At 35.7% G+C, this 115,577-nt stretch overlaps 25 protein-coding genes, 3 non-coding genes and 2 pseudogenes across 41 annotated transcripts; 12 read left to right on the top strand and 18 right to left on the bottom strand.

Annotated features, from left to right (window-relative positions):
• Nucleotides 1–15,748: 15,748 nt before the first annotated feature.
• Nucleotides 15,749–19,764, top strand: LOC108823703 (very-long-chain aldehyde decarbonylase CER3). Its single transcript, XM_018596971.2, has 11 exons — nucleotides 15,749–16,068; nucleotides 16,140–16,363; nucleotides 16,531–16,775; nucleotides 16,859–17,078; nucleotides 17,328–17,455; nucleotides 18,119–18,375; nucleotides 18,467–18,574; nucleotides 18,648–18,854; nucleotides 18,933–19,043; nucleotides 19,133–19,306; nucleotides 19,403–19,764. The coding sequence occupies exons 1-11, from the start codon at nucleotides 16,021–16,023 to the stop codon at nucleotides 19,571–19,573; spliced, it is 1,893 nt and encodes a 630-aa protein (XP_018452473.1). The 5' UTR covers nucleotides 15,749–16,020; the 3' UTR covers nucleotides 19,574–19,764.
• Nucleotides 19,765–20,303: 539 nt separating this feature from the next.
• LOC108815584 (uncharacterized) lies at nucleotides 20,304–21,596 on the bottom strand. The gene has a single exon (XM_056994685.1). It carries the CDS (start codon nucleotides 21,594–21,596, stop codon nucleotides 20,304–20,306), a length of 1,293 nt encoding a protein of 430 aa, XP_056850665.1.
• Nucleotides 21,597–22,579: 983 nt separating this feature from the next.
• LOC130499622 (uncharacterized) lies at nucleotides 22,580–24,658 on the bottom strand. Its single transcript, XM_056993870.1, has 4 exons — nucleotides 24,464–24,658; nucleotides 24,249–24,386; nucleotides 24,069–24,158; nucleotides 22,580–22,656 (listed from the first exon to the last, which is right to left on the bottom strand). The coding sequence occupies exons 1-3, from the start codon at nucleotides 24,656–24,658 to the stop codon at nucleotides 24,078–24,080; spliced, it is 414 nt and encodes a 137-aa protein (XP_056849850.1). The 3' UTR covers nucleotides 22,580–22,656; nucleotides 24,069–24,077.
• On the bottom strand, nucleotides 22,602–23,630 carry LOC130499998 (glutathione S-transferase T3-like). The gene is made up of 2 exons (XM_056994684.1): nucleotides 22,978–23,630; nucleotides 22,602–22,656 (listed from the first exon to the last, which is right to left on the bottom strand). The coding sequence occupies exons 1-2, from the start codon at nucleotides 23,628–23,630 to the stop codon at nucleotides 22,602–22,604; spliced, it is 708 nt and encodes a 235-aa protein (XP_056850664.1).
• Nucleotides 24,659–25,466: 808 nt separating the features above from the next.
• Nucleotides 25,467–27,043, bottom strand: LOC130499677 (tetraspanin-15-like). Its single transcript, XM_056994001.1, has 2 exons — nucleotides 26,299–27,043; nucleotides 25,467–25,961 (listed from the first exon to the last, which is right to left on the bottom strand). The coding sequence occupies exons 1-2, from the start codon at nucleotides 26,923–26,925 to the stop codon at nucleotides 25,638–25,640; spliced, it is 951 nt and encodes a 316-aa protein (XP_056849981.1). The 5' UTR covers nucleotides 26,926–27,043; the 3' UTR covers nucleotides 25,467–25,637.
• A 2,800-nt stretch (nucleotides 27,044–29,843) lies between these two features.
• LOC108826884 (uncharacterized) lies at nucleotides 29,844–31,013 on the top strand. Of its 2 annotated transcripts, none has more exons than XM_018600228.2 (3): nucleotides 29,844–29,968; nucleotides 30,291–30,523; nucleotides 30,651–31,013. In XM_018600228.2, exons 2-3 carry the CDS (start codon nucleotides 30,307–30,309, stop codon nucleotides 30,878–30,880), a joined length of 447 nt encoding a protein of 148 aa, XP_018455730.1. In that variant the 5' UTR covers nucleotides 29,844–29,968; nucleotides 30,291–30,306; the 3' UTR covers nucleotides 30,881–31,013. The 2 variants fall into 2 exon arrangements, with proteins under 2 accessions (XP_018455730.1, XP_056849472.1); XM_056993492.1 differs by lacking the exon at nucleotides 29,844–29,968 and adding an exon at nucleotides 30,088–30,186.
• LOC108826883 (probable myosin-binding protein 6) lies at nucleotides 30,891–32,796 on the bottom strand. The gene is made up of 3 exons (XM_018600227.2): nucleotides 32,065–32,796; nucleotides 31,172–31,798; nucleotides 30,891–31,104 (listed from the first exon to the last, which is right to left on the bottom strand). Exons 1-3 carry the CDS (start codon nucleotides 32,524–32,526, stop codon nucleotides 31,081–31,083), a joined length of 1,113 nt encoding a protein of 370 aa, XP_018455729.1. The 5' UTR covers nucleotides 32,527–32,796; the 3' UTR covers nucleotides 30,891–31,080.
• A 372-nt stretch (nucleotides 32,797–33,168) lies between these two features.
• On the bottom strand, nucleotides 33,169–33,363 carry LOC130500502 (U2 spliceosomal RNA). Its single transcript, XR_008939124.1, has one exon. It is a non-coding gene; the product is annotated as a U2 spliceosomal RNA (small nuclear RNA).
• Nucleotides 33,364–35,081: 1,718 nt separating this feature from the next.
• On the bottom strand, nucleotides 35,082–35,277 carry LOC130500514 (U2 spliceosomal RNA). Its single transcript, XR_008939135.1, has one exon. It is a non-coding gene; the product is annotated as a U2 spliceosomal RNA (small nuclear RNA).
• Nucleotides 35,278–35,337: 60 nt separating this feature from the next.
• Nucleotides 35,338–36,668, top strand: LOC108835588 (uncharacterized). Of its 2 annotated transcripts, none has more exons than XR_001946989.2 (4): nucleotides 35,338–35,509; nucleotides 35,718–35,939; nucleotides 36,036–36,075; nucleotides 36,392–36,668. XR_001946989.2 is itself a non-coding variant. In XM_018608822.2 (4 exons), exons 1-4 carry the CDS (start codon nucleotides 35,507–35,509, stop codon nucleotides 36,448–36,450), a joined length of 288 nt encoding a protein of 95 aa, XP_018464324.1. In that variant the 5' UTR covers nucleotides 35,340–35,506; the 3' UTR covers nucleotides 36,451–36,668. The 2 variants fall into 2 exon arrangements, 1 of the variants encoding a protein (XP_018464324.1); XM_018608822.2 differs by having other exon boundaries at nucleotides 35,340–35,509; nucleotides 35,718–35,903.
• A 2,093-nt stretch (nucleotides 36,669–38,761) lies between these two features.
• LOC108835586 (protein MULTIPOLAR SPINDLE 1) lies at nucleotides 38,762–41,986 on the top strand. 4 transcript variants are annotated; one of them, XM_018608820.2, is made up of 11 exons: nucleotides 38,762–39,028; nucleotides 39,163–39,220; nucleotides 39,321–39,449; nucleotides 39,548–39,619; nucleotides 39,769–39,848; nucleotides 39,937–39,985; nucleotides 40,106–40,219; nucleotides 40,315–40,507; nucleotides 40,600–40,670; nucleotides 40,941–41,145; nucleotides 41,628–41,986. In XM_018608820.2, the coding sequence occupies exons 1-10, from the start codon at nucleotides 38,798–38,800 to the stop codon at nucleotides 41,132–41,134; spliced, it is 1,191 nt and encodes a 396-aa protein (XP_018464322.1). In that variant the 5' UTR covers nucleotides 38,762–38,797; the 3' UTR covers nucleotides 41,135–41,145; nucleotides 41,628–41,986. The 4 variants fall into 4 exon arrangements, with proteins under 4 accessions (XP_018464322.1, XP_056849896.1, XP_056849897.1 ...); XM_056993916.1 differs by having other exon boundaries at nucleotides 39,315–39,449; XM_056993917.1 differs by having other exon boundaries at nucleotides 38,763–39,028; nucleotides 39,315–39,449; nucleotides 39,563–39,619.
• TRNAM-CAU (transfer RNA methionine (anticodon CAU)) lies at nucleotides 40,715–40,786 on the top strand. Its single transcript has one exon. It is a non-coding gene; the product is annotated as a tRNA-Met (tRNA).
• On the bottom strand, nucleotides 41,929–43,243 carry LOC108827453 (F-box protein SKIP1). Its single transcript, XM_056993920.1, has 2 exons — nucleotides 42,759–43,243; nucleotides 41,929–42,685 (listed from the first exon to the last, which is right to left on the bottom strand). Exons 1-2 carry the CDS (start codon nucleotides 43,241–43,243, stop codon nucleotides 42,097–42,099), a joined length of 1,074 nt encoding a protein of 357 aa, XP_056849900.1. The 3' UTR covers nucleotides 41,929–42,096.
• A 63-nt stretch (nucleotides 43,244–43,306) lies between these two features.
• On the bottom strand, nucleotides 43,307–44,890 carry LOC108835584 (uncharacterized). The gene is made up of 4 exons (XM_018608818.2): nucleotides 44,491–44,890; nucleotides 44,031–44,101; nucleotides 43,714–43,954; nucleotides 43,307–43,628 (listed from the first exon to the last, which is right to left on the bottom strand). Exons 1-4 carry the CDS (start codon nucleotides 44,794–44,796, stop codon nucleotides 43,428–43,430), a joined length of 819 nt encoding a protein of 272 aa, XP_018464320.1. The 5' UTR covers nucleotides 44,797–44,890; the 3' UTR covers nucleotides 43,307–43,427.
• Nucleotides 44,891–52,548: 7,658 nt separating this feature from the next.
• LOC108827452 (uncharacterized) lies at nucleotides 52,549–54,047 on the top strand. Its single transcript, XM_018600852.2, has 5 exons — nucleotides 52,549–52,738; nucleotides 52,809–52,869; nucleotides 53,071–53,178; nucleotides 53,307–53,646; nucleotides 53,773–54,047. The coding sequence occupies exons 1-5, from the start codon at nucleotides 52,598–52,600 to the stop codon at nucleotides 53,792–53,794; spliced, it is 672 nt and encodes a 223-aa protein (XP_018456354.2). The 5' UTR covers nucleotides 52,549–52,597; the 3' UTR covers nucleotides 53,795–54,047.
• A 413-nt stretch (nucleotides 54,048–54,460) lies between these two features.
• LOC108827448 (ubiquitin carboxyl-terminal hydrolase 23) lies at nucleotides 54,461–58,769 on the bottom strand. The gene is made up of 10 exons (XM_018600847.2): nucleotides 58,332–58,769; nucleotides 58,131–58,245; nucleotides 57,951–58,061; nucleotides 57,690–57,862; nucleotides 57,145–57,468; nucleotides 56,908–57,033; nucleotides 55,903–56,805; nucleotides 55,202–55,802; nucleotides 54,922–55,006; nucleotides 54,461–54,848 (listed from the first exon to the last, which is right to left on the bottom strand). The coding sequence occupies exons 1-10, from the start codon at nucleotides 58,575–58,577 to the stop codon at nucleotides 54,683–54,685; spliced, it is 2,850 nt and encodes a 949-aa protein (XP_018456349.1). The 5' UTR covers nucleotides 58,578–58,769; the 3' UTR covers nucleotides 54,461–54,682.
• Nucleotides 58,770–61,869: 3,100 nt separating this feature from the next.
• Nucleotides 61,870–64,671, top strand: LOC108827449 (reticulon-like protein B21). 3 transcript variants are annotated; one of them, XM_018600848.2, is made up of 9 exons: nucleotides 61,870–62,012; nucleotides 62,096–63,128; nucleotides 63,200–63,259; nucleotides 63,344–63,446; nucleotides 63,526–63,600; nucleotides 63,691–63,841; nucleotides 63,919–63,988; nucleotides 64,080–64,145; nucleotides 64,220–64,671. In XM_018600848.2, exons 2-9 carry the CDS (start codon nucleotides 62,183–62,185, stop codon nucleotides 64,546–64,548), a joined length of 1,800 nt encoding a protein of 599 aa, XP_018456350.1. In that variant the 5' UTR covers nucleotides 61,870–62,012; nucleotides 62,096–62,182; the 3' UTR covers nucleotides 64,549–64,671. The 3 variants fall into 3 exon arrangements, with proteins under 3 accessions (XP_018456350.1, XP_056851355.1, XP_056851354.1); XM_056995375.1 differs by having other exon boundaries at nucleotides 61,878–62,764; nucleotides 62,798–63,128; XM_056995374.1 differs by having other exon boundaries at nucleotides 61,879–63,128.
• A 3,545-nt stretch (nucleotides 64,672–68,216) lies between these two features.
• LOC108824614 (uncharacterized) lies at nucleotides 68,217–69,315 on the bottom strand. The gene is made up of 5 exons (XM_018598035.1): nucleotides 69,169–69,315; nucleotides 68,671–68,765; nucleotides 68,493–68,617; nucleotides 68,342–68,432; nucleotides 68,217–68,256 (listed from the first exon to the last, which is right to left on the bottom strand). The coding sequence occupies exons 1-5, from the start codon at nucleotides 69,313–69,315 to the stop codon at nucleotides 68,217–68,219; spliced, it is 498 nt and encodes a 165-aa protein (XP_018453537.1).
• Nucleotides 69,316–72,553: 3,238 nt separating this feature from the next.
• LOC108838491 (RNA polymerase II C-terminal domain phosphatase-like 4) lies at nucleotides 72,554–75,572 on the top strand. The gene is made up of 8 exons (XM_056993352.1): nucleotides 72,554–72,706; nucleotides 72,826–73,022; nucleotides 73,686–73,765; nucleotides 73,851–73,963; nucleotides 74,061–74,241; nucleotides 74,334–74,623; nucleotides 74,722–74,907; nucleotides 74,990–75,572. Exons 2-8 carry the CDS (start codon nucleotides 72,856–72,858, stop codon nucleotides 75,365–75,367), a joined length of 1,395 nt encoding a protein of 464 aa, XP_056849332.1. The 5' UTR covers nucleotides 72,554–72,706; nucleotides 72,826–72,855; the 3' UTR covers nucleotides 75,368–75,572.
• Nucleotides 75,573–80,268: 4,696 nt separating this feature from the next.
• LOC108824613 (transcription factor LRL3-like) lies at nucleotides 80,269–80,961 on the bottom strand. The gene is made up of 2 exons (XM_056994683.1): nucleotides 80,836–80,961; nucleotides 80,269–80,767 (listed from the first exon to the last, which is right to left on the bottom strand). Exons 1-2 carry the CDS (start codon nucleotides 80,959–80,961, stop codon nucleotides 80,417–80,419), a joined length of 477 nt encoding a protein of 158 aa, XP_056850663.1. The 3' UTR covers nucleotides 80,269–80,416.
• A 187-nt stretch (nucleotides 80,962–81,148) lies between these two features.
• LOC130499997 (protein CHROMATIN REMODELING 35-like) lies at nucleotides 81,149–84,688 on the bottom strand (annotated as a pseudogene).
• A 2,221-nt stretch (nucleotides 84,689–86,909) lies between these two features.
• Nucleotides 86,910–87,904, bottom strand: LOC108824612 (transcription factor LRL3-like). The gene is made up of 3 exons (XM_056994682.1): nucleotides 87,344–87,904; nucleotides 87,201–87,266; nucleotides 86,910–87,122 (listed from the first exon to the last, which is right to left on the bottom strand). The coding sequence occupies exons 1-3, from the start codon at nucleotides 87,485–87,487 to the stop codon at nucleotides 86,910–86,912; spliced, it is 423 nt and encodes a 140-aa protein (XP_056850662.1). The 5' UTR covers nucleotides 87,488–87,904.
• A 2,266-nt stretch (nucleotides 87,905–90,170) lies between these two features.
• On the top strand, nucleotides 90,171–91,440 carry LOC108828707 (uncharacterized). Its single transcript, XM_018602464.2, has one exon. It carries the CDS (start codon nucleotides 90,271–90,273, stop codon nucleotides 91,324–91,326), a length of 1,056 nt encoding a protein of 351 aa, XP_018457966.2. The 5' UTR covers nucleotides 90,171–90,270; the 3' UTR covers nucleotides 91,327–91,440.
• Nucleotides 91,441–91,565: 125 nt separating this feature from the next.
• LOC130500330 (uncharacterized) lies at nucleotides 91,566–92,433 on the bottom strand. The gene is given in 6 exon segments (XM_056995267.1): nucleotides 91,566–91,810; nucleotides 91,907–91,959; nucleotides 91,962–92,025; nucleotides 92,124–92,134; nucleotides 92,137–92,301; nucleotides 92,368–92,433. Coding segments are annotated over 5 exon segments (429 nt in total). The 5' UTR covers nucleotides 92,282–92,301; nucleotides 92,368–92,433; the 3' UTR covers nucleotides 91,566–91,654.
• A 985-nt stretch (nucleotides 92,434–93,418) lies between these two features.
• Nucleotides 93,419–98,560, top strand: LOC108826794 (FIP1[V]-like protein). The gene is made up of 8 exons (XM_018600148.2): nucleotides 93,419–94,227; nucleotides 94,584–94,807; nucleotides 94,975–95,101; nucleotides 95,181–95,249; nucleotides 95,382–95,522; nucleotides 95,672–95,773; nucleotides 95,874–97,466; nucleotides 97,666–98,560. Exons 1-8 carry the CDS (start codon nucleotides 93,496–93,498, stop codon nucleotides 98,212–98,214), a joined length of 3,537 nt encoding a protein of 1,178 aa, XP_018455650.2. The 5' UTR covers nucleotides 93,419–93,495; the 3' UTR covers nucleotides 98,215–98,560.
• Nucleotides 98,561–98,854: 294 nt separating this feature from the next.
• Nucleotides 98,855–102,858, bottom strand: LOC108826799 (glycerophosphodiester phosphodiesterase GDPDL7). The gene is made up of 9 exons (XM_018600154.2): nucleotides 102,741–102,858; nucleotides 102,480–102,612; nucleotides 101,327–101,623; nucleotides 101,135–101,244; nucleotides 100,544–101,042; nucleotides 100,121–100,441; nucleotides 99,901–100,043; nucleotides 99,331–99,814; nucleotides 98,855–99,218 (listed from the first exon to the last, which is right to left on the bottom strand). Exons 2-9 carry the CDS (start codon nucleotides 102,589–102,591, stop codon nucleotides 98,917–98,919), a joined length of 2,268 nt encoding a protein of 755 aa, XP_018455656.2. The 5' UTR covers nucleotides 102,592–102,612; nucleotides 102,741–102,858; the 3' UTR covers nucleotides 98,855–98,916.
• Nucleotides 102,859–103,222: 364 nt separating this feature from the next.
• Nucleotides 103,223–105,011, top strand: LOC108826795 (VAMP-like protein YKT61). The gene is made up of 6 exons (XM_018600149.2): nucleotides 103,223–103,542; nucleotides 103,639–103,736; nucleotides 103,858–103,962; nucleotides 104,166–104,231; nucleotides 104,421–104,507; nucleotides 104,737–105,011. Exons 1-6 carry the CDS (start codon nucleotides 103,350–103,352, stop codon nucleotides 104,785–104,787), a joined length of 600 nt encoding a protein of 199 aa, XP_018455651.1. The 5' UTR covers nucleotides 103,223–103,349; the 3' UTR covers nucleotides 104,788–105,011.
• Nucleotides 105,012–105,041: 30 nt separating this feature from the next.
• On the bottom strand, nucleotides 105,042–105,920 carry LOC108826797 (temperature-induced lipocalin-1). The gene is made up of 2 exons (XM_018600152.2): nucleotides 105,494–105,920; nucleotides 105,042–105,359 (listed from the first exon to the last, which is right to left on the bottom strand). Exons 1-2 carry the CDS (start codon nucleotides 105,866–105,868, stop codon nucleotides 105,174–105,176), a joined length of 561 nt encoding a protein of 186 aa, XP_018455654.2. The 5' UTR covers nucleotides 105,869–105,920; the 3' UTR covers nucleotides 105,042–105,173.
• A 3,413-nt stretch (nucleotides 105,921–109,333) lies between these two features.
• On the bottom strand, nucleotides 109,334–111,006 carry LOC108820273 (uncharacterized acetyltransferase At3g50280-like; annotated as a pseudogene).
• A 345-nt stretch (nucleotides 111,007–111,351) lies between these two features.
• Nucleotides 111,352–113,513, top strand: LOC108819339 (uncharacterized). Of its 7 annotated transcripts, none has more exons than XR_008938276.1 (9): nucleotides 111,355–111,901; nucleotides 112,019–112,075; nucleotides 112,164–112,204; nucleotides 112,361–112,454; nucleotides 112,567–112,637; nucleotides 112,752–112,799; nucleotides 112,886–112,929; nucleotides 113,024–113,153; nucleotides 113,248–113,513. XR_008938276.1 is itself a non-coding variant. In XM_056993445.1 (5 exons), exons 2-5 carry the CDS (start codon nucleotides 112,019–112,021, stop codon nucleotides 112,650–112,652), a joined length of 249 nt encoding a protein of 82 aa, XP_056849425.1. In that variant the 5' UTR covers nucleotides 111,353–111,901; the 3' UTR covers nucleotides 112,653–112,745. The 7 variants fall into 7 exon arrangements, 2 of the variants coding, with proteins under 2 accessions (XP_056849424.1, XP_056849425.1); XR_008938275.1 differs by having other exon boundaries at nucleotides 112,886–112,933; XR_001944235.2 differs by having other exon boundaries at nucleotides 111,357–111,901; nucleotides 112,390–112,454; nucleotides 112,567–112,615; nucleotides 112,886–112,933.
• Nucleotides 113,514–115,577: the final 2,064 nt, after the last annotated feature.

Here is a 115,577-nt window from a genome sequence, read left to right as displayed (position 1 = left end):
GTTTAAAAAAGTTTATAAATGTTTTTTTTATTAATCTAAATTTAAATTTCAATTAATATAAATTAATAAATAAAAAAATTTAATAATGATATTTAAATTTAATATTTTCAATTTATTATATGGTATCTTTGTAATCAATTGTTCTAATAGCAATAGGTATAAAAACTGGCTTTTAAATTAGATATTTGAAAGAGTATCTTATTCATTATATAAACAGATATTTTATGGGTTTATTGGTGAGATAACCATATTTTAACGTGTAATTAAGTCAATAGCAATGATTTTGATATAATTTAGTGTCAGACTTTTTGTACTAATACAATTCGGTTTTGTCCTCTCATTTAACAGGTTACCAGTTATAATTTATAAATTAAGCGACGTCATTATTTTTTGAGCGAAGCAGAAATCATCCACGTATAGTTCTATTGAGCACATACATATACAACGAATTTTCTATTCCATATCATCTAAGTAGTATAGGATTATAACTCTAAATATTAAACCTTAAATTCTAATCACTAAACCCTAATTCCAATGTAAACACTAATTTAAATGTAAACTCTAAACTCAAATATCAAAATATGTTTCACATATAAAATAAGTGTTCTATTCCATATCGCTGAAATAGTATATGAGCTAAATTACACCTATAATCTCTAAATACTAAACTATCTCAACTCAATATATATTCACTAAACCTTATCGCAATCTCACCCAACCCCTAAATGCTAATCCTTAAACTCTAATCAGTAAACCCTACATACAAATATAAACCATAAATTCAAATATAAACCCAAAATCCACATAGAATGGAACATAATAACATAGCATAGTACATATTGGTGAAATTATGAAATGTATATGATTGCATGAAAAAAGTTAATGCTAATCTCAACCATACCGATTTGTTTCTACTTTTAGTAACCATCAAATAAAATGGAATATGATAACAAAATAGTAACAAATTTATCTTATAACAAAGCATGAGAATAGATGCATATAATAGAATATAATACAATACCAAACACTGTTCATCTTCTCTTACATGCGACATAGATTTACCTCCACAAAACTTTTCTGGGAATACAGTGGTAGCGTTTTCTTCACCTTTTGAAGACGGTGTGGCATGCTCTTTCCATCACTAATGATCTCAAACGAGAAAAAGAAGACGCAGTTACAGAGAATGAAAAATCAAAACTGTGTGGAGAAAATCAGTGGATTGGAAGAGATCGTGAATTGAACAAGAAAAAAAAGAAGATATCGTGCAAAACCGTCGACGGAGACCTTTCGTTTCTCAAAAATTATCAAAATAAATTGAAAAGATGATGTAATTCTTAAAACTCCACAAGTTACTTTACACAATTAATAATTATGATTTTTTATTTCTTTTTTTCAGTAGATTCAACCGGTTGTTCTTGAGGACAAAACAACAAAATTACATAAAATAAAATGTACGTACAGAAAAAATAGAGCATTGGTTATTTCTCTCATTATATTTTTTTTCCTTGCCATACAGCCCAATTTCTCTATTTTGAAAGAATACGTACCCCATTCATTGAATACTTTTAGGTATCTACTTTATACGAAAGTGGATTACGGATACGTATACATAAAGTATGTATTAATTGTTGGGACAAGCCGGTGGCAAAAGCTGGTAGGTAATCGGACAAAAGTGAAGTGCATGGTGGACTGTTGTCGACGGGTCCAAGTCCAAACGATTTGAAAACGCCCGTTCATCTAATGGCTAATGCACACCTCTCCGTAGTCTCGATTTGTATGTAATACAGACACTCGCACATCTGTATGCCGACCAAAATGGTTTCTCAATACATTTACATATGCTAACATGCATATTTATTATATATAAAACCAACATGGAATATCTAGGCTATCACGTTTTCCAACAAAACAAGGCTCGATGTGACTTTGTAACTTATAGATCAATCTCCATCAAATCATAACGGTAGATGGTAGTTGCTAGTTGGGAGCTCGAAACTCATAATAGACTTCACTCGTCTTCTTCTAGTTCCTCATTTAACGGACCTTTTTCATTTTCTTTATTTTTGTTTAGTATAGGAAAACCCAAATCTCAAGGCTATTATAGTGGCGGATCCAGACAAATCACTAGATGGGGCACACATTTAAAATTTAAATAAATAATAAATCATACTTCTTCCATTTCTAAATATAAGATGTTTTAAATAATTTTTATGTTCTAATATACAATCATATTTATAGGTAATTTTAATTTTATCAAAAACTCTGTAACCAATCAAATTTAATAATTCTATTTTGTGACTGGTTCGATAATCTTTAATTTATAATTTTAATAATACATTTTAGATAAAAAATAATTTTTTTAATAAACGTGTTTTACCTAAAACATTTTATATTTAGGAACAGAGAAAGTATATTATAACTATAATTATCATAAGCTGTGAATATAATAAATTTCATGCGACCCATAAAATTATATTTATATTTTTTGTCATTAACTTATATAAACTCATACTGATTATGTGAACCAAACTAGAATATTTACATGTATATAAACGACGAAAGAGAATTGCTTAATTATATTTATAGTAAATATATATAGTTTAATTTTTTTACCAATATTATTAATTATAGTAACACACTCTAAAAATAAATTAATTTATATATATATATAATATTATGTCAATTTATACTATAATTTTCTTTTTCATATCACAAAAGAACTAAATTCTAAATTGTTAATGAAAAGTTAATAGATTGTTTACTATTTTAATGATAGTTAAATAGATCTAACTTAATAAAAAGTTAATAGAATTGTCCAAAAGAAAATCTAAAGATGAAAATATAATGGAAAGAAGTAAAGAAAGATAGGTAGAAAAGGAAATAATTATGTTAAAAGGAAAAAGAGGTGAAAAGGATAAATACGTGTCAATTGCCAAACAGAATATTGAATGCACGTAAAAAAATCTGTGTGCTTCTATGGAATCGAAGTCAAACTCTTTAGAATCAAACGTGGGCACTTTCACCAACCGAACTACAAAAGATTATTGTGGAAATCTTGACTGAAGAATTTTTAAAAAGTAGTCGGGGGAACGTGCCCCCGTTGCCTATACTGTGCATCCGCCCCTGAGGCTATACACGTACGCTTACGTAGACTCATTGAGTCATTGGTCTTCTCCGCTTGATCAGAGTTTTTGGTTTATCAATTTTTCGTTTGCTTCTCTAAAAGCATCTCCAATGTATTACTCCATTTCTTACTCTAAAATCAAGTAATCCCAAAATAGAATATGATTTTGCTCCAATGTATTATTCCATTTTCTATTCCAAAATTAAATATTTTTAATATTTTATGTTTTGTATTTATTTTAAAATTAGTAATATCACCTTTTATTTATACTATTTACAAAACAGTCTATTTTCACTTTGTAACATTTCTATTGAATACAATATTAACTACAGTTAAATTTTTATTATATAATTAAAATTAATCAACAAGGTTTTAAAAAGAAATATTTAATACACTAAAAATTATATTACATTTTGTAAACACAATAATACATCAACTTAAATCATTCATTAGAATAATTATAATTATTCACTACAAATATTTTTTGTTTTATATTATATATTTTGTTGCATAAAATATTTCATTAGATGGTTGCTTATATTAATAAATATTAATAGTAAAATTTATAATATATATAGTAAAATAACATTATTATATTTATTTATAATGATATTTTATTAAAACAAAAATACTTAAATGCGAAGGATAATTTTATAAATAAAAAAGTTTAACTTTATTTTGGAATAATGAATTGGTTTACTCCATATTTGGAGTAATCATGTTTATTACTCCATTTTAGAGTGGGTTTTGGAATGAGATTAGAGATGATTTTACTTCAAAATGGAGTTTAGAGTGGGTTTTGGAATGGGGTTGGAGATGTTCTAAGTATGTAACATGCAAACATTATTGGTGTGACTGTATGGTCAACATTAAGTAAATATTTACCCTAACTTTAAAGTTAGTCCAAGTTCCACCGAAATGTTGTTTACTCATCTTTACTCTAGTTACTGTTTTAACACAGAAATATACACACTTAATTTTTATTCCAATTTTAGCTAGAGTAACACTAATTACTCCATTTTTCTCTATTTTCTTTCCAGTCATTTTATTTTCATCTGCTTTCCACCTCATTTTTTACTCCACTTTACTCCCACTAAACCAATCACACTCTATATGTCTTAACGTAAGATTTGTAAAGATACTATTTATTTGTAAATCTTACATATTACATTTAATTACTACTGGACTACAAAAAGACTTCACAGCGTATTTTCAAAATAATTTATACCGATATACCGCTTAATATATATTATTAAAAGAGAAGTACCATTTAAAATTGCATATTAATTTTCACACTTATTTACATTGTCATACCACTGAAAATTAAATATTACTACCTATTTTAATACTTTATCTTTTCTATTTAGATTAATGTATTTTCTTAAATTAAATTTGAATTAAATACACATCATTCACTTCTTCAATATTAAATCAATATCAAAAGTATTTATTTTTATCAGCTTCAAAAAATTACATTCATTTTTATTGTACAAATAATTCATAGAAATTATAATTTAACTCTTCATTTAACGTATCTGAATGAAAAAGTATTACCAAATTCGAACCGAAACTGATTAAATAACCAAAAGGATTTAGAATTTTGGTATTTTGAGAACCAGAACCAAACATGATCCAAACGAAATATTTTTGATATTCGAATATATTTGATTCATATTTATATATTTGAATATGTTAGCTATTTTTAAAGTTCATATTCAAAATATAAGTTATTTTAAAGTTGTCTAAAATATTTGAAAATATAAAAAATAGTCAAAAGTAAACATCTAAAGAAGATAAACAGTAATCAAAATATTATCCATCCAAATATTCAAGTTAAACCTGTTTTTTTTTTAATTTAGGTATTTTGACTTACGTTACTCAAATTTATATGTTATATTATTTTTATTTTTAGATTTCGAGAAATTTAAAAGTATATATAAATTTTGAATATTTATAAATAATTTAAATGGTTATTTGAACCTGAACCTGAAAAGATCTGAATCAAATCAGAACCAACATTTATAAATACCCGAATGGACCTGAAATCTTTAAAGTCGAAAATCCCAAACCCGAAAATATTTCAACTGAATTCGAATAGATACCCAAATATCTACCCTTGACTTAGTTAAAGTAAAACGATCAAATCTTACAAATACATCATTTACTATAAATAAATAAAAATTAAAATAAAAAATTAATACCCGTGCGATCGCACGGATCACGATCTCAATAATTTAAATTGCAAGCATCATTTCACAATGTTTGGAGGAAGAGTAACCTGCGGAAACACGGAGAGAACCCAAGTGATGCAGGGCCTCTCATTAAACATGTGGACAGATTAGTAAGGAATATGCCCTCCTCCCTTCTGGTAACAGGAAAGAATGCAGATGCTCTACAAACTTGGTTTGGCACAAGGATTTAGTTGCAAATTTCATTATTTGTTCATTCTTTAAAGCATTCATGGCATAGCCACATTTGATGTAGCACAAGATTTGATTGAATAAATTTTACATTCATTCAAACTATAATTTAAATATTTACTGAAATATATTATGAAAATGATTAACAGAAAAACGAATTTTGGCAAAAAGTAAATAATAAGAAGGGAGAGGTATTGTTACAAAAAAAAAGAAGGGAGAGGTACCATACTTTTCGTGCCAATGAGAAATAGGTTATAAATTCAAAGTGTGTGGGGTCAAAATGTTTATCATATGAGGCTGTTATGTCAGCAGATAACTATGATAGTATTGCTTATCTTTCTTAATATGAAATCACAATATGTTAATATCAGTGTATGAATAAAAATAGACTTGCTGATTCCGTTAAACGTCAATTACACATTAATGAGGGAACCAACCCCTAAATTCTTCTCTTACGTGTGATTTCAATCTTATCAATATTGATATCAATTACTAACATAGTGGATAAGAATAATTACACTAATCCATTGGCATATTGATGAACTTGTACTGAAATTTCTGGTTTTGCTAAGTGCATCTAAATGTAAACATATTTAAGAGAAAAACAAGCCCATATATACTCTCTATTTTCATATATACTCATCTTATGCCTGCTGGTAGCATTGTAGCAATGTCATCAAAACTTATATCAAGTAGTAATCTAAATGATAAGAATAGTCGATACTAATCACTGATATTACATAATGATGTTTGTTTCTTTGAGATTTAAACAGGAACGACTGTTGACAACGACAAAAAAATGACTGCCGTATTAAAACAATAACCAACTTTATTTTTGTCACAAAAACAATAACCAACTAATAGTATGAAAACTTGAGAAATTACGTTTTTTTATACTGAAAGTTGTAGATGTCAAATCTATAATCTCTATTGGATTCTGAGTCCGCTTTTGTACATTTTGATTTTAGAAAAAAATCTTTCATATCAAAGGAGGTTTGAATCCAGAACACAAGAAAATAAACTTCTTCTACTGCCAATAAATCATCACACTTTGATTAAATTACATGCTCCGTTGTAATCTATCTGACTCGTAAGTACTTCTATCATTTTTAAAAGTTTTGAGGCAGATAATTAGTCATATATATATAAGAAATATCATTGACGTTAGTTGTCGCTGTTACATGACACTGCTATTTCAAATTTAAAAATAATTTACTGACGTAAAAACAACAATTAGCAGATCTGAAAATAGTCGACGAACGACTATATTTTGATTCGTCGTCTAAATAGTCTAAACAATAAACCAAGTGTTTGTTCAAAAAAAAAAAAACAATAAACCAAGTGGGAATAGAGAAACGGTCTTCTTAACTCTTGCAGGAGAACGACTAATGTACATCCGAATATGGATGTTGGGTGATTTTGTAAACGATTCGAGCCGACTAATAAATGTGATTATTAATATAATCAAGGAAAAGAAACGTTTTGTGTATATGTGCGTGATATTATATATATATATATATATCCCTGTTCGAAAACGCGGCCGCCTAACCGTCTAAGCGTTGTTCGGAGTTTGACAGCGGCGAATATGATCAAATCGTTGAAGCTGTGCATTGACCCACCTAATTTCTGCGTAAAGTTTTTTTTTTGCGTAAAACACTGTTGATTATACTAGTTTTTGAATATAGTACTCGGAAACTACGCGGGGATTACGCGGGAACTATGCGGCTAAAACATTGTTAATTTCCGCCTACTATACCAATCGGCCTTACTTGTGTTTTACGTTTTTATGTTTCCTTTTGTATTTAGGATTTCTTTTTCCTTTTCGTCGAATTACTTGAAATAGCAATCTTTGTAAAATTCTTGTGAGATTTATTTTTTTTCCTTTAAAATCTAAATATCCGAACCCGACCCGAAATAACCGAACCTGAACTAAAAATACCTAAACCCGACCCGAAGTTCAGAAATACCCGAACAAGTATTATACTCTTATACCGAAATACCTGATCCAAACCCGAACGGCTATCCGAACACTCACCCCTAAACATTGTTAAGTTTTCGAATTAGCATTAGGTCTTTCGATTACTTGAAATAGCAATTTTTAAGCCTGTAAATCGACACCTTATTTCGATTTTATAAAATAGTAGTTTAAAAACAGAGTTTTCAAAGCACTTAAACGAGTACTCTAGATCTATTTCGATCTTGCTGAAAGTATAGTCAAATATCGAAAGACCTTCTTAATTCGTTGAGAATATCAACACATCAAGAATTTACCAATCTCACAAGTTCTTCTCAAGTTATTGTTAAGTTAGTTGCTACTTAAGCTTCCGCTCTCCATCACATATACATACACATATATATTTTCAGAACTTTAGATCTGAAACCCCCATTGAAGGTGCTTTAAGACAAATAAGTATCCACCATGATCATGTATGGGAAATGATGGATTTTTTCGACCAAAAAAACATCCCATACAAGACCATGGTGGACAATGGTCATATATGACTCATCGTGTAAACTTGGACCACACATAAAACAAACTCGCGGTACATGTGCACCAGATAGCTGGAAAAACTTACACCACTATATTACTAAATGGTGGTAGTATAGTGTTAATATTTTGGAGTTTGGTATGTATCTATATTAGTTATAGATTTGATTTTTTTTATGAACTAAATTAGGGGTGGGTATTTTACCCAGTATCCGAAGCCGCACCCGAATCCGATCCGAAAAACCCGAACGAAATCCGAACTGAAATAACAAAATACCTGAATGGGTATTGATTTAGAAGAGATTGAATATTCGAACCCGAACGAGTAATACCCGAACCCGAATGGATATCCGAAGATAACCGAATATATATATATATATATATATATATATATACTTACTCTTATATTTCTAGTTTTCATATCTCATTTTATTTAAAATATATATATTGATGTCACACATACTTTAAAATTATATAATATACATATAATTACAGAGAAAAATGATTTGATATTCACTTAAAATGAATATCAAGCTTTTTGTTTCATGTATTAACAAAAGTTACATCCAAATTCTAAAAATAATAACCAAATGAATGTCTATTTATTTTTGAAATTTACATCGAAATCTATTAATAGTTCAATCTATTAAAAAAAAGTCAGTTAATCCAAAACTAAATTTTTAAATATAAGAACCTTAAAAATGAACAATTTAATTTTTTTCCTTCAAAATCTAAATATCCGAACCCGACCCGAAATAACCGAACCTGAACTAAAAATACCTAAACCCGACCCGAAGTTCAGAAATACCCGAACAAGTATTATACTCCTATACCGAAATACCCGATCCAAACCTGAACGGCTATCCGAACACTCACCCCTAAACTAAATTAATTTTATTTGGCCGGTTTGAGTTTAGGTTTCGTCCAGATAGTTAACATGGTGGTGGACCGTAACAGACGACCAACACATCTCTAACATTAGTCAGAAAATATTCCAAACTTGGGTGAGACAGTATGATACACTTCCGGACTAGTACATTATGTAACAGTAAATGCGTTTCTTTCAAAGCCTATATGATCAGCTAATCGAGTATATAAAAAAAAATTTGTAAACTTAAAAGATTAGACCTAACCCCGTGTGGGAAGTGCAGTCCACAGATAGATCATCTCTCGAATATTCAAAAGGACCGAAATATAGTAGCTCATATCCGTGTAAAGTGATCAGGAAAATATGACTTAGTTTCGCATGGATGTGAATCGAACTTGAAATATGGTGATATCCCAAACTCTTTCCCTTATCACTTGACCACAAGCTCCAGGTCATAAAAAAAAATTCTTGCACCACTAGAAAAAGAAAAAAGACTATTTCTCAACAAAAAGGCGTCCAGCAACTACACTAAAATCAATACATATACAGTGCCATACAAGTTTTTCAAGTATGACAAATTTGTTTACTTAACAATGTATATACTTCTTATTATTTCCAGGTTTGTAAGAAAAATAATATATATATATATATATATATATACATATATATATATATATATTTATATTCATGTGTTGACAAATATGTATATGAATAATATTGATTGAAAACTGAAACAAATTTTGAAAAGTGTTTTCCATTTTTAAGTAATTAATATACCATTTCAAGTGGGTTTTCTTTTTACAGTCAACTTGAGTTTTGTTGTGAATCTTGTGATATGAGAGCCGTCCAAAATATTTTTGACTACCCAAAAATGAAGATCCACAATATGCTCCGGGTCTTTTATTGCTTTCACACACATTTCCAATTTTGCCAAAAGAAGTCTCCTATATTCTGGGGTTTCTACTCCTTTGGGTTTTAAATAATAGCTTAAACCTAAGTTAAGTGAATCTAAGCCCTTTCAAATCTGTTCTTTCGAGATTCCACCTTCCTGCCTATCCTACAAGAAGTCGAACACATGTGCTCGTTGTTTGTATGTATGTTGAAGGGACTTATTTCAACAACTTCATATATACATAATAAATTGTGTATGTAGTATAAAAGAGACTACTGACCACTGCATCGCTTTTAGAATTTTGTAGTATTTATACTTCAAAACTAATTGTTTGGCTATATCATCAATGAATAGCAATTAACTTTATTCAAATTTTATAAAATATTAAATGCTGGTACTATGTGCAATTTTTTTTTGTTTTGAACGGACTATATATGCAGGTCTATGATACTCTCTATGTTTCAAATTGTAGGTAGTTTTGGCAAAAAAACACTAATATTGAAAAATATCATTTAATATATAACTTCAATAAATTATAAAACAACCTACATAATTTAATTGGCCACACACTATTCAACGAATAAAAAATTGTATTGAAATATTTATACTGTTTATATTGTGAAACAATTTTTTTTTTGCTAAAAGTAAGGGTGGGTACTTCTGTTATTTTATCGGTTCGGTTCCGGTTTGGTTCGGTTTGGTTAATTCGGTTCTAGAAATTTTCTAGTTGAAGTAAACCATATTTAGTTTGGTTCAGTTTGGTTTTGGTTCGGTTTGTATTAGGTTCGGTTTGTGTATCGGTTCGGTTTAATCAGATTTTCTTAGTTTAGTTCTTTTAAGAGAAATCATGTTTTGAAACATCAACGCATGGTTATAAAATTATCATGTTGGTGAAAATAAAAAATAAATTATGTGAACAAAATCCAACATAGAACTAAATGAATAATTTTTTTTGTGTTTAAACGTAATACCAAACGTAAAACCAAACATTAAAATATAATCTACTTATTTTAGATTATTGTCTTTGAACCTAATATAAATATTATAGGTAATAGGAGTAGCACTTCGGTTATTTTATGGATTTGGTTTCGATTCGGTTTGGTTAAGTTAATTCGGTTCTAGAATTTTTCCAACCGAAGTAAACCATAACTATTTTGGTTCGGTTTTAACTCGGTTCAATTCGGTTGGTTTGGTTTGATTCGGTTCAGTTTGGTTTTTTTACCCACCCCTAGCTAAAGGTACTTACAATATAGTATGGAGGGAGAATAATTTATGGAGGGTAAGAAAATTACTGATTAGAGATTAACTAATCCATTTTAACCAATTTAGAATATAAATAACTTATATTCTTTTCATTTTAAAATGATCTATATTTTAAATAAAAGTTATTTCAATTTTTTTATATATTTTAATGCATTTTATTAGGTAATAGATTAGAAACCTCGAATAAATTAATTGATTTTATTGAATTTTGATTGAATAAAAATTATGGAAAATAATTAATCATCAAAAATAATATTTTTTTTTTGTCATCATCATCAAAAATAATATATATAATCAAAATCCAAGATATTTTATTAATATATTTGAAAACTTCAAAACATACTTTTTGCTTTTTGGTAAAATCTCCAAAACATACTTTCTGAAAGAGAGGAAGTATATGATAATTAACCACTAAAATCTTTGAAGCTAAAATGAATATTTCTATACTCAAAAGCCAAAACTAGCCAGGGTATATGACTAGCTCAATCTTTTTCATATTAATAGTATTAGTTACCGTTATTTAGCACCTATATATTAACTAATTAAGTTAATCATAAATACTTTTTTAAGTTTTGAACGTAAATAGGTATTTATTTTATATTAAATGTATAATCTTGAAACACAAGATCAGTATATCTGATTCAACTGGTTGGACCGTGTTGATTCACAAAATGATTAGTTTGGCCTATTCAACATGAAAGTCGAGTTTGAAAATATTGCAAATCACTTAGCATTAGTAGTAGTCCCATTGTTTCAGTATTGTCTAGTATTTCAATTATACAGAGGTATTCTGATTTCACATAAGTAGTCGAGACTAGTCACATGTTGTCACGTACAGGTCATATGTCTCTGGCGATGTCAAAATGTCAATTCACTAGTGACCGAAACTCAAACTCTGGTGGTTCACTGTATTGAGTTTTTACTCTCAAATTAATCACCAATATACCACAAATCCGGTTCTATTTTTTGTACTAGATTAAAACCTTTTTAATTTTTTTTTATTTTTCAAACAGTATCACGTTGATATTTTTTCACACATATTAAAAAATGTTTAAAATGTATTAAACTCTCATTAATTATAGTTATTCAACAATCAATATTTTAAATAAATAAAGTTATCTATAGAATTATTTTAATTAATATTAATTTAAAAGTTGTATTGAAAAATTTAAAATACATATTTTGTATAACAAAAAAGTGACATTTTAGTTTTTGAAAAGGGCATAAAATGACATTTTCAGAAGGGAGGGAGTACAATTCTGAACACAATTATTTGCTATGAAAAAAAACTTAAAAATGACACAGCATTAGTAATTTGCTAAAATTAACTTCAAACTAGATGCGAAAACATTAACATAGAAATTAACAACTACGTACAAGAAAGTAAACACTGGATGGTTTTTCTTGTCAATGCATTAAATGGCGAGCCCTGGCACTATAGCTTACATATATGTTTTGACCAATTTTTGGATTTGATTAATGTTTTTTTAACAACTAGGGATATCCGGCGGACTGAAACCCAACCGACTAATCCTATGGAGATTTGATCATCAGCGCCGGTTAGATCTGGTTGCTCGCAAAAGAAATTAGATATTCATGTCGTGGATAAATCTGAGTTAGCGCAGATTCGAATTCAGATCTCTTAAGGACACTTTGAACGTCATGTACCACCCGACTACACCCATGCAGTTAATTTGATTAATGTTTTACCCATGGCATTTATACGAAGTTTAAACCCTATCTAAGCCCTGTAATATTTGTACAGTACCAGTATTGTACCCAGCGTGGCATGAATGCTGATTAATTTGTGGTTTGAAAATCACTTGAAATATGAATAAATGTAAAACAAAAGTGAGAAGAAAAGGACAAAGTGAAAAGAAAATGGACAAAATGATAAGAGTGTACGAAGAAGTCACCGAGAGGGAGAAGTTTAACCATCGCTGCTTCAACCGTAAACCGAACACTAAATGCGTGTGAAAGAAATTAGATTCCAACTGTGAAAGCTGTGCCATTGCATCAATTGGTTATAACTTATACGACGTGTTAAAATAATACTCTCTCCATTTTTTTTTTGAATTATACAGAGGTATTCGACCCCACAGAAGTGATCCAGATTAATCACGTGTTGCCACATGTCGGTCCTCTGTCCCTGACGGTATTCTCTCTATTTTATATTACTTATCGTTCTAAATTTATGCACATAAATTAAGAAAACATTTAATTTTACATATTTTTATACACCTAACCATATATCAACCAATAAGAAAATATAATAGAGAATATTATCAATAAATTTTGTATTGAAAACCGAAAACGACAGTTATTTTAAAACAGAAAATTTCTTCTAGAAAGACAAATAATTCGAAATGGAGGGAGTATAATCAAATCAATAAAATAGATACAGAACAATTATATATTTTTTGATAAAATTAGTCAAAAAAAAATTTTGAGAAAAAACTAGGCAATATTATACTAATGTTTTGAGTTTCCTGATGATTAGGTCTATAATGGAATACACAAACATAATATAGTACCGGTTTTGGTTTACAAGTATTCTTTTTTTTTGGCCATCCACACTACAGAAGATAAGGAAGATATTTTTTATTTCCATTGATTTTGTATACATTACAGGAGGAATTATCTTGGATCTCAAATCCCGTATGAAGTCTGTTCCATAAATTATTAGGAAAGTCGCTGTTCACGCAACCTTATATCACATATGGCGTTAAAGAAATGATACTCTCCACAACCAATCCTTCACCCCTGCTGCCTGCAGCAACTGTCTTGAGGATAGATAGAGAGATTAAAAACATAATCCTGAGAAGAAGAGGCAGAAGGCAATTTGGTTCTCTGCTGTCAAAATGGCTTCGTTAAATATGTCTTGTGTAATGTCTTAATGGCCGAATGTATTGTTTCCTTGTTTTATTCTTTTTTTTGCCTCGGAAACACTAGCTTAGAACTTTCATTTTCTTGTAAGCTTTTTTTATTTATTTTTCAATGATATTAACATTTTAGTATAAAAAATGCTGGTCCATAAATTAGATACTTGAAATGTTCCAAATATATATGTAGATTTATAAGTTTTGGATATATTAGAACTCGGTTCGATTATAGATTATAATATGAAAGTTCATATATATAAACATATTAATTTTATAATCTATATTGTAAACTTTATTATGTAGTTTTATATAATTCCATATAGAAATTATTTACAGTTATTTTATAATATATCAATTTCATTTTTCATATTATCTATTTTTGAAGTACCAATTGCATTATAATTATTATTTTTTTGTAGAAGTTGTTTTTTTCACGCGATAATGTATCTCAAGTGATACCAATCATAAAAAAATAGTTTTAAAATGTTTAAAATAAATAATTTTTTTCTTTTCTATTATATAATGTATTACAGTTTTTTTATTTAATTGGCTAAGACTATCTCCAATAGTACACAATATTTACTCTATATTTCATTCCAAAATAGAGGAACTCTATTATAGAGTTAGATTTATTCAAATAGTTTATTCTATAATAGAATTATTATATTTTAGAGTGAAATATAGAGTAAAATTTTATATACCAATAGAAATGTTTTAACATTATTTAAATAATTATTTAGCTTTGCTCCTTCCAACCGCAAAAACTTGAGAAACACTTTCATATCTCTAGAAATATATATATATATATATATATATAATAAAAGTTCGAAAGAATATATATATATATAATAAAAGTTCGAAAGAAAAACATCTACTATTCACCAAAGTCAAATATTCTAAGTATTTTTTTAATATCTTTAGTTCTTAAGAGCATCTCCAATGTAAAACACCATTTTTTTCTCCAAAATTGAGTAAAAGTGATTATGAAGTAAAAATGCTCCAACTCCACTCTATTTTTCATTCCATAATGGAGGGATGAACAAAAAAAATTAGATTATTCCATTTATGGAGTAAATTCTATTATGGAGTGAGAAATTGAGTGGGGTTGGAGTATTTTCTACTTCAAACTCACTTTTATTCCATTTTAGAGGAAAAAATGGAGTTGGGTTGGAGATGCCGTAATAACTAAAGTATAAATAAATGTTGCTGCCAAATTCGCCTTACATACGACGAGTGAACAGAGTCAAAATTAATTGTCACTGACTACACTCAGATATTGATTGCTGTAAAGAGTTTTCATCAGCAAAATTAATTGTCACAGATAAAATCTCGTTGTTATTTATTTGTGACTTCAAAAACGATTTTCTTCAGCAAATTGCTTTTTTAAATATTTAAATTTCGTTAAAAAGATACTGTTCCTTCTTGTTTCATAAAAAACTAAAAAAGTATCATTTTAATTTTTCAACTTTTTTTTTAAAAAGTGTCATGTTACACTTTAATGAAATTTTCTTTTTAAATCGTTTTCTTCATTTTCAGATAACCAATAAATATTTAGTTAAATTATTTTTATTTTAATATAATACAGAAATAATAAATAAAGATATATTAGTATATTTTATTATATTTTTAATCTTTTTTTGACAACGTTATTTTTTAATCTGTAATGTGTTTTTTTATCAACAATCTGTAATGTGTTTAAGTGATACTTTTCGGATGAAGTAATAAAACAGAGGAGTAATAAATAACACATTTCGGATATAGTTGGCCATCCTATTTTAAATGCTTATATAAATAACCAGAGCTCGAGGCTCTCAATAATGTCACATAACACACAACTTTCAACTAAAACAAATCTTCATACCTTTCCTTGAGATTAAAGAGAACCCTATCATTTACTCTCTCTCCCTCTCTCTTTTCGTTTTGACTTCCGCAAACAGAGCAACATCCTTCTCTTAGGATTGCTTGAAACTAGAGCAATCTTTAAGGTTATAGACCAATAAGAGAGAGAGAAGATCTAGTCATAAACAAATAAAGAAATCTCTAACTTCGAGGAGGTAAACGATAAGGGTTTAAGAGAATAAGAATGGTTGCTTTTTCAGCTTGGCCTTGGGGAAACTTTGGCAATCTAAAGGTTTGATCTGACTTTTCAAAAGGTTTGGTTTCTCTTGTGAATCTCATATGTGTTTTTCTTTGTATGTGTAGTATCTTCTCTACGCTCCGTTAGCTGCACAAGTAGTGTACTCATGGACATACGAACAAGACTACTCCAGGGCTCTTTGGTGTCTTCATATCCTCATCATCTGTGGACTCAAAGGACTCCTTCATGTTCTTTGGAGCACTTACAACAGCATGCTTTGGGTGACTCGCACTCTAAGGACTAACCCTAATGGTGTCGACTTTAAGCAGATTGATCACGAATGGCACTGGTAAATCCTTCTCAGATAATATTTTGGGCATGGGTTATAATTATAATAACTTGTCCTAAAATAAACCTTTTAAGCACTTGCATTAGTGTTACTCTGTTCCTGGTATGGTCTTAAAGACCTATAGAAACCACCGAAGGTACGGTTTTGATCTGTGGGTTTTATTTCAGGGACAATTACATACTTCTGCAAGCAATAATAGCTAGCATAATCTGTTACATGTCTCTTCCATTGATGACGATGAACATTATACCACTGTGGAACATGAAAGGACTCGTTGCATTAATTGTGCTACACGTGACCATCTCAGAGCCATTATACTACTTTCTTCACAGATCTTTTCATACTAAGACCTACCTCTTCACGCATTTCCACTCCTTCCACCACTCATCTCCTGTTCCACATCCCATGACTTGTAAAAAAATCATCACTAAGAACCTCATTCAAATTTTATTCTTTGTTTAATGTAAAATAACAATATTTATCTATTGGGTGCAGCTGGAAATGCGACGTTAATGGAAAGCCTTATCCTATGTGTCGTAGCTGGAGTTCCGTTGATAGGATCTTGCTTGTTAGGTGTTGGATCAATAGGCTTGATTTACGGATATGCTATTATGTTTGATTTCCTAAGATGTTTAGGACATTGTAACGTTGAGATCTTTTCTCACAAGCTATTCGAGACTCTTCCTATCCTAAGATACCTCATCTACACTCCAACGTATGTCGTTGACCCTTACCTTACTTACCCTTTCTGCAAAGTAATCACATGTCATTTTACTTTTTGGATTTGGTTAGGAACACACGGACGTGACTTTTGCCATATTTTTTCTTACTTTAAGAAGCAAAATTGCCAAGATTCTATTAGCTATGAAATATGTCTATAGAAAGTAATTGGTGGTTTTACGTTTCTAGTAAGCATCTTTAATGATTCTACGTGTAATGATTTATTCTGGTGGGGTTCATGCAGGTACCATAGTCTGCATCATCAAGAAATGGGGACCAACTTTTGTCTATTCATGCCTCTCTTTGATGTTTTGGGAAACACACTTAACTCAAACTCGTGGGGACTCCAAAAGAAGATTCGCTTGTCTGCAGGTAAATATAGCAAACGTACTCCACGAGGTTTTTTTTGTAAAATGTTTTGCTTATCTAGCCCAAAGCTTGAACACACAATCTGTTACTAGACTAGTTGAATGAATGAACACCAAACAATTAAATGGCAATTTATGAGGGACATTAGTAGAAATAGAGTTTGTACTTTGTGCAACCAAAGCGGGTGAGAGTTTTCTATTTCTGGTCAAAGTCAAACTAGTTGAGCTAAATACAATATTACCCCTTCACTGACCTCAACATAACATTTTTTTTTGAATAACCAACATAAGAGCATGATTAACCCCCGTAGTTCTTAGGGCATGCCTATCAGTGAACCCCTAATTGGGGTTCACAATACTAATATTTTATTTTTATTTTTTTCATTTTTTCGTTTGATATCTTTTTAAAAAAAAAAAAAAAAAAAATATTGACTTATAGTGGGCCGCCACGTCGCGTGGAGCCCACTGCACAGTTATGAAACGGTATCACGCGGAAGAGGCGAGGAGAGAAGAGTTCATTGGTTTTGTATTTTTTTATTACTTTTTCTTCTAGGAAAACGTGTAAACTTTTGAGAAGAACCTTCAATACATATGCCCTTAGGGTGGGACTCTTAGCGGGTTAATCATGGTCTAACATTTTTTAACTAACTTTGATGTTTGAGTGTAGGGGAACGGAAGAGAGTACCGGAGTTTGTGTTCTTGGCTCATGGGGTAGATGTGATGTCGGCGATGCATGCCCCGTTTGTGTTCAGATCGTTCGCTTCAATGCCATACACAACGAGGCTCTTCTTGCTGCCCATGTGGCCATTCACGTTCATAGTGATGTTGGGCATGTGGGCCTGGTCAAAGACTTTCCTTTTCAGCTTCTATACCCTCAGAAACAAGCTTTGCCAGACTTGGGGCGTTCCCAGATTCGGATTCCAAGTAATGCATTTGCTCTGCCCTAATCTATCATGCCCTTGAAAAACAGAGAGAACAGAGCGTTTTACAGAGTATTTTTCCTCTGTTTTTGCAGTACTTTTTACCGATTGCTAAACAAGGCATTAACAACCAGATCGAGAATGCGATTCTTAGGGCCGATAAGATTGGTGTTAAAGTTATAAGCTTGGCTGCTTTGAACAAGGTTCGTACGAAACTTTTGAAACTTTTGAGTCAAGTCAGTAAAAGGGTTGTTCTTGTTTGTTTTTTTTGTTCAGAACGAAGCTCTAAATGGTGGTGGGACGTTGTTTGTCAACAAGCATCCTAACCTTAGAGTTCGTGTGGTCCATGGGAACACTTTAACCGCGGCAGTGATTCTCAATGAGATTCCAAAAGATGTGAAAGAGGTTTTCTTGACAGGAGCTACGTCTAAGCTGGGAAGAGCCATCGCTCTCTACCTCTGTCGTCGTGGAGTGAGAGTTCTCGTAAGTTCTTTTTTCTAATCCTTAACGAACCATTGTCTCAAAGGTACGATTTTGACAGATGTTGGGACTAAATGACAGATGTTGACACTATCGATGGAGAGATTCCAGAAGATTCAGAAAGAAGCTCCTGTTGAGTTTCAGAACTACCTTGTACAAGTGACCAAATACAACGCTGCTCAGAACTGCAAGGTGGTGTATTGAATTCTAACTGAATTTCATTTGTTGTGTAAATGTAAATGTATTTGATTTTGTGGTGTTTAAATTATGTATAAATGTAGACTTGGATCGTTGGGAAATGGTTAACGCCAAGAGAACAGAGCTGGGCTCCTAAAGGAACGCATTTCCACCAGTTTGTGGTGCCACCAATCCTCAACTTCAGAAGGAACTGTACTTACGGAGATCTAGCTGCAATGAGGCTCCCTGAAGATGTTCAAGGACTTGGAACCTGCGAGGTATAAAGAATGTTTCGTTTATAATACAGTCTTATTTGTCTCTTTAGCCTTTTGGTTCATGGGGGGCTAAAACTCTATATATGTGTGTTGTGGCAGTACACAATGGACAGAGGGGTTGTGCATGCATGCCATGCAGGAGGAGTGGTTCATATGCTGGAGGGTTGGGAGCATCATGAGGTTGGAGCCATAGACGTTGACCGTATTGACTTGGTGTGGGACGCAGCCATGAGACACGGCCTTCGCTCTGTTTCTTCACTCACTAGATGAGTGATAAGAGGCTCTTTTGATTGTTGTGTTTGCTCTCCCAAGATTGGTCATTCTTTGGAACGGTGAAGCATGCAAGCAGGTTGAAAAAAGATGTAGACCGTCACCGTATGCTATTATTTCACCTTTTATTTAAGATGTACTTCACTTTATAACAATTTCCCTAAATAGTATATCGACAAAGCTTTTAATTATCCAGCCTGATCACTCCTCTGGTGGTACGTGGTAGTTAGAGCATCTCCATCTGTGAACCTCATAGAGAGGTTCACCAAAAAAAAAAATTTATTATTATTATTTTTTTACTGTTCAACTTTTTTTTCTAAAAAAAAAAAAAAAATTAATTATCGAACCAACTGCGGGCCGCCACGTATCGTGGGTTCCGCAGAATAGTTAAGATACAGGTTTATACAGATGAACTTTGGCGAGACAGGTTTATAATTTTAATGGGCCCCACAATTATTTTAATGTTTTTTTCTTTTTGAAATCTGTGAGAGCCTGAGGTTTGAATCTTCAATGGAGATGCCCTTAGAGCATGCCCATTAGTGAACCCCAAGGGGGGGTTCATAGGGATTTTTTTATTGTTTTTGGGTGGGTCCGGGAATAGTGACGAACCCGTATTAATATTGTTCTTCCATTAGTGAACCCGAAAATGGGGTTCATAAGAATAAAATAATAATTTTTTTTTAAAAAAAATATTTATTTAATACAATGGAAAGTAAAAAACATACAAAGATTATTCATATAGATAACCATATTTGTGCCATATATTTTCAACTAAATCTGCTTTCAAACGATCATGTTTTTGTTGATCCCGAATTTGAGCTTGAATGCCATGCCTATTAACGAAGTTGGAAGGAGAGTCCGTAGGTTGCGAGATTTCCACCTGTGAACTCCTGCTTGACTCTCCCGACTCGAACTCAGATGTATCAGACAAAATATATGTGTTTCGTTCGTTCTCTACTATCATATTGTGTAGTATGACACAAGTTCTCATAATCTTTCCAATCTTTTCCTTGTCCCATAGTAGAGCAGGATTTTTTACTATTGCAAACCTCGATTGCAAAACTCCGAAAGCACGTTCGACATCTTTTCTGGCGGATTCTTGTTTTTCAGCAAAAAGCTCAGCTTTAAGACCTTGAGGTAGTGGAATGGATTGGATAAATGTTGACCATTTCGGATAGATTCCGTCTGTAAGGTAATACGCCATACGATAATTGTGGCCGTTGACCGTGAAATTAACTTTAGGAGCTCGACCTTGTATAATGTCAGAAAAAACTTCTGACCGATCGAGAACATTAATATCGTTTAGGGTACCTGGTAAGCCGAAAAAAGCGTGCCATATCCAAAGATCCTGTGATGCCACAGCCTTTAAGACAATGGTCGGCTTTCCGTGACCTCGTGCGTACTGCCCTCTCCAAGACCTTGGGCAGTTTTTCCACTCCCAATGCATACAGTCGATACTGCCTATCATTCCCGGAAATCCGCGTACCTCTCCGATATCGAGTAATCGTTGAAGATCAGCTGGTGTAGGTTTTCGTAGATACTCATCTCCAAATAATTGTATTATCGCTTCGTTGAACTTCTCCAAACATAAAAGTGCGGTACTCTCACCAAGTCGGAGATATTCGTCATACGTATCTCCCGATTGACCATATGCTAGCATACGTATAGCTGCAGTACACTTTTGAAGTGCAGATAGGCCGTACCTTCCGTGAGCATTTTGTCTTTGACGAAAGTATGAAACTTCATTAGTCAGGCGGTCGACAATGGAAAGGAACAATGGCTTCGTCATTCGAAAACGCTGCCTAAACATTTCTGGTGGGTATGTAGGATTTTCACTGAAATAGTCATTCCAAAGGTCTTCGTGGCCTTGCTCCCTATGTCTTTCGATATAAGCTCGTCTCTTCGGCTTGTTAATTTGTTGGTCGATGAAATTATCAACTTGTTGGTCGATAAAATTATCAACATGTTCGTCAAACGTATCTTCAATTAGTTTATCTGCTGCATCATCTGATGAGAAAGACATCACTTGAACACTTCTTCCTTTATAGAAGAAAAAATATAATTATTCACAAGTCTAACAAGAAACATAACTTTTTTGAAAAAAAAAATTAATATTCACTAGTCTAATAAGAAACATAACTTTTTTGAAAAAAAAATTAAATATTCACTAGTCTAATAAGAAACATAACTTTTTGTGAAAAAAAATTAAATATTCACTAGTCTAATAAGAAACATAACTTTTTGTGAAAAAAAAATTAAATATTCACTAGTCTAATAAGAAACATAACTTTTTGTGAAAAAAAAATTAAATATTCACTAGTCTAATAAGAAACATAACTTTTTGTGAAAAAAAAATTAAATATTCACTAGTCTAATAAGAAACATAACTTTTTTGAGAAAAAAAATAAATATTAACTAGTCTAATAAGAAACATATCTTTTTTTGAAAAAAAAATAAATATTAACTAGTCTAATAAGAAACATATCTTTTTTGAAAAAAAAAATAAATATTAACTAGTCTAATAAGAAACATATCTATTTTAAATATTCACTAGTCAAGAAACATATTTTTTTAAAAACATAACTTTTTAAAAGAGTGATGGAAGAGTATACTTGTCTTGATAGAAGAGTGATGGAAGAGTATACTTGTCTTGATAGAAGAGTGATGGGAAACTATACTTGTTGTTGATTGTGTTGTTGGAGAGAAGAGTGATAGAGAGAAGAGTGTTGTTGATAGTGTTGTTGGAAAGAAGAGTGATAGAGAGAAGAGAGGTGTTCGAGAGATGAGTGATAGAGAGAAGAGTGGTAGTTTTCTTTATGAGTGATAGAGTAAACAAACACCCTGCTTTATATATAGAGTTGGCAGAGTCATCAGTACATAGCCGATACAAAACAAAGAAAGAAGACAAGTTACCCGTGAGCAACCAAGACAAGTACAAGTACAAAGTACAAAGAGACAAGTTAATTGAAATGAAGTGTAGAAAGAAACAAAAGACTACACTTTCCCGTGAAACACAACCACCATAAAGCTAATAAACATGTGCATTCCCTTCCTGCCATACAACTTCAACTCCAGCCCGTGACCTGCAAGATAAAAGAAAACAAAATTATATACTCATGACCACAACAGCAAGCAACCAACATGAAGTACAAATGAACCACGAGATCAACCAACCAAATGAACCACAATATCAAGCAAACGAATGAACAACTTAAGCTATCATATTATCCAAATGAACCACGAGATCAACCAACCAAATGAACCACAATATCAAGCAAACGAATGAACAACTTAAGCTATCATATTATCCAAATGAACCACAACAGCAATCAAAGGAACAACTTAAGCTATCATATTATCCAAATGAACCATAACAGCAATCAAACGAACAGCTACCATATTACCCATCGCAAATCATTTCAGAAATGAGTTTCTCCATGAGGGTGATTTCACTTGCAGTTAGATGGGTAGGGTCTTTGGCAAGGAGACGCTCTAGCAGTTTCTGTTGCTGTATATCCTTCTTGACAGCAAGCATGGCATGTATCTCATCATAACCTTGCCTCTTGCGTTTGGCTGCTTTGCAAGCCTTGACACCAGGAGGCCGAACCTCTGCACCTTCTTTGGGAACACCAAGTGATTTCCATTTCTGATCGAACCGAAGTTCCCTCCAACAATGTTCAAGTGTGAACTTGATGCCAATGTCATTGAAGAAGATGTCATGGGCAGCCTTCATGACATCATTCTCGTTTTGGCCACTCGCTTGCTCCCTCACTGCTGCTTCATAGCAGCCCACAAACTTGCACACCTGCTCATTGATTCTTCCCCACCTCTGCTTACACTGACTCCACTCTCTAGGGACGCCGCCACTAAGCTGAGGGCTGGCGTTCACGTAGTCCACAATTCTCTTCCAAAAAGCTCCAGCCTTCTGGTCAGTACCCACGATTGCATCCTTGCTGGTGTTCAACCAAGCACTGATGAGCACAACGTCTTCTTTGGTTGACCACTTGCGTCTTTGATTAACGGGAGAGGTTTGGGGGTTTTGGGGAAAAGGTTCCATTCTTGTTTCGGTTTGGTATGTGTGTGGTTTAGAAGTGGATTTGTTATGTTTTTAAACTACAATTTGCAACTACATTTAACTCTAACTACCAAACATTGATCACACAACAACTTCATTTAACTACAACTATCAAATCAGTCGAGACCATTATTTAAAGCTCAGTACTATCGGTCTTAATCACAGCAACCAACCAACAAACACAATAAATTTATGGTAATTTTTACAAGTTCTAGTTTTAGCTTCTAGTTTAGTAAACACAACAACTTCTAGTATAAAGTTGTTCTTGTAGTTTAATTTTAACTGAACTACAAGTAGCTCAGTTAACGTTAACATATTAATAAAAAAAATAAACAGAACGAGATCATCACAAACAGCATCACAAACAAAGCGAGGAATGAGAGCATCACAAACAAAGTGACCAATGAGATAAGACGGTACCTTTGCTTTTCAATCGAAGCAGACCATCTCCAGGTCATGCACCTTCACAGTGAGAACATCGAGCAGACCAGAGAGGCTTTTAACATGTTCCTGGACATGGAAACAACAATGAAAATGAGTTAATAACTAATGAAAGAGCAACAAACAATAACCATTACAATACAATGAATGATCACTAACCTCTAGAGACACGATCTGTTCATTGAGGATGGGCACCTCCTTGATAACCTTCTCAGCCTCCTCCAGCCGGCTAGTCAGCCTTTCGATCTCCTCCTGTACACCAATCACCCAAGGCTGACGGTAGTGGAGCCCATCAGCCTTGGTAAAACCATGTACTGAAATTAAAAACAGAAACAAAATAATAAGAGAAACAATAAACTATGTTTGTTTTTTACCTCGTAGTTTATGCAGGTGAAGAACCGCTTCCCAGGAAGAGTGTCGTGCTCCTCTTTCCTCTGAACCTCACCAATCATTCTCCCACCGCAGTAACACCTTTTTGGAATACCATACTCTGAATCCGCCACATAGCCTAATGAGTTGTTGTACTCAATGTTCCTCTTTGCGTCTCTTCTCTCTGCTGCGGGATCCATCTGTAGCAGAAACACAAACAAAACTCATTAGCAAACTCATAAAAGTTTAACAATGAAATCAAAACGAATCAATAAACCACTTATGGACGATTTAAAACCATCAAACCAAACCCACACAATCGATTAACAACCCTAACCTAAAACCCCCAAATCAATTTGCAACCGTAACCCTAAATCCCCAAATCAACATCGAATTCCCGATTAACGAACCCTAACTGGATAAATACAACCCCGATGACGATAATCGAAAGCCCCTACTCGATTTTGAACCCTAATATGAAAACCCTAAATCGATTGAGAATCCTCGAGACCCAAAACGCTTCAAAATTGTGGAGAATCTACTCAATACTGACCTGAGCTTGTGGAGGGGACCGTTCATCGTTGATTTGATGGTCAAAAGCTTCGGAAATCGCCGTCGCACCAGAATCGCCTCTCAATCGCCTCAGAGAAACAAACCCTAGCTATCGAAGAAGAAAAGAAAAATGAATGGTTTGGTCAATGCTTCGCGTAAACTCGAAAACGCGGGGCCAATGGGTTACAAACACGTGTCTTGAACCCGGCTAAGAACGGATCATGCGTAAGACTCGGGTCACCGATAATAGCCCATTTTTGATTTATTTTTCCCTGCCCGGCCCTATGAACCCGAGCCCATGAACCTCTTAAAAACCCCCAATGGGCATGCTCTTAGGACAATGAAAGAACAAAGTGTCTTCAATGTTTTTTTTTTTGCTAAACAAGTGTCTTCAATGTTGATGTCCTTTACTTACATTTGATTTTATTATAGACAATTTACTTTGAAGTCCCCTGATTTAAAGATAAAACAATGGACCAAAGAGCTATCTTAGGATTCTGAATCAAACCACTTTATTACAAAACATCTGCTTGAGTACTAAAACGAATGAAGAAGAAAGATATTATTTTACCACACAGAAAAAGAAAAAAAAAACTCTCCTAATTAGAAAGACCATCATGATGATGATTAACCCTTGAAACGTTCCCAAAAGGTGGCCAAGAAGATCAAGAGGTGAGAGATGAGAAGAAGAATGGAGATGACTATCAAGAAGACACCTAGCTGCCACCATTTCCTTCTTACAGATCTTACGAATCCTAACTTGCAAGACCTACAATCATAACACAACACGCTCCAATCGTTCCTCCACAGCTGACAGTCACTTAGTCTTCCGACCATGCCCCCGTACAGCACCTCCGTCTTCAATGGTTGTCCCTCGTCTTTTCTTCTATACCAAAACGTCGCGTTTAAAGTGTCCATGTTGCATGTCTCTGGCGGCATACAACATCCATTCTGCAATAACAACAACAACAAAAAATCAAAACAACTTGTGCAATTAACCTACTAGTTTGAAGATCCTTTCGTACATGATCCTGTCGAACTATTTGAAGTCTTGTAAATATGATAGTATGATATGTACATTATTCATTTGATAATTTCATTTCTTATCAGTATTGCATGGTAGGTCACTTTGGAGTTTATAGACAATTTTAATAAATTTTTGTTTGGAATACATATACTAACTCTTAAAATTTCGTGTATTATGCATGTTAGAATGCACCGGATGCACAAGGCAAAATATGGTTATGAGCTCAAAGTATATATATATATATATCTATAGTGAACGAACCTTTATAGGTGGCATTTTTCTTCTATTATAAGGTTTATCGTTTGGAGATCCGTAAGCAAGCTCGTTGCATGCGCCTTTGTCGTAGACACACGATTTGATATTGTTCCAGTTCACATTATCCATCACTTTGAGCTTAAACCACGTCCCAGTCGCCGGAAACCTCCTGGTCTGCATCTCATTGACTCCGGCGTACGCCAAACCGATGAACAGCATTAGCAAAAGAATCACGAACATCACCACGAGTGCCGGCATCGGAAACTTCCGTCGGAGAAACAGAGCCACATTGCTGACGACGAACACGGCAAGGAGACCGACGCTAGCGATGGTCTGGATACGTGGAAGACCGAGGATATCTTCGCAGTCGTAGCTGCGCATGTAGAGGAGCCACACAGCGTAGCCTAGGAGTGTAAGGGATAGAAAGAAGGTGAAGATGGGAAGTACACCGATGGCGAAAAGGTTCATGATTGTGACCAACGTTCCAACGGGTGGCTTAACGCTCTGTGACTCCATTTGGTCGGAGGTTTTGGCTTCTGGTTCAGTCGTTGTTGTTGTTGTTACTACGGTTGCCGTGGCGGTGGCGGTTGCAGCTGGTTCCTCGACGGGTACTACTTGAGCACTATCAGCCATGAAGGAAGTGAAGGAAAGGTCTCTATGGAGGTGTTTTGTTTGACGGGAGGAATGTATTTGATTAAAGGAGAAAGATGATAAGTATATGTGTATGAGGGGGTGGATTTTACAGAGTCAAATGTAAGTTGGAGAGAAATCCGGACACTTTGATTAAGTACACGCTGATCCTGTCCGAGGATTTTGTTATATTCGAACCCTTTTTGGTCTTTTTATCATCACTATTGATTTATCTAAGAACTTTTAGTTATCCAAAAGTACATTTGTTTGTTTGTAAATTGTATGTGTGAATTCATTACTGCTTTACTCTTATCTTTTCACCTTATATTCATGGAGATTATTAAGCCAAAAATGCGGAATATACTAGTGAAACATTTTAACTTAATAATCTATAAAATAGGAGGAAAATATATATGTTTAAAGCTATTTTTGGACAACAGTACCAGCCATTCTTTATACATTTATTTAGACAAAAATAAAAAATTACCTGTCTAAATATATGTAACACTAAATATATAAATTATGAAAATCAGTACACCTACAATTTTTATCGGTTTGAGAACTCACGGTTTATAACTACACTACACTACACTGAATCGGTTTATGAAGATTTACGTCTTAAAATTATGTTTTCACCATGTTATGTAAGTTTTCTTCTTTTAATATGCATAATTATTAATATATCACTAGAGTTTAATCCGTGTCCACGCTGATATTAGTTTTTACATTTTAAACATAGATATCTTTTTTCATGATTAGTGTTATATATTTTAGATGTATCAATATATAACTAATTGTATTCAAAAGATACATACCGAATTGAGTAAAATAACTATTTTTGGTACAAATATCCAAATTTTTTCAGATCCATTGGTCATTTTGATATTTTTAAGTTCTTATACATTAGAACCAAACTCATCTGGCCTGGGAGAATCCAACTCAAAAAACCCACACATCTATTACATTAATATCCAAGTGGATCCTAATTTCAAAAACAAACAAAAAATTCGATACCCGAAAAATAATCAGTACCCTAGATGGATATCTGAATATCCATACCTAACTTATTTTGTAAACAAATAAAAAATATGTGTATATGTTTACTTAAATTAAGTGAAACAGAAAGAGTTTTTATTTTATATAGTAAGATGATTATATGGAGCAAAAAATTAAGTACTAATAAATATAATATATTTTTATTATTTTGAAATAAGTTATTATTTTGTTTATATAAACTATGTTTGGCTACATATTTTTTCACCGATTGAAATTATGATTAAAAAAGTTTTAGTAAAACAGACTAAATCAAACTTTTAACAATATGCAAAACCTAGTTATTTTACATTTTAATTTTTATAATTGGTAAAAATTTGATGTTTATTAACTAAAAATAAAAATGTACACTATTATTATTATGGTAATATAATTAATGATTTAATGTATTGTTAAGGTAATAAAATTAATGAAGTTGTTAAATTAAATGAACTATTATTATTATGGTAATATAATTATTGATGTAATGTATTTTTAAGATAATATAATTAATGAAGTTGTTAAAATAAATGAAAAATGGAAAGATAATTAATATAAAAATAAAAATTTGTTGAAAAGAATGTTAATTATATTTGTACTTCTATTTTAATAGAATATATATTATTTGGAATTCATATCCTAAAACATCATTGTATAAAGAGATCACCGAACCCCTGACCAAAACTAGACTTTTATCAGATATTTGATTTTAACCTAAAATGTTGAACAAATTAGAATAAGAACTTAAATTTTGGATAAGTTTTTTAGGCTCTCTAAAAAATTCTATGTCTTATCACTAACTAAACTCAGATCTAAACAGTGTTTCTGGCTGATGGTTTTGGCTCTCCAAACCACCGTCGTAGGGTTTATTTGTTCATTTATCTCATCCTTATTTTAGTTTGCATGCATTAAACCAAGTTTGAAAATTATCTGATTGTAAATCTAGATCTAGATATAGATCTGAAGATCTGGGATTTGGTGTTGAGTTTTGCTGGTGGTGTCATCTGTTATACAGCTTTGTTTATGTCTCCTCTCGTATGGTTCTGTCTCAGTTTTTGATCTGCATGTGGATTTTCATCAATGGAATGTTTTGTGTCAAAGACACAAAGCCAAGTTTTTAGGCCCATGAAAAAATCCAAAATGTACAAAATAATGGGCTGATACGGTCCTCGCAGACACACCACAGGTCGAAAACAGACACAAGACCTAGTGTCATTTGTTTTCTTCCCCAATCTACGCTGATTTCTTTTCCTCTGTAATTTTTTCTCAGTTTAAGCTTTTGCTCGTTGATCAGATCAGTTACGGAAGACACACATATTAGGAGAGCAACCTGAAAACGTTAATGCATGAATCTGTATATGCTATACTAAATTGGATGGTCATTGATTTCTCTGTTTATAGAGGAATTGATTTGATAAAATATATAAGTGGTTTGATGTCTTTGGTATCTTTATTATCTGTTCCTTACGTTGATACTTATGAATTATTAAACTTATCGAGAAAATAATAAGGAGAAAGGATTACAAAAAAAAGAGAGATGATCCTTTGGATTTATATACTACTATAGTTTAGTAGTCTGCTTGGTTCCCAAGCATCCCATTGTACGAGGCGCATGTTGAACCACAGTTTGGGTCAGTTATGTTTCTTAATCTTAAGTCGAGACTATTAATTCAACTTCCAAATTATTGTTTGTTAAATCATTAATCTATCATTAAAACACCTAGAAAAGTAGGCGAATTTAAATTTTTATTTGCTTTCCATAAAAGTAATGCGACTCTCGGATGACAATTGCTCTTTAACTTTTTTTTTTGTTTCCTTCCTTTTACTATAATACATTAATCTCTAACTAAATTCATATTTATCTGGGTAATGCATAGATACGAGTTGGTGATTATCGCATGTTTTAAATATATACAAAACAATTTTTTTGATAAGTTACATAACAAAAACATGGAAATCTAAAACCCCCTCCCCCTCCCTGGCTAAAACTTCTCTTCGATACAGAACAGAACAGGTTCGTCGAGTTTCCCTCTTTCCCATCTTTCCTTTTTTTTCCCTTATGTTTGATTTTGATTCCTAGCTACTGAATATCGAACTCAGCTTTGATTGAGTCTGTTTAATTAATATCAACCAATCTTTTTGAACCTTTCGTTACAATCATTCGATTTTGTTTTGTTGGTTACAATGGTAGATGCATCGATTCCGTGTGTTGAACGTCCCTAACCCTAAATTGTACCTATTTATCTTCATACCCAAGTTTCACCACGACTTTTTTTTCTTAAAAAAAAGATGTCTGTCTTGGGTTAATTAGTACACAATTTTTGTCTTCTTGTCAGGGAATACGTACTTAACATGGATCCGAAAGAAAAAGAAGACCTAGAAAGTTTAGTTAAGGCTAGAGAGTTGCTCTCGAAGCTTCAACAGCACATTGAGAAAGGCACTTCTGGATCATCAGCTGATTTTCAAAACCTCTCTAAAGAAATCCAACTTCATCTCATGAAGACTGCCGCCACCGCCCAGGTTCCGAATAATTCAGACCCGAATAAAGCGACGTCGCATATAAAAGATGGTTATAACCTTATATCATTTTTTTTTTGTCACAGCAACCTTATTTAATTTTATTTCAATACTTAAGCATTCGCTTGAGCTTATATGATTATGTGGTTAATTAATTTTTGAACTTTTGTTTTTTGCAGAGCTTGACAAGGTGTTTATTGTTGAGGAAGTTGGACACAAGTGCGACTTATGCGGGATAGACATAGCCTCGGATCCAGAACGGCCTAATGCATCTTTGCGCAGCTTACAAGAGGCGTGCGTGCTTGATTGTGGTCATGTCTACCACTTCAAGTGTTTAAAAGGCTCCACTCTTGATCTTGACAACCGTTCTACTAACCCTTCCTGCATTTTCTGCACCAGCTACTCCTAACTGAATGTGGTTCAACTTTTAAGATTTTAATATTTTTTTTTGTTCTTATATCGTAAGAACGTGTTCTCAAACAATGACAATGGTTTTTACATACAAACTGATTATGTTCTCAATAATCAGTTTCTTTTTTACATTCCCTTCAGTTACCACACTTAAGTAACTTAAGATGGGAGACTAGAACCACGGCTTGTAGCTTCTTTCTAAAGCCAGAAGTGAATCATGGCCTGTTCAATAAACAAAACCAAATGTTAGTAAGAGTTCTCTCACCAAGTAGGAAGAAGAGTGATTTACCTCTTGAACTGAGTTAAGGATTCCATCATCCTCGCGATGAGAGGACACAGGTGGAGTAGTTAGATGCAGTTCTGATCTCAAGATTCTCATCTCTGACTGCATTCCATTGAGCTGTTCTCGAATCTCCTTAAGCAAACTCATATGTTCCGCCTTGATACTCGTATCTCTCGGCGGCTTACTCACAATCTTGCCTCTGATCTGTTGTGATTCTTCCTGCGAGATGATAAAAAGGCTCTCCTTCGTCGTACTCGGAACCTCAAAGATGTCCTGAACATTAGGAGACTCATCTTTGACGGCAGAGACTTTATCAGGGTTCTTCATCATCTCCATTATATTGCTGACGTCACTCTTGGCTGACTCGAGTATAGTATTGCTGACCTGTGATACCAACGCATGCGACACAGACTCACGCTTGATCAAAGGCCATTTGGATTCCTTGGGAACATCTCTCGACTCTGAAATCTCTCGGACATGATCGTCTATTCTCCTGATCTGTTCCCAATAAGTGCTCAAGTCTTCTTCGCCTGGTGATGATAATGAACTCTCGACACCTTTCTTCTCCTCCTCAAAGCCTTCGTTATCAGACAAGAGTACTCTTCTTTCACTTGTCATGCCATCGAACGGGTTCTGCAACATAACAACTTTTAACCTTTTAATCTAGAAGCCATAAAAAACAAAAAACAGAGTCCTCTGTTTCATATAGGACAAAGAATCAGTTTGTTTTTTCAGTTATAACAATAATGCTTGAAACTGAAGAAACAAATTTTCTCAAATGATTTATTTATTTTAAAATCAGAAAAACAATCTGATGTCTAATCAGTAATTCACTATAAAACATATATAATTACGGCCTAACAATTTTTTTTCTTTTTTTTGAACATTGGTTTTATTACCGAAAGGTTGCGTTTCATCTTTCTCTTTTGGTTGAGACGAGAAGTGTCACCAAAGAAGATGAGATTCTCGGGGAACCTGTTCTCCACCACGGCGGGATCAGAGCAACCGAGGCTGAGTAGTTTGCAACGGTAAGCCTGAACCTGAAACTCGAGAGACGCGATCTCCATCTCCTTCTGGTAAATCAGATCTTCGAAGAGAGCCAGAGAGGTCTCCGCGTGGCACATCTTCTCCTCGGCCATTCTCTTGTACTGACTGGCCTCCATCTCCAGCGCTGCTTTCTCCCCCTGAAGACGTAGAATCATCGACAGGGCCTCCGAAGCAGCGGAGGAGGAGGCTTCGCGTTCGGCGTCGAGTTCTTGGTTGATTTTCGAAAGAAGCTCTTGCTGCGCCCACATGGTCTCTCTAACGCCGGAGGATTCTCCGTTGGGTCCGATCCCTAAACTCATCGTTCTCTCCACCATCTTCTCCGATCGATCACGAGAGTTTTGATGATTATGGTTGTGATGATCTATGGTTGTTAATGTGGGGATCAGGAAGGGGGAGATGAGATCGAGAAATGTATTTGGAGGTGAATCTCCGATTTGAATTTCCACCGAAGGAGGGGGGAAATGGTGGAAAAATCGGAGAATTCAGATCGACGAACGAAGTCGAAGGTTCTGTAATAATGTAGTCTTTTAATCAGCCGACCAAATATTTTGTCCAAACCGTCGTGGGACATATAATAATCATGCAAATGAGCTCTTTGCATTTTCTCGTTGAATAATTTACATGTGATAGTAGTATGTATGCCTTGAGTCTAATCACCATCCAGCCGACAAAGAGTAATGTTTATTTATCCAGGATTAATAATAATTCATGGTATTGTATATTTTGTTTATCATATGTTTGAAGACAGAAGAGTCAGTCATAATACTCGGATTCTATCAGAAGCCCAAGAGCTTGTTTACAAAAATATAAGGTTAATTGGGCCAGTTATCCCTTTGTAGTTTTTCAATCCGAATCATTAAATTATTTAATTGGACAAAAAAATTATGAAAAAGTCAAAACAATAGGAGTGCATAAGAGGCCCAAAAGACCACTTATAAAATTAGACTGAATAATTGGTGGGCTGAGCCAACCCGTGCAGTAGTGCAACGCATGGGCGACTCACGAAAGCCCAGACAGCAAGCTATCTTAACGGGCCTTCTCCCTCAAAAAATAGAGTTAATATCGTGTGGCCCGATGGACCACATATCAGATATTAAACTGATAAGAACAGATACTACACTTGATCTTAGCCAAAAGGCCGAGAAAGGTATGATTTGTTCAGCCTCGTGGCCTCTTATTTTATACTACTTCACATGTCTTCCATACTTGTTTTGTTAGCGATGTGGGACTTTAAATTGAGCAACACAAAACACTTTCTCTGGTTAGAAGGTCTCAACAACGCTCAACCGACAAACAATAAGTTTTGTGATTGTCACAATGCCGACACATTAAGAAATTCATTGAACAGTTTGCGAACCTTACCAAACTGAGACTCCTCCTCCCCCCTTAACTCTCTCGCTGATCTCTCTCTCCACCGTTGTGCTAATAGGCTCCCTGCAAAAAAAGAAGAAAAAAACACCCAGCTGTGATATTGAGAGTTCCCAATGTATCATTGTAGAAGCTACGGTCGTAGTCTTGACCTCTCATCAGTTATTATATGCCACCTCGTCAAGTGTTCTTTATTGAAATTTGTAGAGTGAAAAAAGAAAGTTTGTTCCATAAGCGTAATAGCTGAAGACACTTTTTGATTGATTTATAATCTAGAGTGAGTTTTAAGCTTTTTACTTGCAGATGAGTCCAACAAAGATCAATTCATTTAACTTCATTTGCAAAGCAAGCATAACGCCACGTATGTGCGTGCCACCAGAAGTTCATATGTACAGAACTAATACAGATTGATCGCTCCACGTGTGAAATATGTAACCTTGCCAATCAGTTAGTCTTTCTTAGATAATTGTTCATAGAGTCGATGTTCATGTAATGGTCTATTATAGACGGTAGTAATATAACATTTGATGATGAACAATAATGGTTAATAAACGTTAACTTCTAGCAGTCTGCATTCTGCAAGTAGTGATATGATGGACAACATACTCTGGGCCAAAGAGGTTTCAAACTTACAAAATGTTGACTTCAATACCTAGAATATTTTTAGGATCAAATACAACTTGCAACACTCTTTAAAGGAAGATGAAAGTTCACACTCTTTATTTTTTCTTGGACCTTTGAAGCTGTTGGTTGTAAAGCATTTCATATGTAGTACTCTTGTTCATTTTTGGTAATATATTCACATTTTATCTCACAAAAAAAAATAGCCAGGTACAAATTGAGAGATATCTACACTCTGAGTGAGTAAGCCAATGTATTGAACAGTAGAATCACTAATCAGTCTCAAGCCTTCGCTAGCAAAACTCATTCCCCATTGCATCGAACCTCCAGGCTCCAACCTCTCATTCGCATCCATCACATATCAAAGCAGCAAAAAGTATAAAAGATGAGAAGGAGAAAATCATTAAAAAAAATCGCAGGATAGGAAAGGACAAGAACCTTGCTTAGAGCAACGAGAGACTGTGCGTCAGTGTTTCATCAGATGGATTCAAGACTGATCTTATATTTTTGGGTCATTAACAAACAAGGCCAAGGTGCTGATCCAATTTATAAATATACTCTTCGGCTCCATTAATAAGGTTGATCAAGATTGGATAAATGAGGTAAAGTGACTGACCCATTAATGATCATAACAGTGTCAAAGACCCATGGACCAGTGATATTTCCTTCAATAGGGTTGTTATCGGAGGGGCCCAAAAGCAAAGACAGAAGAGTCATAAACATCAGATTCTATCAGCGGCCCAACAGCCTTTCTATAAATATAATTGTTTTTGGGCCAGTTAGCTTATTTATTGTATATTTTTTCTTCTTAGCAACATTTTAGTATGGTAGTCATAAGAGGCCTAAAAGAGATGTTTATAACAATTGGACTGAATAATTGATGGGTTGAGCCAAGCCCGTGCAGTAGTGCAACGCATGGGCGACTCGCAAAGGCCCAGATAGCAAGCTATCTTAAAGGACCTTCTCCCTCAAAAAATAGAGTTAATATCGTGTGGCCCGATGGACCACATATCAGATATTAAACTGATAAGAACAGATACTACACTTGATCTTAGCCAAAAGGCCGAGAAAGGTATGATTTGTCCAGTCGCGTAACTTCCTCTTATATACTACTTCACACGCCTTCCTCACCTCTTTCGTTAGCGATGTGGGACTTTGAAAGAGTAATACATAACGAAACACTCTCTTTGTATCAGCAGGTTTCCACGACGCTAAACCGACGATAGTCTTAAACCTAAGGCCAAACTGCACTTCATCTTCGTTACCTTTGTACATCTGAGCGAGAGAGCTTCTTTACATCGACAGATGGTATTCACATATATGATCCTGTTTAGTTAGTTTCATCCGATGAGTTTGATTTCCATTAGTACACTCGTACTTATTCGACCATTCATTCTGTGTTCAATTAACTGAGAAAGTTGAGAGCTTTTGCCATGTCAAAATCTTCTCAATTCTCAATAGTTTTACCGATTTCATCACTGTTTGTTAGTTATTGTATTGATTGGTTGTTTTGAAGGCAATGTATATTCGTGTGAAGCGCATGAAAGCCACTTACTTTATCCAATGCGATCCGACAGAGACTGTTCTGGATGTTAAGAAAAAACTGTTTGCCCTCATTGAGCAACCAGTTACCAATCAGCGGCTTATCTTGTTTTCTACTGAAGAAGTATTAGAGGATTCGAAATCTCTAGCGGAGCAGATGGTATCAAACATTCTCATTATATAATGTCAATGTTGGGTAATGAGTAACAATTGTTTAAAGTTTAAAGAAGAGCTATCTTATCTTACTCGTGATTGTGACATGCTACTTATGTTCTTTGTTTTCTCTGTTCAGGTTGAGAATGATGCAGTAGTGGCTCTGACTTTGAGGAAAGGTTACCCCCTCATATCCCTTTCCCTTATTTTGTTTTGTGGGTAGCACGGACTAGTCATAATGTTTTTATACATCTTGTTGAACTAGTAATCACAGTTTCCCTTTAAACTTCATTGATTTGTATTGAGGCTATTGAAACAGTCTCTAAACCTTTGTGGGGTGGATAAAGATGAATGTGATCTCTGTTGTTTTCTATCACATCAACTTTTATCATTTAGTCCTCTATTGATTGCACAACTGGCGACGATGCTGTTGTTTTGCATTCTTCGGAGCTAGTAATGGCATGATGAATTGCATCTCATTCTTTCTTGGTGCAGATGATAACGAGTTTGAGGATGTTGACATTGCACAGCCCGCCGACTTTGCAATCTCATGAAGAGTTTCACTGACAATGTATCAGGAGAACCCTTGCTTTTAACGGGAGAAGTATTCTGTTCGAACACAAGGTGGAGTCGCCTTGAAGTTTACTTGTCTCTCTCGCTCTGCTTTGTGTCAACAATGCCTCTTCAGTTGTTACAAACAATTGTTTCAAGTAAAGATACAGAGATGTTGTTGTAATTCTTTCGTTTGATATATCTCCCACATGTTTCCTAATCACTGTCCACAAAAAAAAAATAGACCAATCTTGAAAATTAGCTACTCCACTGAATCCTTAAACATATTTAGCAAATCTGCAGCCTTAAATCTTATCGAGGCTCCTATTGCATCTTAGAGTCCCTGTGAAAGTCTCATGTTATCCCCCTAAGATAACTTCCTAATTTACTTGCTAGCCCAGATCAGGTGTCTCTCTAGTAGCTTCAGCTTTAGAGTATTTGAATTCTTGGTGCACAAAAAAGGGAGTATTTGGAGTCTTGAGCATTATTCATTTCCGCGGACAGGAAAAAAAAAAAGCATTATTAAGTTCCCGGATTGGGCCTTTAAATCAACCGCTAGAATATATGGGCCGCCTTAAGGGCACTAATGGGCCTCTGAATAGCAGCATCACAATCTCTCTCTCCCGCGCAAGGAATCAAAATCATTATCATCCCAGAAAATCAGAACATTTTCATCTTCTATCTTATTAAAGCTGAAGTATAATTTCGGTGTGTTTGGATACTTGGATAAGAGTTTAAAAAGGAGGTTTGTTTGGAAACACGGATAACAATATTAAATGAGAATTGTTTGGAAAAAAGAATAGCAGTATATTTACTTCCTTTTATTTACACATTTAGTCATTGCATTTATAAAAAATTAGATATTTCCTTTTTGTAATTTTTTTATTTACAGATTTTACCACTACATTTAAATTCAATTAAAAATAATTAATTATAATTCCAAACTTATCTAAACAAATTGATGTCTTCATATATTGATCATTATTAATATGTAAAATTACTATTAAAAAAACATTTCACTTATTTTAACCAAACACATAAAAATATATATATATATATTTTTTTTACAAAATCAGTTAGACATAAACATTCGGATACCCATTTAGGTACGAGTCGTTTCTTTCGGGTATAGTTTTTTTGGGTTTTGAAATTTCTTTTTATTACTTCCTTTTTGTGTTTTCTTTATTTATAGATTCTACCATTGCATTTAAAATTAATTTAAATTAATTAATTAAAATTTCAAAAATTATCTAAACAAATTGATATTCATATATTGATCATTATTAATATTGTAAAAATATTAGTAAATAAAAATTTATATTTAACTTCATTTATCCAAACACATAAAAATATTTTCTATTTGTTTACAAAATCAGTTAGGCATATACATTCATGTATCCATTTAGGTACGGGTCGTTTCTTTCGGGTATATATTTTTTGGGTTTTGATATTTCTTTTTAGGTACTTCATTTTTTGTATTTTTTTTATTTACAGATTATACCACTGCATTTCAAATCAATTAAAATTCATTAATTACAATTCCAAAACTTACTGAAACAAATCGATATTCATATATTGATCATTATTAATATTTTACAAATATTACTGAATAAAATTTTATATTTCACTTAATTTAGCCAAACACATAAAATATTTTTTATTTGTTTACGGAATCCGTTAGAAATAAATATTTGGGTACCCATTTAGGTACTGGTCAATTTTTTCGGGTATAGATTTTTTTGGTTTTGATATTAGGCCATTTTTGGATATAAATTTATGTGTGAGTTTCAAATTGAATCCCCCGGGTCTGTATGAATTTTGTTCTAATGTATAGGAAACTAAAAATGTTCAAATAACGAAAGTATTTGAAAATGATTTATATTTGAACAAAATATAACGGCTGCACATAACAAAATATTAATATAAAAATACTGTATACTTGCATTCAAAATCAATTTTTTTAACAACAAACTATACAAATATTTTTATTTGTATAAAAAATGAAAATACAATAATTTAATTAATATAGAAATATGTCACATTGTTTAAACAAAATATCAATATTAAAGTATTATACATTTTGCATTCTAAAATTATTTATTTTAGTAACAAGCCAAATAAATATATTTATTAGAGAGAGAATAAAACAAAGCCAAAAACACATAGTTTACGAGAAAGACTCTATATGTCGAACTTATTATAAAGAATATTTTACTAAAATAAATACATTCAATAATTACAAACAAATAATATATTTCATAAAAGTGAAAATAATACCCGCCCTTTCAAAATCTAGTTTATTTTATATATTGAACGAAATTAGTTAAGAGCGTCGTCACTCACTCACTCATGGAGAAGGAAGTTGCTCAAAGAAAGGAGAAGGAAGAGTCACTGAGACTGGCGATCGCTGTTTCTCTGCTACGATCGAAGATCCAGAACCGTCTATCTTCTTCCCTTTGCGATGCTCCCTCCGAAACCGATCCTCTTCGCTGGAAACAGAAGAACCGTCGATCGTCTTCCTCTACTTCCCGTGGCGATGCTCCTCTCTCCGAAAGCGGTGCTCTTCGCTGGAAGCACAAGGTCCCTTCTCGAATTTGTTTGTGTGTACTTGGGGGTTTAAGTGATTATCGTATCTGATTTTCTCTGGAATTTCTAGGGTTACAATGTCGATTCTTATTCGTCGTTTGTTTGATAGTTTTCGATTTTGAAATTAGGCAAAAGAGAGGAAGAAAGAGATTATCAGACTACAGGAAGATCTCAAGGATGCTGAAAGTACTATCATTTTTTTTTTTTTGCAATTCGTTGATGTATTTAATGATTCCCAAAAATGGTGAAACTCCTTTTGATAATTTCAATTTCCTGCAAGTTTTAGGTTGTGATTTATTCCCAGGGAATGCTTCTTGCAAGTGTTATTTCTTTGATAGCTTGGGAGAATGGCGGATTGGAGAGGCCTCTGAACGGAGGTTTAACGATGCTCTTCGTCGTAGATTTCTCAGAATAGGTCTCTTTCCCATGCTCCTCCTCATCACTCTTGTTGTTTTTAACAGTTTTGTATTTATCCTTTTTGTTACGTGTTTGTGGGGATTATTAACTTATCAGCTTGTGTTGTCCTAGCAAGGATAAGGGGGAGAAGGAAATCAACTCGACCATCTCAAAGATTGCGACTCTCAGGTTTTTGTTCCTGGCCTTCACTCACTTTCAGTTTCCTTTATACATTCTATACAACACCATACTTTGATATTACCTAGATGGACTTGAAAAAAAATGAATGTATGTAACCAAGTCTCATTTTTTATTTGAATTGAAACCTTTGACTGCAGAACCGGAATATGAAGAAGAAGCAGAGCAGCTAAGGATATCTATTGATTTTCTCCTGGAACTGTCCCGTGCAGACTCCAATGTTAGGCTTTATTGCTTAACTTTTTTTCTGGTAATATGCACTCTTACATGCTTTGCAGCTTTGAACACGCTTTTCTTCTGTTCTGCAGGACGCTAATTTCAGCAGCTGGTCACATCAGGCTGTAGATTTCATATTAGGTAATATTATTATTCAGTCTCTTAACTTTCAAACAAATAATTTGATACACGAGCTGCAATTCCTTTAACTGGAAGCCTGCGTTTGCATTTACGATCATATGCTCTTTTGCCATGCTAAAGCTTCGCTGAAGAAGCTGATATGGATGGGGAGAAACTTGGAACTTGTTGAAGAATCTATTAGTTCCATGATTACACAGTTAATCGCAGCAATGTGCACTCCTTTTAAAGGAAATGGTAACTTTAGCTGTTTAGTTGTGATTTTAACTGTGTTTATCTTTCTGGTTATCATTTCTCATATTTGCTTTTTGTGTGTTTACAATATATTGTAGAGGTGAAACAATTAGAAACTAGTGTTGGGTTTTATGTCCAACATCTGATCCGTCAACTGGGAAGTGATCCATACATTGGACAGCGTGCAATATTTGCTATTTCTCAGAGGATATCCATTTTAGCGGAAAACATACTGGTCGTGGACCCATTTGATGAATCATTTTCAGAGATGGATGAGTGCATGTTTATATTGTAAGTGTTTCAAAAATTCTAATGAGAATTTGTTTCTGTAATACATCATACATCGGACTGCTGATTTGATTATGTTATCGTTGGATCTGCAGGATACAGCTAATTGAGTTCCTGATATGTGATTATTTGTTAACTTGGGCAGAGAATGAAGCATTTGAGACTGGTAATTTAAGTATTAATTGTTTTATGTATGCTCTTCTACCAACAATCAGAGTGGCGCAGCGGAAGCGTGGTGGGCCCATAACCCACAGGTCCCAGGATCGAAACCTGGCTCTGATAAAATTTGCTAATTTTTTTAAAATTTTTTTTGTTGTTTCCCGAATTATATGCCTATATGCCGTTATCTATTTGTTTCCATTTCTGACACAAATACAACTATAGATGGCAAAAAAGATCACAAATGATGCTGAGATTGGTTGTGTCTGACCTGTAGTTGTGTTTGAGGAGTGGATATCATCAGTAATCCATGCGAGGAAAGCAGTAGCTGCGTTGGAAGAAAGAAATGGGTTGTATCTTCTTTTCATGGACCGAGTGACAGGGGAATTAGCTAAACGAGTTGGTCAAGTCACATCTTTCCGGGAGGTGGAGCCAGCCATTTTGGACAAAATCTTAGCCTACCCAGAATGATACCTTCCCAGGTTAGTAGCATCTAGCAAATAAAAGCCTTATATATATTTTACTGGAAACCTATTTACCCATAGTTCATCAAAGAATAAGTGTGCGGAAACCAACTTGCTTCACCTTGTCTTAAAAGTAAAAGTAGTTGATCAGGTAATTATGTATATCGTGATCGGCTTTGACCTTAGGTTGATGATCACTTTGTGATATTGGACGCTTAGTATTTTAGCGAGTAAAAATCTTTAAATTATGGCCGCCATAGGCTCCACATGGCACTATAATGTTATCTTATCATTACATTGCTCAATCATCCCACCAAATGTTACTGAATTATATCCATTTAACAAAAAGTATCTTCAACTTTACCCCTCTTCTTTATAATCAGAGCAGAGGGGCAAAACCTTATCCTATCTTAGAGCAGAGATGGGTGACACCAAGCGCCTAGTCATCATATCTATCACTTCACTCCTGTTCTTGTCTCAGTTTCTTCTTTTGTGTTCAGGTCATGTCGATGATGAAGTCGGTGTACCGAGGAAGCTTGGAGTTTTCATAAGAAAAAGTAGAGGATTCGGATACAGAGGGCGTCCACACACCACCACCAGATCGGCTTCTGCAACACTTCTGCCAGGCTCCTTCCATGTTACTGCTTGCCTCGCCTCCTCTTTCTTACTGTCTCTCCTTCTCTAGCTTGTTTATGTGTTTGGTCTGTGGTTTTCTATTTAACTTACGAAAATTGATGTAGTAGATAGTATTGTTCCTTTGTAGTGTCAACAAGTGCTCTACGTGTATAAACGTCATGTAAGTGTGTACATTTTGAATGCTTGATATTGTGAACTTTATTTACAGTTTGGTCTTTTCCAAGGAAAATGCTTGATTTAATTCCTTCATGTGGAAGTTACATAAATAAAACGCACAATAACAACAACCTATCGGTTGCTTTATTACTTAACATTACGTAGTGTATGAACAACTCAGATCCTCATGGATTGTATATCAAACCTCTCGTCATAAAGCCTCCAATGTCCGTACCTCTCCGTCTGAGCCACCACATCCCCCGACCTCGGCACATAAACATCTGGCTTCTTCACCTCCTTAACCCCCTTCAGCCTCGACACATTGTTTGCAATGTCACGCCCTGACAAATGCACACACCCAAACAAGTCCAAATACTCCAGCTTCGGACAACCCTCACATACCGAAGCGAGTCCTTTCGCAGACAATCTAGAGAACTGAATCTCTAAACGCTCAAGATTGATCATGTGTTTCCCGATCGCCTCAGCTTCCGTGTCTCCGTCTTGAGGACAAGCGTCTAAATACTCTGCAGGAACAACAGAGCCGATGTGCCGAGACGACGAATCAGACCAATCCATAAGGTTGCGTTTCAGCGTCGTGAGGTTAGGACAGTTTCTACCGATCATCACAAGCGTGTCGTGAGATATCTCGTGACAGTAACTGATATCTAGCTCCTTTAGACTCCTACAACGAAACGCTATCTTCGCCATAGATGCGTCCGTCACGCGAGGACTGCTACTAACCGCGAGAGACTCGAGATTCGGACATCTAACAAGATACAAAAACCACAAAACTCAAATCAGTGAGAACAAAGAGATGCTCTGATGGAGAAGGATTTTACCTATCGGCAGCGTAAGAGAGAGCGTGGTCGCTGCAATGGCGTACACGGATCTCGGTGAGACCTCCGTCGCTCCAATCGACGACTGATCGGACCATGGAATCTATCTTCCGCTCGAACTCAGAGGACCACCACTGAGTCGACTCGGGGTACGACTCGAAACATTTCTCCAGATCGAAGGTAGACCAGAGATACGGATCTCTGCAAGCGGCTAGCCACGATTTTCTGACGAACATCGGTCCCGTCCATCGCTCCTGAATCGTGAGCCTTGAGATGATGTTTGTGAGTATCTCTGGAGCCAATCCTCCCCAAGCGTCCATAAGAAAAAGGTTTCTTTTTTCTCTTTTTTTTGTATTCAGACACCACAAACAAGATCGGTCTTTGTGTTCGGTAAGGAATTTAAAGTTTACACGAAAGGATTGTTTTCCGACACGTGTGAGCATATTCTGACCGTTGATTTTGTTCCTGGACTTTTGGATCACTAACATCTCATTTAAGAACGACACGTGTCATTATACAAATGTCACTTTCTTAAGTCGCCACTTCAAGAATAGAGAACGGATAAGGTTTTTAAGTAGATATGTTTTCGACGGAGAAGATAAAAGCAAAATAAAGCAGCTACATTGATGATGTGGAACTATGTGACAAGATGGTTTGACTTTTTTTGAGTAACTAGACTCTGAGAGCTGCTGCAGCAGGATCGTGCCACGAAACTTTCCTCTTATTTGATCCGTTTCCTCCGTTCCTGCAAGACGATAGCTTCATCTCTTTCTGCTGCTGCTGCAGCTGCATCTCGATGCTGCTCAGTCTATTACTTTCTTCCACTCTCGTTCTCTCGTTGTTCATTGCTTCTCTTTCTTCCAATTCTTCTCCCTGTAATTAATATATAAGAGGTGGTCAAGACTAAAGACATGTTGGTTTCTTTGTCAACCTTATACGAGTGAAAAAATGTGCTTACAGATATCTGGTTTAGATCGAACAACGGAACTCTCTTCCCAAAAGTGGTTTTGGTTTCGTTTACCGAGTGGTTTAAGTCGGGAAGTGAAACATGTTTGGTTTCTGCTTCACTTCTCTTGTTAGGAGACACTTGCGTTTTACTCTTCTTCCCACCATTTGATCTTCCTCTGCCCTTTTTAACATCTGGTGACTGCATAACAGGCTGGTCTTGTCTCAAATGTCTGTATCTCCGCCGAAGAAATCTGATAAAAAGACAAACACATTAAGAACATAATGCTATATATATTGTCAGAACATAAGAATATATATGTTATGTACCGGACTTCGCCCATTAGTATTGACTTTCTCTCTCGCATACTCTGTAACTTCTGTCTCATTGCTTCAGTATCCTTGTGTGATCCAAACAAAACAGTGAAACATATTATTAATACATAGAACCAAAGGTGATCTCACTAATATGGACTCCAACAAGGCTCTCTATATCTCATCCTAGAAGTATATGTTTTAACAAGACACTCTTCTGATCAGCTTAAGACTAATATAGATTTGAATAACTAGACATAGACAATAAAAGTAAGAGGCTTTATGTTTGTTAAGGAATCAATTAAGCTTGAAGTTTCTATCTTTCTCTTTAAAAAAAAAAATTAATTCAGATCAGAGTGAAAAGAAAAAACAAATCTTGAGAAACATTTTCAGATCCAGAGAGAAAATAGACCAGACCCATAAACTGAAACTTGATTTAAACTCAAGAAGAACAAAAGAAAAACAGAGTTCTTACCATGTGCAGTTCTTGATAATCTTGCATAAGGCTATGATGGTTAAGTCTCAACTTCGGATCCTCAAAAGGGTTAGGGTTGGGAGAAGTTCGCCTCATCAGATGAACGCAAGATGTGTAGTTAGTAGTTACAGAATCAAAGAAGGAAAAGAGGGAGAGAGATGGAGTTGGATAAGCTCTTGAAAGAAGGAATGAGAAGAGAGATAGAGAGAGAGGAAGGTTCTGGGTTTGGTGGTGTTGTATATCTAGTATCAAAGGGAGAGGAGAAGTCAGAGAAGGACAAAGAAGCAGAAAAGAAGGACACATCATGTTGTTGTTGCTGTGAGAGAAAAAGGGAATAAAATAAAAAAACAATATTGCTTTTTCTTGGATGGGTGTTAAGACCAGCAGTGATGAAGTGAAGATGGAAGCAGACTTGTTAAGTGTGTAAAATGACTTCTGCACTAAGTTTTGGTGTTGGGTCAAGAGAAAAAGCAACTTCCTTTTTCTCTTTTATTTTTAATGGGTCTAGTTGGAGAAGTCTTGAGAAGAGACGTCTCTCTTTTGTTTCGTGTTCCATTCTCGTCTCTTAAGTTTTATGATCATTCAAAGTTCAAAACTGGGTCCGTTGAAATGAGACCGATGAGAATGGAGGTTGAAATATAAATCTCACGACTTTATTTATAGAAAAGTCAGATGGTGGAAGAGAAAAAGATATATCCCCTATATATTAAAGGAGAAGCATTTTTAAGGCTTTCCTTAAACGATTTTGGTGAGAATGCATGAGAAGGTTCGGATCCACGTGTCACTTTGTGAGGGAGTTTAAGAAAAATGGAACATTTAATTCTTTACTTTGTTTCCTTATTTGGTTCCATAAGAAGAAACGTAACCCATTTTTTTTTCATTCATGCGAAACACTTTGAGGATCCGAGTGCAGCACATTGCCAATGGATCCGAGTCATTCTTGCCGTCTTCTGCCAATGTTTTCATGCGAAACACTTTGAGGATCCTTGAATCTATAGGTTTGTGTTTTATTGCCAATGGTTCAGTTTGTGTTTCATTGCCAATGGTTTCATGCGAAACACTTTGAGGATCCTTGAATCTCGACGATTCAAGGATCCGAGTCTTTCTTGCTGTCTTCTGTCGCATCTTCTTGACTTCGAGATCGATGAGACAGCCCTTAGCGTAGACGAGGATGACAAAAGTTAGGGAGAACATACAACTGGCTTGAACTTCAGTTGTGAAGGCGAAATCGGATGAGTTTGCCGTTTGTAAACATGAAGAGCTAAGGGACGAGCAAACAAGGAGAGCTATGGGAGAGCTAAGGGACGAGCAAACATCAGTCCCGAGTATATTATATAAGTTGCGTTAAGGTACGAGCAAACAAGGAGAGCTATGAGAGAGCTAAGGAACGAGCAAACATCAGTCCCGAGTATATTATATAAGTTGCGTTAAGGGACGAGCAAACATCAACTATATGGCATAAAGTATATTATATAAGTTGAGGTTCACGTATCTTAAACTCCATAAAAAAATAAAACCCTTAGACATTTGATAATGCCGACGATGGTCTCATATTTTGATAAGGTGATTGATCTGAAACCTGGTAAAACGATCTGGAAAATAAGGGTCCATATTGTTCGTCTGTGGAGACAATTCACCGTAGCAACTATTAGTGAGGAATTAGTTCCTACATTTGAATCCAACATCCTAGAATGTGACTCGAAGATTTTCTATAATTTTCAACTTTCTCTATCCTAGAATGTGACTCGAACAACTAAATATCCTTACAAAATTTTGTTACAAGACTTTACTCGGGTTCGATTTTGTGAGGATATGTCGTTCAGTTCGACCGGTTTAAGACCTTGCAGTTTTCATGATATCTTAAACGTGTGTTCTTCTGTCGCGTGTTCTTGACTTCGAGTTCGACCGGTTTTAAACCTTGCAGTTTTCAGTTTTCATTATATCTTACAAGACTTTACTCGGGTTCGTTTGCTGCTTTGGTGATAAGCCATACGCTATTCAAAGGAAGTCTTGCATTGTGATCAAACATTTGCTGCTATGGTATAACAATAGTTTTGCGTTGTGCATGTAAAGTTGCTTGCATTCAAAGGAAGGCTTGCGTTGTGCATGTAAAGTTGCATGCATCGAATTGAATCAGTAAAAAAATTATAAATTCTTTTCTTGCTTACCATATTTACCTACTAAATATTTTTTTTGCTTACCAAGTCTCAAATCAGTAAAAAAAAGTTAAATATCTAAATTTCGAACTTATAAGATATCTATTTAACATAATCTAATTTTGCATTTACTTTCGTATTTCCTTTCTTATTAGCAATAATATTGCAACTATATAAACTAAAACACTATAATTACTTTATTAAAAACACAAATAAAACCCGAAAACAACCCAAAACTAAACTGATATCCAAAATAAATATACCTAACGTCTTAATATCTTAAAAATAATCTCATCCCGTGCAAGGCACGGGTTATCAGAGATTCTCGGATGAATATACGTTCACATTAAACTAGACACTCATTTCTTAAAAAAATGTTACCATCAGTTGTTTACATAATTGGTTTGATTTGCACAGCTCTAACTCTAACTACATAATGCATCATCAATTATCTTAAACAAAAAGTAAATATAATTTTGAAATCTACATGTAGAAAGACATATATGAATAATACTAATAGGTTTCATTCCATTCTTGGCAGTAAATTGTATATATTTTTCCTTATAGAGAGAGTTTGTGAATATATTTATTTTTCTCGAAAGGATTTTTATAAAAATAAAAAATATATATAGAAGAAACAGGAAATAAATAAATAGTTCAGAATTTCAGGTGTGAGCTCTTTTCTTTAAACTAAGAGATAACGCACAAACAAGGCAACAAGCCTTTCTTCTTTCTTCAACAATAAAAACATGGCTTACACCACCAGACCAGACCCTGCAAAAAAAAAGAGAAGAAAACGTGACCTTCCCATCCATGTAGAGAGAGAGAGAGAGATTTAGTGTTTAGGGTATACCCAAAGGTTTACTGTTTAGTGTTTAGGATTTATCCAAGGGTTTAGGGTATATCCAAGAATTTAGGGTTTAGTGTTTGGATTTTTACCCAAGGGTTTAAGCTTTGTCGAAAGGTTTAGGGTATAGTGTTTAGTGTTTATGATTTATTTTTTTCTGACGGTTTTAAAATTGTTAAAAAAATTTCATCTTTTGGCAGCTATTAATATTTTTCATTTATTTTAAAAACTTCACAAATTATTATTATTTTATTTATTATATTTAAAAAAAAAATTTACATTAATTTGCAAACTATGATTAGTTGGTAATTCACCCAAGAAAAATTCATAATAAAATATTAAACTAGAAAACATTCCCATATAAATCAAAATTGTGGTAGCTAAAAGATAATCAATGAATTAAAAGAATGTTTACATTTTTATATTTAGAAAAAAAGGTTTAGGATGAAGGGGATACCAAGAGAGAGAGAGAGAGATAGAGAGAGAGAGATTTGGTGCTTAGAGTATACCCAAGGGTTTACAGTTTAGTGTGTAAGATTTACCCAAGGATTTAGGGTATATCCAAGAATTTAGGGTTTAGTGTTTGGATTTTTACCCAAAGGTTTAAGTTTTATCCAAGGGTTTAGGGTATAGTGTTTAGTGTTTATGATTTACTCTTTTGTAACTATTTTTAAATTGTTAAAAAAATTTCATCTTTTGGCAGCTACTAATATTTTTTATTTATTTTAAAAACTTAACATAAATTATTATTATTTTATTTATTATATTTTAAATAATTGTACATTAATTGGCAAACTATGATTAGTTGGTAATTCACCCAAAAAATCATGATAAAATATTAAACTAGGAAACATTCCCATATAGATCAAAATTGTGTTAGTTAAAATATAATCAATGAATTAAAAGAATGTTTACATTTTTATATTTTTCAAAAAAAAAGGTTTACGATGAGGGAGATACCAAGAGAGAGAGAGAGAGAGAGAGAGAGAGAGAGAGAGAGAGAGAGAGAGAGAGAGAGAGAGAGAGAGTGTGTGTTTAGGGTATATCCAAGAATTTAGGGTTTAGTGTTTGGATTTTTACCCATGGGTTTAAACTTTGTCCATGGGTTTAGGGTATACTGTTTAGTGTTTATGATTTAATTTTTTGTGATGGTTTTTAAATTGTTAAAAAAATTTCATCTATTTGCAGCTAATAATATTTTTCTTTTATTTTAAAAACTCAACACAAATTATTATTATTTTATTTATTATATTTTTTAAAAAATTGTACATTAATTGGCAAACTATGATTAGTTGGTAATTCACCCAAGAAAAATTCATGATAAAATATTAAACTAGGAATCATTTCCATATAAATAAAAATTGTGGTAGCTAAAAGATAATCGATGAATTAAAAGAATGTTTACATTTTTATATTTTTCAAAAAAAAAAGGGTTTACGATGAGGGGGATACCGAGAGAGAGAGAGAGAGAGAGAGAGAGAGAGAGAGAGAGAGAGAGAGAGAGAGAGAGAGAGAGAGAGAGAGAGAGAGAGAGAGAGAGAGAGAGAGAGAGAGAGAGAGAGAGAGAGGGATACCGAGAGAGAGAGAGAGAGATAGGGATAGAGAGAGAGAGAGAGAGAGAGAGAGAGAGAGAGAGAGAGTGTTTAGGGTATACCCAAGAGTTTACAATTTAGTGTTTAGAATTTACCCAAGGGTTTAGGGTATATCCAAGAATTTAGGGTTTAGGGTTTGGATTTTTACCCAAGGGTTTAAGTTTTGTCCAAGGGTTTAGGGTATAGTGTTTAATGTTTATGATTTACTCTTTTGTGACGGTTTTAAAATTGTTAAAAAAATTCATCTTTTGGCAGCTATTAATATTTTTCATTTATTTTAAAAACTTAACACAAATTACTATTATTTTATTTATTATATTTTAAAAAACTGTACATTAATTGGCAAACTATGATTAGTTGGTAATTCACCCAAAAAAAATTCATGATAAAATATTAAACTATGAAACATTCCCATATAAAACAAAATTGTGGTAGTTAAAAGATAATCGATGAATTAAAAGAATGTTTACATTTTTATTTTCTCAAAAAAAAGGTTTACGATGAGAGAGAGAGAGAGAGAGAGAGATTTAGTGTTTAGCGTATATTCAAGAATTTACGGTTTAGTGTTTGGATTTTTACCCATGGGTTTAAGCTTTGTCTATGGGTTTAGGGTATAGTGTTTAGTGTTTATGATTTAATTTTTTGTGACGGTTTTAAAATTGTTAAAAAAAATTCATCTTTTTGCAGCTAATAATATTTTCTTTTATTTTAAAAACTTAACACAAATTATTATTATTTTATTTATTATATTTAAAAAAATTGTACATTAATTGACAAACTATGATTAGTTGGTAATTCACCCAAGAAAAATTCATTATAAAATATTAAACTAGGAAACATTTCCATATAAATAAAAATTGTGGTAGTTGAAAGATAATCTATGAATTAAAAGAATGTTTACATTTTTATATTTTTCAAAGAAAAAAAGGTTTACGATGAAGAGGATACCGAGAGAGAGAGAGAGAGAGAGAGAGAGAGAGAGAGAGAGAGAGAGAGAGAGAGAGAGAGAGAGAGAGAAAGAGAGATTTAGTGTTTAGGGTATATCCAAGATTTTACAGTTTAGTGTTTAGGATTTATCTAAGGGTTTAGGGTATATCCAAGAATTTAGGGTTTAGTGTTTGGATTTTTACCCAAGGGTTTAAGTTTTGTCCATGGGTTTAGAGTATAGTGTTTAATGTTTATGATTTACTCTTTTGTGACGGTTTTAAAATTGTTAAAAAAATTTATCTTTTGGCAGCTACTAATATTTTTTATTTATTTTAAAAACTTAACACAAATTATTATTATTTTATTTATTTAAATTTTATAAAACTGTACATTAATTGACAAACTATGATTAGTTGGTAATTCACCCAAGAAAAATTCATGATAAAATATTAAACTAGGAAACATTCCCATATAAAACAAAATTGTGGTAGTTAAAAGATAATCGATGAATTAAAAGAATGTTTCTATTTTTATATTTCTAAAAAAAGGGTTTACGATGAGGGGGATACCGAGAGAAAGAGAGAGATAATAATTTGAACCTCAAAGTATATTGAATTAAGTAATGTCTAAAATGCTTATAGTTTTGAACCACAAAGACCGAATGGAGAACAAATTTAGTATTAGTAATACATAAAACATATGAATCGTATTTGAATAATACATATTTATATTAATAACACATAAAACATCTGAAGAACAAATTTAGTTTTAATAATACATCAAACATTTGATTAGACATTAATAATATTTATACATAAAACATAAGAATCGTATTAATGCCCGTGTGGGGGCATTAATACGATTCATATGTTTAAAATAAAAATATGTTAAAATCTTAATCTTATTTTTAAATACTCATCAATACTGATAAAATCTGAAAGAGAGAGAGAGAGAGAGAGAGAGAGAGAGAGAGAGAGAGAGAGAGATGCAAAGAAAGAAATATAGAACAAGTTTGATTACACAAAAATTTACATACATAATAATTTGATTATATATTAATAATATTTATACATAAAACCTATGCAAAGAGTGTGATTACACAAATATTTACGTACATATAATTTGATTAGATATTAATAATATTTATCTTACTCGAATTAGATATTATACACAAAATCAGTTCTTCTTACATGGTTCAAAGAATACAGTCAAGTTTTGTGGAATCCTTACATGTTTGAAGTCAATGACCTACGAGGAAGGTATGTTATTATACAAAAATCATGCATATGAAAATCAAATTGCATAATAATAATTATATCTTTATATGCAAGTTCTTGCAAATGAATCAGAGTAAGATAAATCACACCGGTGATATGTATAAACTATTGAGACTATGGAAAAAGAGGTTTATGGACAAGCTTTTCAAACCTCAACAGTTAAGGATTTGTATAGACATCGAGCAATTCTCACTCCCACAAATGATGAAGTGGATAAAATAAATGATTACATGCTTTCGCAGTTGCCAGGTAACATGTTTTGTGTTTACTCTTATGTTCCAGTAAATTTTTACATGTCACTTAAGTAAAGGATTTATATATGTTTCTATCTCAGTGACGTCTATACCGTAAAATCAGCACCACCGAGATTAAACACAAAAAACACACAAAACCCAAATTCCAAACTATATTTATATACTTTTTAATATTTTCGAAAAATTGCTGATCTAACCATCTCATCCCGCGCAAGGCGCGGGTTACTACCTAGTTACTATTATATACGGATATTTTACCAAAATAATATATATTACGAATTGTTGCAGAAACTCTCTGTCTTTGTTTCTGTAGAAAGTTTTTTTTACTAGTCACATGCAAAAACTCTCTGTCTTGGTTTCTGTAGAAAGTTTTATTTACTAGTCACATGCATTCCATTTACTCTGCTCCGAATATCCTAAAGATGATACCTTTTTTTTGGATTTACATTGATGATTTCTAGAGTGTGTTTAATACAGGGATGACCCATTAGCTGATAGAGGATGGTAAACGCAACTGTGAAGGAAAGTGTTAGGTTTTTGTCATAATTAATACAAAGCTTTGTGACTTTAACGCTTAGCTTCTTCGTTTCACGAGCTTCGTTTCTGATGGTCACGTTTTGGTTCATATGAAGGATTTGTTACGTTTTGGTTCATCAGGGGTGTGGCCCAAGTATCCGGCCAGTTTGTGCAGGGATGGGCATAATTTCTTATTCAAAGTCGAATCCATGATTATCTACAAATTAAACACAAAATTGAAATACAGAACTTGGATTAGATTTAAAATCCCCTTTATATCATTCGAGTGATGTGGGATAAAGAACCAGAAACAACGCGGGTGTGGCCGTTGGATGATATAAATGGACGGCAAGGATGTAACTTGGGGTTAAAGAATGGGTTTAGACTAAACTCTAGAGATCATCAATCACCTTATGGGCTTTATTTCTTAAATAAAGCCAATAAAGCCCAGCCCATAGATAAAAACATGCTCCGTCTCCCAAGTAAAGAAGCTAAAGAAAGTTTTGGACTCGGTGGAAGATCAGATCAATCGGAAGAGATGGGTGGCGCGAATCTGAAAGCGGAGACGATGGCTCTGATGGATAAGAGAACGACCATGGAGACTGAAATGAACTCGATCGTTGAACGTCTATGCAATCCCGGTGGTCCTGGTCTCTCCGGCAACCTCGTCGACTCGGAGGTACTCTTACTCTACTCTACTCTTAATCGAAAGTACATCTGCTTATCATCCCTCCTTTTGACATCGACAGGGATTCCCTCGGGGAGATATTGACATTCCGGCGGTTAGAGCTCAGCGCCGTCGTCTTGCTGGTGATTTTTTTTCTTCTATTTTTTTTTCTTCCAAAGTTAGGGCTTTTTTACTTAGATTAGGGTTTGTGTGAGTAAGAGATGAACCAAGATTTTTTTTTTTTTTTATGTCATGTTTATTGGTATTTGCCATAGAGTGGATGTGTAGCTTCTACAGTGAGCCAAGTGTTAGTGTTTGATCTGAGATAGTTTCTTTTCCTACAGAGTTACGGAATGAGCACAGCGAGATAACGGACAAGATCGATGTGAACATTCAGATTCTTCATTCAGTGAGGCCTACTACGTCAAGAGCTTCAATTTCCAAAGATTCAGGTATGACCTGGACATTGAGCTGCCAAGCTTCATTTTTTAAATCTTTGGTTCCGTCACTTTTGACTATTAAATCCCCGTACTCTGAAACTGGGTGTGGAGTTTTATGAATGAATATCAAAACGATGCAGGTCCAGAAGAAAGAAGCTTGTCTTCTTTATCTGCCTCCATGCAGACATCTGGCATCAGTGTCACTTCCCGTGCCATGGATGTGGATGTGGTCACTAGTATTCCCTTTGCCATGGTTGATGAGATAACCGAGTCATCTCCAGCAGCAGAGGATGGGTTACAGCTTAGAGATCAGGTTGTGAAATTCGGCAGCGTGGAAGGTGGTGACAACCTGTTGCAAAGGCTTGCCGCTGAAGCGCAAGATAGCCAGGGACAAGCTGTTTCTGTTGGAGTTATAAGGCAAGGTGCGAAACTAGATTTAGCTGTGACCCCGAGGGTATGGCAAGGCAGAGGTCTATTAGGGTACGTACATACTGATACTGCTGTATATATTCAATTTTTATTCACAACAGGCGGAAGGGAAAGTCGTTTCTCTGTATCAACTGATGAATTGCTAACTCTTTCCCGTCTGATCCGCTTTCACTGCAGGTGCCATTTCCGTTTGTTATGAGCCATGGATTATCATTTGGAGGCCTGGATATGGTGAAAGCTTGCAGAGTTTTTGGTTGAAGAATGAGATGTCTGTTTTTAAAAACTTGAATTTAGTATGCGTGCCAAGTGTTTGCCCAGTTTGGTTGTTGAAAGTAGACTTTCTTCTTTGTATGTTGGACCAAACTCAGAAAAAGAAACATCGTTTGGCTTGTAGCTGATACGACAACTGAAAGGCTTCATTTCTTACAATGGTTTAGGTGGTTGCTGTCCCACTTCACTGTAAAACCAGCCATTTAAAGCCTTGTTAGACCTCTACTATGACCTTTCTTGGCGCCACTTGTTATGGGCACTTGAGCAACTATGATCTCTGGAGGAATTTTATCGCCCATCATCTTCATCGCCAAGATTCATTGCGACATGTGTCTTCATAGATGTGTAACATGTCGCCTTATTGTCTACTAAGAAAACAGCTTCTTTTCAATTTCAAATCTGATTCTTCAAAAACGTAACATTGATCCCCCAGCATCTGCAAGTTGCCTGGTGATTTCATGAGTGAACTATAGGTCTAGGGCTCTCGAGTTGTAGAAAGGTTAGCACTTAATTATTCGGCTCTCCCCTTGTATGTGATTTGAGTCTGAGTTACCCGTAAGACATGGTTATCTTTTTCTCGTAGAGGTAATGCAAAAAAAAAAAAAGATAATCTTACTCCAAAACCAGGGAATGAATCCGTCTTTGTTTATCAGAAACAGAACAAAACTGAGAGAGAGAGAAAAAAAAGATCACAAACACTCTCTAATGTCTAGTCTTACTTTACCTCTTTTGTTAACATCACTGTCAGCCAAATACAGCAGTAACACGTGAATTACATACTCTTTATAGATTAGATGATGGCTGGTCGGTCCCTTGATTATATCCGGAAGCCTGTCTTTGCAGTATTCCTGCCTTGTGTCCATTTCTTCTTTGTATCCGTTTGTTGTTTCTTAGATGCAAACGCCTGGAACGTGTTCGGCCCTACATACATCTCCTCTTTGTTCCTCATCTTCTTTTTCTTCCCTCTGTCATATTCTTCATCCCTGCCACAATCCCATACCATTTACATGTCTAACTCAACGCAAACGCAAAATAACTCATAAATATAAAGCTCACCATTCATCAGCTACATATCCAATTCTCGTGCTTTCACTTTTTCCCGTCTTCTTAGAAGCTGAAACTTCCTCGTCCCATTTCGCAACTGCAACAGTTACAAGACTTGAGCCCATTAGACACAGTTTACATAGACTAAGACTGCTTGATTGATGTCAGTTCTCCATATATAAGATTCAGAGTTGGAGAATGATAGTGTTATCCACCAACTGGACAATAGCAATTAGCAGCAAGGATTTACCAAATTTTGTAAAAGTCACAAATTGAGAAAATGAAAACTTACCAACTGTCTCTGGCAAACCCCTTGTGAGAATGGTCACCTGTTCTTTCTGTAACAATATTTGTTCTTCTTTCGAACTGTCTCTCTTTCTTTTGGCGTTTTGGCTTGCTTCAGACAAGTCCGATCTCTTCAACGGCTGTTGTTGGTCTGACGCAAGAACTGCACCATTTTGGTTAGTTCTCTCCTTCAGCTCTACGGTTGCAGAGGCAAGCAGCATATTCCCATTACTAGCCCTTAGCCTTTCATTTTCGACACTGACACTTTTACCCTTCCCGTGCAAGCAAGCAGAGCCAGAAGCAGCTTTGCTAGTTATCAGCGGAGTGGACCGCTCTAGATCTGTAGCTCTTTTCTTGGATAAAAGCTCCTTAGATCTTCCCTTCTTTTGTTTCTTCTTTTTACGAACGCCAAGTGCCAGCTTGAAAGATGATAACCCCACCTGAACGGTTTTCATGTTACGCTTGCGAGTCTTTCTTGGTGCGGTGAGAGTCTCCTCAGCAGACGTTGGCTTTGTTAATTCGGTCGATTCTTCCAACTGATGTCCCAAAGTCTGATGATGATCAACCGCTTCTTCGATAGGTGAGTAACCAATCGATGCATTTTTAACCTAGAGATAAGCAAAAACGCAAGTTAGAAATACTCAAGTCTCATTAAACGTGGCCATAAGAACAAGATGCTAACTCGTGAAAGTATGATTATACACACACCTTCAGTGAAGTGTCAGACTCGTTCAAATTATTAGCAGAGTTATTCTCGTCAACGCTATTTTCAGCTTTAGCCACGCAAGTAGGCAAATTCACAAGAATTTGAGTGTTTGTCCTGTCATCCAGGAGAGGAGAAGCCATTCCTGGTAATACTATGCATGCAGCCTTTGAATCCTCCTTTACCAAAGATCCTTCCCCATTAGCCTGTGGAAGTGACTCTTCCTTCTTGTTATTATTTAAATCTTTCTGAGTTAAGACTGCAGGAGAACCTACATCACAGGGTCTCTCAAGGTTTTCTCTTGCCTCCACACTGCTTGGGGGATCTGCCTGAGTCTCTTTCGCATTTAAATCTTTTGAGGTCAAGACAGCAGGAGCACCTTGATCACATGATTCTGAGGGTGCTGCACTATTTTCCATCTCAACGATCTCTTTTGCTTCCACACTGCTTGGGGGATCTTTCTGATTCTCTTTGGCATTTGTATCTTTTTGGGTTAAGACAACAGGAGCACTTTGATCACTTGCTTTAACTGATGCTGTGCTATTTTGCCCCTTAAGGACCTCTCTTGCCTCCAAACTGCTTGGGGGATTGTTCTGAGTCTCTTTCCCATTCACATCTTTTGGGGTCAAGCAAGCAGGAGCACCTTTATCACATGCTCTCAAGGGTGCTGTACCATTGGGAACAGGAGCATTTAAACTACATGCTTTGAGGACTGTTGACCCGTTCACCTGATCATTTCTGTTAGAAGATATAATCAAAGAAGCTCTGTTCATGGCTACGCTCTCTTTGGAAGTTTCCTTCTTAGCCACAGTAACTGGTTTCTTTGGGGCTGTCTTTTGTCTATCACGAACATAGAATAACATATACGCTTTCTGGTTGAACACAGTCTTCTCACTAACTTGGATAACCTACAGTAACAACGCCAAAGAGAAACTTACTTACTAGCCACGTAAACAAAGAAGGGACAATGTAGAGACAAAAAAAATTATGCAACCCAAGAAGCTGCTTACCTTGTTATCATCAAGGGAATACCACATGCCACTTGAAGTGCGAACATAGCAGTAGTAGTGACCAGAATCGATACTTCCACCATAATGAACTAACACACTGTATAGAGTGTACTTCAAATTACCTTCCTGTTCACCACAAGTACTAAACAATGTTATAAAGGAAAAAAGATACATGAACAAGAATATCTAAACAACTCCAACGTAAATGTATAGAGCACAAGAGTAAAGTCTACTTACATATGGACCACTGACGAAAGGTTTCATGTCAATTGCAGGGGGAAACTCGACCTTCTTGTCGATTTTTTCGGCTCTGTGTGCTTCAAACCGCTTGAGATGTACAGTGAGAACAGAAGGTGCTTTAAAAACAGTAATCTGTTTTTCAGCTTTAACTTTCTGCTTGCATCTCTCACATTGGTAAACCTTTCCACCATTATCTAAGAGCTCAACAGCGGTGAAACGTAAAAGTGCTCTCCGCAATGAATCTGCCCTCCATATGTCTAGGCTTAGGTCCAGAAATGGATCAAACTTGTCAGAACAATGTGAACATTGTGCACATTTCACCTGAAATAAATAAATAAAATTAGTGAAGACAGAGGCCATTTAACCATACACAATGCATTATTTACAGTGTTTAGCTATTTCCTATGACAAAATTTAGTAAACACAATTAATGTCTTTGAATTTTACAATTTGCCATTATTACATACATCTGGATCTTTTAGAAAGAATTTTTTTTTTCTAAAACATGGATCATTTTGAAATGGAGGGAGTAGCAACTTTACCCGACTACGGAGGCTACCACCAAATATTTTATGTACCAAGCTGCTCCTGTAAGCATCAGAGGACTCGCTTGGTACACCAGAAGGGAGACAACACTTGTGCATACACTCAAGCAAACTGATCATGTACTCATGTGCGTCTTCCTGCCTACATTTCCTGAAGTTTTGCGATATGCCTAATCAAGCATTTGAGAATGCTGATTAGTAAAAAAAGCCGGTACACTACTAATAGTGCAAAAGCAAACAAGATCCGAGAAAGCATACATCGCAGGTTCGAGACTAAATATTTAGGCGCTAAGATTTTGCCAGTAGCTTGAAGAGCATTCCTGACATGCTTCTGCATTGCACATAAAGCACAAAACCCCTCCACACGGCCTACACAAACCATTACATTATAAACACTGTACCAGAGACTGAATGAAGAGATGCTAATAAACCACTTACAGCGTTGCTCATGCGCGACATCTTGCAGGTAAGCAGCTAATGGCTCGGTGTATGTCAAACATTGCAACACGGAGTTAAGGTAACATGTGTTTCCGAGATTCTTCAAACCAGCACCCTGCAAAAAGACACCGTTCCAAAAACATATCAACAAAACCAAATAAAAAGGAAACATTTTTTTTGTTCCACTAAGCAAGCACTCACGATTTTGCGGATGGTTTTGGTGAAAGTAAGCTCTCGATCCAATTCAAACGAATCGGGACCGTCCAGCTTCTTAACGGAGGGTGATGAGAAGGCTCTGTTGTTGTTGTTAGAGGAGCGTGGATTCAAAGTCTCCATCTTGAAATCGGAGCCGCGATTAGAGAAGCCTGTGAAGGGTTTCCTCGCGGGGTGAAGCTCGATCTTTCTAAATACGGCGCGAGATCCGTCCTGATCCGTCTGGATATTCATTCACGAAAATCCAGAGGAATCAACGATCCCGCGTTAAGACAAAAGACGCGGTTTTGTGATTTGTCGGGATGGAAAGTTGTGTGAAACAAAGGAGAGCTTTTGCGGCTAATCTTCGAAAAGGGAGAAAAGAGTGGCAGCTGCAGGGGCACTACTAAACCCTAGCAAACACCCATCCCGACATTTTTCGACCACTTAATTTTTTTATATTTTCGATATTTATAATTTCTTTTTCACGTACAAGACAGAGGAACCAAAGCTCTTCTGTTTCGGTTAATGGGGTTAATACGGCGCCGGATTATTACCCGGGAAACTAACAGTTTTGTTAATGGACGTAAATTAGGTTTTGTTCACTTGCGAGCCTGATTAAATGAAATGCCCATTTTTCTAAAATATGGTTTTTACTTTTGAGAATGGGCTTTTTATTAGTTAAACCCAATACATTTTTGGTCACATGTACACACAATACTAAAACAAATAATAGTAATTTGTTATTTCATATTAAATATCTTTTATAAAAAAAAATAAGAATTTGCCAAAATTAAATTCTGTTTTAAAATAAAACCCCCAAAATAATTAAGAAATAGTGGTAGTTACAAAAAGAAAAATATTAATGCTGTCAGCAAAATCATCAATCCAATCCTTGGAAAAAAATTTAAACTCTTAGATAAATCTTAAACACTAAATCTTAAATACTAAACACTAAATCATAAAAGCACTAAACTATTAATCCCAAATCTTAAAGTTGTAGGTTTTTAATGTTTTAACGTAGGAAAACAACACTACACCCTAAATCATAAATCCTAAACACTAAATCATAAACAATATATTCTAAATCTTTGGATAAACCATAAACCTTAAATTTAAGATTTATTCAAGGATTTAGGATTTATCTAATGATTTAGGTTTAGTGTTTGAATTAGAGTTTAGTATTTTATTGACGGTGTTATAAATATTTTTTGTACTAACCGGTAAATATTTTGTAAGAGCATTTTAAAGTTTAGGTACCATGATAATATCTTAAAAAGTAAATTTATATTTTTTTTTCTTTTTTTTAAACAATTGAACATGTAGTTTGTTAACACTCGGGTGTTGGAGTTTTAATACTCTTCTAAAAAGTTATACAGAAATCTCTCATTAACATCTTTCCTACTTTTTGATTAATTTATAGTTTTATAAAAATTAGAATTTGGGTGAGAACTTGCAGTTAATCATGCCCCTGAGTCGAGTCGGTGAATACTCCAAACATTAATCATATTCTAAGAGCAACATTATCAGCTAAAACCTCTATCAGTTTCTAAAACAAAAAAAAAGGTTAATACTATTATAACAATTTGATTATGTTTTAGTTCAGCAGAACAAACTGAAAACTTAATAAAATGACATATGTCTCATGGGGTTTAAAACCAGTGCTTAAAAGATTTTTATTAATATTTTTTCTTTGTTATTTCTTCAATATTAATTATTTTTCATTTTCTTTAATTGATAAGAACTTTTCTCTGATTTGCCGTTGGAACTCTTCTAGAAACACTTCCAATAGAGAATTTTATTTATTATATATGTGTAATTGTGAGGTCTATCACTTTGCGAAAAATCTAACCCAACATTTTTTAAAAGTTTAAAAAAGAAATTTGAGTTGGATTTTTCGTAAAACGACTGATCCCATAATTATATACGTATATATAATTCATACATACTCTGATACTCATATATGTATGTTTAGAATCAAATGGATAGAATTTCCAATTGGAAGTGCTCTAACGATTCCAACTCGAGTCGGTGAAGACTCCCAAGTACGTTTGTGCATTAAATGTATTTAAGATTGTGAACCGGGAGGAATTCAATATCCCAATCCCCATAAGATACGCATATTGGGTACTGAGTCATATTCGTTATTGCTTACAGTATCTGTTTGAATTTTAATATAGTCAGTGAAAATTTAAGACTAAATTTAAGACTAGTGCGTGCATATTGGGTTTAGGTATATGTCAATCGCAGTCAACAAATTTTGATTTAAATAATTATATGCTGGCCTGTTACAACACATTGTTGCCTCAGTAGTTGGGGCTATCAACAAATTTTTTTTTTGGTAAAAAAATTCTTAACCCCTAATGTCTTTTCAGTATATAGAAAAAACTTGTATTTTTATACAGAGAAAAGAAATGTAAAGAGAGAAAGAAGGTGCATGCAGACACAAGAGAGTGGACAGGTGCATAGGGACAGGTGCCTGAGTCACGTGCTCTCCCACTCGACCACGTGCCGTCTAAGCTACTCCGATTCGATTCCAAAATTAATTGGAGTCTTAACTTTTGATTACTATAAGTCTATAACTATGTAACTAAGTAATTAGTAAGATTAAACACATGCGAATGCGCACGCAGTTGCAAGTTGCAACTTGGCACTTGTATTACGGAGACCGAGATTCGCTATAGGTGTTAATTATTTTACTTATTAGGTAGAGTAGTTCATCCAACATATACAAGCATGAAGCATGCATCTCATGGTAATCGAGTGTTTAATACAGATGTAGGAGTATATATTAGGGCGTATATATATATATATATATGTATGCTTGCAAATCTATCTATTTAATAAAACTACCAGTTGTGTGTTGATAGAAAACAAATATTTATCGGTTGTGTTTTATATACTGACCTTTTTCGTCACAGAAAAAGTTGTCGGTGATACTCATTTCACCGATCTGGTGACAGCTTTTTATAAAGAAAAAGGAACTATCCGAATAAAAACAAGCCGTTACATTGGATTTATTTGTTCATTCTAATTCCACACACTCAGCCTTTGTTAAAAAGAAAATGGTTTTAATTTATCTATCCCCAAATGACACCCTTTCTTAAATTCGATCTCATATAAATTGGATCTATAGCCCTATGTTTGTATGTATTAAATTGCCTGAAATGAGTGAGACAGGACTCAAATGCCATAAATATACTTCTTATTTTAGTTAAATGCATAAAAGTCAAAACCCAAGCAATCCAACAACAATTCTCAACATGTTGCTTAGATGAAGCAATGATCTTTCTTTATACGTAGCATTACGTCTAGAGTCCAATCTCATTTGTTTTTATCATAACCTGAAAGCAATTTCTTTAGTTAATCAGAATCTTGACACTTGAGTCTTGTGGTAAAGAAGAAGACCCAAATAAAATAGATAGAAGAAGAGGAATCAATTAATTTGTTTACACGACACATGCTGATTGATGGATAACGTAAACATTATGATAAAGGAAGTAATATAAAGCAAAAAAGAAAAATGTTTAAAAAAAAAAAGAAAAGAAAAAAGTAAGAGATTGTGATCATAAACCTTAATGATTGTGTTTAAGCAGCATCTTTGCAGTACAAAACCACATGCAAAGGCTTTTAGGTTTGATCTATAGTCTCAGGATTCATGAGACAACAAGACAGGTCCCCCCTCCTCAAGTGAGAAGTTAGATGAAATTCAATTATCTGACTTTGGTGTATGTATCCAACAACCTCCATTTTATTTTTTCTTCTTCCTTCAGCTTCAAGGCTCATTATCATTACCACTTTACTCTCTCTCTGCCCCCACAACTTCAACTCAATCACCGGTAAGACAGTGACTTAAGAGCATGGACCCAAGTAGCAGAACAAGAAGAACTGGCGTTGGAGGAGGAGGAGCCGTTGTCGCTGCAGGCTCTGTTTGGGAAGCGAGAATGCAGAGCGACGACGAAGTTAGCGTCAACAACGCCATCGTCAACGCCACTCATCTTCTTCGAGCTGTCGACGGAGGAGACAAGAGTTCTAGCAAGCAGATGAGCTTAAAGGAGGGGGTTAGCGGAAAGCGACCCGCATGGAAGACAGATTTGAAGCAGCTCGCGAGGCCGAGATCGATCGGTGCTACTCCTCCGGCGACGCCGAGGAGGTCCGTTGGTACTACTCCTCCGATGACGCCGAGGAGATCGATCTCTAGTGACTTAAATGATAAGAGTTTGACCTTGTCGGTGGCGGTGAAGAAGGCGAGATCTGATTCGGTGGAAGGGGTTGAGAAGACTCCGGGTCGGGTTAAGAAGACCCGATCGGAGCTTTGCGCGGGGGTCGTCAAGTCCAGTGAGTTAGATACAGTTGCGTTGAGGAGAGTGAACTCATTGCCGGATCAGAGTTCGGAGAAATGTAATGAGAAAACAGAGGAGGTAGATGTGAAAACAGAGGATGTGGATGTGGATGTGGATGTGAAAACAGAGGAGACCGTTGACGAAAAGAAGCAGATCACAGAGGAAGCCAAAGAGTTCGGTGTCTGTCAAGAGATAGTCGTCTTCGCTGATTCGAAAGAAGATGAGCAGATCGACAATGGCGATCGCGAGGAAGAAGAAGAAGTGGAGAAGAAGAGTGTTGATGTGAAAGAGATGAATGCAGCACCCAAGGAGACTAGCAATAACAGAGTTGGTGATTCTGAGATTAAAAAGTACAGTCAATCTAACAACAGAACAGCTCTGTCTCCTCCGGCCTCCGTCCGTAAAGATCTGCCGCCGGTGATTAAAAAGGCAGCTTCCGTTTATACGGTGCCACCAAGCTCAGGTATTAATCCAAATCACAGTGCTTTCCTACTCTGTTTCCCATGGTCCTCTGTTTTTGACAACTGTTTCTAGGTACATTTGCGGAGAAAGAAGAAAGCTTTACTCATTCACAGAGAAAATTAGAGAGTCTAGGTAAGATTCTTGATGACCAAGTATGCATAATTCCATCTGATATGTAACGTATATAAATGAACTAAATGTAATTAAATGAAACAGTGGATTTGGTGATGTGGAGAGATGCATCAAGGTCGACGCTTGTGTTTGGTCTCGGAACATTCCTCATAGTCTCTTCTTCATACGCCAATGATCTCAACTTCAGGTTTCTCCTAGTGGGTTAAAGGAAACACACACATGATGGTTAGCTAGCAGAAAAATAACGTGAAAATGTATATGTGCAGCTTCATATCAGTGGTAGCGTATATGGGACTCATTTACCTTGGCCTAATGTTTGTATTCAAAGCCGTGATCCGCAGGTAAATGATTCATAGATGCTCTCTTTGTCTCTTTGCATTTTGGGGTTTGAAACTCAGAGTCTGAGAGAATATATTATTGAATGGCTGCAGGGGAGTGGTGGAGGAGGAAGAGAGGCATAAAGGAGCTGGAGTGAGAGAAGAAGATGTGAAGAGGATGCTCAGAGTCATAATGCCTTACCTCAACGAGTCTCTGCTTCAACTCAGAGCTCTTTTTTCTGGCGATCCTTCCACTACACTCAAGGTTAGTCCCTCTTCTCTAACTTCCTCCCTCCATTGACCTTAACAAAAGGTAGATAAGGATGAGAGGATGATGTGCAGATGGGAGTGGTGCTGTTCGTCTTGGCTAGATGTGGCTCTTCTATCACTCTTTGGAACCTTGCCAAATTTGGTAACTTTGCTTCTTTCTTGATTTAGCAAGTGACGTTGTTTTGTTTATAGTCAGAGTTGTGACATGTGAGTGTTTGTTTGTGTGAGAACAGGCTTTCTTGGAGCATTCACAGTACCTAAAATCTTCATCTCCTACTCAACTCACTTCTCAGCTTACGGTAATTAAAACTCCTATTGTTTCTGTTACATCCTCGTTAAGACAATCTAACCAAACATGTTTTGTACATTTTAGGGAGATTTTGGGTGAGGAGATTCAGGGACGCATGGGAATCGTGCAACCACAAAAAGGCAGTGGCTTTGGCACTCTTCACCCTCGTTTGGAACCTCTCATCCGTCGTTGCTCGGGTATGGGCAGCATTCATGCTCTTCGTGGCCTTAAGATACTATCAGCAGAAGATGATTTGGACGACTGATCAAGATGATCTTGAAGATGAGGAACATGTAGACGACGACCAAGTCGAAGAAGAAGAAGAAGAACAGCTAGCTCCTAAACCCATTCATCATAAACCCAAAAGAGCACCTTATACGATGATGCCTAATAAACTAAAGAAAATTTCTTAAACATTCTTATATTTTCCCCTACCATGATATAAACATTACGTAATCTCTTTAGTTTGTAGTTAGGTATTCCTTTGTTACTCTACTATATCTATATATACACACAGCTTCTATGCATTTAATTAATTATGAATCTGATACCCAGCTATTTCATAGACCAAAGCTATTCCAAAACCGTAATCTAAGATCATGATTAACCCATGTCTTTTAGCTGGGGTTCTTAGTTTCGGCTAAAAGATATAAGAGCTGTTTCATAGTAAAAGTAAAAAAAAAAAATCAAATCATGAGTTAAGAATTCGGGTTAAAAAACCAAAAATCTGATCTAAACCTAATTGCTGATTTATTAAAAACATTACTGATCTTAAAAATATAAAAATAACTAGGGTCGGCCCGTCCTACGGGCGGGATATTAATTCGAAAATAATTGAAATAGTTAAAGTAAATATTTAACATAAATTTTTATTAACTTAAAATATAAATATTAGTTTAATTCTATATTTGTTTTTATTTTCTGAAGTCTAAATAAACTCTGCTATCTTGATAATTAGATATGTATTATGTACTCGGGGTAGCTTACACTGAAATTTAGGAACTACTAAAATTTCCACTGATTTATTATTGACGTTTAAATATTTATAACATAATACAAATGATTACAAAGACATACGAAAGATATATTTGCATTATATTTATATATCATTTATAGTAAAACATATACCATACAAAACTAACTAATTATTTAGATTTTGAATTTCATTGGTGCATTTTGTTTTTAATAACAATTATAGTTTACTGGAAAGTTTATACTATTTGAATTTTTATTAATTATTGGTCTTCCCATTTTGAGTTTCTTCATGGGTTGCTTGTTAGCTAAAGAATAAACAGATCTTGAGCTATTATAATAGATTCATGTCGAGAAGAAATTACTTCTGATACCATATGATATCCAGTAACCTACCGAAGTTGATTGTGATGACTTTGTAGATCGAATGAGCATTCGGGCTTGTCTAGATGATCGCGGGTCATTGTCTGGATGATCACCTGATGAACTCATCAACAATTTCTATGTTAAAAATAAAGAAAAGCCAGACGAACGTAAACTCTCGAGGCATCGTGAACCTTTGGCGTGTCTAAGTCAGCGCCCATGCTTTTCTCTTGGTTACTACCGACTCACTGGAACCAGATCATGGAACTCTTCTAGGTGTTTTGTTAACCATGAATCAGAGTAGGTTTCACAAAACTAAACGGTGCTTGAGTGGAATGTGTAGATGCAAAGGGGCTGATCATTAAAATAAGAGCGATTGTTGTTTTGTATCTCTCTGTCAGTTACATATTAATTTAACAGGAGATGTGGGAGGTCAATTTATTTTCTTTTCCGATATAACACATTTCTGTGTAATTGTTGTATATTGATCTGGCCGAAGAATTGAAAGAATAATTGTTTGTCCACTATCAAACTCTGTTCTGATGTATACCTATGCGTCTAATATTATACGGGTTTAGGTGAATACGGTCAGTGGTCGTCGCAGGTACTCATCTGCATCCCAGTTTGAGAACATTCCATTCAATCGTTTATTATTCATCGAAATTTATCATTAAAATATATCAAGTTATATACATATGTTCCTGCCTGATCAGTGATAGTTACACACATCCGATCAACTAATAGAGAGCTATAGTACTATCAACAACCAAGACAGCTTTGTTTCACTTACAACCCGGCAAAACCCATCAGATCGAACTTTAACTGCCATCACATGTTTGGTTTTAACCACCCACCGAACCACTTCTTGTGCCCCTCTTTATCAGATAGTAACCTGAAATAAAAAATTGATCTGCTATACTTGCCATTACGACACTCCATCCAATGCTAGCCTCACTTGGATCATAGATACTGCTGGTCATGTTCTCTGTCTTGAACAAATTATTCTCTTGTTGTTGTGTCGTTACTGCGCATTGAAGAGTTATTATTATTATTGTGACTGTTGTTCTGGAAATATGAAGGCTTGGAAAAACATAAACGTAAACGCCACCAAAAAAGGACATCGACAAAGGAAGTTCACTCCAATAAATACCATTAAAAGAGTAAGCGGAAATATGTTTGTAGTAACGAAAAGGTCACATTCAGATAGAGCAATAGAAAGCTACATTACCTTTCATTCCTGTCAACTAAAACTTTTCGCACATCCTACAACCAAGCTTTTTCCTTAATTTCACAGCAATGATCGTCCTCATGTCATCTGCATACAGAAAGGTCATTCCAAGTTCCAGAACATGTATGAACTACAATAAAATTCAGCATAAGTTATTAGACAATTATAGAGTAGGGGTCACAGTATGATATTTATGAGGAGTTGTAACTATAACCAAGTGATTATCACTCGTAGATTGGTGAAGGACCCTAATCTAAGTCAACAGAGGCGATTTTTCCCCATATAAAGATGCCATTCACAGAGCTGATGTTGAAATACTAAAGGAAAGAGTCCAAATGGAGTTAGGACCGAGAAAATATACTCCTGTCCAAGGTCTATCTTAACCATACTAAACCAAAGGCTCCAAAAGCTCTGTACCTACGCTCTCTGTATTACATGTTACGTGGCATTCATAAACAGACGAACTGCATTATGAGATGGTTTCTATAAGCTCGACGTCACTAAAAACCTAGTCATCTATGTTTCGAACTGGTTGCTTACCTCCCACCATCTTCTGATTCACACTGGTTGCAACGACAACCTTTGGATCACTTCTCATATTCTCGAGCCGCTCATGAATTTTGACAGCCTGATCGTTAGAGATGTCAATTGGGCGGGCCGGGCGGGTTTGGGCGTGTCCAAATGGGCTTCATTTTTTTGCTGGACATTTTTGGTCGAAGCCCAAATAGAACCATGTCCAAATGAGACCATAACCAAATAAGACCATGATTTGTTGGGCTGTCCATGGGTCTCATACGCCCATTTGATGTAAACAACATAATTTCAGTTTTTTTTATTTTTGCGGGAAATTGCGTTTTTGGTTTTGGCAAGAAATTACGTTTTCCAGTTTTCGCGAGAATTTGCATTTTTTAATTTTGGCGGAAAATTGCGTTTTTCAATTTTTGCAGGAAATTATGTTTTTGGTTTTGGCAGAAAATTGTGTGTTTTCCGGTTTTTATGAAAAATTGCGTTTTCGGTTTTTGCGAGAAATTGCTTTTTTGATTTTAGCGAGAAATTACGTTTTTTAGTATTGGCGGGAAATTACATTTTTCAGGTTTTGGCGGGAAATTGGATTTTTTGATTTTAGCGAGAAATTACGTTTTTTGGTATTGGCGGAAAATTGCGTTTTTCCGATTTTGGCGGGAAATTAGGTTTTTCGGTTTTGGCAGAAATTGCATTTTTCGACTTTAGCGGAAAATTGTATTTTTTTCAGTTTTGCCGAGAAATTACATTTTTCAGTTTTGCCAGAAAATTGTATTTTTAAAGTTATTTGTGTTTTTCCCTAATTCTCTAAACCCTAGACATTTAAGTTTATTGGGCCGCCCATTGTCCAAGTGGTTAAGCCCAACGTTGTCCATGAAGTAATTGGGTTCACCCATTTGGACAAAATTTAATTATGGTCTAATATGGGTCTGTCCATTTCGGTCCATATTAATTTGGACATGGGCCGCCCATTAATAACCCGCCCATTTGACATTACTACTGATCGTCAAAGAGGCTCATAATCACAGAAGTGCCACTGCATGACGCAAAGTCGGAACGGTTAGAGAACGAAAGTATTAACTCAAAATATTTGTGAAGATGACGAAACTCAAGAAACTTACTTTTCCATCTTGATGGTTGCCATAACACCGTTCTTGTCATGTGGAGGGTCAGCAACTGTACTCTTGACAGCATTTATCTCTCCAATAAGGTCTGTAATAAAGAATATTAGATATCCATTTTCATTAAAAGGAGATAATAAGAGAACATTACCCGGTAGCTGGTTGTTAGAGTTTGCAAGACCAAGCATCTCACTGTGGTTACGGAATCGGAATGATTCAAGAGGGATTGGAACAGCCGGTTCAGTCACCTTCTTGAACGAAGTGGAGTCGTTGAACCTGATTAACAGAGAAGAGTCTGACAGACGGTAGTTCTGGTTACATCGTGTGACTTCAAAACCGGTAAGGGAGTAGACAGAACCCTCTTCCAGTGAGGCTGGTGCGCCGCAAGACGGTTGACATTAACAGTCGCAGGCATCATAGTCGACTGAACAAATACAAAAACACATTTACAGTTAACAAAATCGGATAATAAGATTGGAGAGCGACTATGATTATACATGGAACTATTTAACAATCTAATACAAAACAGCGGAGATGTGGCAAATAGTGAAACGTAGTATTTACTCCGACGATGAAACGTATGAACAACAGTTTTTTTTTCAAAAAAACAATAATCAGAAAGACGTATTATTTACTCCGACGATGAAACGTAGGACATTAATTTTTTTTTTTCAACAACAAAAATCGGAAAGTCAAATCAGCCTTTGTGAATTAGATAATAGATAACTAAAAACACAAACCAACAATTACAACATGGATTCAGTAAGGCGCAGATGGTCGGAGAATTCAGTCGGTAAATATAAATCGAAAGTGGATCTGAACATAACCTGAGAATCAAGCAACAGCATGTCTACTCCCATGAGTTCTCCATCATGACGGACGTTTCTGGCCTCCCAAAAACGGAGCAAGCGGACTTCAACGGTGGCAGAGGAGCGGCCGGTAGTAAGACCAGAGAGGAGCAAAACGTTAGCCATATCTTTAATTGTTTTTTCGATGAGTTTAGAAAGAAGAAAAAAATTCTGAAATGAGAAGAGCAGACCTTCTTATAGGCGACTCCACCGACTCTTAGTACAAAATAGCGCATTGAATCGACATCGTGGGGGGATGGATTAATGGTGACCTTAAAGACGGCCGAGCCGTTACCGGAAGCCCGCGATGAAGAAGACGAAGCATCGCGATGATCTCTGTAGATGAGAAAAAACATCCGACGCCGCATTTCACCTGAAATAGATACAGAAAATCACGTCGTCATGGGCTCGCTAAACAAAAAAGGCCCAACTGATACCTTGCGTTTTGAGAATAGGACACGCGGCATGTTCCCATATCACTATTATCTGACGTGGCGAGAGGAGAAGAGAATCCTCTTCTTCTTTATAGTACTAGGATAAGACCTGCGCATTGCGCAGGGTGAGTTTTATGATAAATATTTAAAATATATAGTATTAATAAATGATGTCAAGTCAGCAATAACTCAGTTTTATTAGGGGTAAACATGTCGGTTTAACTACAGATTTAAGTTTTGTTCAAAACAAAAAAACTGCGGATTTAGATTTGGTTTGGTTTATTAAGATCTAAGAGACCCTTAACCAAAGTCAATTCAAATTAGTTTGGTTTGATTTGTATTCGGTTTTATTTCGGTTTCGATTGTGTTCGATTCAGTTTTAATTTAGTTTGGTTTGTGTTTGGTTCTTTTTAATTTGGTTTTGTTTTTTGTTTGTTTAATTCAATCGGATCGATTTTCTAATATTGTTTTAGTTAAAAAAATATAATTTATAAAAACATAAACAAATCATCATTTGACACTAAGACATTGTTTTTTTATTAATATTAGTATACATTTTTAGTGGAATCTTCGAATAATTCAGATATTGATAAATTAATTGCATGATTTTAAATTCTAATTATATTATACCTTCTTCGCTTATTCACCAATCTTTCTAATTAATACAAACATTCGCTTTACTGAAACTTATGAAAATTATATACTACATATATCAATTGCACGCATCATATTGTGCAATATTTTATATTTACTACTTATTTCTGTTTTTTTCCTGCAAATTATGAAATTATAAAATAATAATTATATATATTAAATAACTAAGAAATCAATTACTATTATGTAATTAGGTGTGAGCATATAAATCAAACGTCACTCTTGTTTTTTGCAATCATTTTAGGATAAATAAATCAAAACGATCACTCTTATCTGTCGTATATAATATGTAATTAAATTTAAATGATATTAATATAGATATTACTTTTAATATTTATTTTATTAAATGAGGTTTCTTCTCATATGATTTTATGATTATTTGCATATTTTTGAAACAAAGTTTTATACCAGCGATTTTTTTTTAGTGTGGAATGTTTAGTAGTTTCAATGATTTATAATCATTTAAAAAACAATGAAGATTTCAAAATTAAAATATTAACTTTTTAATTATATGATTAATGTAATTGTGTAATTTATTTTAATGATAAAGAATAAAACAAAATGATAGAAAGTATAAAAATTGTTATCAAATCTTTGTTATTTAAGATTATTAATTGTCGTATAATATTTTAATCACATTAGGTAATTCCGTAAGTTTTATTTAAGGAAAGATATATGCGACTAATATAATGCTAAAGAGTATAATTTTTAGACTATATTTTATATAAGGTGCTCTAGAATTATTTGAAATAAGATTTAGAAGGCACACACAAGTGCCATATATGATGATGTCCTTTTTAAATTTTTACAAAATTAAGGTTCATATTTTTTAGGATCTCGACTCATCGCATTGCTAAACCTCTCGCCGGAACTCTGGCACACAAAGATTTCATAACTGTTTTTCTATGCTACCGAAACTACACTAAAATAAAGTCTTAGATGATTATTAAGATGTCTGTTAACTACACTAAAATAAGGTTTTTGGCTTAAGTATTTCCATCCAACGTTTGATCCACACCAACATATAAGATGTCAGTTACAGTATGAAGTCCCGTTATCAATATTATGTTCTTTATTTCCAATTGAAATGTTTACACTTATAGATGATCAACAACATCAATAAAAACGTAATTAGGAAAATAGATAACGAAATAATGCAGTCAGCACAGCGCAATATTATTCACTAAAAATATACAGTTGTCTCAAAAGTTTTTAAAAAGCAGTCTTTCTGAGAAGAGTTGGTGGTTCTTCTCTTATATGTAATAATGTCTTCGTAAGATGAGTGTTATAGTGTTTGCAACTATAGATGTACCCTTCAAGATCCACGATAAAAACTCTTCAATCTTGATTGAAACGACAAAGACTTCTCGACTGTGAATTGAATGATCTCCGAAGTCTTGAGTATTTTGATATTTATACATTGAAAGAGAGGAAATCAAGAGGAGATTTGATAAGACGTTTGAGTAGTTTTGAGTAGCATATAAAAACTGTGATACAACCATTAGCACTAATGCAACAAAAATTCATGAAAGAAGAAGAATAACACAATCCAACTGTGACATGACCCATCTTTGAACAAAACACAAGACCAAAACACAAGACAGAACAATAAGAGTCCCAATTGTGACATGACCTTCTTCTTACTTCCTGACATTTTCTTCCTTCTCTCTCTCAGCCACTATCCCTCGCCGCTCCTTCCCTCTCCCCAACTCCTTCTCAGAAATCATCGAAGCTCCCAGTCCTCGCACCTCCTCTTCCCCATGACCTCGCCTCCCTGATTCACACTCCTTCTTTGCCGTCTCTTCCTTCACCAGCCACCGCAACGGCTCTTAGGATTCCACCTAACTCGTCTAGTTATCCTCACCGACCTCACCATCTCTTTCATCTCCGTCTCCACCTTTGGTCTCTTCATCATCCTTGGAAACATGCACAATATGTCATAATAACGGCGATGTGCTTTTTGTGTGTTTAGGGTTTACATGGGATGGTGACGAAGCATTTGTATAATATCTCTCACGATTGATTTAAAAGACATAGTTTATAAGGGTTTACCATATAACAAAATCTTCTTATAATTATTTATTTTTACACTATAGTTTGCTTAACTCTTCTATGAAGCTGCCACGTAGGATTTTTAAGCTCTTAAAAACTTGCCACATAGGATGGGGTAGTTTTATAATTCTTACAAAATTGAGGTTCATATTTTTTAAAGTCTTCCCAAATAATATATAGGGGATTAGATGCTGATCTTATTCTTATTTATTAGGTAGGCTTTATATGGGCCTCAAACGGGCCTAAAGTAACCATTCGTCTGTCGTAATAGCAATCGGAGCAACCAATATTACGGTTACCCCGTCGAGGCATATCTCTCCCACTCCGTTCTCTTCAAAAACCCAATCACGATTCGAGTGACGGACACCAAGGAGAAGGTATTCGACCACTTTCTTCTTCCGTATACTACGAGATTCCGATTCCGAACTCCATTCATCTGCTCGTTTAATTTAGGGTTTAGTAAAATTAATAACTTTCGATTTACGTAACTTCTCAGATTTTGCCTTATTGTTGCTGTGAAGTGAAGATGAGCGTGGCGAGTGATTCTTCTCCAGTGCATTCTTCTAGTAGCGACGATCTTGCTGCCTTCCTTGAAACAGAGTTGGACTCTGACTCTGACTCAGATTCATCCTCTGAGTCCTTCCCCATCGAAGCAGCCGAGGTTGCTGTTGTTGATGTTTCCTCCAATCATAGGTACATTCACGCGCACCTTTCATAATCATAAGATACGCTATTTTATATATATATCTTCAGTTTACTCTACTGCAATCTACTGCAGTTTATTAATACTGGTTTATCAAAACAAATTGTGAATCTTTCTGTGAATTCTCGTTTGGTTGTTTTAGCATTGTGTGCTTGCTTTTTGATGGCACGAGAGAATGTGAGTTGTTTCTGTTAATTATTGATTTTCAAAATCCATCAAGGAAACAGTTTTGATTCTGTTCCTCACAATTAAGAGTCTCTCTGAACATAACCAGCTGTAACTGATGTCACGGTTCGTTGCCTGGGGCTGTATTGATGAGTCCCTTTGTTTCAGATGTTAAAGTGAGTCAGAGAATCACTGTCTCTTTGCTCTTAATGTCGCTTATCTTGGTGTTTTTGGTGAGGGTTTTTAATTTGTGAGTTGTGACGCCGCCATGGATGTTTTGAAAATAATGGTAACTTGGTCATCTGCTGATTGTGGAATGTGCGAGAATCTACAACTATGTGTGTAACTTGTTTTAGTTCATACCAATAGATCTTGTGATAGCTGTTTCTTCTACGCTTCTTGCTTTGCATCGATCATAGAACTTTATCCTTTAATGAAAAGTCTTTGATAAGTTGATAAACCATCCATGTTTCTCATCCATATTTTAGGTTAAAGAGACAAAAGTTGGAGCACCCAGAAGATGAGACTGAGAATGTAGCTTCCGTGACATTTTCAGAAGAAATCTCAGGTGATCATCTCTTTCTTCAGCCTTCCTTTGATGTCTGTTTTTAAGTTTTATCATGTTGAATTTTTGAACTTGTTATTGCTTGCAGAAGCATCCTCAAGCAAGTCACCATGCGAGCACCCAGGTACCTTTGGAAACATGTGCTTTGTTTGTGGCCAAAAAGTGGAAGTAACCGGTGTTTCATTTGGATACATACACAAGGTGTGCCAATCTATTCGATTTCCTTAAAAAAAAAAAGCTCAGTAGAGCTTCGAGTCTTGGTTATGATTTATAGGCTTTGGGAAATCTGTTTTCTTAGGGTTTTAAGCTCCAGCAAGATGAAGTCACCCGGTTGCGTGATATTGATATGAAAGCCTTGCAAAGCCAACGGAAGTTATGTTTAGTTCTCGATTTAGACCACACTTTGCTTAATACAACCGTACTTAGGGACCTGAGACCAGAGGAGGAATACTTGAAAAGCCATACACATTCTCTTCAAGGTGGTTACATTCTGCTACATTGTTTCTCTGTACTTCATGTATTGTTATGTGCTATACACAGTTCCGAGAAGTTTGTTTTTGGTTGATTTCAGATGTTTCTGGTGGCGATATCTTCATGCTTGAATTCATGCATATGATGACCAAGCTAAGGCCGTTTGTTCATTCGTTTCTAAAAGAAGCCAGCAAGATGTTTGTACTGTATATATACACAATGGGAGATAGACCATATGCACGACAGATGGCCAAGCTGCTGGACCCGAAAGGAGAGTATTTTGGTGAACGGATCATTTCTCGAGATGATGGCACAGTGAAACATCAGAAAAGTTTAGATGTAGTGCTGGGACAAGAGAAAGCTGTTCTGATTCTTGACGATACAGAGAACGTAAGTTTTTTGATCTGCTTTGTCAATGTTTCATGTCATTTTAATCATGATATTATCTTTGTTAGTTTATTCGTGCTGATACGTGGTTTGATACGCAGGCATGGCCAGGTCACAGGGATAATCTGATCGTGATAGAGAGGTATCACTTTTTTGCTTCAAGCTGCAAACAGTTCGACCATAGATTCCAGTCTCTCTCGCAGCTGAAGAGCGATGAGAGTGAACCGGAAGGGGTACTTTCCGCTGTTCTTAAAGTCCTTAAGCAAACGCACAGTCTCTTCTTTCAGGTATGCTCAAAAATATATAAAGAGAACTTTTCTCTTGTCTGGACTGTTTTTTTTATATTTTAAATTATCACCATCTTGACAGGATGGAGGAGAAGACTTATCGAGCAGAGACGTCAGGTCATTACTGAAGCAAGTGCGTAAAGAAATCCTTGAAGGATGCAAAGTAGTGTTCAGCCGAGTGTTCCCGACCAAGACTCAGGCTGAGGATCACCCGCTGTGGAGGGTGGCTGAAGGATTGGGAGCTACCTGTGCAACGGAAGTGGACGCGTCTGTAACACACGTGGTGGCTATGGATGTGGGAACAGAGAAGGTGCGTTGGGCTATAAGAGAGAAGAAGTTCGTGGTGCATAGAGGGTGGATAGATGCAGCTAATTACCTGTGGAAGAAGCAGCCAGAAGAGAAGTTCGGGTTGGAGCAGCTGAAGAAGCAAGGAGCGGATGATTTAACAGTTGAGAAGTAGCCTTGAGGAAGAACAGATAACTTATGTAATTGGGATTCTGATTGTGTCGAAACTCAGACACGAAGCAAACTTAGAAGTTTAGAACAATAGATTCTGGAGGTGACATGTCTTGGTTTTTTGTGCATATACGCATATTGGGCGGAACCGGGCGGGACTATTTATGAATGCGGGACGCGTCTTCTTATTATTATTTTGTTGATTTTCTCTTCGTTTTTGCGTTCTTTCCATCTTCGTTAAGACATAGAGGGAATTGGTGGTCGATGCTTATTCTTGGTTATCCAATAGCCGGGCCGGTTCGTGAATTAGGAGCCTAAGATATATTACATACTAGATATGAGCCCGTTGCGTTGCAACGGGTTTTGTTTGATGTTTTAACTTTATGAAAACCATAAAGATGAGAAATGTTTTTAGTGAAATTGTATGATTTTGCATATATAATGTGAAAAATTATTTTTTGCCATTTTTAATAGGTTCAATTTTCAAAATTCATTTTTTTCAGTATCACTAATATTTTTACAATTTTAAAGTAATGACAGATTTTTATTGACAAATTCACAATCTAATTTTGTTTAGACTTTTGAAAAAGTCACTATCATATATTTTAAAAATATAGAATTAAAAGGTCATAAACCACAAAAAAAATAATTAAAGTTTGGTTTTTCAAAGTTATTAATTTACTTTTCTAAATCTCTTTAAATCAACAAAAGAGAGTTGTATCATATTTTTCTACACATGTCACAATGTTTTTTTTGTAAATAACAAATAAAATTCACTTCCTTTTTACAATTAATTTTTGTTTAGATTTTTTTTTTCTAAATTGAAAATTACTATAAAGTATTTTTTAACAATATAATAGTAATTTTATTTCTCCTATACCAAAATCAATTTGTACAATATTTAACACTAATTTTTATTTTCTAAAATCATAAAGAAAAGATAATTGTAAAAAAATATTTGATTGTAATTATCAGCTAGTTACTATTATTTACAATACTTTTTCTTAAAAAAGGAAAATTACTATTAAATAATTATTTATATGAATTTTTTTATTTAACATATGTCAGAATCTTAAATATAAAATTGACATGTGTCACAATCATGTTAATTACTAACTTTGAAGAACCAAAAAAATATTTGATTGTAATTATCCTTTTAAAAAGTCTTAAACCAAAAAATTGTAAAAAACTGTTTAATTTTAATTTTCCTTTATTCAAATCATAATTAAAAGGTCATAAACCAAAACAACTACAATCTTATTATTGTCATATTAACACGATTTGTAAAACAAACTTATAGTAATTTTCGTTTTTTTAAAATTATATATCAAAACTATAAAATTATAGTAATTTGTACAATAATATTAACATTAATTTTCTTTTTCTAAAATCATAAAAAATGTAAAAAATATGTCTTATGATAAAGCTAGTTACTATTATTTACAATACTTTTTCTCTTAAACCAAAAAATTGTAAAAAACTGTTTAATTTTAATTTTCCTTTATTCAAATCATAATTAAAAGGTCATAAACCAAAACAACTACAATCTTATTATTGTCATATTAACACGATTTGTAAAACAAACTTATAGTAATTTTCGTTTTTTTTAAATTATATATCAAAACTATAAAATTATAGTAATTTGTACAATAATATTAACATTAATTTCTTTTTCTAAAATCATAAAAAATGTAAAAATATATCTTATTATAAAGCTAGTTACTATTATTTACAATACTTTTTTCTCAAAAAAGGAAAATTACTATTAAATAATTATTTATATAAAAAAATTATTTAACACATGTCACAATCTTAAATATAAAATTGCCACGTGTCATGATCGTGTTAATTAGTAACTTTGAAGAACCAAACTTTATATAATAAGAAATACTTTTTTCTCAAAAAGGAAAATTACTATTAAATAATTATTTATATAAAAAAATTATTTACAATAGTAATTATCAGCTAGTTACTATTATTTACAATACTTTTTCTAAAAAAAGAAAATTACTATTAAATAATTATTTATATGAATTTTTTTATTTAACATATGTCAGAATCTTAAATATAAAATTGACATGTGTCACAATCATGTTAATTACTAACTTTGAAGAACCAAAAAAATATTTGATTGTAATTATCCTTTTAAAAAGTCTTAAACCAAAAAATTGTAAAAAACTGTTTAATTTTAATTTTCCTTTATTCAAATCATAATTAAAAGGTCATAAACCAAAACAACTACAATCTTATTATTGTCATATTAACACGATTTGTAAAACAAACTTATAGTAATTTTCGTTTTTTTAAAATTATATATCAAAACTATAAAATTATAGTAATTTGTACAATAATATTAACATTAATTTTCTTTTTCTAAAATCATAAAAAATGTAAAAAATATGTCTTATGATAAAGCTAGTTACTATTATTTACAATACTTTTTCTCTTAAACCAAAAAATTGTAAAAAACTGTTTAATTTTAATTTTCCTTTATTCAAATCATAATTAAAAGGTCATAAACCAAAACAACTACAATCTTATTATTGTCATATTAACACGATTTGTAAAACAAACTTATAGTAATTTTCGTTTTTTTAAATTATATATCAAAACTATAAAATTATAGTAATTTGTACAATAATATTAACATTAATTTCTTTTCTAAAATCATAAAAAATGTAAAAAATATATCTTATTATAAAGCTAGTTACTATTATTTACAATACTTTTTCTCAAAAAAGGAAAATTACTATTAAATAATTATTTATATAAAAAAATTATTTAACACATGTCACAATCTTAAATATAAAATTGCCACGTGTCATGATCGTGTTAATTAGTAACTTTGAAGAACCAAACTTTATATAATAAGAAATACTTTTTTCTCAAAAAAGGAAAATTACTATTAAATAATTATTTATATAAAAAATTATTTAACACATGTCACAATCTTAAATATAAAATTGCCACGTGTCATGATCGTGTTAATTAGTAACTTTGAAGAACCAAGCTTTATATAATAAGAAATACTTTTTTCTCAAAAAAGGAAAATTACTATTAAATAATTATTTATATAAGAAAATTATTTAACACATGTCACAATCTTAAATATAAAATTGCCACGTGTCGCAATCATATTAATTAGTAACTTTGAAGAACCAAGCTTTATATAATAAGATAGTTTGTACACTATTAAACTGGTTCAGTTTCATTCGATTTGATCAAACACTAGGAAAGTTGACACACAGCGCGATTTGGGCAAGTAGTGGGACGCATGTCTCTAAGTTTCCGATCCCACCACCTCTCTTCTGTCTCTACAACCACACACGTGTACACGAGTGTTCATGTCGTGTCCGCTATGCTCGGCGCAGTAAATATTCTTTTACATTATTTATTTGTTTAAGTGAAAAAGTCAAATGGATATTAGCGTTTGACTTAAATCGGAGAAAACATACGGAAAATTTGGATAAATGCACTTCAATAAGATTATAATTTGAAAAATACATCTTTAATTTAAGATTTTGAAAAATACACTTATTTATATATAAATTTACAAAATTACCTAATCTTAATATTTCTCAATTTTATTATATTTTTTTAAAAAATTGTTTTAGAAAAAAAGAAAAATCGTTAGAGAATATGCATAATATCTTTTTAAACTACAAAATATCTTTCTCATATTTTTTAATATATTTATAAAATTTATTATATCGAATAATAAATTTTATTTATTTTAAAGTTAAGAAAATAAATTAAAATCTATATTAAAATCATGAGAAACTCAACTCAAATCTTAATTTTTTATTTTATATATCTTTTTTATTGTAACATATTTATCTTTAAACATATATTTATTTTAAACATAAATAATTATATATTATTATTAATTACAAATTCATGTATGAATTATTGAAATATTAAATTGGGGTAAAAAGTAAATGGGAAAATTTTGATAAATACACCATGATAAGATTTTATTTTGATAATTACACTTTCTACTAAGTAAATTGACTAACTTATCCTTATTAATTATTAGATAAGGATATGAGAATATTAGAATTTTGAATCGCTGAAATCAAATAGAATACATAAAGTAAACAACTCACAAAGCTTACATGAGTGCTAAATTAATAACATGATGAATAGTGTGCCAATGTTATACTCATATCACATTATCTGTAGAAAAACAAGATATCAAACAATACGGCAAATATCAAAACTCACTTCAGGTTAGTTTAGTGATCATAAGAGGTTTAGACATGTCATAGAGGAGTCTGCCTTTGTGGTCTTCGTCATGTCATAATTTATAACAGACAACTGTTATAAATGCTGTTGAATATTAAAACCTCTCAGTGAATATGAACAAAACACACAAAATAGAAAATTTAATGGGTGAATCGAGAAGGCCCTTACGAAAGTTCGGGTTCTAAATTTTGCAGGTTGCCATATCACCTTAGGATGTTTTATAAATCATCAAGGAACACACTAATTTGAAGCAACTGTCACAAGAACATTACGAATCGTTGCCAAGCCATCCCCGAAACATCTTCAGTACGTGGGACAAGACAACTGGCAATAAACATAGACGTGCATATGCTTCATAGTCAACATGTAAGTATATTATTACACCAATTAGTCTGAAAAAATGTACTGGATCGTAAGTTTACATGAGTCTTTAAATTTTGATTTTATAAATTATTCGAAGAGATTTATCCACTTACAATTCTCAAAATGTTATATTGTATATTTATTTCCCAAAAATGATGAAGTAAAATTTATTTATTTAAAATATAATATCCAACTTAAATTAGGACAAAAATGTCTTATCACTTATAAAAAGAGTTAGTTTTCAAAAAGGAAAAAAATGTGGTGTATTCTCCAAATTTAGAAACGAAAATAGGGTATTATTCAAATAATTCCAAAGTAAATTCACATTAAAAAAGTGTAGTTTTCAAAAGAAATTAGAGGCAGTGTATTTTTCAAATTTCAAATCCTAAATAGGGTATTTTCCAAATTATCCCAAAACAAAACCCATTAGAGATCCTCCTATGGCTCATGTCTTGGAGGCAGATACATCATCATCCATACTAGTTGAGGCTTCAGCTGCTGCTACAGCTACATTTGTTTCTTCTGCAGCTACGACATTTAAGCTGGGGTTGAAGAGAGATCCACGAGAATGACTAGATGCAGTAGATGATGATGATATTGCAGTTGCGAGAGAGATGGGCATTAAACAAAGCCCTTTCCCTTGAAGGTACTGCATAGCAGATCCCATGTCTTCTTCCATCAGTTTTGCAACTCTCTGTTCTGTTGACCTTAGGCTCTCATTGGATGATCCTGTTCCGTTTCTATTCCCGTTCACGCCATTGCTAGGTCCGGAGAGTGCGTTGAGCCTTCCTTCAACCTACATGACCAAAAGACCATGATGATGACTGGTGGATATTGTAACATTCCTGTCCCCCGGCGTCCGACCGGAGTTAACGAAAGGGAGTTATGGACACGCGTATACCCTTTAAGGCAACCCGCCGTGTCCGTTACTGGTCCCAAGAGTCGACGGACGCATCGCTTTCTTTGAAATTCTGATCCACCCGAATCCATTTACTTCTACTTACAGTCCTGCGCAAGGGAAATGGAGATGGGAGGAGTGAGCAATAGAATTACTCAGTGAGGTGGCTCTAGTCCAGCTTGCCCGCAAGACACTCAACATTACTCTATGCGGGAGCTAGAACTGACCAGTCACTACAATCAAACAATGCAACAAAAGATATTTCATAACAACACCATTTCTAACAACCTAATAAACAATCAACTCAAAGAACACATACTCAACTACACTTCACTCAAAGAACTAGACTTCAACAAATAAGCTGACTCGACACCAAGCAACCTAGACGTATGGACCTATAGCCGTTTACGGACGTCCCACCTCGTGCCGGCCTATCCTGGAAGGGGCGCCCTCTCCCGGGAAAACCGTCCCCCTCTCCAGCTTCCTAAATGACTATCCGAGTTGCGGCTCGTTGGCCCATTGGCTCTGTCCGCCACCCGGTCGTAATAGCCATACTTATGCCACGACTCGGCATTGACTCGATCCTAGGCGCCACTTACATCATTTTATATCCCGCATCTCGCGGTAGGCTCATCTCTTCACTTCCCGTGGGTACCTCGTGTTAGGCTACTGTCCCACGGGTCACATCACATCCTAGACTCTAGACGCCCACCCGTTCTCGGTGGTCCAAACAGGACTACAAACAAGTTCATTGACACTTCCACTTTCACATTCTCATACTCATTTCTCATCCTCGTTCTTAATCACTTTCACTTTACTCAATCTCTTTCACTTTACTCATTCTCATACTTCCACTTTCACTTTCACTTTCATTTTCACTTTCACTTAGACTCATAATCAAGATCACACATAACACTTCTCATACTCCTAACACTTGGACTCTTTCCCATACTCTTTACTTCACATGGCATTGATACCAAAAGACATCTCAATAACATCATATCTCAATCACTTATCACTTATAGCTCTAACATCCTAGAAACCACTTGTGATATACTTCACATGCATCAATCACTAAGATATTCTCTTCTTTCTATCCACCTAGCTTTCAATCACACATCAAGACATGGGACACAAGATCGATCACAAATACATCCACATCAATAACAACCACATCAACACAAGGCAGTCCATTAAGTCCCATTTAACAGTGTGAGCGTTCTTATGCATCATGATCATTCATCTAACACCCTAGTTTTCATCATGAACTAACACCCTAACTTTCACACAAGATCTAATCAATCCTAGATCCAACATAAGCGATGTAAAGATCAAGGGAGCAAGATGGGTTCAAGACACCTCACCTTAGCTTAGATCCGATCTGAAGAGACGAGAGAAGATGAGATCTGAACCACTCCACTGATCGGCTACACAACCACCACCACCACCACCGGCGATCACCACCGCGGCCACCACCAACACGCCGCCGACAAGAGAGAAAGAGAGATCGGACGCCGAGGAGAGAGAGAAGAAGAAGAGAGAGACGCGCGGGAGAGAGGAGAGAAGAGAGAAGAGAAAAGAGAAAAGACGGCGGCGCAGGGAAGAGAGCTTGACGGCTAGGGTTTCCAGTCTCCGAGAATCTCTGCAGAGCTTCGCTTCAAGCTTTGTGATGAGACAAAGAGGAGGAGGAGGCTGGCTATTTATAAGAAAGGGAGGAGAAACCCTAGGTTTTTGGCAAATGGGCCGTAGAGAAGCCCGTTCTCCTTAAAACAAAAATAGGCCCGGGATAGGGATGTTACAACTCTCCCCCACTTAAATGGAATTCGCCCCCGAATTCCGCTTGTAGAACTCTCATTACTTAACATCCCTAATCTAAGCAGTACACGGGGCACCAAAACTTCTGACGGTTTCTGCAATCCCTGATAGCCCTTGGTACCACCTCACTGCAGCATATACTACTCTCAGGTCGCTTCAGGCGACACTACTGCCTTCGAGTTTTCATAGGTCTTCTTCGCCTTGTTCTTAGTTCTCCCCCACTTCGATCACGCATACCCCTTTTTCCGAACACCCGCCATTTCATCTTCGATCTCGCGTGTCGAGACTCCCGTGCCAACATTCCGACTTCGTATGACACCCATTCGTCCTTTGCCAGATAGCGGTTTCATAACATTAACTGTGGCGCTATTACCATCCTTACTTGGCTCGATTGGTGATGTCGGTGCTGGTGCCGCCAAGGCAATGGTTGAAAACTGCTTGTAGCCCAGAAACAAGATGCTCATCTTCTCTATCCACGGTTCCAAAATGGATAGCGGTTGGGCACGGTTTTTCTGCTTTAGCACTGTAGAAGTCAAGCAGTGGAGTGTCTACGACCTGCCATCTCACAAACTCTCTTTTTCAGGTAGACAAAAATTCCCTTTGGAAGCACAACCAGTTACTTAGCCTGAGGATACTTTGCAAGGAAGCTCTGCATGAAACGGATGATCATGAAGGTTTTTCCATAACCCGGCGCATGAGCCATGATGCCGCCACCCGGCTCATCTATTACTAAGTTGCTGAGTAGGAACTGGACCCCTTCGATTTGATGAGGCTTCGGCTTGCTAGCATGCGTTGGATGAGCAGAAAATCCACCTATCATCAGTCCTTCTTCAGATAACTTAATCTCAAACTCTGAATCGCCTAACTCTTTAACCCGAGATTCAGAAGCATATGTCCTCGTGCTTTTTCTCGCTTTACTGAAGTTCACATCAATAATGTCTAAGATGCTTTTGTCAATAACTCCGCAGACACGGCAAACATAACCCACGTCGTCCTTTAGTATGAAGGAGTGCTCACAGTCTTCCACTTCACCGGTCTTCGATTCAATGCGTGAAGTCTCTGCATCCTTGGAACACACTATCGACACGGCCATTTCATTCCAGATATTACCAAGATCCTCATCTGCTGCTTCAGACTCATTACCACGTTCATTATCCTCAATGCCCACATAGACACTCTTATTGGCGACCACACCATTTCCAATGGCAAGGGCCTTTTCTCTCCCCGTTTGTCCCACGCAGACACCTCCGTCAATGACCATACCGTTTCCTATAGCAAGGCGGTTGCCTCTGCTACTTCGTCCCTCCACCAATGCAGTAATGGTACAAGACATCTCCTTTCCCTTCCCCAAACAACCTCCTCAAAAACGAACTGCGGCGTCACCGACACCACATCACCTTGACTCTTCCGATGCTGCACAAGACTCGACTGAAACGGATACTTAGGCTTCTCAACACCATCTTCATCATCATCGTCAGAATCAAGAATAACAATCCCAGTGGGGAGGAACCACACAGAGAGCCCCCTTCAAACCATCATCATCATCCAAGTCAATCACACAATCCAAAGCCAGCTGATTCTCCAAACTCATAAGCTCTCGTTGACCACCCCCTGCTGCTGCTGCTCCTGCTCCAAACACAGTATGGGCAAGCGACGGATACAACCAGATGCAGCGCTTCACTAGCCCCATCCTCAGGTTAGCCACCTCTTCCAACTCTTTAGTAACGCTCCCGAACTTACCACCGTCTAGAGCCTCGAGCATGTGGCTGACGGCAAGGGTTGAGAAAAGTCGGTGACTTTCGATGAGTTCCTGACTTTCTTCGAAGGCGTCTCTCTTCGGGGCTGAGAACTTGCGCGGACGTCTCCGCTTCTTCTTAGAAAGCTCCTCAACAAGCGGCTCAAGAACCCACTCCATATCTGACACTGGTTTTTCTTTCCTTGGCCGACCCCGTCCTCGCTTACCTGAAATTTCCTCCGACTGATACTTGGCCGATGCTCGAGCATACCGAATATCCTCACACATCAGATCCTCCACCCATTCGCACTGCGCAGTCCGGCGCTCGAACGTTGGCAATGAAGGCCCCCACCTAGGTACCACTCTTCCCGCTACGATGCGTGGAGTCCGGATGTCGAACTGGCCCGGCTTTTCTGGTCCACTACGATCACGGCTGTCGCCATGGTCACCACTGGCTGGCGAAGACATCATGCAAGTAAAGACCCGATAAGAACCATAATAGAAGCATGGATATAATGGGTGGTTTTTGAAAACGTTACACAACTTTCTAAAGTATAAAACTTTCACAAACTCTTTTCTTTTGAAACAAGGTTTTGAAAACTTTGGAAATGCCGACCCCTTAGAATAACACTAAGGGATCTTAACCCCCGCTCTGATACCAATTGTAACATCCCTGTCCCCCGGCGTCCGACCGGAGTTAACGAAAGGGAGTTATGGACACGCGTATACCCTTTAAGGCAACCCGCCGTGTCCGTTACTGGTCCCAAGAGTCGACGGACGCATCGCTTTCTTTGAAATTCTGATCCACCCGAATCCATTTACTTCTACTTACAGTCCTGCGCAAGGGAAATGGAGATGGGAGGAGTGAGCAATAGAATTACTCAGTGAGGTGGCTCTAGTCCAGCTTGCCCGCAAGACACTCAACATTACTCTATGCGGGAGCTAGAACTGACCAGTCACTACAATCAAACAATGCAACAAAAGATATTTCATAACAACACCATTTCTAACAACCTAATAAACAATCAACTCAAAGAACACATACTCAACTACACTTCACTCAAAGAACTAGACTTCAACAAATAAGCTGACTCGACACCAAGCAACCTAGACGTATGGACCTATAGCCGTTTACGGACGTCCCACCTCGTGCCGGCCTATCCTGGAAGGGGCGCCCTCTCCCGGGAAAACCGTCCCCCTCTCCAGCTTCCTAAATGACTATCCGAGTTGCGGCTCGTTGGCCCATTGGCTCTGTCCGCCACCCGGTCGTAATAGCCATACTTATGCCACGACTCGGCATTGACTCGATCCTAGGCGCCACTTACATCATTTTATATCCCGCATCTCGCGGTAGGCTCATCTCTTCACTTCCCGTGGGTACCTCGTGTTAGGCTACTGTCCCACGGGTCACATCACATCCTAGACTCTAGACGCCCACCCGTTCTCGGTGGTCCAAACAGGACTACAAACAAGTTCATTGACACTTCCACTTTCACATTCTCATACTCATTTCTCATCCTCGTTCTTAATCACTTTCACTTTACTCAATCTCTTTCACTTTACTCATTCTCATACTTCCACTTTCACTTTCACTTTCATTTTCACTTTCACTTAGACTCATAATCAAGATCACACATAACACTTCTCATACTCCTAACACTTGGACTCTTTCCCATACTCTTTACTTCACATGGCATTGATACCAAAAGACATCTCAATAACATCATATCTCAATCACTTATCACTTATAGCTCTAACATCCTAGAAACCACTTGTGATATACTTCACATGCATCAATCACTAAGATATTCTCTTCTTTCTATCCACCTAGCTTTCAATCACACATCAAGACATGGGACACAAGATCGATCACAAATACATCCACATCAATAACAACCACATCAACACAAGGCAGTCCATTAAGTCCCATTTAACAGTGTGAGCGTTCTTATGCATCATGATCATTCATCTAACACCCTAGTTTTCATCATGAACTAACACCCTAACTTTCACACAAGATCTAATCAATCCTAGATCCAACATAAGCGATGTAAAGATCAAGGGAGCAAGATGGGTTCAAGACACCTCACCTTAGCTTAGATCCGATCTGAAGAGACGAGAGAAGATGAGATCTGAACCACTCCACTGATCGGCTACACAACCACCACCACCACCACCGGCGATCACCACCGCGGCCACCACCAACACGCCGCCGACAAGAGAGAAAGAGAGATCGGACGCCGAGCAGAGAGAGAAGAAGAAGAGAGAGACGCGCGGGAGAGAGGAGAGAAGAGAGAAGAGAAAAGAGAAAAGACGGCGGCGCAGGGAAGAGAGCTTGACGGCTAGGGTTTCCAGTCTCCGGGAATCTCTGCAGAGCTTCGCTTCAAGTTTTGTGATGAGACAAAGAGGAGGAGGAGGCTGGCTATTTATAAGAAAGGGAGGAGAAACCCTAGGTTTTTGGCAAATGGGCCGTAGAGAAACCCGTTCTCCTTAAAACAAAAATAGGCCCGGGATAGGGATGTTACAGATATGATATGCCACTTTAGCTAAAAAAGGGAAACTGACCTCGGAGGTGAGACCATTGAAGCCTGGACCACCAGCTGCCCTCGCACCTCCTAATCTGCTCACGCTTAGTACTTTGACTTGAAGCTGAAGGAACCTAACGTACTCGATGATCTCGTCCAGCATTGACGCTTTATCTGTCTGCATCAACCAATTCAGTTTTTATTATGCAGATCAAGACAAGAGTTGTATAGAAAAAACAAGAAAGTATTGTGTTACCTTGTTGGTGTTGGGAACAAGTTCTTGAAGAGACTTCATTCTCTCTGCAATACGTTCCCTTCTCAACTGCACAAAGCCAATACAATCTGATGAACTCAAGGCAACAAAAGAGACCGTGAGGTAAATGAATAATGGAGATATACCCGCTCAGCAATGCTGTGAGGATCTGTGGCTTGGCCTCTCCTAGCTCGGACCCTTGGCTTCTGACGGGCCACAGGTGCGCTCGTGGTGGAGACTGTTCCTTGTACCTGCAACCCATCTTGGCTTGGGCCACCTGACTCCTGCATTATTAACAAACAACAACACACAAAGATGTCATGTAAGGAATCAGAAAGACTTTTAGGTTGTAGTGATTAACATACAACACAAAAAGATGTCATGTCAGGAATCAGAAAGACTTTTGGATTATATATAGTGTTTTATATATGATGTAAAAGATGATAGTTTGTTTGCCTGAGGGTGATGGAACTGGTCGGGGAAAGAGGCGTCGACGGTGAGAGCGTGGAGGAGAGATTGTGGGGGAGGAGGAGGAGGAGGATGAGGAGGGGGAAGAGAAGAGTCCCAGCAAGGAGGAAGAGAAGAGAGCATTGACATGGAGTCGAGGAAATAGTCATTGTTGTTGTTTTGGTTTATGAACTCTCCCTTTCCTTCTCCATTACCATTTTCCATCTCTTCTTCTTGTCTTCTTTCTTTTGCTTCCCTCTCACGCATTTTTATCCTCATTTTTGTTATTTTTAAAGTTTTTTTTTGTTATTTACTGGCCGTTTCATTATTTTGTTTATATAATATTGTATTTATATACTCTCCTATGTATATCTTGAGATATTAATAATTATGAGTCTCGAATCTCTCTATTATCTCACAAAAGTCGTACGTGGCCGGCCTGATTTTTGTTGTTGTTGTTAATAATAATACAAGCTAATTCACGATTTATTCGAAGAGAAATTTGGAATCATAACCATTGTAGAAATTAAACCAAGTATATACACATAACAAAAGAAGTGCTATGATATTTGTATAATAATTGCCATATTGTCCTTAGCATGCATTTTTCTGATTTTTTCTTTTTTTCTTTTCATTTTTTATTTTTCTCACAAACATGTTTTCTTTTTCTATTTTTAGTTGCTTTTAATTTCTGTTAAAGCAACTATTGAACTTTGTAATTAACATGATAAAAACATAGATTTTTTTTCACATATAGTATATTTTGAAAATTTCAAAATAGACATATATTTTGTAAATTTTATATCATATTCTATAATCACGATTGTAAATCTATTCAGTTTTACACACATATATAGTATAGTCAGAAATATAGCATAGTACAATCTTTTTCTTCCTCTGCATCCTTCCCTCCCTTCCACTATTTCTCTCTCTCCCTCTTCTACTACCATAGCCCCGCCATTTTCTCTTTCTTTGTATGTTTCTTTGTCTATTCCCTCTCTTCATCCCTCCCTCATTTACCACCATAGCCACCACCACTTATTTCCATGTTCCTTTGTCTACTCCATCCCTCCATTCCCCTCTTTCTCTCTATCTCTTTCCTCTACCATAGCCACCACCACTTTCTCATTCCCCTCTACTCCATCCCTCACCACTTTCTCTCTCTCTCTCTCCCCCTCCCTCTCTCCATTCGACATCTCCATCATCTTTTATCTATTCGGCGTCCCATTTTCTTCTATCTATTTGACATCTTCCCTCTCTCTCCCTTCCATCCGTTTTTTCTCTCTTTTTCCATCGTGTAAACTTCTCTAACTTTCTTCATAATCTTTATCTCATATCATGTCTCATATGTTCTATACTATTTTAAATTACAGTATAGTACAATACATTTCTTTTTCTCTTATTTTGCAATTTATATCTTTTTCTCTGTCTCATGATTCTTGTTACTCAATACTTGATTAGTTACACTGTTTTGTTCTCCAACACCGTCGCCACTCATCATTTTTCTCTAAGAAAATTTTAGAGAATTTCATATATACAAAGTTTGTGGGTGTGTCGAGAATTCCATACCATAACATGTATAGCTATAGTCACGTAATGGATAAAAGTTTGAGTTTAGGGTTTATGATTAGGGTTTGGGTTTAGAGTATACGGTTTGAGTATATGGTTTGGGTTTAGGGTATATGGTTTGGGTTTAATGTTTGAGTTTAGGGTATATGGTTTGGATTTAGGGTTTGAGTTTAGGGTATATGGTTTGGGTTTATGGTATATGGTTTGAGTTTAGGGTTTAGGTATTAGGTTATATGGTTTGGGTTTAGGGTATATGGTTTGGGTTTAGGGTTTAGTGTATATGGTTTGGGTTTATGGTTTAGTTTATATGGTTTGGGTTTAGTGTTTGGGTTTAGGGTATATGGTTTGGGTTTAGGGTTTGGGTTTAGGATATATGGTTTGGGTTTATGGTATATAGTTTGGGTTTAGGGTTTAGGGTTTGGGTTTAGGGTATTTGGTTTGGGTTTAGAGTATATGGTGTGGGTATATAATTTGGTTTAGGATAAAGGATACTCTATACAAACACTTAATCTTTTTTAGTTTTCTTATTTTCTCTATATTTTTTATAATGGTTATTATTATAAATTAATTGTTATGTACTATATATTTGACAAACATATCAATCGTTACATTAATAAAATTTCACGCGCCAGAAAAGAGAACGTGGTCCATTTCTCCATCAAATTGACGCAGGTTTTCATGCATGGCTATATTCTTAATTGTTAGGGTTTATATGATTATTGAACAAATTGACCCTTATTCGAATCTATGTACAATCAGTTTTACATTTATTTTATTGTTTCTGTTTTCTTCAAAAGATTTCATTGTCATGTCAGGTAAACGCTTTGAATGATTAAAATGTTTCAAATATTGCAATTAATTTTGTATATGCAAATTCAAGGCCCATATTGAAAATGGCCCATTGCTTTGATAAGTCGGTCCAGCTATATATATATAGATACTATGTCGTTTTGTTTCCTCTCTAGCATCTTCTTCTTCTTCTTCCTCTCTTCGATTTCCCAAAATTAAATCACAACTGATCGGAAACCTAAAAGCCTCTTCCTATCGCTCCGCCACGATGCACAGCCGTCGCCAGATCTTCGTTAAATCTCCTTACAATCAACAATCCGTCGCTCTGCAATTAGATCCTTCGCAATCCGTACTAACTCTTTCGAATCTCACTTCCTTGCTCGAACCATCGCTATCTGATTTCTCCCTCTCTCTCGATGGGAAGCCTCTGAACGCCTCCACGCGGATCCAAGCATCCAACCTCCCTCCCGTATCCATGCTCACTCTCCACCCTCGCCTCCTCGGAGGCGGAGGAGACGGCGGAGCCACGGGAGCCGAGTCTCGCGATTGCTACCTCAAGATGTACGCGGAGAAGAAGCCCGACAAGGTCGATCCCAACGAGCAGAGGCTATCGAAATGGCTGAACTGCGCTTTGTCGAACGAGCCTCTCGCTGAGCCTTGCGTGGTTGATCTCCTCGGGAACTTGTTTAACAAGGAAGCTCTTGTGAACGCGTTGCTGTCTAAGAAGTTGCCTAAGCAGTTCTCTTACATTAAGGGACTGAAGGATATGGTGAATATCAAGCTTACGAGTGTGGCTGGTTTGTCTGGAGATATAGATACGACCAGTGCTCGGTTTCAGTGTCCGGTCTCGGGGCTGGAGTTTAATGGGAAGTATAAGTTTTTCGCGTTGAGGGGATGTGGGCATGTTATGAGCGCGAAGGCGTTGAAGGAGGTGAAGTCTTCGTCGTGCTTGGTGTGTCACGCGGATGTTAAGGAGTCTGATAGGATTGTGATAAACGGTACGGAGGAGGAGGTGAGTTTGTTGAGGGAGAAGATGGAGGAGGAGAAGGCGAAGGTTAGAGAGAAGAAAGGTGGGTCGAAGAAGAGCAAGAAGAACGGTGTTGCTGCGGTGTTGGCTGATGCGAGTGTGAAGGTGGCGAAGAGACAGATGGATGATGGGAATGTTAATGCTAATGGGGTGACAGGGAAGAAGTTCAAGGCAGGGGATGCAGTGCCGGTTAATGCGACAAAGGAAGTGTATGCTTCTCTATTCACTTCCTCCAAGAAGAAGTCTGACTTCAGGGAGACTTACTCTTGCAGGTCACTACCTCTGGGAAGGAATTGATTTGTTTGAATACATGTTTGTTCGTTTCATGCTTTGCTTTGTAATAATCAATTTGCATTTGTAACTTTGATATTGGATGATATCACGTTTTACTCTTGTGTCGCAATTTGCATATCCATGTTTGCATCCACCGTATTAAAACTTGTGGAGTAAATTGTTGTATCATCAGCTGGAATTGTTGTATCCATGTTTTTACACAGTTCACATAAATCCTAGTTTCCAAATCGTTGCAAATCCTGCTAAACAGTGCTTCTCATTGGCTTAACCGTACCTCTATTTAAGCACCTGTGCAGCATTGGTGGAGCAAAGTTGTCAAGATAAGTCCTTTTCATGAGGAAAAGAAAATGAAATAGAGGGATGAATGGTAGGGAATAATCTCGTCTGCAAACTTGATCAAGATAGTAGTACGAGGGCGTTGTTGTCCTTCAATGGGTACAAAATGAGCCTTCAGCACAGCAGGAAAACCTGCGTAATCCAGAACTCCCTGTATAAAGGAAATGATGGATGGCTCATTGTTCTCTTCCTATACCATTTATGTTAAAACCTTATTCTGATGAATCTACCGAGGGGAGACACTCACCTTCACTATGACAGCAACAAACGCACCGCAGTTGAATGTTCCCATATCTTTTGAAGCTCGTTTTCACTGATCATGTACTCATCTTTATGTTCTGTTCCTTCCTCAAGTGAATCAGCAACCTAATGGCAAGTTCGTTGAGGGGCTACTTAGGATCCAAAAAACAGGTATGTCTATATAAAACATCGACACAACTAATCATCTGAAATCACTTGCTCACCTTTCCAAACACACCTTTCACACAGTGCTGTGGACGAAAGATAAAATTCCAAGTAAACGTGTCTCTCTCCGGTTCCCCTGATTCAGTGAGACGACATATATAAACATCAGAACAAAGAGAGAGAGAGAGACGTGATGAACTCGGCATTGCTCTTCCATGAACTCTTGGTCTTTGGAGCCTTTCAGGCAACAACACATACAAGTATCAGTTTCTTTTCGCTATAAAAACACAAACATAGTAGTACCTTCTCGCGGTCGCAAAGAAGCTCCAGAACTCGAAATCCAACAGCATATCCATCATCCTCTAGTCTGAGAAAGCAATCATCATCAATAATTAAAAAAACACTATTAGAATGTGAATGATTTAGACTAGAGGAAAACAATGAGCTCACACCTTCTTTCGAGTTCAGCAATATTGTCAACCTGAGTTTGATTGTACTAAACTAGCTCCGAGAATAAGAATGCAAATGCGCTCAAGCTGTATCATTTATATTTCTTATCACATTTATTTTATCATATTTATAAATAATTGGATTTTTATTTATATTAAAATATACTACCAATAATATATTAACAGATTAATTTGTATTTAATTGATATGTTGTAAAAATGATTGTTCTGTGGTTTTTATTTTTATTTATTAAATAGTGAGAAATATAACTACAGATGTTTAAAATAATAGTATGCTATAAATTTTATAAATGAATAAACTAAATCCAAATATTATAGAAATTATGAAAATGATATTACAGAAATTACGGATGCTCTCTGATTTTAGTCACAAATTTTCGTATCTTTTTATTAGATTAGTTACAAAAAGTTTATAATCGAAGTCTGAAATTTAAAAATATATATTTATATTTGTTTATCAAAGAATGTAAAAAAAGAAGATATTAAGGTGTAATCTTAATTAATTTATATAGTATCATTTATTTGTAAGCTAGATTATATGAATTAGTTTGAACTAAAAATGAATGAATACTATTTTTAAAATTAATCATTTTAATCATAGTTTAAAAAGTATCTACATGACTTGTTTGGTATATTAATGTTGAAATTATTTTAGGAAATTATTTATTTCTTAGAAAAGACAAGCATTAATTGAATATAGATTTATTTAAATCTTAGTGCAATGAATTTGTAAATATTTTGCAAGTTTAAGAGTTAATCTCAATTTTTGTATTTTTGTATTTTAATAGATTAGATTGGAATTTTAATTTTATTAATTCTAATTTCCTTTTAGTTCTGGGCTATAAATAAGGCCCTAGAGGTGGGCACAAAGGGGCCGAGACTTCTTCTCCTTCTTCAGAAGCCCTTTATAGCTTCACCACCGTCTCCATCTCGTGCTTCACTCGAATCAGCCTCCTGCTCCAATGGACGAAGACGATGAGTTCGGCGATCTCTACTCCGACGTGTTCCAACCTCCCCCCGTTCTTCCTCCTCCGCCTCCTCCTCCTCTCCGTTCAATCGACCTCAACCTCCGATCCCAAGATCAAGACGAGGCCGAACCTAATCCACCTCCCGTTTCTAGGGTTTCCGACACCACCACCACCGCCGCCACCAAATTACCACCCGCTCTCTCTCACGACGCGAATCGCGGCGGCGAAGATAAGGACATGACCTTTGATATCGAAGAGCCAGACGCCGATGATTCCGCCCCTGCGATTCCTGGATTGGCTATAGATCGAGTCGTTACAACAGCAATTGAGCAAGCTGGCGATGATGGAGGATACGGAGGAGGAGACGATTGGGATAGCGACAGTGAAGACGATCTACAGATAGTGTTGAATGACAACAACGTCATGATGGGAGGAGGAGGTGACAACAGAAGATCAAGGATGGGAGACAACGAAGATGACGACGACGATGATGATGAGGAGCCGCTTGTTATAGTAACCGACACGGATCAGAACCAACCTATGGAGGATCATCATCATCACCAGCTCTGGGGAGAAGATGGTCTGCAGCAGCAAGGAGGAGGAGAAGGAGATGGGAAAGATGGAGGAGAAGCTGTCAAGGGGAGTGGGCCTGGAGGTGCTCTTGTTGGGCCGCCTAAAGCTGGGTATAGCAGTCATGGGTATCATCCCTTTCATTCTCAGTTTAAGGTCAGTGTCCAATGTTGTCACTGGTTAGTTAGATTACTTAGTAGTGGTCTGTCTGGGTTCTTGTTTCTATTTATTCTTTTCATAAATTATGAACCTTTGTACTTGTACCTAAATCTGAATGCAAATGCAGAGTATATTTAAAAAAAATGTGAAAGGAAGATAAAAGAGCGTTATCATTTTTCTCTTTGTATATCGCAATCCTATTGTAAAATCTAACCTTAGCAATTAAAGAGAGGACTGTAAGAAGAAGAACATCTATTGGGACCCTAACTAACACTAAGAAGCAAATATAACGTCAAAGAAAAAATAAGGGGTTGGTATTGATGGACTTGACAATAATTATATTTCTCTTGCAGTATGTAAGACCGGGGGCAGCTCCCATGCCTGCATCTGCTGCTGGGACCTCCTCAGGTCAAGTTCGTCCACCCGCCAACCTTGGTGGCCCTATGGCTGGCCGTGGCAGAGGAGATTGGCGTCCAATGGGAATGAGGAATACTTCTGTTGCACAGAAAGGCTACCACCAGGCTTGGGGTAGTAATACAGCTGGGAGGGGACTGGACTTCACTCTTCCTTCTCACAAGTAAATTTTTCTGTTCGGAACTGTGGTAGTTGAGGATCATGTCGTTACTTATGCATATCAGTCTTATATACTTTTCTTTCTGCCTGACATCTAATGGGAAGCACCAAGTTTTGGTTCGTACTGACTTGTGTTTCTTTTATTTGATGTCTACCGTTGCGTGTCTTTAGGACGATATTTGAGGTCGACATAGAGACTTTTGAGGATAAACCCTGGAGATATCAAGGAGTTGATATCACAGACTACTTCAATTTTGGACTGAATGAGGAGAGCTGGATAGACTATTGCAAACAGCTGGTAATTAATAACTGTGATTCATATCTTTTATTTCAGCGAATGAAGAGTACTAAGAGGAACTTCTTTGAATTACATACAGGATCAACGCCGTATAGAGACTACGATGCAAAGCAGAATACGTGTTTATGAAAGTGGTCGAACAGATCAGGTATACTGGATCTTGGCTTATAGTTATGGCATTTAAGAGCTGATTGTTCTTCGCAGGCTGGCAATATTTTGTCAACATCACATACGAAACGGGTGACATTTGATTTCTAATCATTCTCTTGTATAATGATAGGGTTATGATCCAGATCTGCCCCCAGAATTAGCTGCAGCAACAGGGGCGCAGGGCGTTCCTGTTGGTTCTTCAGATTTAGTGAAGGTAGAAACTGCTCAAGGTGATTCAGCTAAAGCCCCAGCTCATGTTCGACCTGCATTGGTATGTTTCCTACTGCCTTTGCTCTCATTTAAAGTAGCATCGTTTATATGTGGTTCGCTATCACAGCTGGAACGTCGTGGCTATACTTTTGTCTTGTTGCTATCTAAAGCTTGAGAGTATTGGATGATTTTTTATTTTGGTTATTTCAGCCCCCTGGAAGACCGATACCTGTGGAGACTGGTTCTGGTGAGCGTCAGCCATCTGTTGATACACGTGCTCCTCGAATGCGTGATCTAGATGCTATCATTGAGGTTTAACACGTTTCAAATCTCTCTTTATTTTGCTTTTACTGGTGAGGCATCGTTGCATGCCATACTTCATGCTACTAACTGAAATCCATTTTGTTGCCAGATTGTATGTCAGGATTCACACGAGGATGCACCTTCGGATGAAAATGACACAGAACAAGCTGTTTGTAGCCTTCCTGGAGAAAATGTTCCAGTTGAGACTGGGTACGTTAACAGCAGAAGACCAGATAGGGAATCTGCTGAACGAAGTCCCACCCAGGATGAACCACGTAAGAGGCTTCTCAAAAAGAAAGACGATGAAATCTCTAGAAGCACTGGTAGTGGCCAGAGTTTTCGTTCGTCGTCTCCTGTTGGAGACAGAGGCACAATGTCACCAAGTATTGATCGTGAAGATATGGAAGGTGTAGCTGGCAAAGATGCTGAGGTGGAAGAGGAGCGTAAAACGAGTTCTGCAGTTCAAGAAGATGATGGAGGGGAATCAAAGACAGAGAGAAGTAGTGGAAACAGCAAAGCAAGATCTGGAAGTCACAGAGATCATCAGCAATTGAAGGATAGTGCAGAACAGGAAGTTATTCAAAATAAGCATTCTACTCGACCAGCTAGCAGTAAGAAACATCACGATAGCATTGCACCGCATCAGAGTAGAAAGAATCAAGACAGAGGGAAAGAAATGGAAAGAACTCGAGCGGCTAGCAAAGGTGGTAGGGAGTACTCAAATCCTCATACGGACGTTGATTACTCAATTGCAAGGGGTGACGATTATGATAGAAGGAAAGAGCGAGATGTTGATGGGGGGTTCTGGCGCAGGAAAGAGGATGACCCATTCAGTAGAAGAGGTGTGGATGAAGGGTTTAGAAAAAGGGATCGTGAAGAGGATCTGGGCTCTAAGCAGAGGGGTAAAATGAGAGAGACTGACATACGCAACAAAGATGATCATGTCCCATCGAGAAAGCATTTGGATGATGGTGGTTTAAGAAATAGTTATGAACTGGATGATCACATGGGCAAGAGGAGGAAGGATGAAGAATACTTGAGAAGAAACCGCTCTGAAAAGAATGAAATCTCATATGGTCAAAGAGAATCATCAACCAGCCGCTTGAAACGAGAACGGGGTGATAGGTTGGACCATCAAAAGAGAGATGTCCAACATAAAAGCAGAGATGATTTTGATGACCACAGTTCTCTCAGGCACATAGATGATTTCTATATGCAGAGAGATGGAAATGACAGGTTGAGAGAGCGCGAGGGTATGGATAAATTGAAATTAACTCAGGAGGATGGCTTATCAGCACGAGGAAGAGAGAGGCAGGTACCTACAAGGGGTCATAGAGGCTCAGAAGACCGATCATATATGATGAAGGATGATTATAAAGCTTCAGACAAAGAGCATCTCACAAAAGATACAACAAAGCATAGTAAACAGACGAAGAGAAGGGAATATCATGGTGAAGAAAGTTCTCATCACAGAGGACACGGAGACTTCTCTGCACGCACAGATGAGACTGTTAACAATGAGAAAATACCAAGGCAGGAGAGGACAAGTGCTAAAAGTGACAATGTTATTAATTCTTTGGACGGCCAGCAATTGCAAGACAGGAAACATAGAGATCCCAGACGAAAGAATAAAGAACAACGAGAGGGTGCAGATTCAGTGAGGAGCAAGCAAGGAGAAGAAAATGGCAGTTCCGAAGTTACGGTATGCTCTGTCAGCCTATAAACATTTTTATTAGTCTCATCCAAGTTTTGTAAACTTAACGTAACATGGTTATCGTGAATGCATTAGACCTTAGGAAGTATTTTGTTCCGTGACTAACCTCACCTGATAATATCTCTTGGTTTGGTCACCTTTAACAGACCTCACGGGTCAGTACTGATGTTTCTTTCATGCCTTCCAGGGCTCAAAAGGTAAAAATGAAGCAAGAAATCACAGGAATGAGATCCCACAGCAGCTTAACGTCACCAAAAGACACAAGGAGGATGCTTCATCTGGTGATGAGCTACAAGATTCAAAGAGAGGACGTACGAAATTGGAGCGTTGGGCAAGCCACAAAGAGCGAGATGATGCTGTCACTGTCAAGGCACCATCCACTTCTTCAAAACTTCAAGAGAAGGAAAAAGGCACTAATGGCAGAGTTAGCGAACCTGTCCATGGCTCTATTGACAAGAATCGGAATGTAACTGAAGAGAAAAGTGGCCATGACCTTGCAGAGACCAAAGATAGAAGCGAGAAGGGACCTCCCGGAGGAGATCGGCACTTGGACACGGTTGAGAAACTCAAGAAACGTAGTGAACGGTTCAAACTTCCAATGCCCACGGAGAAAGATACCACAGGAGTAAAGAAAATGGAGTCTGAGACGCCGCCCTCTGCAAAAATTGAAGGTCCTGTGGATTCAGAGGTGAAAGCAGAGAGGCCAGCAAGGAAAAGAAGGTGGACAAGTAGCTGAGTCTGGCTCTCTCTGGCTGATGCTCCATGTAGCTTCTTATACCTAAACGGATGGCATGAGATTTCTCGCATCCCACGGAGCAGTTGTGGCCGTGGAGGATCAAGTTCCGTGAAGATTAGTTAGGAAGAGTGTGTGTGAGGAGGAGCTATATTGTGTAAGAATAAGAAGGGAATACGCATAAGGATTTTACTTTTGAGAGAATACTCTTTGTAGTAGTTGATGTAACTTTTGTCAAAGATTATTTGGTCTTTTAGTTTTGTTCTCATACTAAGCGCCTCAAGTGAGAGCGATGATATTTATAAAGTACTCATAAGGCATTGTATTTTAATCTAGTAATTTTCTTACTGTTTTGTTTTGTACACAACCTTTTGAACACTTGATCATTTGTGTTTGCCTTTTTCCAGGTTTATTATGAGGAGACAGCGACAACTATGAAAGTAGGGACTGATTTGTGGAGAAAGAGGTTCGTAAATATAGAATACGGGCTTATTATCACGTTTCAAAATCTTTACCGAAATCAAACTTTCCTATGACAAACAATCAAAGTTTCTTTAGAGCTTTGATCTATAGTAACAAATCACTGTTTTGCTACATATATTTGGTTTAAATGAGTAAACGTAAATAGTTCAATTTGTATCAGTTTGGAAAATGCTGAGGGCGGGCATTGTTACAACGTAGCAAGTTATATGTTGTGATAAACTTTTATTCAGTGGCAAAGAGGAGTCCCATAGCCAGTATTGCCAGCAAGGAAAGGCACAGATTAGCAGGGGTGGCGATAGAACCAGAATGACCAGGGGCGTTTGGCGTAGCTCCAGTTGCATTGTGGGAGGCCATGTTTGCAACGGGAGGCAGAGGAGGATCAATAATGTCTTTGGTGTCGAGAGGCGGGTTTGGGGCACTAGCTGGTGGCTGTGCTTCCTTTTCTGCCACGGAGATTAGAGAGCCAGCCTCTGCAGGTAATATGGCATAAGGCTGGTCTTTGTTCAAATCTGAGCATGGACTCCCTGCATTTGCATCAAAGGGTAATCATCAGCTTTTGTATTGTTAAATGATCAAACATTATCTTTGTTATGTGTATATGGTTCTTTCATGATCTTGTTGAGGTTTAGAACTTACTTAAGTATCTGCTGGCGGTGGCAGGGAACTCCGTGATGACTCCATCAACGCCATTCCCTGCAATGAAAGTGGCAAACTCTACCGTCGGATCAGAGAAGTAGTCGAACGCTATGGATATATACTCGTTCCTTAGCACCGAGACGTAGACAGAGATATTCCCCTTGTGCATTTCCTCCACGACGTTGGTCTTCCCTGCGGCAAAGCTGTCGGAGATGGTGACGAGAGAACTTCTCAAGAGATTGACAGCATCTGCATGCTTCTTGATTTCGTCAACGGAGGGCTTGGGAGCATCTCCTATTTCCTTGCCGATGCTCAAGACTCTAGTGTAGGGAGGAACTGCCTCAAAAGCGCCCAGAACTGAACTGTCATCTGACTGAATCAATACCTTTTGGGTTGATTGTTTGTCGAGTGTGGATTTGGTCAGAGCGGACTTGACTGCGTCTACGATTCCTAAGCCTTTCTTCGATGCTAAATAAGCAGCATTCTGTCATAAAAAAAAACAAGGCGTTAGTGGTGATGCTTTAAGTTAAAGGAGCATTATAGAGTTGTAATTAAAAAAAGAGCATATGCCTGGATGTTGACAAGAACTCCAGTGACTGCCTTTTCTTTGCTGAACTTAAGGAAGTCATCAAGAGTTATGAACTTCCCGGCATTCTTGTTTGCTGGGTTTCTCGCGAGTCCCACCTTAGTTAAGAAGGGACTCTGGATTTGAGCTGTAGGCAGAGAGAGACATCCCAGTTGTCAGTAATTTAGTTTCAGATAAACTTTAGAAAAGAAATCAGTTTCTTACGCTTAAGAGACTGGATCTCAGCCCAAGTGAGATCAAAAGAGAAAATGCCGTTGGTAGGCTGGATTTCAGGAACGCTGGTGGCTCGGCTCATGAACGTGGTCATGGCGGTGGTGCTTTGTGTGAGGTCTGCGGAATCATGGCAGAAAGCTATCCCATCTTTGGACATCTGAACAGAACAGTCGATCACATCTGCTCCATCGTCCACCGCTTTTTGATAGGCTAGGTCGGTGCAGCCTGGATAGTCTCCACTTGCTCCATTGTGAGTTATGACCAACGCATGGCCTGGTCTGGGGAGATTTCCCTTTTGGTGAGAAAAGCAAGCTGCAAGTATACATACACGTAAGGGGGTTAGCTTTTTCTCTTATTAATCAAGTTTTTAAATAGACATATATATGAGAATGCGTGGATAGCAAGTCATCTCACAGATGGCTTGTGATGCTGTTGGCGGGAAATCGGTGATGACGCCATCAACAGAGAACTGGCCATTGTCAACAAACTGGAGATACTCAGCAGAAGGATCATAGCTGTAGTTAAAGCTAGCGGGCATATCATTAGCAAACCCAGAGGCATAAACCTCTAAACCGGCCTTGTGGGCATCAGCCACAAGGGTGGAGGCGGGCTTAATGTACTTAGTCGAGTCAATGGGCCAAATGTAGCCTTTCGGGACAAGAATGCCTGAAGCAAATGCTTTGATGGCTGCAAGGTTCTGCAGAATCTCGCTGTACTTTTTGCTGGTGGTGGGTTCAATTGCTTCGGGGTCTTTGAACTCGAATATGAGTTTTGTCTTGGACATGACTGCATCTTTACCGATGCTCTTCAAGAAACCGATCTCCGGAGATGAGATGAAAGTAAAGCCACGGAATCCTAGGCTTCTCAGGTACTCGGCTGCGCTCAGCTTGTGTTCCATGTAGAATGCGTCGTTCTGCACATTTGTGTTGTTTGTATTTTTTTTTTTAGTGAACCCTCCAGAGATTGGTTACTTATATTGTTTCAAAGAGAGTAAGAAGAGGAAACCTGAACGCTCAACCAGAACTTGGGAGGCTTGGTTCCTAGGACGTCCTCCACTGCGGAAATAGGCATCTGGCCGTCGAAAATGCTAGGCCGAGAGTAGATGTTCTGGACCACTGCTCAACAAGACACAATAAAAACATGAAAAGGCAGTGGTGGTGGTGGGATGAAAGGGGAGAAAAGGAGGAGAAGACATACAAGAGACATTGGTGAAGATGGTGTCAGCAGAGTAGTCAAGGGCAAACCATCCTTTAAGGTCCTCACCATTGACCTTATAGGTCTTCTGGCCTTTGGGCAAGAGCGTGGAGATGGTGGTTGCATTGTCAAGCCTGATATCAGACAAGCAAATGCCAACACCGTCCTTTGTCATCTGAAGGTTGCAAAATATTGTGACGCCAGGCGAGCTGGTGCTAACAGCCAAGTCATTTGCGAGGGCACTCGACTCCGGGAAAAGACCCGAGAAGCCACCTTTGGCCACAACCGCAGGTTCTTGACCTGAAAGACGAACAAAGAAAAGATAGTTCAAAAAAAAAAGAAGAAGAAACGATAGTTCTCTTGTTAAAACATAATCATCTAAATCTTTTCATATGTGATACTTTTTGTTAAACTATCTTTTTACCAGTATTGAATATATCATGGATATCTTTGCAAATCAATGATTAAATAATTAATTCAAAATTAAGAAAACAAGAATATTATTTGCATAAGTTTCTGTTTTTACTTTTAATTATAAATATATTGTTTTTACAACAAAATATTTATTTTTTATTGTGCACAGTCTTATAAAATCGTTTTACTTTATATTTTATGAATATTAAAATTAATTCCCCAAAGAAAACATAAATTGAAATTATATCATTTTGTTTTTTTGATGAAATTTCAAATTTATTGATCTAATCAAAAAGAATTGTTGTATCGTTTTTTTAAACCAAAAATAGATATATTTTTGGTAATGTATATAAATCTAATCTAATATTAAACTAAATAATAACATTACTTTACAAAAATTAAACCAAATAAAACATGTTAATATCTTTAAGTTAAGTATATATATTCAATTTCATGTTTACCATAAATAAAAATAACATATATTTTATAATATTATCATTTATGAAAAAATTCATATAAAAATAATCTCGCACTTTAGAAGTTTGGATGATAAGCTAATGGATTCTTGAACACAAATAAACATTATGTCTTGACCAATAAAAAACAAACAACACATGTTATTATGTAATAATATGGGGCAGTTTCATAGAATCTATAGTCAAAAAAAAAAAAAACATATATATTTTTTTGTAACATAACAAAAAAATAACATGTTTTAACTTTTACGTAAATGGATGCATACCGTTAAGGGTGAGCCATTTCTTGGCAGGAAGAGTCGCGGCAGCAGCAGGAGCCTTGGGAGCCGCAACACAAGAGTGTATGAAAAGGGAGAAAAGAATTAAAAACCTCAGCATCTTTATTTAAATAGATTGATCCTGCATGTTGTGTGTACATACGTACCCCAAATGGAAAAAAAGGAAAAGCAAAGTCAGATTACATATACTATGCAGAATTGATATCATACATTTTAGATAGAAAAGAAAGGTGAAAGGAGATCTCTTACAGTGAAAACAAAAAAGAACATTAAATGGATCTCTTCTTCTGCTGCTTGGGTTTCCTCTCGTTATGTTTTGAGAAAGGAAAAGAAGAGAGGAAGAGATGGTAAAACTAAAGGTATTAATTTAAATGGGGGTAAGAAAAAAGTTACTTGCCCATATCCTATTTATTATGCCTATTTTCTTCCCTTTCTATTTTTACCTCCTTTTCTCCTCCATTCCCTTCTTAACGGCTTTTATTTCTTTATTTTTCCAGTTTTTAATTTATTTCCTATACAGTATTTTTTCATAAATTTATGTAATCACCTTATAGAATATGATTTTATAACATCAAAAATTGGATTTATTTTTTTTTTGTTTTTATAACATCAAAAATTGGATTTATTATAGAATATGATACTGGATGATGCAGATGTCGAATAAAAAAGAAGGGCATATAAAAGAATATATAATGAAATGGCGTCTGGTTCCGACACCTCTTAACTTTTCTGTTTTGTTTTTTTGTTTTTGTTTTTGTTTTACCACCGGACTTTTGCTTTTCCAGGTTCCAAAACGCATCTCCTCCTCCTCCTCCTCCCGTCCGTCTCCTGGGCTTCCTCGTCACGCAACCGAAAGCTATGAAGATCACCGCCTTGCTCGTTCTCAAGGCCGCCCCCGAAACATCGGATCCAGTCATCCTCGCAAACGCCTCGGACGTCTCTCACTTTGGCTATTTCCAGCGATCCAGCGTCAAGGAGTTCGTCGTCTTCGTCGGCCGAACCGTCGCTAGCCGAACACCTCCTTCCCAGCGCCAGTCCGTCCAGCACGAAGGTTCCCCCCCTTCTCCTTCTAGATCTCTTCGGATCTATAGGATTAGGATTTTGCGATTGCGGTTTAATTTAGGGTTTGTTTGTTGTTGATGATTAGAGTACAAGGTTCATGCTTACAATAGGAATGGGCTTTGTGCGGTGGGATTCATGGACGATCATTACCCTGTTCGAAGTGCCTTTTCTCTTCTCAATCAGGTCTTATTTATATATATATATATATATATATCTTTTGTTTCAATCTCAGTGAGGGTGAAGATACGGTTTTGCTTTGACATTCAATTTATTTGTGTGTGTGTGTGTTGTGTTTTGTTGTCAGGTGATAGATGAGTACCAGAAGAGTTTTGGTGAGACATGGAGGTCTGCTAAAGAAGACTCCTCTCAGCCCTGGCCTTACTTAGCCGAAGCTCTTACCAAGTTTCAGGTTTTTTTTTTTTTAATAACTTGTGCAACTGCATTGTCTCATTCTTCCTCCTGTGAAACTTGTCTATGAACACTATAGGTATTAGCTCGATTAGGTGGATAAGAAAGAATCTAACTTTTACTGATTACTCATGAATCTATGACCAAGTTGGTTTTCGTTAGTCATTTGGTCTTGAATGTTTCTCTGCTCTTTGTGATCTTCAGGACCCAGCAGAGGCTGATAAGCTGTTGAAAATCCAGAGGGAGTTGGATGAGACCAAGATTATCCTTGTAAGTGCAGTGCCCACTCTCTCTTTTCCTAAGTTTTGGTAGACATACGGACATAGTTGTCTAATATGCATCATGCGTCCCCAAATAGTATGATGTTCTGTAAACGAGTTCCGTTTCTTCTGTGACTTCGAAACGAGAGAGTCTTGCAGATATGACCCCAAAACTGAATATATGTTCTGTATTGCTCAGCATAAGACCATTGATAGCGTTCTAGCCCGTGGTGAGAAGCTGGACAGCCTAGTCGAGAAAAGCTCTGATTTGAGCATGGCATCCCAGGTAACCAACCTTCTACTCTCCCATTCTAGCTTTATATTTCTTTCCTTTTTCCCCTGTCTGGGTCTCTGTGCATAACACAGTCGAAAGGGAGCGAACTTGAAAAGTGTTGTAGTTAGATAGATGAACTTATCCATGCTGGTAGCTGTTACGCGTTATATTGTTGGGGGATAGATGAATAGAGAACTTGCGTGGATGTTTCTGACATAAGAACCTGTTTTGAATGAAACAGATGTTCTACAAGCAAGCAAAGAAAACGAATTCATGCTGCACTATCCTGTGAGCTGCAACTCTCTCTGGATGTCTTGGGGTATATATAGTCAACCAAACTTTTGCTGGGGGCAGAGGCGAGACTACAGTTTATCATCATTTTATATCTATATATTTGAATCCCTTCTCTCGTTTGCATGCACTTTGAAACTCATGTCGTGTGGCGTGTTATACTCTCTACCAAGATTATATGATTGCTTTTGTTTATGTTTTTTAATGGTAAGAACATTAATCACATTCTTTTCTCCTTTTGTTGGGTACTTGATACTTCAAATAGATGGTTTTAAATGTTGAAAATAAACAAAAGCAGAACGATGTAGTACTAAAGTAAACGACAGGTGTAGTATACTACACAGACAAAGGAAGTGAAACAAGTCTTCCTTTGCGTTCATGTAATATCTATTTGCCTAAGATAGATTTGATCCACCAAACACCCTTGGTATCATCAGGAGCAGTGTTGGACTCAGGTGGTGTGTCACTCTGAGGTGTCCTATGAAGCTTGCTAACATCATACCCTTCCTCCACCGCCTTCTCCACCAGCTGCTTGTACGTCTCTTCCTCCACATGCGCCGTCCTGCTCAGTATCTACAACCACATATCCCACATAATCAATCAGTATCAATCTTTAGCTTCTTCTAGATATCATTAATCTTTTTTTTGAATCATTAATCTTTTTTTTGAATCATTAATCATAAAGACAAAAAGGCAAGAAGACATACCCAAAGATAACTCTTTGAAGGCTGTCCGATAACAGCATGCTGGTACTCAGGATCGACATACAACACCCAATAATCCCCCGTGACGGGAATGACGGGAAGGAAAGGAGGAACAAAGAACTTGACTTTAAGCTTAGCCTCGTCGCTCTTAGGATCAGCTTTGTAAGCTGACCCTTGGATGAAACCTCTCTTGCCTCCGTCCCACGTCTCGTTCAAGACGTGCACCGTGCCGTCGGGGTTAAGGGTGTAGGTGGCGCGAGTGTCTGCACCGTTCTTGGGCTGGAACCTGGAAGGGAAAGAAGCAATCTCGTACCAGCGGCCCATGTATCTCTCCAAGTCGAGACCTTTCACAACGTTCATCTCTTTCTTCTCCGTCATCTTTTTTTTTTTTTGCTTCTTGCTTTACGGTTTAGATATTTTGAGGTTTGGTAGGATAAGAAAGAGGGATTCTGTTTCTTTTATAAGAAAAAGGGAAAATTGACAATAAAAAAAAAATAAGAGTGTTGTTCCTTTGGTATAAATCATTTTTTGTTCAATTTTTCTCATTTTGCCTTTTTATATTTCTGAAAACTAATGAAATAAATATTTTTGTGAATCAAAAAAATATTAAAAATATAAACAATTAATAAAACACCTATATGCATATGCTGATATTTTATTTTTTTCAAAAAGTTGATAAATAAGAATTTGAAAATACGTTCTACTAAAGATAGAATGTGTCTTCTACGGAAAATGATATAGTAGAAAACGATTTCTAAAATAAATACGTTCATCTACTATTTTTAGAACGTACATTCTACTATTTACTAATTTTCTAAAAAAGTATAATGGACATTCTACTAATCCTAAAGCTATCTACTTTTCGTCCGGAAACATATTCTACTTTTATTAAGTATTCTAAATTTCGCAGAATGTGTTTTTTAAAATGTATTTTTCCGTCTACTAAAAGTAGAAAGCATTTTCTGGATTTTTGTCAATGTTCAAAACTTTTAGAAGACGCTTTCTACGGATAAGATTACCTGATTTTTGTGAAAATTAATGAAAATTTCAGTTAAGGAAATATTCTAAAAATCTCCTTAAAAATATTATAACTTCCTAAAACGTGTTATTTTCGATTTTGCTTGTCAATTTTTTTTTAAAAATGATTCTCTCTTGTTTTATTCATTAATCTATGGTTTTTCCATAGTTTTTCTTTTGATTTTTTTTCATAAACTCTTGTTCTCTTTGATACATATTTATACAACATGTGGTGTTTTGAAATTAGGTGCAATTTTTTGTAAAGTTTTATTTTTATTTTTATAAATTTTACAAATTTTATTTTTATTAAAAGTTTTATTAAAAACATTTTTAAAATTTATATTTTTATTAAAAAGTTTGATTAAATTAATGGTTACAAACGTTTTAAACTTTTATAAAAATAAAACTTTGTAAAATGTTTTTTTTTATAAAATTAGTTTAAAGTTTTTATTAATTTTTTTTGTAAAGTTTTATTTTATTTTTATAAATTTTGAATTTTTATTTAATTACAATTTTATTAAAAATGTTTTAAACTTTTTATAAAAATAAAACTTTGTAAAATGTTTTAAAAGTTTATTTAACGTTTTGATTAAAAAAATTGTAACTTATTTTTATTTTACAAAGTTTATTTTTATTAAATAAAATTTTAAAAGTTTTATTATATTTTCCCTTTTTAAAATGTTTTAAATTAATTTTTTTAAAATTCTTTTAGTTTAATGTGTTTAATAAAAAATTTAAACAAACTATATAAAATTTGTAATTTTTATAAAAATAAAATAAAACTTTACAAAAAGTTTTTATTAAAAAGTTTTAAAAAACTTTATAAAAATACATTTAATTTTTTTTATTTTATTAAAAATTTTTATAAAATTAAAAAGTTTACAAACATTTTAAACTTTTTATAAAAAAATAAAACTTTGTTAACTGTTTTTTATTATGTTGGTTTAACGTTTTTTTATTTTAAAAAAATTATAATTTTTTTTTTATTTTTATTAAGTTTTACAAAGTTTATTTTTATTTTAAAAAAGTTTTTATTTTTATTTTCCCTTTTTAAACGTTTTAATTATTATTTTTAAAATTCTATTATTTTAATGTGTGTAATTAGATTAATCAATGGTTAGTTTTGGGATTATGAAAGAAATTATACTAAAACGACAACTAAATGATAGTTTTATAATATGTGAATAACCATGCTGAATTTTTGTTCTGTTTTGGCAATTTTTCGTAAGAGAAATAAGGAAGGAGAACACTAGGCGTTTTGAAAGCCGGTTTACAAAAAAAAAAAAAAAGGAAGGAGATTTTCGTGGGAGGAGAGGGTGACACGTGGGAAGCGTGTAGGGTAGCCGGTTCTGTGGTAACGTCTATGAGTTACAAATGTGTAATAGGAAGGATGCAACTGTCACTTTCTCTTTTCTTCGGTGCTGTGGGAGAAAAAATACAAATACAATGGGACATACGTTCACGCTTTGATTCGACTTTCATTGCCTTTTCAGGCCCTACCAAGTACCAATAATGTTCGTATCGAATTGTAGATTTGAAAGTTTAAATGCACTTTTATGTTTTAACATGCTTTTTTTTCTTTGGAAAGAAATCAGAAGGAAATTAATTCATTATGATTGCAAATAGAAACTGAGATTTCCTTCTAGATAAAGAAATGTTAGATTTATTACCCTCGATCTACGAATAATAAGTGGGCTGTAAATGTAACGAGTTTTGGCCCAGATTTGCTAATTAGCGGCCATGACAATTATCCTCCAAATCTGTATTTTGGTTTTAGTAATCAACAACACAATTCAAGTCCACACAGAGTTACTTTCAATTCAAGCCCTATTATAAATCAATCGAGTATGAAACTGGTGCAGTGTGTCAACTGTTCTATTGACAACCGGAGGAAACAAAACAATGTGGAAACTAAAACATTAAAAATGAATGGTATTCAAAATAAATCAATCGAGTATAAGTCTTACAAAAAGTTTCAGTTATTTTACTTTTACCGGGCTTATGTTACTTTACTAGGAATATAACTCCAATAAATCATAAGAGCATGAAACTGGTTGGTGCAGTGTGTCAAACGTAACATAACTCCAATAAATCATAAGAGCATGAAACTGGTTGGTGCAATGTTCTATTGACACACTGCACCAACCAAAATGAATCCGTTTATGATGTTGTGTATAGCCAAGACCATATCTGAATGCGCTAATCTTTCATGGTTTGCCAACATGTGAAATTTGACATCTTCGCTTGTTTGGGACTGTTCAAGCGAGTCTATGTTCTGGAGATGGAGACGTTAATGGTTTGAATTGTGAATTCATCCATCGCTGACTCTGACTGACCATATAGATCAGTGACCATATTGACTCTCACGTTTTGATTATTTTGAGGCCTTCTTACACCATTGATTTTGATTGTTTTTATAACTTCCACCGGACGATTAATGGCTTCCCACAGATTTTTGATTTCATTCATCATAACGTACTGTAATTTCTGAAGTTCAACATGCACTGCAAGGAGGAGGTTGATCTTCACATTTTCTATGCACATAAAGTTGTCAAGCTCGTACGTAGTGGCCATATAGTTGTCCGTATAACTACTGCACATAAAGAACTTTTGTTTTATAAAAAAATAAATTATTTTAGGTAGTTGAAAAGGAATGAAATGGAAGAAACAATGATAACATTTTGAAAAAAGAAGTAAAAAAATGGAACCAAGAGCCAAGTTGTGATACTAACTGATAGATGTGAGTGACCTCGTGGAATCACAACTTTATAACAAATTTTAGACAAACACAAAACACAAACTTTTGGGCAAATAATTCTTGCCGGTTTTTTGGCTTTTCATTGATATATAATAGAAAGAAACAACGTTGGAAACTTGCTCCTTCAATTACGTGAAATAGGAGAGTGGTAGAAGTGATTTTCTAAACAATTAGGAAGACAACTTCTTCTTATAGACTCAGCAAGAAAATTCAAAGACTAAATAGATAAGATAGAGAGATAAAATTAAAAAAAAAAAATAAGCAATGTATCTCCGGTTTGGGATTCTGTTTCGGTTTGATACTCTTCTCTCCGGTTCAGCTACTGCATCATATTCTCTAAGAATTCAACATCAGCCAATAACTTCACAAGCACATGAGACCATAAGGTCGCATGAACATCAATACTTCCTTCTTCAATCCCCTGTAAAAGCACAAGCGAGCCTCTCATGCTATTCATGGGTCTAGCTCTAGCAGCAATCGGCTTGCCCCAACCAAAATCGTTCCCATACACATCAAACCAAGGAGAGCTCGTGACAGCCACAGAATCACAAACCATTGCACCAAACGTTTTAAGTATCTTCACGTTTCTGACCCAATTCTTTGCATTAGTTTTGTACTTTTCATCCGTTTGCGACCGAACCATTTTATTTATTTGCAAAGCAGCCCAACCCATCTCATGATCCAGCAGTTCCCCAACCGTGACTGAAGCTACCCCGAGAAAGACCACGTTTCCGAAACACTCTTTCTCGAGTGGAGGGTTTAGCCTCTGCCTAAAATCAACTGCTACCTTGCAGTATGTTTCTTCTTCCCGGCTCAGACCACTATGTCTCATTACGGACCTCCATAAATGTGCAGAAAGGGCTTGTAAGGACGAGATAACGGCGTCGCTGGAGCCAGCTTCGGTGTTGGCTTTAGCTTTGAGATACGAAAGATTCATCTTTGAGAAGTGAAAAACTCTTTCTTCCGAAGTGGGACGCAGAGAAGTTTCTTGGCTTGGAGAAGGGCCACCATCTCTGAAGCTGGAATACGTATCGGGAAACTGATCCCGTCTAGGAACCATCCTCTGAGCTTAAGAGGAGGGTTATGGTTCTTCATCAGAACACCCGAGCAAATCTTGGACCAAGTATTAAAGAACCTCCAAACTGAAGCTCCATCAGCGACCATGTGATTATAAGCGAAACTGATGAAAACACCATCTTTCATCTCGGTGACTTGCACCGCAAGCAAGGGCTCGGTGAGGCCGTCGATGTTTTTAACGTCAACACATGGGAAGAAACGGCGCATGAACTCTGGAACAGAGCCATCAGGCTGAAGAATGTCACTCACCGATAAAGATTTGGATTCGGCGTGGACGAACTTAGCACCCGAGGATGAGCCGTGCTCCTCCTCCTCTTCGCAGTCGATGTAAAACGACACCGTGTTGTCTTCGAGATTCTCCACTTTGACAAGACGACCTGAGAAGGGGAAGTAGATCTCTAAAGCAACTGAGAGAGATGTCTTTAACCGAGAGACGAAATGGGTATCCGGGTCGGGCTTGTGAAAGAGAAGACCTCTTTGAGGATAACCTATGTAAAGAATGTTAAGATCAAACGGAGCGAGATGGATCTTTGTCCGACTGGATTGGTTTATGTTTCTTGGTCGAACAATGCTTGAAGATATTACAGTCACATCTGCCATTGTTTTTGATCTCTCTCTCTCTCTCTCTCTCTCTCTCTCTCTCTCTCTCTCTCTCTCTCTCTCTCTCTCTCTCTCTCTCTCTCTCTCTCTCTCTCTCTACGATCACAATCAGTGTTTGAATAAATGATCTGAACCATAGTAAGATCAGAGAAAACTTACATGAACATATATATATATATATTATATATATATATATTTTTTTTTTTTATCAAACATGAACATATCAAACAAGTATTAAAAGCTGAATATAAGCCTCAGCTAGCCTGTCCACGTAGGACATTAAAATCCACCAATGGGAGTCTAAATGTTTTCCACGTCAGACTGCTCTGTTTTGTGATTGGGCCTTTTGATTTTCTTTGGGCATGACTGTGTTATTCCTGGCCCAGTAAACCCTTTAATCAAACAGACGACGCCTTCCTGTCACAAACGCGATCTTCCCCTTTACCCTTTCTACAATCCCTAATCTCCTGAAACCTTTGCTCTTCTTTTCTCTGTCGATCATGAAACCTTTCCTATTCCTTTTCTCTGTTCCGTTTCGCGATCTGAACGACGACCATTCAAGACAGCCTTCACTTCTTTTCTCTCATTTATGGACTCTCTTATATATGTTTTGTCCCTCTGATTTTTCCACATATAACACAAAATCACGGCTTTATTCCGATCCAAACTAAATTCTCTCTACCGCACTGCAATGAGTTCCAACGGAAAGTCCATGGTACCTGGTGCCTCCAAGTCGGAGAAACCAAAGGGCGCTGCCGCTAACTCTTTTCCGGACACGACCAAGCCCATCGCTGCACCCTCTGTCTCTTCAGACCTCTCCATTGGCGCTCCCCCCCCCCTCTCGAAGAAAGACAAAGTCGATTCGTCGGACTCCTCTTCCAGACTGACGAAACCCAGCTCCAAAACCGGTGTTGCTTCCGGTGTCTCGATCGGCCGTCCTAATCCGAAGACATCTACTGGTAATAACCCACGTCGTTTCTTTTTCAAAATTTTATTATATTGTCCGATTGATAAACAGATTTTAAAATTGAGTTTGATAATGGTATTCACCGTCTCGGTTGCTCTCTTCCATGTAGATGATGGTATCGTGTTGTAATTTGGACATTCGAGTTTTAGATGAAAAATGTTTGCAGGTTGTTCCACGAATCTCATTTTTGCTTCTTTTGTTTTTTCGAATGATATTTTTATTGGTCTGTAATATTGACCTTCGAACATTATCAGGTCTCAATACAAAGACAGCCAGACAATGTGGATCTCCAAAGGTACAATTAACTCTGACTCTCAACTTCTTGCAACTCTTTTCTCCTTTTACAGTCTTCTTATTCCAAGTTTGATGCTTTTGTTCTGTTTGTATCGTAAAAGCTGTTTCTTTCTTTCACATGATGGCTTATTTACTTAAAAGTTATTTGTTTGTGTAGCTAATGAGGGCTCCTTGATTGTGTTATAGTCTACTGGAAGCTCAGTTGATTATATTAGTTGCTTTGAAGATTGCAGGACGCCTTCATGAAACCGGTAAGATTAAAATCAGTAATCTTATTAAAGCCTTGAAGCGATAGATTCAGTTTTATGTTTATGAATGAACAATCAACTTGAACTGTTTTTCCTGTGTTGTATGAATTTGCAGCTCTAGATGCCGCCACTAAAGGGAACCGATACATCCACTCTTGCCTCAGGTACTTCCATAATGATCTCAATGTTAGTCTTATCTGAACAGAGAGAACACTGCCTATTTACCAAATAATTTTGCTTCATATGGTTCCTTAATATGGTTCTTTGCGTGTCAACCATGTGGTTGAATGTTTTACACAGGGAGAGAAATAAATACCATGCTTAGGTTATCTAGCGGAGATAACAATAGTGAGTCCCACAAAAACATTTTCCTTTGGAAGTCACTGAATTATTTTTGCTAACCTCCCTTACATGACAATGTTTTCTATATATAGAGGAAGACAAGCGTTAGGATCACAAGCCAAAGATCCAAATCTGAGTCGGTCAATACATTTCTCTGCTTTATTTACCTATAAGCATGTACAAACTTCACCAAAAACTCTAATTTAAGGCACCTTTTCCTATCTACACAGATACTAGGTCAGAGATCCAACCAGATTCAGACAAGGCCAGCCAGAGTTTGGTTTTTGGCTCATGCTTGGAGGCAGCGCACAGAGGAACAACGAAAATAATTCTTTTACTGGACACTAGACAACATTCAAGGTATTTTCTCTGTATTAATCTCCAAAATGAAACTAACTCGCACTCACCTCTAAAAATTTATCACTTACCGCCCGCCTCTTCTTACTTCTTTCAGATTTTTTTCGACAAAAAGGAATGTGTAGAGTAAGTGAGCGAATCTCAAATATGTCGAAGAGATTTTCAATGCAACCATCGTGAAAGATGTTGTGGTTTACAATGCAATGGCTGAGGTTGTAAGCCGATCAGTGAAACTATATTTTGTGTGGGGAATAATAGAATAAAAGGAAATATTTACAAAAAGTGATGATTAATAAATACAGCGAGCTCGAAACATATATATAGTTCTGTGAAACCAACAAGTTATTAAAATGTTTGATGATTTGTGTGTTTGTGTTTCTGTTTTATTGGTGCGTTTATAGAGGTTCCTTTGTCGGTAACTAGGAGAACACAAAGTCACCCTTCAAGAACTTATCCATGAATCTTTTACTCATTCATTGAAAATTGGCATCAGTAGAATATGGCAAGAATACACGAGGCCATACTCCAAGCAATGTGTCTGATAATAGAAACACCGTCAACACCCACAATCTGAAATCAATCGTTGAAATGCATAAGCATCCTCAGTCCGTGAATAAGTCACTCCTGTTTTTATAATTCCAGAAAAACATGAGATTTTGTTTTGAGTTCTCAGTTTACAGTAACAAGTTGTGATGTTTTATCTACATGAACCAGCTTTTGGAAGTCAATAAAAGAGCTAATCTATTCCTAAATGTCTTCATATAAAATAATAGTTATAAATATATTTATAATCAATGAGATCTTTTTAGTCTACATTAATTTAAATTTTCAAATCATAATGACAAAAATCAACATATTTTAAAAACAAATAATAGTATTATAAAAGTTATGGTTAAGATATATATATATATATATATATATATATATATTAAAATTGTTACTGTAATTTTTTTTAAAAATATTTTCATTTTAAGTTAAGATTAATACTGTTTGCAGTTTTGTTTCTTTTCGAACTTACCAAACCGAAAACCATTTTTTAGTTGCCGAATTGAACCAAACCAAACTAACCAAAAACTTAACTTTTCGGGTTGGTTTGATTGGGAAAGTCTGGTTTGGGTAATAACAGTAAGCCTAAACATATATAATCCCATTTCTTTTAACGAAAATCTTAAAAATTTCCATTAAAATCCTTCATATCTAGCACAACTAATTTTGTGATTTAGCTATACATTAAATGCTTTTAAAATTTTTGATAGTAGTTAGCTTCTTCTAACACTTTGAAAATTTCTATTAATAAAAATTCTGAAACAATTACTATGAAAATTAATTACCAAGTAAAATAGTAAATTTAAAGAAACAACAAACAAATAAAAATTGTCTAAAGACTTTATCAAGAATCCAAACATATAAAAATAGGTTGAAACAATAAGTACTAATCAAAACAACATTTTTCATATACCTATCATCTTATAAATTTATAACTACGGGTTTTCTTATTACTTTAATATTCTTATATCGCTAAAGCTATAAGAATATAATATATTTTTAGTTATTTCAACTATTGAATATTTTAGAGTTGAATTAATGATATTAATAAAAAATATGTTACAAATAATGTGAATAATATTTAAATGTATGACTAAAATAAAATAATTTTAAAAATTAATAAAGCTAAAGAATAATGTTTATATTTTGTAAATTTTTAGCCGAGACATTTAATAAAAGTTGTTAAATGCTTCAGTACTAAAAATAAGATCTTATTTCAAAAACACCATAGATATTATAACTAACTTTAAAAAAGACTTATAGAAAGACAGCCTTCAACATATAGACTTATGATAAGTATTAGTCTATCGAGTTAAGAAATAACAAAGTAATAACTAAGTTATCTCATCTACCTTTTGTGTTAATGCATTATATAATTTTGGTTGTATTATGTAAAATATTTAAAATTTTCACAGAATTTTTGAAAATTATAAATTTATAGTAACTAAAAATTAAAGATATTTAAACGTATTTTCCGCGCGTAGCGCAGACAGCGACTCTAGTATATATAAACAACAAATGGTGCAAAGAAATCAGTGCTGTCCTAAAAGCTGAGTGGTTTAAAGCAAACTAAATTTGTGTGGTCTTATGTTTTTCCTACTTTTTTTCACTTATGACTTTAATATCATTATACACTTTTGTTTACTTGAAAAAATAAAAAAATAACATAATTATATCCTATGTTTTAATATTTACACAAAGAATCGACTTAACTTTGATAATTTTATCAAATATTTTAAATTATATAAAATTACCACAATATTACTTTGGGGTTTTCATTACTACTATGGCGTTCTAATTGCTAAATACATTACAAAAAGAATCTTACAGATATGTAAAATATTATGAAAACTATAAAATGGTAAAATGAAAAGGTTCAAA

The sequence above is a fragment of the Raphanus sativus genome, chromosome 9, assembly GCF_000801105.2.
Source record: "Raphanus sativus cultivar WK10039 chromosome 9, ASM80110v3, whole genome shotgun sequence".
NCBI classification, from domain to species: Eukaryota; Viridiplantae; Streptophyta; class Magnoliopsida; order Brassicales; family Brassicaceae; genus Raphanus; species Raphanus sativus.
Note: the sequence above shows the minus strand (reverse complement) of the source record. Positions and strands in the feature narration are given on the sequence as shown.

What these genes read in the sequence shown, in the direction of transcription:
- LOC108826794 (XM_018600148.2), top strand. Translation starts at nt 93,496, where the DNA reads ATGGACGAAGACGATGAGTTCGGCGATCTCTACTCCGACGTGTTCCAA. An exon ending in TTCACTCTTCCTTCTCACAA is followed by an intron (nt 94,808 to 94,974) that starts GTAAATTTTTCT and finishes GCGTGTCTTTAG; the next exon opens with GACGATATTTGAGGTCGACA. An exon ending in AAAGTGGTCGAACAGATCAG is followed by an intron (nt 95,250 to 95,381) that starts GTATACTGGATC and finishes GTATAATGATAG; the next exon opens with GGTTATGATCCAGATCTGCC.
- LOC108835588 (XM_018608822.2), top strand. An exon ending in AATCTCTAGCGGAGCAGATG is followed by an intron (nt 35,904 to 36,035) that starts GTATCAAACATT and finishes TTCTCTGTTCAG; the next exon opens with GTTGAGAATGATGCAGTAGT. An exon ending in GGCTCTGACTTTGAGGAAAG is followed by an intron (nt 36,076 to 36,391) that starts GTTACCCCCTCA and finishes TTCTTGGTGCAG; the next exon opens with ATGATAACGAGTTTGAGGAT.
- LOC130499622 (XM_056993870.1), bottom strand. Translation starts at nt 24,658, where the DNA reads ATGGATCCCGCAGCAGAGAGAAGAGACGCAAAGAGGAACATTGAGTAC. An exon ending in TCACCTGCATAAACTACGAG is followed by an intron (nt 24,387 to 24,463) that starts GTAAAAAACAAA and finishes GGTTTTACCAAG; the next exon opens with GCTGATGGGCTCCACTACCG. An exon ending in AACAGATCGTGTCTCTAGAG is followed by an intron (nt 24,159 to 24,248) that starts GTTAGTGATCAT and finishes TTCCATGTCCAG; the next exon opens with GAACATGTTAAAAGCCTCTC.
- LOC108826795 (XM_018600149.2), top strand. Translation starts at nt 103,350, where the DNA reads ATGAAGATCACCGCCTTGCTCGTTCTCAAGGCCGCCCCCGAAACATCG. An exon ending in CCTTTTCTCTTCTCAATCAG is followed by an intron (nt 103,737 to 103,857) that starts GTCTTATTTATA and finishes TTTTGTTGTCAG; the next exon opens with GTGATAGATGAGTACCAGAA. An exon ending in ATTTGAGCATGGCATCCCAG is followed by an intron (nt 104,508 to 104,736) that starts GTAACCAACCTT and finishes TGAATGAAACAG; the next exon opens with ATGTTCTACAAGCAAGCAAA.
- LOC108826799 (XM_018600154.2), bottom strand. Translation starts at nt 102,591, where the DNA reads ATGCTGAGGTTTTTAATTCTTTTCTCCCTTTTCATACACTCTTGTGTT. An exon ending in CATCTTCACCAATGTCTCTT is followed by an intron (nt 101,245 to 101,326) that starts GTATGTCTTCTC and finishes CTTGTTGAGCAG; the next exon opens with TGGTCCAGAACATCTACTCT. An exon ending in GAGTTCTTGTCAACATCCAG is followed by an intron (nt 99,815 to 99,900) that starts GCATATGCTCTT and finishes TTTTTATGACAG; the next exon opens with AATGCTGCTTATTTAGCATC.
- LOC108824612 (XM_056994682.1), bottom strand. Translation starts at nt 87,487, where the DNA reads ATGCAGGAGTCAGGTGGCCCAAGCCAAGATGGGTTGCAGGTACAAGGA. An exon ending in CTCACAGCATTGCTGAGCGG is followed by an intron (nt 87,267 to 87,343) that starts GTATATCTCCAT and finishes GGCTTTGTGCAG; the next exon opens with TTGAGAAGGGAACGTATTGC. An exon ending in TTGTTCCCAACACCAACAAG is followed by an intron (nt 87,123 to 87,200) that starts GTAACACAATAC and finishes TGGTTGATGCAG; the next exon opens with ACAGATAAAGCGTCAATGCT.
- LOC130499677 (XM_056994001.1), bottom strand. Translation starts at nt 26,925, where the DNA reads ATGGCTGATAGTGCTCAAGTAGTACCCGTCGAGGAACCAGCTGCAACC. An exon ending in GAAAAATGCCACCTATAAAG is followed by an intron (nt 25,962 to 26,298) that starts GTTCGTTCACTA and finishes TTGTTATTGCAG; the next exon opens with AATGGATGTTGTATGCCGCC.
- LOC108826797 (XM_018600152.2), bottom strand. Translation starts at nt 105,868, where the DNA reads ATGACGGAGAAGAAAGAGATGAACGTTGTGAAAGGTCTCGACTTGGAG. An exon ending in CTTCAAAGAGTTATCTTTGG is followed by an intron (nt 105,360 to 105,493) that starts GTATGTCTTCTT and finishes ATGTGGTTGTAG; the next exon opens with ATACTGAGCAGGACGGCGCA.
- LOC108835584 (XM_018608818.2), bottom strand. Translation starts at nt 44,796, where the DNA reads ATGATGTGTCCTTCTTTTCTGCTTCTTTGTCCTTCTCTGACTTCTCCT. An exon ending in ATACTAATGGGCGAAGTCCG is followed by an intron (nt 43,955 to 44,030) that starts GTACATAACATA and finishes TCTTTTTATCAG; the next exon opens with ATTTCTTCGGCGGAGATACA. An exon ending in TCGATCTAAACCAGATATCT is followed by an intron (nt 43,629 to 43,713) that starts GTAAGCACATTT and finishes TATTAATTACAG; the next exon opens with GGAGAAGAATTGGAAGAAAG.
- LOC108827448 (XM_018600847.2), bottom strand. Translation starts at nt 58,577, where the DNA reads ATGAATATCCAGACGGATCAGGACGGATCTCGCGCCGTATTTAGAAAG. An exon ending in CCAAAACCATCCGCAAAATC is followed by an intron (nt 58,246 to 58,331) that starts GTGAGTGCTTGC and finishes GTCTTTTTGCAG; the next exon opens with GGTGCTGGTTTGAAGAATCT. An exon ending in TGTCGCGCATGAGCAACGCT is followed by an intron (nt 58,062 to 58,130) that starts GTAAGTGGTTTA and finishes TGGTTTGTGTAG; the next exon opens with GCCGTGTGGAGGGGTTTTGT.
- LOC108828707 (XM_018602464.2), top strand. Translation starts at nt 90,271, where the DNA reads ATGCACAGCCGTCGCCAGATCTTCGTTAAATCTCCTTACAATCAACAA.
- LOC108824614 (XM_018598035.1), bottom strand. Translation starts at nt 69,315, where the DNA reads ATGGCTAACGTTTTGCTCCTCTCTGGTCTTACTACCGGCCGCTCCTCT. An exon ending in ACTCCCTTACCGGTTTTGAA is followed by an intron (nt 68,618 to 68,670) that starts GTCACACGATGT and finishes TCTGTTAATCAG; the next exon opens with GTTCAACGACTCCACTTCGT. An exon ending in GCAACCATCAAGATGGAAAA is followed by an intron (nt 68,257 to 68,341) that starts GTAAGTTTCTTG and finishes TGCGTCATGCAG; the next exon opens with TGGCACTTCTGTGATTATGA.
- LOC108827452 (XM_018600852.2), top strand. Translation starts at nt 52,598, where the DNA reads ATGGGTGGCGCGAATCTGAAAGCGGAGACGATGGCTCTGATGGATAAG. An exon ending in TTCAATTTCCAAAGATTCAG is followed by an intron (nt 53,179 to 53,306) that starts GTATGACCTGGA and finishes AAAACGATGCAG; the next exon opens with GTCCAGAAGAAAGAAGCTTG. An exon ending in CAAGGCAGAGGTCTATTAGG is followed by an intron (nt 53,647 to 53,772) that starts GTACGTACATAC and finishes CTTTCACTGCAG; the next exon opens with GTGCCATTTCCGTTTGTTAT.
- LOC130499998 (XM_056994684.1), bottom strand. Translation starts at nt 23,630, where the DNA reads ATGGAACCTTTTCCCCAAAACCCCCAAACCTCTCCCGTTAATCAAAGA. An exon ending in TCTGAAATGATTTGCGATGG is followed by an intron (nt 22,657 to 22,977) that starts GTAATATGGTAG and finishes TTTATCTTGCAG; the next exon opens with GTCACGGGCTGGAGTTGAAG.
- LOC108824613 (XM_056994683.1), bottom strand. Translation starts at nt 80,961, where the DNA reads ATGGATTCGGGTGGATCAGAATTTCAAAGAAAGCGATGCGTCCGTCGA. An exon ending in ACTCCCTTTCGTTAACTCCG is followed by an intron (nt 80,768 to 80,835) that starts GTCGGACGCCGG and finishes TTGGTCATGTAG; the next exon opens with GTTGAAGGAAGGCTCAACGC.
- LOC108827453 (XM_056993920.1), bottom strand. Translation starts at nt 43,243, where the DNA reads ATGTTAGTGATCCAAAAGTCCAGGAACAAAATCAACGGTCAGAATATG. An exon ending in CTCTCTTACGCTGCCGATAG is followed by an intron (nt 42,686 to 42,758) that starts GTAAAATCCTTC and finishes GTATCTTGTTAG; the next exon opens with ATGTCCGAATCTCGAGTCTC.
- LOC108823703 (XM_018596971.2), top strand. Translation starts at nt 16,021, where the DNA reads ATGGTTGCTTTTTCAGCTTGGCCTTGGGGAAACTTTGGCAATCTAAAG. An exon ending in GAAGATTCGCTTGTCTGCAG is followed by an intron (nt 17,456 to 18,118) that starts GTAAATATAGCA and finishes GTTTGAGTGTAG; the next exon opens with GGGAACGGAAGAGAGTACCG. An exon ending in ACGCTGCTCAGAACTGCAAG is followed by an intron (nt 19,044 to 19,132) that starts GTGGTGTATTGA and finishes GTATAAATGTAG; the next exon opens with ACTTGGATCGTTGGGAAATG.
- LOC108815584 (XM_056994685.1), bottom strand. Translation starts at nt 21,596, where the DNA reads ATGTCTTTCTCATCAGATGATGCAGCAGATAAACTAATTGAAGATACG.
- LOC108826884 (XM_056993492.1), top strand. Translation starts at nt 30,146, where the DNA reads ATGCATCGATTCCGTGTGTTGAACGTCCCTAACCCTAAATT. An exon ending in AACGTCCCTAACCCTAAATT is followed by an intron (nt 30,187 to 30,290) that starts GTACCTATTTAT and finishes TCTTCTTGTCAG; the next exon opens with GGAATACGTACTTAACATGG. An exon ending in GACGTCGCATATAAAAGATG is followed by an intron (nt 30,524 to 30,650) that starts GTTATAACCTTA and finishes TGTTTTTTGCAG; the next exon opens with AGCTTGACAAGGTGTTTATT.
- LOC108835586 (XM_056993916.1), top strand. Translation starts at nt 38,798, where the DNA reads ATGGAGAAGGAAGTTGCTCAAAGAAAGGAGAAGGAAGAGTCACTGAGA. An exon ending in CTCTTCGCTGGAAGCACAAG is followed by an intron (nt 39,029 to 39,162) that starts GTCCCTTCTCGA and finishes TTTTGAAATTAG; the next exon opens with GCAAAAGAGAGGAAGAAAGA. An exon ending in GATGAGTGCATGTTTATATT is followed by an intron (nt 40,508 to 40,599) that starts GTAAGTGTTTCA and finishes TTGGATCTGCAG; the next exon opens with GATACAGCTAATTGAGTTCC.
- LOC108819339 (XM_056993444.1), top strand. Translation starts at nt 111,634, where the DNA reads ATGAGTTCCAACGGAAAGTCCATGGTACCTGGTGCCTCCAAGTCGGAG. An exon ending in TAATCCGAAGACATCTACTG is followed by an intron (nt 111,902 to 112,163) that starts GTAATAACCCAC and finishes GAACATTATCAG; the next exon opens with GTCTCAATACAAAGACAGCC. An exon ending in GACAATGTGGATCTCCAAAG is followed by an intron (nt 112,205 to 112,389) that starts GTACAATTAACT and finishes ATTGTGTTATAG; the next exon opens with TCTACTGGAAGCTCAGTTGA.
- LOC108838491 (XM_056993352.1), top strand. Translation starts at nt 72,856, where the DNA reads ATGAGCGTGGCGAGTGATTCTTCTCCAGTGCATTCTTCTAGTAGCGAC. An exon ending in GATGTTTCCTCCAATCATAG is followed by an intron (nt 73,023 to 73,685) that starts GTACATTCACGC and finishes TCCATATTTTAG; the next exon opens with GTTAAAGAGACAAAAGTTGG. An exon ending in CATTTGGATACATACACAAG is followed by an intron (nt 73,964 to 74,060) that starts GTGTGCCAATCT and finishes CTGTTTTCTTAG; the next exon opens with GGTTTTAAGCTCCAGCAAGA.
- LOC108827449 (XM_018600848.2), top strand. Translation starts at nt 62,183, where the DNA reads ATGGACCCAAGTAGCAGAACAAGAAGAACTGGCGTTGGAGGAGGAGGA. An exon ending in TACGGTGCCACCAAGCTCAG is followed by an intron (nt 63,129 to 63,199) that starts GTATTAATCCAA and finishes AACTGTTTCTAG; the next exon opens with GTACATTTGCGGAGAAAGAA. An exon ending in GAGAAAATTAGAGAGTCTAG is followed by an intron (nt 63,260 to 63,343) that starts GTAAGATTCTTG and finishes TAAATGAAACAG; the next exon opens with TGGATTTGGTGATGTGGAGA.
- LOC108826883 (XM_018600227.2), bottom strand. Translation starts at nt 32,526, where the DNA reads ATGGTGGAGAGAACGATGAGTTTAGGGATCGGACCCAACGGAGAATCC. An exon ending in AGATGAAACGCAACCTTTCG is followed by an intron (nt 31,799 to 32,064) that starts GTAATAAAACCA and finishes GTTATGTTGCAG; the next exon opens with AACCCGTTCGATGGCATGAC. An exon ending in TCCTTAACTCAGTTCAAGAG is followed by an intron (nt 31,105 to 31,171) that starts GTAAATCACTCT and finishes TTTATTGAACAG; the next exon opens with GCCATGATTCACTTCTGGCT.